General features: G+C 39.0%; 1 protein-coding gene across 1 annotated transcript; it reads left to right on the plus strand.

Annotated features, from left to right (window-relative positions):
• Positions 1-3105: 3105 nt before the first annotated feature.
• Ptprc (protein tyrosine phosphatase receptor type C) lies at positions 3106-113998 on the plus strand. Its single transcript, XM_057770215.1, has 30 exons — positions 3106-3195; positions 3271-3386; positions 50094-50120; positions 58396-58467; positions 59846-59869; positions 61673-61885; positions 63109-63246; positions 64163-64297; positions 67696-67818; positions 74240-74395; positions 75389-75597; positions 82494-82554; positions 83812-83920; positions 84536-84570; positions 87690-87799; positions 88529-88619; positions 88710-88786; positions 95495-95531; positions 95623-95720; positions 96342-96467; positions 98005-98162; positions 98654-98789; positions 100607-100756; positions 104745-104835; positions 106452-106585; positions 108215-108349; positions 109722-109844; positions 110061-110236; positions 110983-111118; positions 112420-113998. Exons 2-30 carry the CDS (start codon positions 3314-3316, stop codon positions 112684-112686), a joined length of 3420 nt encoding a protein of 1139 aa, XP_057626198.1. The 5' UTR covers positions 3106-3195; positions 3271-3313; the 3' UTR covers positions 112687-113998.
• Positions 113999-144179: the final 30181 nt, after the last annotated feature.

Below are 144179 nucleotides of genomic sequence, written 5' to 3' on the forward strand. Positions count from 1 at the left end.
CCATGCACAAAGGGGAATGCAAGTCTGATTTTGTAGCTCCTTGAAATCAAAGAAAGAGGAAAATAAGTTTAAATTATGAACAATGTATCTAGGGTGCTGGAGCACATGGGTCCCTGGGTAAAGTGATCGTTATGCAAGCATGAGTATCTGAATTTGGATCCCTAGAGCCGATGTGAAAGTGACTGTGCATGTGTGTAACCTCAGTGCTGGGGTTCAGAGACAGGGGCTTGCTGGCTCCTTAGTCTAGCCTAAATGGGGAGCTCAGGTTCAGGGAGAGACCCTGACTCAAAAACTTACATGGAAAATGATAGACGAAGATACCAACAGTACCCTCCTGCATCCACGTGCTCACACAAGGGTGAGCACATGTACACACGCATGTACACACACACACACACACACACTTACAAAAATACAAATCCCTACAATTTTTCCTTATTGGGGATTATAGTCACTTTGGGGGCTCTGACTGCCTACCAGTTTCCCATACATTACCTACGTATTTCTAACAATGAGTTGTGAGTGTACTTTCTTTTTCTTTTTTTTCCTTTATTTTTTTATTTTTTATTTTTATTTATTTATTTTTTTGTTGAAAAAATTTCCTCCTCTTCCCCGCCTCCCATTTCCCTCCCACTCCTCTCCCCCTCCTCCCACTCTTCTCCCCCTCCCCCACTCCATTCCTCCTCCCTCTCCAGTCTGAAGAGCAGTCAGGATTCCCTGCCCTGTGGGAAGTCCAAGGTCCTCCCCCCCTCCATCCAGGTCCAGGAAGGTGAGCATTCAAACAGGCTAGGCTCCCACAAAGCCAGTTCATGCAGTAGGATCGAAACCTAGTGCCATAGTCCTTGGCTTCTCATCAGCCCTCATTGTCCGCCATGTTCCGAGAGTCCGGTTTTATCCCATGCTTATTCAGTCCCAGTCCAGCAGGCCTTGGTGAGCTCCCAATAGATCAGCCCCACTGTCACAGTGGGTGGGTGCACCCCTCGCGGTCCTTACTTCCTTGCTCATGTTCTCCCTCCTTCTGCTCCTCATTTGGACCTTGGGAGCTCAGTCCGGTGCTCCAGTGTGGGTCTCTGTCTCTATCTCCATCCATTGCCAGATGAAGGTTCTGTGGTGATATGCAAGATATTCATCAGTATGGCTATAGGATAGGGTCATTTCAGGTTCCCTCTCCTCAGTTGCCCAAGGTACTAGCTGGGGACATCTCCCTGGACACCTGCGAGCTCCTCTAGAGTCAAGTCTCTTACCAACCCTAAGATGGCTCCCTTAATTAGGATATATACTTCCCTGCTCCCATATCCACCCTTCCTTTATCCCAACCATCCCATTTCCCCAAGCTCCCCCCATCCTCCTCTTCTCACTTTTCTCACCCCATTTCCCCTTACCCCCACCCCCAAGTTCCCAGTTTTTGCCTGGCAATCTTGTCTACTTCCCATATCCAGGCGGATAACTATATGTTTTTCTTTGGGTTCACCTTCTTATTTAGCTTCTCTAGATATAATAATACCAGATTCATTTAATTGTACTATTGACTTCACAGTGACTTTTTTTTTTACCACTAGGCATATTCTTATTGGTAAACCTACTCCGCATGCCATCACAACATGGAAAGCATTGTGAATGCTAATCCTTACACCTGTAGGTAAGTGTAGCATTTAGTCCTCATCAAAGATGCTTGCTTCTCTCTCTGCAGTAGACAGAGACCATTACAGGAAGCCACAACCGGTCAAAAGCAGAGAACAACTGACCTTGAGGTGTCCAGTCCCAATTGATGCATCTGTAACACCAGCCCTATACTCAAGGCTCAGGAAACATTACAAAAGAGGGAGCAGAAGGAGTGGAAGAGCCAAAGGACCAGGAAGCCCGCTGCAAGGTAATGTCTTTTAATATGGCAGGAAAGGCACACTCGTGAAACCTCAACAGCAGTTTGCTAAATTAACAAGACCTGAAAAAATGAGCAAACAGTTGACGTGCTAACGTTTGTGAGGGAAATCTTAGAGGCCTCCACTCTAGATGAAGCACTAAAAGTAGTTAAGGACTGCTGAGAGTGAGAATTAGTCTTCCACAGGGTGAGCTCCTTAAGTAGTAAAGTGATACAGTCGATCCTAAACACACATAGACACACATGGACATAGAAGCAGACACAAACACCTATACACACACCTACACAGACTTTCACACACATACACACACACAACATCAAACAAACTCAGTAGGTTATGTGTGTGTGTAGTATAACAATAATAGTTAAAGAAAAGAAGGCCATGAATTTGAGAATCAACAGTAGGTTGGAGATAGGATGCGTTTTGGGAAGAGAGGGAGTGGGGGAAAGGATGTGAAAATGGTGTTCCTGTGGAACTGAGCAGGAGTGTGTTTGGGGGGGTGGTAAAGTATTGTGATAAAAGGAAACGTGTTAACCTTGTGAAAGACAATCCTTGTTTTGGTTTCTCTCCCTTCATTGGTGAATAGAAAAGAGTGGTACCAAATGTAGAAGCATTCCTTCCAGGAAACAGAACTCACTTGGCAGAAAGGAGTTTCTGATGCCCCCGTTCACATAACACCTGCAAAAAACCAAACCAAACAAACAATCTGGGAAGCTCCTTAAGTCCAGTGGGGGTAGTGGTGCATAGGAGAGCCACACAGCTGAGCAAACTGGTATATCATTTGGGCCTGAGCTCCTTATCATAGATAGCAGGAGTTGGCAGACATAGCAGAAAGTTAGTTTGGTTCACTTGGTCATCTTAAACGAGCATCGAAGCCTCGTACCAGCTCAGTCGCTGTATTACCTTGCCAGCCCTGATGTTGATATACCCATGGGGAATCTGTGTTGTCATCTCTTGGGTAAGAAAATTATTGATGATTTGGGGATGGATGTATCAATTTTGAATCAATTGTCTCAAAAGGATATTATAAAGGAGCAACATTTAAGAAGTTTGAGACTGTTTCCCCTTACAGGAAAATTGAGAAGATCTACCGACAGCGTAATACGTGAATTAAGGAAGTAAGCCATTGCACTGACTTTGAACGCTTTTTTTTTTTAACTTCCTGCAAAGAGGACCCTTTACAGTATTTTTGGAGAAGTTAGTAAAACCGAATCTGACATCACCATTTAGCAGTGCAAGCAGCTAGCAAGTGGTTTGTTCTTAGGGTAACAGAGAAGGAAACCTGCTCCTCATCTGATAAGAGATAGTGCAAAGAGTGCGTTCATTTCTTACTTTGAGTTAGCTTTCCAGAGTCCAACTTCTAGAGAGATAACCATTTTTTGCCTTTCAGGGGGACGCGTGCTAGTTCTTAGGGACACAGTTGATCTCCAGATATGACCATCTATTTGTGGCTCAAACTTCTGGCCTTTGGCTTTGCCTTTCTGGACACAGAAGTGTTTGTCACAGGTAAGCATTTCAACATTCGTTTTTACTTCTTTGTATTTTGTTCCTTTTGCGGGGAAGGCTAGCTTGAAACGAATATTTTTAAATGTTGTGGGATGGAGACTGAAAGTAAGAAGGCCCACTACTCCGTGGTCAAGGCTGTGGCTCAGAGGAACATTGCACGGCAGCATACGCTGTTTCTGTTCAAAAGACATAACTGTTTTGGGGGAAGAAGGCACAATTTAATAGGAAAGTCTTGGTCTCTCTCTCTATTTTCTAACTGCTCAAGGATGTCGCTAAAGCAACAGACCTGAACATGCATCTATGACAGTCAAAGGAATTGTTAAATAAGTCAGTTTTTATGCTTTTGAGCAGAGTAGGAAGAGTTTAAAATCGCGAGAAAACTTGAGTTGTACGGAAGCCAGTCTCTTCAGATGGGAGGTGACTTCCTCAAATGTTGGTGGCTATTAAAATAGGGTCTCGAATGCTTGGCTACAGAAAGGCTCACAGATGAGTGAAGTGCTTTCAAAAACTTTAACATTTCATGTACTTTACCACAGAAGGCATTTTGAGTGAATTATTTTAGTTCCTCAACAATGGTTCTTATGAATTTTGCTGTGGAAATTCTGGCAAAGTCACTGCCCTTCCTGGATGATGGGTAGATAGCTAGATAGTACAGCTCTGAAAAGGGAAATATTAAAATTTTGAAGAATCACACAAAGTCTGTGTTCTGGCTTTCTTGCTTAAGTTAGAGATCTTCCTAAACATCTGATCTGGTCAATAGATATGTCTTGAGTTGTTTCAGTTTGGGATGTGAGTTTTGTTGATTATTAAGTGACTAATAACATTTCTCTTTATAATATTTAACCTAAACCCATCCTTTTTTTTTAAAATCAAAGGGCATTGACAATGAGTCTTTATAAAAATTTCAAGATACTTTTAAATAGGAAAAAAATTAAATCTAACCAGTATTCAAATTTATTATTTTTTTATGTTTACTGCTCTCTCACTTTCCTCTGAGAGTCAGGGCACTAACTAGCTGCTGAATGTGTCAAGTGGTTAAATTATGTTTTTGGTCATCTATGGATCTGGAAAAGAAATGCAGCCAGAGAGAACTTTTTGTTGTTATTAACACAATAAATTTGTTATGCCTTTAATTGTAAAGAGAAAATTTTAAAAATCTGCTTTCATAAGTTATGAATTTGCTTGGTTTAGGTTTTCAACATAAAGATTATTTTTAAAAACTACATAGAACTACAGAATCTTGTCATAATATGCAAACAATTTCTCATGTTATAATCCCTCTATTATTTTTGTACTCTAAAGAACATTATGGAGAAGAACTTAAGGTTATACATAGGCATTTCATCATAAATCAACATACTTCCATTATAAATCCCCTCTCAGGGTAAGTTACCAATTCCTTTAAAATGGGTATGAAAGAGACCTTCAGGCCTCGGAGCAAATCACCCTCAAAGTTTTAAATCAGGATATTTAGTGTTTTTAGCAGAAGAAACATATTTGAATTTGTCATCAAAGAGTGCATGAAGGGATCTAGAAACCCTTAAATCAACTTTGCTAAATATTTTATTCTATAAGTAACTAGATGGAAATAGATTATTAATCAATACACAGACGATGGATAGGTGCTAGATAGCTTATAGAAAGATTTCAAAAGGTCAAGTTTACCACAATTTCTCCCAAAACACCGAGGGTAAATATTTCTCTACAAAACATTGGTAGTCTCTCTTAATATGTGTGCTTATTTTTGAAAATACATAGATACTATAACCATTTGTATTAGAAAACGGTGTTTAGCCTTTTTAGACACATTTTAGACTCAGTTTGTACACTTGTGAATTTATTATTTGAATTTATTAAAGTTTTGAAGTATACAGTTTTTTATTAAGAAACAAATGACTTAGATATCTACTTATTTTATCTCTGCATGTTAAATTAATTCAGTATCTATAGGAAATAAAATTTTAGGCAGCAGCTTTTTATTAAGTACTTTAGAAAAATAAAGAAGTACAGTAAAATAGAAATGAGACCTCAGTGGAAAATTCACACCACTCCAGCATGTTATTTAACTCCTAAAATCTGCATGCGACCAATGTCAAATAAATTCTTACAGGCCAACAGTGATGCTGTGTTCATATTTACAAAATGTCTCCGATCCCCCCTGCTCTCTGACCCTTTGCCACAACAGTTGGGCACAGGATACTTGTTCAAAAGTTCTAACTAATGCTAGGGCATAAGGATGGTGCAGAGAGTGCAGGTAGGGTGCAGGGTTTTTGCTTCTAATGAAGTCCTAATGTGAGGCCTAACTGCTACCCATCAGCTAACGGCTAAGAGCGCCTTCGGTTGTGCCCTCAACAGTGTGCAGTGAGTTCTGTTATGAGTCAGAACAGTGAAAACTCACTTCCTGAGCACAATTCTTAATTTTCCATCAACATTAAAGTATCTAATGTAACAAATATGTACTTGGCCTTGTACACTGCAAGCATTTGATATAAATTATTTATTGAATTTGACAAGCACTCCTACTAAGTTCTGAAAATAACAGGAAAGCCTGGGCTATGAAAATGGCAACTTACTATTTTGTTTTTGAACTGCTAAAGTGTTTTCTGTGTCCCTTGTCGTTGCTCGAATGAGAAAAACGTTTGTTAGAGGAAAGAAAAGGTGGATTAAAAATGAGGAGTTCCTTTCTCCTGCGGGGCACTCTGAGCTCAGGATCAGAGTGGTGTGCTGCCTTCTCCATTTAATTTGGTGTCTTCCCAACGTGACAAGCAATGAGCGTAGCACGTAGATGGTTTTACACTGTTCGTGTGCACATACATACATGTAGATATGCACACATAACACATATACACGGTGCCTTCTTTGTGCGTTGCTGTCATCTCTCATGTCTGCCTGCTGGGCTCTCCACACACTTAGCTGCTCACACCCTCAGTGCTTGGGAGCTTATTTCCAGCCTCCAACCAGTCCTTCAGAAATGGAAGCGCTGTTTTCCACAGTACATTCACACATGTGTTCCACAGACAGCTAAAAAAAAAAAAAAATCTATCTGTTGAGATCTCAATTCCAGGCTTCATTATCTTTTGTCTGTAACACGTGACAGATTTTTTTCCCACTAGTATGAATCTCATTCTTTCTTCATATAATTTAAAGTATTAAAGCTGGGACAGGAGGGATCGTGAGATTTCCTCATTAGCTGTATTTTCTGTTTTTAAAATGTCAGCATGTACTGTACACAATCATGATGTTGATTCGGCCATGTGTGCAAATGGCGGGTGTCGGTCTTTGTCCCCTCTCCTATTTCACATTCCTTTTCCTGAATAGCTTCCCCTCCCCTTCTCTGTCCTCCTCTCTTCTCCTCCCATTCCTTCCTGTCCCCTCTCCTCCCCTCCTCTCCTTTCTCATCCCCTCTCCTCCTTTTCCCTCTCCTGCCTTCCCCTCCTTCTCTCTTTCCATTTCCCATATTTTCCATGACTGATTAAAAAAGAACAAGTGTGTGTGTGTGTGTGTGTGTGTGTGTGTATGTGCACACGCGCACGCATGCAAGCGCGGTTGGTTTCAACATCCAGTTCCCTACGCGCGCCCCCCCCCCCCAGGCCTTTAAGGTTCCATAACATCCCGTTTTCCCTCCGACACTTTCTACCACTTTTCCCTGGAATCTGTCAAGGATTATTTCAATCATTGTGATGATGACGGAGATAAATGAACCAGTGGTTTTTAACTGCCTGTACCCTACATGAAAGTAGAAACTATATATTATATCTTTCTGAAATTCTATATCTGAGTTTTTATCTGAGGTCTGGTTACTTTGAAAGTATCTTATGGAACTCCTTGAGAAAACTGTAGATATTGATGATGATGACTATAGAGAAGGAGGAGGGGAGGAAAGGAGAAGGGGGGAGAGGTGTGGACAGGGAGGGGGAAACCTCAGAGAGGAAGGAAGGTCAGAAAGAGAAAATGAGCAAATAAAAGCAATTAAAAGGCAAACTGAGAAAGTGGAAATAGAAATTTTGCTATGGTTGCATTAACTTATTTTTAATTAATGTGTTTACACTTTGATCCTTCTTTTCTATTTTCCTCTTTCCTATTTATTTGATTTCCTGTTGGGAAGAATATCCCTAACTTCTTAGAAAGGCACATCTTGAGACTATTTTCCCTTGAAAGTTTCTTGCTAAGATCTTGTTGATGAGGTTCATTCTTCAGAGAAAGATGCCCCCAGGAAGGGGAGTCAGGAAGGAAGACGGAAAGGCACATACGTAGCACCATTAACCTGTGGACCAGTCTTGGTAAACACTGATTTGGATGCTCATGTCGCTGGGCTGGGGTTCCCTTTAAAGGTGAATGGGAGATACTGGACACACAAAGTTTGCCGAGTGCCTGAGAGTCATTCCTCCCCATTTAGTGGGACAGTCGACTCTAATCAGAGTAGACAAATAGTGTATCTACCAGGATGATTCATTTTGTTGGTGTATATGATATTAATAAAGATATTGTCTATTAAATTATTCATGCAGAAAGAAATTTTGATGGGGGCTGGGCGGTGGTGGCGCACGCCTTTAATCCCAGCACTCGGGAGGCAGAGGCAGGCGGATCTCTGTGAGTTCGAGGCCAGCCTGGTCTACAAGAGCTAGCTCCAGGACAGGAACCAAAGTTACAGAGAAACCCTGTCTCAAAAATAAAAAAAAAAAGATATTTTGATGAACTCAATTTCTGTCCAAGCAAACTATTAGTTTTTCGGTACTGGACACTAAACCCTATAGCAGTTGTCTATCACTGAGGGATCAGCAAGGCTTCTCCTCACACACAGATGGGACTTCTTAGAGAGGGTTAGAAAACACAAGTTAAACATTTCAGATTATTCACTTAGCAGCGTCATATGATATCTGTTGATATATATTATCCAAACACACAAAACTAAAAGTTGCAGTGGTCATTGGATTTTGTGCACATAGCCTTAGCCAGTATTTAGTTTTATGAATAAATGTAATTGAAAAATGGTCTAATTCTTAACATATAAGCACTTTTTAAGTGTTCTTTCAGCCACTGTTAGTTTTTAAACTTTATTTTGGAGTTTTAGCATCATGTGCAGTACAACAAAATCCAATTCCTTCATGTTTTCTCAAACTAGTCTGGGGCAGTGTGAGCACTGGGAAGCATCTGTTGGATTAGTTCCTGGCCACATGGTAAGGTGAGAGTCCCTTCAGCCGGATGCATCTTGAGTTTTTCTTTTTCTTTCTTTCTTTCTTTCTTTCTTTCTTTCTTTCTTTCTTTCTTTCTTTCTTTTTTTTTTTTTTAGAAAGAAGTTTAGTTATTTCTGGGTAGCCAATGGGAATGTCATTTGTAAGATTGCTCTTGAGTCAGCTAGAATTAGTTTGATCAATGTTTCTCATTTGCATAGCATTCTGATTAGCGTATGCACCTTACTCTAGTTCCTTACTCCTCAATGGAGCAGGGACTAAAGAACAGCGTCACAGTAGAAAATGATGGATGGGAAATGTCAAAGCATCCCTCTGCGGCTCCTTGTGTTTAATAAAAATGAAAGCAATTAGCACTGTGGACACAAGTTTTGTTGAACTGTCTGCACATCTGGGGCTTTATCTATTACTCTAACTTGAATTATTCTAAGAAAAATGTCTTTGTTTCTCAAAGGTTGGCCATGCTTTTCTTTCATCTGTGTGCGTTTTTTTTTTTTCCTCAAGTGAGCAAATTATAATTGGTTTTCAAAATTTAGCTCTAGTGTCATATCCCTGTAATGGCTTCCCCTCTCCACTCCATTCTGTGCCAATCTGTTCTGTGGGGAGTATCTAGGTGCATTCTCTCTTCTTTTCTTCCTTTTCTCCTTTCCCTCTCTGTGCCCCACTTCTCCTCCTTTCTCTCTGGACCTACAGAACCCCTGTAGCCATCACTGGATTCTTTCTTGTTTACCATGGTTGATTGGTCTGCACCGCTTGCTTTACGAAGGGTTGGGTGGTCTCTGAATGTGACCCTGTGACCCTGCTCTGTGTGTATAAAGCGCTTACCAAGTCATATGAATAAATTGAATCCTGCCCTTTTATTATTGTTGTTTATGTAAATTGCTCTGAGATTTCCTGTGGTAGGAATGTCAAGAAAGAGAAAAAACTGTGCAGACGCTAACATTATGCACCTCCTCTTTATATCAAATACTATGAATAAAACCCTCTCATTTCTCTGAGTAAGCCATTACTGTTTCAGACAAATTGAGAAATACAGACATAAACAGAGTCAGAGTAAAATGAAGGTGAGATTTCCCAAACACAGAGAAGTAGATTATTGGCACCCAAGACCAAAAATATTCTTCAGTATTTCACTTAACTAGGTCAACTCAGTCCATTCATTTATTTAATCTGGAATCTGATGAATCAGATTTTGGTGACTGAATTCTCCCCACAGCACCCACGAACGTCACGCCTTCCACCGGTCCACATAAAGTCTATGATTAGCAGCATGTTGGCTAAGACAAGATTATGAGTCATCCGTTTCCCACTCTAGACTCAACAGTTCTTACTCAAAGCAGTAATGTACTTTGATGAAGATAATTATTGGCAGTGCTAACTTTTTACAAATACATTTTTAAGCCACTATTTTAAGACATACTACTCAACAAATAAATTAACAAAACCCATCTCTTCTAGTTTAGTAAACCGTCTTCAGGATGCCAGTGCAACTGGATTTTTTTTCTGTGTGTGTAGACACTTGAGTAGAAGATGTTCTAACCCTCAGTGTCTGTGCAGGTGATTGCATGCTTAGTGGGAAAAATGATAGACACTAAAAGGAACTGGCAACCACTGGGATTTGCCATACTCGTTTTGTGATTTCTTTTCAGCAGAAAGTACTTACATGGAGAAAAGTCTGAAGAGAGACATCTGTTTTCCTACCCCATAAGCAGCTCCTGGCTTAATGTGCATTCCAGGGTAACACTACACAGTCATTAGTAAGTCACAGATTAGGGATGGGCGTGGAGACGGGGAGACCTCCGTTTTACCTGGGCTCTGTCTATCAGTCTCTTTGTTTAGTGTTCAGTCAGTCTTGCTATGGTTCCAGCTTGGTAACCAGGTACTTGGAGGCTGACAGTGTTCATATGTAAAACACAGCAGGAGGAAATGGTAAACAGCCAGCTAAGACCTCCTCCATGTGCAGCGTGAGCCACAGGTCCACCCACTTGGTTTAGCTCCTTCCATGCACCATTGCTCACTGGGTCTCTTGTACATCTTTGGCCAAATCTAACTCATTTGAGATTGAACTCTGTTGAAAAGCACAGAAAGCATCTTTGATTAATATGTGTTTCCTAACTGATTCAAAAGCAATGTGATGAGAAGACAGGATGCTGAGAGAGCACAGGGTTGAGTCTCTCTGAAGGTGGGCATATGAGGAAAACAGTGGATTTTCCCCCATTTAACTTGCTTCTGAGATTACACAAAATGAGAGGCCCTGAGTAATTTACTCGAGTGTCTAATTCTTTTTTGTTTTGAAGTGCAAGGGAAGTAATTTGACCTTTGTTCAGTACTTTGATCGTGGAAAACACACAGTGTTCAGGAAGTACAGGCACCAGCTCATTTTTCCACAGTCACCCCCGAGCACAGCAGAGACATCCCACAGAGGCACTGTCCACATTTCCACTCCAGAAACAGGTAGACTCAGCTTCAGGGGAAGCAAGGAAACAACGTATTTACTGATGCCTTAATATAATAAATACAGATTGCCCGTCAGAAAACTGTAAGTCACATTTGTTGACTTTTTCGACATGGATTTCTAAATATCCTTCTTACCTCTAAGGCCAACTGTGAACTTATACCCTATAAATCTTGAATATGCCTCATTTCCAATGACCTGGGTTATTACGACTTGAATTTTATTATGGATATTTTAGATATGAATACAACATATAATAGAGGGTTGGAGAGATAGTTTAATGGTTAAAAATCATACAATGGCTAACAACCATTTAGTGGTTGATTCAGAGTCTTGACTGTGAGAAGGAGTGACATAAGGACAGCAGATAAACAGGGGCAGTGTGTGGGAGCTAAGCCTGGTAGCACAGACCAAATGGTGGTAACATCAGATCCAGTCATGTACAGAAAAAGTCAGTCTTAAAATCTAACCTAGATTCTCCTGTAGCCATGATGCCAGGAAACATTGTGGAAATTACACATCAAGATCTCAGTTTCTTTAGGCGTGAAATGGGAATAATAACAGGAAATATTAAGTGAGATAATCTATTCGCTGAATCACTTGCTTTCAGAGTGAGGAAATTGCTCTAAAGAAGAAAAGGCACCACTTCCATGCAAAGGGTGATCACATTTGAGAAAGGAGAAGTGATTGAGAAATGGTCACATGTTAATAGGGCTATAGCAACCATTCAATGGCGTAATATGAGAGAAGGCCAGATGCAGGAGTGCCTATTTCTTTAAATGCAATAGTCAAGGAGGATTTCCTTGAGAACAAGTCTTTGAGCCACTTGTTGACTGACATGAAGAAGACTATGAGGTGATTAGAGTTTGACAAGCAAAAAGGTTAAAGCAAACAAAGTAGTGTGTTTAAGGCACAGAAAGGTCAAGTGCAGTGTTGTGGTAAGCAGAAAGAGGAACAGGAGACAAGTATAGAGTTCTCCATAAGTGGGGCATGATGGTGCACACCTTCAAACCAGTACTTGGGAGGCAGAGGCAGGCAGATCTCTATGAGTTTGAGGCCAGTTGGGTCTACATAATGAGTTACAGGTCAGCCAGGGTTACATAGTAAGACACTGTCTCAAAACAAAACAAAACAAATAGAATTCGACATGAGGATGCTGAGAAGATGCCATTTGGAATCTTTAAGAAGAGGACTATCTAATCTTATTTGTTAACTACATTACCCAGGATGCTGAAAAGAAAATTGGTTAAATGTAAATCAATAAGAACAGGAAGAATTGGTGTGTGTGTGTGTGTGTGTGTGTGTTGGGGGAGGGAGACATTTACATGGAACTGAAAAATGTAGCTTCAGGAAAGGGACATGAACACGGAAAATGATGCTGAAGAGGACCTGCGGGGGAAACAAGGCAGTCAGTGAGGAGAAGAAAACAGATTTGCCTTGTATGAGTGTGAAGGACTTAGCACATCTGCTGTTGTGCACTGATACATCATTTAAGTGCACATAAAATTCCCAAATCCTTTCCCTTCTTGAAGGTGAAGCAGAGGAGTCATTGCGACCCCCTCTTTGGTCTGTGTTTTATTTTCATGCACTCTGATGAAAATAGTTAAAAGTACCTTTTACTGGTGACATGGGGCTTTGTTGTAAGATTTTTGTTGTCGTTGTTGTTCTTGTTATTGTTTAAAAGGTTGTTTCTAAACCAAATTTTAAATTTTCCATTTTGTTGAAAAATTTGGAAACCAATTGACTATCAAGTTGGCAGGTGTTAGCTAGGCACTAATACCCTTGATGATTACAAATCGTGCCCATGGGAATAAGCCCTTAGTCACATGCCTAACATGAGACATGCAGCATTTTGACTTCAGGCGTGGTAAAATTTTGCTCGTTTGTTTTTTGAGTTTTTATTTAAGTACAACATGTTTGCATCTTCACTGATAACTAGTTAATGAGAAAAATAACTATGAGGAAAAAGAAGAGTTTTCCAGATAAGTAGGCAATGGACCAGTGCCTAATTCTCAAAGGAGATAACAATATTTAATGTGCCAGTAGGATATTCTAAAAGGAAATATCTATATTTAATTTTCCATGCTCTAAAATACTAAACTTGAGGAAGAATAAATAAGGAAAGGGAAGTAATGCTGAGTATCTATATGCCTGTTTCTCTACAAATTACTTAAATATACACATTTGCAATCTGCCATTGCTTGGAATGAAAACCCAGGTCCTGAAGTGCTCCTGGCACGTACCCTACTACTGAGCTAAGCCTCTAGGCCCTTGGCCAGTCATTTCAATAAGGGAAGCCACATGTGTCTAAGCTCAAAGAAATGAGTGATCTAAGTATTTTGGGCACTTATTTTGTCTGTTGTGTTTTTATTAAGTTGAAAGCAGATACTAGATGCTTCGCCAGTTGTCTGTGATGTCTGTAGTGAGACATACGAACAACACTGGAGAGAAAGTAATGCAGTCTCCTCTTACTGCACTTAATTTACATAGAGCCATAAAGGGGCAACCTGGGCACATCTGCTGCAGCCCTGTCTGAAAGAATAATCAGGGCAGCAAATGAATGAGGAGGGATGGAGGGAGACAAATACTCCAGTGTTCGAGAAATAGAGCATCACACATGTAGTCTGTGCCAATTGTGCACCAGAAAGTGTGATTGCTGCAAGGTAGAAAAACCTGCATTGCATAAGCAGTGACAACGTAAACGTAAGGTTAGGAAATGCAAACAATCTGTCCCCAGAAGTGTTAGCTCTACCACACGCCCCAGCACTATGTTTTTGGTCCAGGGGTAATAGTGGGAGGTAGAGATATCATTCTGTTGAAATGATAGAGGAGTGTCTTCTCTATAAATGTGAACAGCTGTCGAAGGCCCGTGCTGGGTGGCAGGCAGTCTTAGTCCAGATGGAACCCTCCAGATACTTACAGGTTGACGTATAAGAGGAAGTCACCAAAGCCTTTGAAAGAGCAGATTTTTCCCTTTTCTGAGCATAGACAGTGGTTTGTGAGGGCAGCGAGAAGACGTGGAGAAACCAACATGGAGGAGGGCCAGTGAGAGATCAAAGACCAGTGGCGCCTCGAAGCTCTGGAAGGAAACAAGTCGGATACAGCATGAGGAGGACTTCAAAGATGGGGAATGAGATCGTAAAAATTGTTTGAGCAGTCAAGTACAAATGTGCCAGTTTTGTCACATTCTGTTTCCGGGAGTGCTGTAAAATTGGAGATATTTTCTATGCATGTCCATTTAATTATACATAGCTTCCCATGTATCTCAGTCAACTTGTAAGAAAATAGGTGTATACAATGCTCAAGCACAAATTCCTTTTCCTCATTCTTTTAATGAGACCCATTCTTTTAGCATCCATTTTAATATTGGGGTGATTACAGAAAATCAATGTGAAAGCATTTCATAAGGGTAACGGGTGGAACGGTACAAGGGATAGCACAGTATTCAGTGTTTGGGAGTTTATAAAGTGGTTGGAATTCTGCCGTTACTAATATGTGTAGCTTCCACTCAGTTCTTCAAGAGTTGGGCCGAAAGGTGAATGAAATCTTGCTTTAAAAGCAATCAATAGTTGATATGTTATTATTTTAAATCAAAAGAAAAAAATAAATGCCCAGCTATTTTTTGCAGATTTCTATTTTAAATCAATCTGTTTTGAAAGGCATCTGTATTTGCTAAAGAACAACAGTAAAAAAAAAAAAAATGATGAATGCCACTCACAAAGCACGGTGTACAAAGCCAGGCTATGTTTGGTCAGTGTTCATAAGAAAAAAAAAATTCTCATAGATGTATCATTTAATCAAAGACAAGATAGCTATAACTTAGAAAGAAATATTCACATAAATGTAGTTTTGGCAAACAGAAAACCCCACTCATGGGCCTATATTTTAACTATCTATGACTCTATCCCCAAATATTAAGTTGAAACAGAAAGTTTAGTAATTTTAAAACAAGTGTAAAATAAACCTCATTTTACAAACCTGTTTTGGCTGGGAATTCCCTTAGACAGTCTCGTTTCTAGGGAGATCAGAATGTGCGCGTTACTCTTGGCCACCATTTAATGGACTGAACACCTGATCTGATGGGAAAGGGCCACTTCCTCCCCTGGCTTTCCTAATTATCCTCTTACAGAGATAAGTGTGCTTCATGCTTGTTGGGAAAGTGGCCAGAGTCTAATAACTGCTGTCATAACTCGCAGTTAACTGTGGCATTTTCAATGGCTTTTCAAATTAAGTACATTTTTTTAAAAATTTCTTTAAAAAAATATTGAGAGCTACATTGAAAAACATTAGGGCTACAGATGTTTTCCTTTATAGTGTTAATTGATTTAAGGACCATCAAAATGTTGTTAAAATGTCCAGAAGTTCACAATAATGATGGCACATGGATCAGATTAAAATTCTTTTTATGCAGGAAAAAGAAAAGAAAAACAACCCCCAAACCTTATAGTTTGTTCTCCTCCATTCAGATAAGTTTGGTGGGTAGATTACAAAAGCCCAAGTCATAGTCAAATTTTTACTCTTATTTATTTTCTTACTTTATAGTAAATAAAAGAGAAATAAAGGTGTGTATAATATATAAACTGATATAAATTCTCAGTACAAGGTTTGGTTTTGTAAAGACAGACAACTATACATTTTCTACTTTAATTTGTTGTTTTGCTTTACAATTGTACCAATGTACTACTTTTATTTTATTATTTCTTTGAATTTTGAGATGATAATATAATTACATCATTTCCCGTCTCCTCCTTCCCTCCATGTACCTATCCTTGCTTTTTCAAATTCCTGGCCTCTTTTTCCATGTATTGTTGGTACATGCGTATATGTACATTTAATTATCTAAATATACCCTGCTCAGTTGTGTAATGTTATTTTAATGTATGTTTTCAGAGTTGACTGTTTGGTACTGGATAACCTACTGTTGTGTTGTTCCCTGGGGAAGGCTGTTTCCCTTGTTCTCAGCATTGCCTGTAGTTCTTTGCTTAGGGCTGAGACCTGGTGCCCGCCACCCCTATACTTTGGCACTTCTGTTGCTGGTCTGGGTCAGCTCATGGAAGGCAGTTGTGTTGGTGAGATTTTATGCATGTAGCTTCAGTTGTTAACATACAGTAGTATTGTTCAGTCCTTTGGAGAGGCCTCTCTCTAAAGATATTTTAATTTCCTTTCCTCTTTCTTCCTTTCAACCCCACTTCCCTGGTATCAGAGAATAAAATAATAAACTCTGTAACGTAAGAAAACGAGGTGAAGGAAGGTCTCAGGAAGTCCAGAAGAACGTGTGTATAACAATAGCATTTTACTAAAAGTAAAACTGCATTTTATAGAAAATGACAAATATTAAAATTAAAATTACAAACACCTACTATTTCATGGTTAAAGGTATTATGAGTTACAGGTACATGAACACTGGAGGAAACATGTCTTAAGGAGAAATCATAATGAAACGGATCTATCAAAACAATTCAATTAATTGAGTGTAGTAGTCTTGTTTTCATGGCTTATTTCTCTTTTACTTTCATGGAGTTTGTATTGTGTAGATGTAGTCAAATGAATTATTTTTTGTACAACATATAATGGGATAGGAAGGAATGGGAATCTCTTTTATGGATATCACTGCTTCTAAATGACACATTTGCATGGAGTTTATTGAGTGCTGTATACAGGGTTCAAAGGGAACATCACATTGTTTATAAAAACTTAAGAATTCAGAAACATTTACAGGTGAGAATATTGTCAGTTACAAAGATAAATGAGGATGGGTTAACAAGTCAGTATTACCATGTGTTCACTGGGAGAATTATGCACACATCCACAACTGCGTGAGCTAAAGGCAGTTTGCTGTTGTTTCAGAGACACAGGCTCTAAGCCATAGGTATCTACTGGACAGAGTTCTTTTTAAAAGAGATCCCTGCAGCCATGTAGGTAACGATTTTAAATAATGTTTGTTAGGACAGAAAACACTAATGGTTAGAGATGTGTTTCTACTCTTTGCAAATGGAAGAAGTCGGGATATGCTATCTGCAGTTTTCAAATTAAAAAATATTGTTGCTTCTCTTTCTTTTTTACCTCTGCCCTTCTTATCCACTGCTCCTTCCTGGTCCTGGTACCTGTTGCTACAGGATGAGGGCCTAGTACAGACGCAGTAGTCTGCTCTGGGACCACTGAGGTATCTTAGATACCTGACTAGCAGCTGATGCCAGACCAAGCAGCCAGTGTGTAGAACTCTGTTCCACAGCACAGGGCTATCTTCTCATCCATTGCTCCACCTTCCCTGAGGAAGTTAACTGACATTGTGTTTTGCAAGAAAGTCACGTCATGAAGGCAGGTTGCAGAGTGGGTACACAAGGAAGTCTAGTTTCTGTGAGGTGGGAGCTGAGGACTCAGACATTGTTCACAGTCTTCCAGATGGACGTTGAAATGGAGGCACCACATCCTGTGACTAAACATTGTTAAACGGGACAGACGTGCGCCTTAGAATAACAGAAAAGAATATTAGACAAGGAGATAAGTTCAGAAAAGGGAAACAAAATTGGTTTTGCCTAAAATGGAAGCTCTGTTGTTTATGTTTATAGGATGTGTAAAGTCCACCCCAGGATGAAATAAGAACGTGTTACTCAGATTGCATATATGTGTATCCATGTTCAGGTTAAATGCTTTGGTTTAGCTTTTCCACAAAGTGAAGTTTATGCTCTGATCTAAAACATATAGTTACTAGAGAGTGAAAATTACCCAGGTCCTTGTTAATCAACCACTCTCATTTAAATAAAAATAATTCCTTATAAATACTGCCCTAAAATCATACACACACCTGAGGTGTAATGTATGTGCACATGCCCCCATTTACTAGTCAAAATCACTTATAACTCCAATAAATAGTGTTTTCATTTCAAATTCTCTTGCTGCTTCTAGATTCTGACTGAGTCCGGAAGCAGAAGTTACACAATACTATGAGAAATCTTTTTTGCTTGTAGTTTTTCCTCAATTCCCACCAAAATAGAAATACCAGAAGTCAGTGGAAGTCCACTTTTTGCTGAGTTCTGTCTCTTAGGCTTTTTCCCAGCTCTAGATCTCCAATGGGTGGCTTCACTCAGCCTCTGACCAGTTAGAGCCACTGTTCAAGAGCCATTGTCTCCCATCTCCGCCCTCTTCCTGAATGGATACAGATGTTTCTACCTTTCCCATACCGTTGTCCCTTAGACATGGATGGTAGCATTTCTTTCATAATTAGACAGAAGTGTGTGTGTGAGAGAGAGAGGGAGGTAGGGGAGAGAGTCTAATTTCTAAGATTGAGTTCTAGACCTGAAAAATTTGTGTAAAAGACTAGAAAAAGTTGAGGCTTCTTCATAGATCCTGGCAGATGGCTTTGTAAAAAAAAAAAAATTGCTTGCCTCAGTTCTTCCTAGCATAAATCTGAATTGCCCTTCACATTAAATTTCATCATCATGACAAACATGCTGTGTTCATAGGTAAAACTACTGCTATTTGTCTAATTAGCTGTTATGTGTGTTATTACTCCCGAATTCTTGTTGAATCCTAATGTGTTTTGTATTTTTCTTCTTTGAGATGCTTTTGACTGAGCTTGGGGCCTCATACTTGCTAAGCATGCGCTCCAGTTTGAGCTGTTTCTCCAGCTGCAGATGTATTTTTAACACTCGTTATTATCCTTTACATCTCCTCTTTTGTGAACATGTCACACGTTGTGGTAAAAAATTTTATATGAAGTTGTATAAAAGATAAATATGCATCTGAGGACCAGGTGTGTTAGACTCACGGCAACGGTCCGAGGTCACAAGGTCTTCTGCTATGGCAAAGCCTGAGGCTATCTAGGCTTGTGTTCATCTTTCTTTCGGGAAGAGTCTGAGCTTAGAGTTTCTGGAAGGCACAGAGAAACACAGAAGGGTAATCTAGACCCTATTCTCCTTCTTCCTAAGAAGGGAGCCCACAATGAAATGTAGACGACTTCCCAGTGTCATCCCCCACCCGTGTCTCATGAGACTGTCCATCTTGAAGCCACTGTTAGTAGGATGATTCAAAATGTGGCATCCTGCTGCCGTCGGGTTCTGCGGCATTCTGCCGCCCTCGGGTTCTGCACCTGCTGCTTACCCTCAATCTTCCACCTCTAACCACATAGGCCTGTTTGCTAACTTTCACACCAAGTCTTTGAAAACAATACATTTAGTAAACGCCTTATCTTTTTTGATTTCTTTCGTGGTGGAGTTGAAAGAAATCTTAAGAGGCCAGCCATTAGGGCCAATGTGTGTAAGGCTTCTCCCTTCCATCCTCACTATTCCAGCATTTTCCAGAGGCTATGTTAAAGGACCCAGTCAGAATCCTTCAACTTCTCAAAGGAATTGAAATTCGTATTTTCAAAATCTTGTACTATAACCTGACCTGAGGCTCTCAGACCTTTTAGTCAGGATTCTTTAAACAGTCTTCAAAACAGTTTTATCCTCAAACACAACTGTGGATTCTATGGTTTCTGAGTGCGTTATGTGTACTTTACCCTAAGGACAACAGTGAAAATAGACGTTTTAATAATAATAATAGACCCAATATGTACTAATAGAAATGACAACCATATGAAAAACATTTAGTAGACTTAGTGTTGCAGTTATTACAAAATTTTTTGGTTTATTTGTTTTGTTTTTTATTTCCAGACACGATTTCTCCGTGTAGCTCTGGCAGACTTGGAGCTGCTCTGTTGACCAGGCTGGGCTCAAACTTAGAGATCTGCCTGCCTCTGCCTTCAGAGTGTTGGGGTTAAAGGCGTGTGCCACCACGCCTTGCATTCTTACAAGTTCTTCTTCTTCTTTAAACTGTCTGCTTAGAGAAGTACCAGGATGCCATGCTTACTTTTGTACCCAGCTTCCTGCATGTGAGCTGCTTTATCATTTCTAGAAAGATTATTTACTACTGAGAGAATGACGGAGACAAAATTGCTTTTTGGTATTATCATAAAAATAATGGTATATGTACTACTCAATAATCTTCATTTGTAATTCAGAGAATTCATGAGAGGTGGCTCTTTGGGACACCATGAGTGTCTCGAACATGTTTTGAAAACACCGACTTCAGCCATGAGGGTGAGATTATCTCCTCAGAGCAGCATGGAACATGGCAACACTGCAAGCATTTGAACATGTTTCTGACATCTTCACGGATGCTGTACTTTCTTAGAACAGAACATCCTATGCTTGCTCTTATTTTTTATTTGTTCTGTATCTCACCTTCCATATCTCCATCCCTTTTCCTCTTAAGCTAAATTTCAGTTCCTTCTCCAGTGAAGGGCACTGGAAACAGCACTCTTAGGACCTGGTAATTTGACTGAAAAAAAAAAACCCACATAATATCTTCCCCAAACTGTCTATTAAGAAGTTAGCATGTCCAAGTTGGTTGGCTACTCATGGTATACATGCAATTGTGAGACACAGTTATGGATTTCAGTGTGATAATTTGATTCCTATGATTATCAATTAAGAGTAATTAGCATACACATAACCCCATACGACCATCTTGTCTTGTGAGAACACTTACAGACCTCTCTTCTGTTTATTTTGAAATGCATAACTCATTACCATGAATTATAACCCCCTCACTGCATAGCAGAACACTGGTCCTAAGTGTCTTCCCATCTACTTGTAACTTTGCACCTGTCAGTCTCACTTGGCTCCCCGTCATCTGATAATCCATATTCTACCCTCTCCTTTTATGGAGTCAACTCTTTAAAATTCTACCTACGAATGAGACCATGTGTTACCTCTGTGCTTGGTTTATTTTCCTATAGGTCAATCCATGTTGTCATAAATTATAAATTTCATCCTTTATTATTTCTGTATGACAAACAGGTGATGTCATGATCAGCTTATCCAGATGTGAGCCATGTGTTTAATCCATAGTGGGTTGGCTATTTTACTAATAGCGATGACCTAAAAAGAGTGATCATCAAAACAGTTGGTAATAATAAACATCTACTGTACTCAAAGGTGTTATGTGTGATGAATATATTAACTCATTCACCTCATTTTACAGTAACTCTGTGGCAAATGAACATGTTTTTACTTCTGGGTTACATAATCTTTAGTTCATAAGATTTAGACAGCTGTGACTGTATAACTAATCGGAGATGAAGAATTGATCCCAAAACTCTTAAAAGAATCATCAGTCTCAATATTTTTCCAAGATCGTGTTTTGATACGTGTGTGTGCATACATAAGTATAAAAGTGAACATTTTTATCATTTCATCAGAATCTTTTGTAATTGTTAACAGTGAATGGATTTCTGACTAAAATGTTGTAACTGGATTAGATTTTTGATAGAAATGAGAAACATTGAGGGAAATGGAAAAAAGAAAGAAGAAAAATTCAGTAGGATTATTGAAATCCATGAAGAATATGCCCCTCTTCATGTCTGTCTAATTTTTGATTTTGTGACTTGCCACAGAACATTCTTTTCTTTTCCTCCAAGGACAATGTTAACACACACAGCTGAGACTTTTAACTCTTCAGTTATGTTTCTATCAAATGTCAGTCTACTGAAGTATAGCACCAAAATACTTCAGTAAGGAACTGGGAAAATTTAGTTTTTTCTCAAGTTTGAAGGCTGCATGCATCTCAAAGCCTGATTCTGGTCCAACGACTGACTCCCCCCTCATGCAGAAGTCACTGGGCAGAATGAAGAATTGCAGCTTTAGTGAGCCTGGGCGAGAGAGAGAGAGAGAGAGAGAGAGAGAGAGAGAGAGAGAGAGAGAGAGAGAAGAGAGAGAGAGAGAGAGCCTGTGTCCTACTTCCCAAGTCTCCGCAGTTAGGAAGTGTGCCGGACCCCTGAGCCCAGGATCACCTTCCCGTGAAAGAAGACACTCTGGTAGCACAATGGCGCTGCAGGCGAGACTGAACTTAGCCTACTTCTTTTGTGTAATTCTGCAATACCTGGGCCCGAGCCCTGCTGAGTACACCTGCTCCCCTCTGTACCTAGCTGAATTCCGTTCTTTTCAGGCTATTAACAGAGCCAAAGCAAGCTGCTAGTGCTTACAATTTGAATGATAATGGTCTTTAACTTTTTCTGTTTTTTTAAAAAATGTAGAGCTGTCAGGAGCACCATTAACTATAGGATCCCATTATCTAATTAAGCAAGCTTTAACGTCTTCCAAGTATAAAAGGGCACAGATGGGTTTGTTGAACTAGATGCACTCAGTCCAGTCCTCAGTCTGAGTAATTTCTCGAGTTGCCAGCAAGCTTCTGGCAAAAGCTGAAGGAGTCCGTCGAGTTAGAAGCTTGGTCTAATGAACATGGTCTGAGTAAGGACGCTGGAGTCGTGCAGCTGCTCTCAATCAGATCTAGTGTGGTGACCATAGTATGTAAGTTTGCTATGCAAAGTAGCTTGTGGCCATTGAGACAGCAGACTTTAATAGTCGGACTTCCTGAATCATATCTCAGCTCTGTCTGTCTTCATTCTTTTGGGAAGTTAGTTAAGCATCTTGCACCCCAGTTTCACTAGCTCTAAATGATCATTTCTTGATTGTCTACTTTGTAAGTACTAAGGAGTAAAGTGATTGGCCACAGACAGATGCATGCTACAATCATTATCACTGCTGCTATATTCTTAGTTATTCCTTTAAGTATGGCAACATGCTACCTGGCCAGCAAAGGAGTTCACAAAAAAGAACATGCTGCATGTTCAAGAATACAAGAAAAGGAAAGCTTTCCTGCATTACTAATCACAGCAAACAATTTAGTATTTCTAATGCACATGTTTTTACATTCCACATGCTTTTGTGTCATCTAAGGGTCAGTTTATGTAACAACAAGAATATATGGGAGTAGCCAAAATGCAAAATAAATTTACTTAAGCGATTTTCTCTTTCTATCAATTTGTGTGAAAGTAAAGGCGCACATACACAGCCTCTCAGAGAGTTGGCCTGTGGATCATGGAGGGGTTATGGTCTTTTATTTATGCCTGTGGTCAGCTGTGAGAAATAGGGAACAGAGCATCTTCCCATATTTCAAAGGAGCTGTGTGAAGATGAGAAGTGCTTGGTTGGAAGAGTTGCCCGAAGTTAACTCTGCCATAGTTGAGAAGCACATTTACAGCGCCAGCATTTGTTTTAATAGAAAACGGTAGATCTAAAGATGCTGTGAGTGAGAAAAACAAGGTCTCTATTTGTCCTTTGGAGGGTAAGTCTATGCATGTGTCCTTGTAGGCTTGCAGCCGAGTTCTGAGGGCAAAAGGCAGACGCTGCTACTCACTTCTCAGTAGAAAACAGAACTGCTTTCCCCGCTTTTTTAGTAGTGTTTTTCATAGTAGCTAAGAAGTGGGCATGCTGAAATCCATCACATGACTTGATGCAGTCCGGTGAAGTTGTCCTTAACTGCTTGCAAGTGTTCTGAGAGCCCAGAAGGCTCTCAGTCAGGTGTTCCGAGCTGCTCTGGCCTTCCCTTTAGAGGGCTCCTTCAGCTTGCCTGTGTGAACCTCTCTAGCAGTCGCTCAGGAAGACAACAAACTCTCTCCCTGGTCACCTTCGGCCCTGGTTGTTATCTTGAGAACCAACACCCCACTCTGCCACTGCTTTTGGCCCTGCACAATAATGCATCTTTCAGTTTTGTGCAATGCAAAGATCAGTCATGGGTTTTTGATGAAAAGAGAAAGACTTTAGTATCATTGCCCTAAGAAGATGGATTTAGGCCTCTCATTTGGAAAGATTCTTTTGGATCTGGAGGGGTTAGAAACAGTAACAAGGAAATTTTCTTTTTTCTAGAGATATAAATTGTGTTACTCATTATAATTTTAATTGATGGCACTTGACATCGTGGGTACTCTGAGGATTGGGCATAAGAATGAAATAGGTGAATTGGCAGATCCCCAAATGCAGCATATTCTGCTGAAAATGGCAGCACCCCTGAGCCAGACTTTACCTGCAGGTAAACTAATTTTAATCCTGATCTCTACAATGTAGTATCCTACTGAGTGCACCTAACTACCTCCCGTGGTTTCTCATTGTCTGATTGGTAAACACAACAGAAGTGTTTAAGGATGTGCGAGGCCTAGCAACAAATACCACATCTCCGATGGTTGAGTCTGTAGGGTAAGTTCTGACTGATATATTGAGGATAAATGGCAAAGGGCACAGAGAGAGGATCATTGGTTTGAGATCATTGTGGACTAATATAATATTATCATGTCTTTAAGATAAATTTATAGTAACATGGATGAAGATGTGGATGAATCTCTTTCCCGCCCTAGGAAGACGATATGTGTGTGTGTGTGTGTGTGTTTACCTACAAAGAATAAATTACCACTCAATCTGTTCAAGAACTCACATTTTAGGATACAGGACATCTGTTTACACAGACTTGAATAATAGTAGTAAAACACATGGATGTGTGATGTGGAGTGAGAGAGAAGTATGTGTGTCGTGTGTGTGTGTCTCATGAGTGTGTGTGTGCGCGCATATATTACACTCATGTAGGAAACAGAGAGTGAAACAATGTAGATCATGATCATAATCTGTGTAGATCGGTCATCATGATAGCCTCAGAATAGACTTCTTGGTCTTAATAGATCTTTACTGAACTAAAAGCTTTTACAGATTACTTATAAAACTAGCCTATTTTATAAAAAAAATTAAAAGAATTAAATTATTTAGTAATCTTACATTGGTGCTGTAGTAAATGTAAAATAACAAGAATTCTTGTTAACTTATAACTCAGGTAAGGCTGTGATGAAAGGAGAACCTTTAGTGTACAGGAAGAAAAAATGAGAGGATACAGGACAAGACTGAGTCCTCAGTAGTAAGACCAAGGGCATACAGCACCCCATGAGCAATGCGACCTTGGTGTGATGGGTTTTCCAAGGCATACTTCCACCATGAATATACTTTTAAAATACTAGGTTCATTTTCATTTGTCATTTTTTTGTTTTACAACATAGTAGAGAAAGTTTATTGAAATTGGATAATTTTAAGTGGTATTTTATAATATGTACTCAAGAATATGGGGAATGTGTGACATTGTATGATCAAATCTCAAGTTAAAATCACTTTGATAGAAAATTACAAAATAAGAGAATTGTTAGAAAAATCAAAAGAACAATAAAGGAAAAATGCAATACACCAGCTTCTATAGAAGTGGTCGGGACTCATTACAGTTACGTTAGTACAATATCGATAAATGATAACTTATAATATCTGAGAGGAAGGGTAGAAATTTTTTCAGTATGTTAATCACTTTATATAAATTAAATAGTTCTTTACAAACAAAAATGTTACCTACTTTTTTAGGAGAATGTAACTAACCAATCTAAAGTTAAGAAAAGTTCAATTAGCAAGAATCAAAACTGAGAGGAAGAGAAAATAGTGAACATTTTCACTCTGGGCTACATCCTTAAATAGACATACATGTGGGCAAAACCAGCAGTGCACATGAAATAAAAATTTAAATATTTAAATAAAAAATTAAAAATTAAATTTATTTAGTTAAGAAAATTTTAAATTTTTATTTCATGTGCATTCGTGTTTTTGCCCACATGCATGCCTATATGAAGGTTTCAGATTTCCTGGAGCTGGAATTACAGACAGTTGTGAATTTCCATGTGGGTGCTGGGAATAGAACCGCTGGTTCTTAACCACTGAGCCATTTCCCCAGCCCTAGTTAAGCAATTTTATTCCAAAAAAAAAAAAAAAAAACAAGACCTCACAGTAAAGTTCTATAGATAGCTGTATCAGTTATCTTTCTATCCAGATGTCATACGAGGTAAAATGCAATGGAGTGACAGAAACAGAGGCTAGCCTGGGGTAGAGCTGTGTCATAAGTCAGCCAAGCCTCAGCCCCTTCTCTGTCAGTACATTCTGGGTGTCCTTGCTGCTTACCTGCTGTGTCTTCTGTCTCCTGAGGCCCCCACACACTCGCGCCTTTCATCAGCCTTCTAGAAAAGGACAGAAAGGACAAAATGGCAGTAATGCTTTTGTCTTTCTTTAAGAGGCTGAAATCTTCCCCAGAGATTTATTGGGCTAGAAATGTATTCCATGATAATTCAATACTAGAAATGGTGGGAGAGGTATTGGGAAATAAAATACATTTGTTTTAAAGACTCTATTTTAGAGTGAAACATGGAAGAATTAGGTTCCGGATAGGTTTGAAGAATGTGCTGTGCCAGAGCTGTGACTGACACCATCTTGTAAGGCTCTTTTGTATGATGATTTTCCATAATGTACAAAGACAAAGGAAAAAAATGGTATTTTCCTAAATGAGAGTAATTGTTGACTCAGGAATCTGTCCACAAAAGTTTTGAAATCCAGTGTTTTGTCTTAGCTGCGTGGCTGATGGACTAAGGGGTGGGATCCACCATTCACTTCTGTGCTACCGGACGTTAGCTAACTGGAAAGTAAAGTCAGATCCAGCAAGAACATAGACAAGAAAACCCCTGATGTCCATCTTGAAAATATGTATACAAATGGCAATGCATAGCATGCCATAAAATGTGTAAACATATTTGTAAGAGCCAGGATATCCAGAGGAGTGAGACAATTTAGATCCTAAGATTTGCAAGGATTATTATGTCACAGGCATTCTAGGCCTTGGCCAGTATGGAAAAATGTGAAAATAAATCCCATGATAGGGAAGTGAAGCTATTGGGACTACATCTGTGTGCAGAATTAGAGCATTGCCCAAGCATTATCCTGGTGCTGATCCTTCATGCAGAAGTGCAAGTTAAAGTACATTGCCCTAGGATTAGAACACTGAGGTAAACTGTTCAGAGACGACCATGTAAGAAGAAGCATTAAGCAAAAACAGACATGATAGCATAGGGTGACCTTTTATCATTTTCTAGAAATACATGAACAAAGTGTTATAGTGTCTAAAATAATTGACATGTAGCAGGGCTTTGAAGACAGTGTAGAAATTTCCTTTATGAATACAGAGGAAGGGTCTAGGACCTAGAAAAAAATAAAAGATGCTTAAACCTAAGAAGTGTGGACTTTTGTACAGAGTGCTGTAATCAAGGTGCTGTGGGATGGAGACGGGAAGAAGGGCTGAGCATTGACAAAGGCCCCTGCACTTGGAAGGTAATGAACAATAAATCTCTTCACACAGTTTTGGAGAAAGACACAAAATCAAGGTTAAGGTGAGAATGGATTATGAGGAATTAGGAAGACTTGTACCAGGGTAGGGGATAGAAGAGGAAGGGGAGGAAGAAGGGGAGAAGAGGAAGAAGATAAGGAGGAAGAGGGAGCTAAAGAAGGAAGAGGAGGACGAGGAGGAGGAGCTGGAGATTCATATATTTTTCAGGCTGGGCGACAAGTGCTTAGCCGAATGTGAAACTAGTTGTGCAGAGAAAAGCAACTCTGCAGACTCTGGAGAAAGAAACAAGGGAGTGACCACTGAGAGTTCAGAGTCCCTGTCTAGGACCGTATTCTTTTTCTAGAAGGAATTAGGGAGATTAAGAATTCCTTAGAGGGAAAATTGGGAGAGGAGAGCAGAAACACCATCTAGACCTAAACACAGCAGACACCCACCATCTATACCTAAGAACAGCAGCAAAATCCCCAGGGAGCGATGGCATGTTTCACTGGGAGCTGTTTGTATAGGTACGGTAGGCAACACGCAGCATACAGGCTGAACAATACAAAGGCTTGGTTAGTGGCCTTCTACAAATGAACCACTTTCTGAAGCCTTCTAACAGTGGCTTCAAAAAGTTGAGCTTAAGACAAGTGCAGAGGAAGAGGTGGTACTTAAAGGAAAGGATTTAAGAAGATAAACAAAAAGGCATTTTTTTTTTTTACATTCTTAAGATACTTTTTAAAAATGAGTTCTGTAGTTGGAGGAGTCTTAGGATTGGGCAGTGATACCGTGCACACTTACGGGATGGAGGGCGGCCACTCTAAAAGGAAGGCACTGGGCACAGGTGGGCAGGTGTGAGCCCAGAAAAGGATGGCAAACTAGCAGAGCCAACACGCCCAGTGGCGGCAAAAGAATCAGTTCTAAGGATTAGTCACTGCCAAACTCGCAAATCTACCACAATTTGAACCCTGATAATGACCTTATTCATTTTTGTGGCCACTATGAAACCATTTGGGTCTTTTTTTGTAATATCTGCCTAGTGTGCCAGTTTGGGATGTCACTCCAGTCATGGTATTTGAAGCAGAACCCCTTTCTAATCCAGGATTTCCCTCTGCAAAGCAAATGGTGAGCATACCTCTCATGTAGGAACGCAAAGAGACACAAGCGAGAGAGCTATAGAATCTAGGGTTTTTGTTAAACGAAACCTAGGGTCTTCGCTGTCTTTGAGTCTTAAAGCCTGCTAAATGATGACACCACTTTACCCAAAGTACCACCTCTTCCTCTTCTCTTCTTATGTTCCGTATCCCAAGAGTCTCATTTGGTGCACTTTAATCAGGTATGTAGGTGGACTTTCTTTTAGACTTTAGCAAAAAAAGCAGATTCCAAGAGGCTAGTCATACTCCAGGAGGCAGACCTACATTCAAGCACATATTGACAGGACTAAGTGGACTTGATGGGTTTTACAACAAAATGAAACATAAATTTTGGAGGCCCCAGTAGAGAGAGAAATTAAATAGGAAGGAAAGAGGAAGACTTGATCAAACAATTTGCATGCACACATGAAATTCTCTAACAATAAAAATAATTGATACTTTTTTTTTGCTTTTCTGACAGAAGAGTTTCAATTTAAAGCTGCCAAAATACGTTTTCCCCCATGTTAAAATGTCATAGGCTTCCATTTAAGATTTGTCTCAGGAGCTTCTATAAAGATGCAGACATGTGTAAGGTAGATGAGAAGCTAAAGAAACTCTGGCATAGCTCAGTCAGGGCACACAGCGGATGTGGTCTGATATATCGAGTAAAATGTTCCTGCTGGTTTTCTTAGCTTCTCTTCCTAAGAATCAACTCTGTCCACCTAAAACCCCACGAAGAAATATTTATAATTACTGAGTAGCATATTCTGATTTTACTTGGTGCAGAAACAAGTTCACCTTCCTAAATACCAGTCTGCATAGCTCCAGGCTTAAGGATTAGTAGTTCAACAAAACCCTACTGACATGTGTGGGAAAGGGATGCAAAGGAGTGTTCACACCCATGGTTCTTAAAAGCAAAGTGAACTGGAGCAGAGAGAGAAAATAAATAAATGATCCAATAATTCTGGTCTAGAATGAAATGGCAATACCCCCAATACTTAAATGTATGTATCAATAAAATATAAACAATATGTAATATATTAATTGATATAAAATATATTTCTATATATTAAAATCTGATTTGTGGAGAATAATAATGGTGATGTAAATAGCAAATAATTGGTCTCTGTCTACCATAGCTCTTTCTTCTTTTTTTAAAAAAATAATATTTTAATTTTTGAATTTTTTTCATTTTTCTTTCAGTTTGGCTACAGTGTTAACCAGAGGTAACTGGAACTAGAGAAAGCAAAATAGCACAAGACAGGGGATTACTTATTACATTATTGCTTATTACATTTTCTTACATGCATTAGAGGATTAACTTATTGTTTATTTATTTTTAATAAATAGACTTTTTCATATAACGCACTTTAATTATAGTTTCCCCCCAACTCCTTCTAGATCCCCCTTATTCCTCCACCTACCCAAGTTCACATCCTTTTTTTCTCTCACTAGGACACAAATAGGCATAAAGAAATCAAATAAGAGGGAATAAAAACAAACCAGAATAGGACCTTCTAGTTAGTACCCTTGAGCTCTTTCTTGTGCTTCTCAGAATTTTAAAAGATATTTTTTGTGTCATCTGGGCATGGTGGCACATTCATATAATACCAACAGCTGACAGACAGAGATGGGATGACCTCAAGCGAGTTCAATGCCAGCTCGGTCTCCACAGAGGTTCAGGCTAGTCAGGGGTTCTGAATGAGACCGTCAGTTTTCATTCTGTCTTCAGTCAGTACAGGGTCATCTCCCTTACTCGCCTGCATTGTAGCTTCTCCTTACTGGACCCCGAAAGTACTGGCATGCACACAGCAACAGCATCTTTCCTGGATCCTTTCTTTAATCGATTAAATCCAGTGGACCAAGCTCAAGCATTTGCTTGACATCACCTTTCAGAGGGGTTTGAACTTACGATAGTAGCTTTATTTCTGAAAATCTGGTCTCTCCCAGCTTCTACCCAGAGCTCTTAGTTTTTCTTCCCTCTAGCTCCTGGAGTTGGTATGTATTCCAGGGACCTACCCCTTCTCCTTCCTTACTATCTCAATGACATCGCCTATTCCCCGGCTTAATTTGTCTTCTATAAGGTGATGTCTCTGTCTGTCTCTAGCTCCTTCTATAGGAAAGGCCTGCATTCCCAGCTCTCTACTTGATGCCACCTACACATGTCCCACTGATACCACAAATTTGGTCTAATTGAACTCAAAACTTTGGTTGGCGTGCCTTGCTCTCCCATTCTGTCTATAGGATTCTACCCACTCACTCCCACTAAACATCTAGGTCACGTTCCTAATCTCTCCATTTCTCATAGGGCTGTTTTCAGAAGTAAAGCACTAATTTTCCCACTTACTCTCATCTTTGAAAGTCTCCACTGCTTTCATTGCCACAACTCTGATTTGGACGACTTGCATTTTGACAGTGATCTCTGGGGTTGACATCCCCTACAACTCTATTCTTTGTTATTGCTTGTTTGCTTGTTTGTGTGTTTTAGCTAAGGAAACCTCCAGTTGCAAAGGATAACTATTTGGGTCTTTACCTGTTATGAACTTCTAGGTAGGTCTTACCATTTTCTTGAAACCTGAGCTTAGATTCTGATTGGTCAGAGTCAATCTTGGTGAGTTCCTACTTTTTGGCAGTGCTGTTCCTTAGACCAATGAGAAATGAACGCATCTTAAGGAAACTGTTCCTCCCATCTTAAAAAAGACAAATCCCCAGGCTAGACTCCTGTTTTGTCTCTGGGGATATTTTTTTGAATGTAACAGTCAGTCATTTTGAGATCAAGCAAGTGGTTAGACCCTTACTCTCTAGATACCAGAACAAAATCAAGGATGGAATTTTAGGTTGAACATTACAGGTTAGGGTGAAATTAACTCAGATCTGTGAGATAATAAATTCCTTAGGGATAAATCCATGAGTTGCTCTCTTCCTCATCTTCCTCCTCCTCCTTTTCTTAGTTTTTACATGCTAATTGCTGCAGGAACTGTTTCAAGGCAGTTTAAACCATTTTACAGGCCCCTGGTCTACAGCTTTATGACTAACCTTGTACTCCTAACTTCCCCTTTACACAAATCCAGTTCTCCACTGACTTCCTGGCAGCCCAAGGCTGCTGTTCAGACTTTCCAGCGGCACCTGGAAGTCCTTTGTCACCAGAATTTCATTTTCTCGACTAGAACATGACAAGGTCTCTTTGGCCTTATGCCACTTCCCATGTTTAGGACCTCAGCAAAACCTCAAGTCCATCTCTTGAGTGAAGGAGTTAGTGCTGCCAGCCATAAAGAGGGCAACAGAGCATCTCATGCCACCATTGGAAGAGAAACTCACAAGGGGTGAAAGGTAATTTTGTAAAGCAAGCTTGAGCATGGAGGACAGAAGAGATAGCGTTACTATGCTTTAGCCATGCAATTTTCTTGTTCCTGAAGCGTTGGTATGTGACCTGGCTTCTTCTGGCGTCTCGAGCCCCGCCATGCTCGTGTCTATTGTAAAGATGGGCCACGGCTACACGTACTTCCGTAATGTTCTCTGGAAATTTGCAGTTTCAAAAACACTAGTTCAAAAGATGAAAATCAAATTGTTTTAGATTTCATCAAAGTGTTAAGAAAGACTGTTTTAAAAAATAAACATGTAACTTGGAAATACCTTTAGATTATAGAAGCACTCAAGAGAAAGTACAGATCCCCAGCCCATGCCCTGCTCAGCTTCTGCTGATAGCAATATTTGTCAAAATGCACATTTGTTGGAAATAAAAGTCAGTGGTACAATGCTACTAACTAAATTATAGCCTTTGTATGAATCCTGTGTCTTTTAAAAATTGAATTTCATTTTCTGATTGCTGATGGAGGCTCTGTTTTTCCTCTTATAACCTCAAACCTTTGAGTTCCTGGTAGATGTATAATATTTTTAAATCTAGATCATATTATGTGTGATCTGGATATTTGAGTTCTTTCTTGAATGCGGATGCTAATTGCAAGTCGTTTTGCTATCAAAACTAATGTACTTTTTAGGATTGCATAATTTCCCATGAAGAACATATTGCTGAATGCTCACACCCATCCTGAAGCTGAGACTTCTATGCTTTCTTCACTGCTGCCCCATGAACACAGAGGGCTGTTCACATCCCACACTGTGCAGTGAGGGGAGTTGAACGTATACTACAGCTCACTCTCGTGAGTGTTAGAGAGTACAAAATTCCTTCTAAAACAACTTTCACCAGATGTGTGTGACATCCTTTCTGTAGGCGGTCATTTCGTGCGTTCAGTTTGCCTGTCTATCACCCTGGAGGGGCTAATTGGTGGCTGATTCCCTACAAAATTGATCTCTGATGCCCACCACACCATGGCAAGATAGGCTTTCTTCACCTACCCAAGTGCTTAGATAAAAAGGAAAACACACTGGTAGGATCTAGTCGATGCAATGCTAAAAGACGGAGTCGGCACTGAACCTTAAGCATCCCAGCTCGCTGTCAAGTAACAGCTCACAGTCTGACAGGACATCTATTACAGAAACAGTAACCTTGCAGTAGTAACAGACTGGGAGGGGTAGGAGGAGCCCTAAAACCTTTGCAATTTAGTAGCAGAACTTGCAGAGAATGGTGTGGTGCTATGTAAAGGAACAGTGGATGCCTGGAAGCACACTGGAGCACTTCAGCAGAATACTACCGCATGTTAACATACAGACAGATGGATAGACATCAAACTTTTCAAGTTCTCATCATCACTGACACCATTTCTACTGCAGTCAGGAACCTCCATACAATCCCAATACTCGCTTACTTAACTCTGTCATTTCACCCTCTCTGTTTTTAAAGGCGTCACAGGTCTTTGCAGTTAGTGTATGAGACAGACCAGCCATTCCAATTTAGCAAAATGTGCCTTCTTTTTATACAAGCATCTTCAAACTGTGGATATTGTACACAGTGCTTGCTCCAAAGGCAAAAGATAAGGTTACTCGGTTTAGTCCTCATCATCAGGTGAAGAACTTCATTAGAAAACACACAGAGAAAATATGGCTTCAAATAACTTTATTATAGGAACAATCAACACCAATTCATAATTAAAGTGATGCATTTATCATAACAATTTAAGTAATAGAAATTCAGGAGTTCAGGGGATGGTGCCCATCAACAGTGGACAGCAGTGGATGCTAATGTAATGACGTGTGTCCTCTAGGCAGCTGTACTAAAGTTTCTGTCTTCAACTCACAGAACTATTTCCTATGCAATAGGCTGCCAGAGGTCTCACCACACTTTCAAGATTGATATTAACTCAATCAAAAAGGTATCAGAAACCAAACAACCTGGGCTTCGTGTTTTAATTAAAATATTTCTGTGACTAGAAGCCCAAATTTCAGTGTTTAAAGATCCAATAGAATATTTCCGAGTCACCCTTGATGTTTCTAAAGTATTTCTCAGCCCCAGACACCTTATAAAACAGTAAACTCAAGCTCTATCCTGTAAACTTTACTTTGTGACCAACATCAAGTATTTATTCTGTTGAAAAGCACATGTCATTTGTCAAGTCATGTTAACAAGAAACTCGCTAGCTTCAGCCTGAATCTCTCCTCATTTTGAGTAATCTAGTTAGATTATTGTGAGACAAAATGCCATGGAAAACAATAAACACCCCACAAGTTCTTCATGAAAATCTTCCTAACAGTCCTCTACCGAATCTCTTTGTCAGGAGGTGGCCGACTATGCCAGGAACTGGATTTCTGCTTTCACGCACCACACAAGAGTTATCTTCCCGTGCCATAACTCACATTAATGAGACCACATTAGGAAGATGTTAATTCAAACAGAAGCCCAGTTCCTTCCTTCCCTTCTCTTCCTTCTGCTCGCTTGCCCCACCTTCTATTTTGATTTTAGAACAGCCTCTCACTATGCGTAGCACAGGAAGACTCAGGCTCCTCCTCCTCCTCCTCCTCACCCAGCCTCCCTTGTGCTCCAGATCAGAAACATCCCACCACCATAGTCAAATGATATGTTTCCCCCCAGAGACCGTATCACCTGTAAAGGAAGGTGAGAGCCTTCTTTTAATGACAGCTTTATTTAACCAGTAGCTAAGTACTGCAATGAGCAGGTGGGGGAGATTTGTGGAAATGGCTGATTCGTTTGAAAGGGTCCAGAGAGGAGCCTGGGAGCACTGTTTCAGCAGAGCACTGTGACAAGAATCCCACTTCTCCACTAGTGTCTCCTCAAGCCAAGGCTTTAGCTGTGATTTGGGGTTCAGGTGTCAATGCTATGGTGAGGGACGTGAATCAAAATAGACTGAATATGGGCAATTTTGCTTAGTTTACCTTCAAATGACTGTGAAGGGCAAGCAGCTGCCATGCTTGTTTCATTAGCTCCGTCTCGTCCAGGCAGACGTTGATGAGGGACAGCTGATGCTAGCCACTAGGAGCCGGAAAGGAAGCAATCTTCTGAAGTTTTAGTGGGGCTCTCTTACGATAGGTTCAGCAAAAACATGAAGTGTCTTTAACATTTGGAAATGCCTGAGTCAATTATGAGGATCATTAGTAAACATGAGTCTACAAATTGATCTTCACTTTTCTCATCCGACTATGAAAATTTTATTGGACAGTTGTCCAACATAAGAAACCAGTGGCTGGTGAGTTTGAGTGACAGAGTTCCCGGGTGACCTCCAGGAAATAGTCCCAGAGCCTGGCTTGCCTGGCATTGCTCTGAGAACATCCAGGGGCCTGGGACTCAGAAATGCTTCCCTGAGGGTAGCGGACCCCACTGCACAGAGATAGACCTGCAAGTGACTGCTTGGAAACCAGGTGGCCTATAGGGTTATCTTGATTGTCACTCACAAGTGTCATTTTTGATAACATCTCTTTAGAGCTTGCCATGAAACAAGGGGACACACAAAAGGCCTGTGATAACACACAACACCGAATGTGATAGTTGTGTTCGGGCTGCAGGGTACAATGAGTACTGTTATCTGGGACTGTCACTCAGTGTTTTTGTTCAACATGAGGAAGTTACACTGCAACAATTAGAAGAATTTTGCAGAAATCTTATTGCAGATGGTAGCCATCTTAGATGCCTAATTTATAATAACATGGAACTCGGTTCGATGATCAAAGGAATGAACTGTAATAAACAACCATTCTCACCCTCCCTGTTTGTAATGCCAAACTCCCTTCTAGCATTTTTTAAATAATCATAACAAGTCACATATGAACTAGGTGCCATGATTTTTGGTCTTTGGACAAAAGTTCACAATATTGCTTACTTTATTTTTAATTAATGATGCGTGTACAAATTTATGTATACAGCGTGATGATTTGATTATATATATATACACACACACATAGAACTAATCAAATCAAGGTAATTTATTTATTACCTCAATCATTTAAAATATTCAAAACTCTTTTCTAGATCACTTTAAATATGTACCATTTTCCAAATCCCCCTGTTTAATTGTGCCTTTGTACAACTGTTGAGCATCTCCCTTCTGCCTCTCCCGCCTCTCCCTTCTCCTCAGCAAATTCTAATAGTCATAGTCCTCACTGATTTTATGTCTCAAATTTTTAGATTCATGTGATCAAGATTATTGTCTTTACCTAGTTAACTTCACCTAACCATACTTTCTGACATCATTCATACCTAAGGCAGGATTCCATCTTGTGGCTGAATGGTAGTCTTCTACAGTGTAACTCCTTTTCTGTCTTCTTATATGTGTTCATGGGCACTTAGGTTTCCATTTCCTGGCTACTGTCAGCAAAACTGAAATGAACACGGATGCTGAGAAGCTTATTAAGTAGAGTGATTTCATTTCTATGTACATGCATGTATCCAGTAGCCCAAGATTGGAATTGCTTGGTTTTTAAAACCTGAACAAAATCCCGATTGGCTCAGTTAGGGTTCAAAACCAAGTTAGTTGTACCACACTACAAATTCCAGTTTATTACTCAAAGCAGGTATTTATATTTTCGGGTTATCAGTTTTCATTTTGTTCTCCAGTACTTGAATATGAGTGTAGACATGTATGAAGATCCAGAAGTGCACAGAACTGTCAACAGGGAACACAGCAGTATCTGATGAAAGGGAAACCCACACATGAACTTTCTCACAGTGTATTTCAACACACGATTGTTGCAATTTTAGGGCTACAGGACCAAAGAAAGTAAGTGTCCATCAGAACCATTTACTGCTTTCTTATCAATAGACCAGACAATCAGGGACACAAAGAATGCAGCCTCCCCGGAATGAGTCAGAGCAGTCCCACAAGTAGATACTATAACTTTTCTGTAACTGAAGATGAACAGATGGAAGTAGCAAAGAGTGTGGAGTTTGTTACTAAAATATTTTAATAGAAAAAAGCATAACAGGATGCTTTAAAGAGAATGCTGCAGAGTGCTTGGGGGAGCTGGGCAATTGACAGTTACGAAATGCACATAAAGCCTTTGCGTCAAATGGGATGATGCTGACCTGGGTAAAAGGCAGATATGAACAAGGAGATAGAGGACTTCCGGGGTCAGGTGGTCAAGGTCTTTGTCTCAAACTTGAGGAAAGGGGCAGGGAATGGATTTTCAGAATCCTCTAAGACTAAGGGAAAGTATTATGAAGTTTTGAGAAAATCAGACTTTGTACTCTGACTGGCCTGGGATTGAGGGTTGGTGCTGTTGCTTACTCAATTATGAAGCAATTTACTTAAGGCATCCATATCTTTCCTTCTCATTTAATAGATCCAGAGTAGCATCATTCATCAAATAGAGAAGTGGTTCTCAACCTTCCAAATCCTGCAACCATTTAACATAATTTTTTATGTTGTGGTGACCCATATAGTTTTTCTACTTCATAATTTTGCTACTGTTATAAATTGTAATGTAAAATATCTGTGTTTTCCAATGGTTATAGGCAATTCCCATGAAAGGGTCATTTGACCCCAAAGGGTTGTGACCCACAGGTTGAGACCTGTTCATCTAACAGTCTATTTTTAAGCAACTTATAAACCTGATAAAAAAGAAAGTTTCTCAAATCTCAAGAGTGACTCACTGGAGCAAGTGCTTGACTAGCGTGCATGAAGCTTTCAGTTCGATTCCCAGCATCACATGAACCTGGTGTGGTAATATTCCTGTAAGAAAGGAATGCCAGCACTAAAAGAGTGGAATGAGCAGGTCGTAAATTAAAGATTACCATCGGTTACATAAAGGGTTTGAGGAAAGTTTGGGCTACATGAGATCCTGTCTCAAAAGAACAACAACAACAACAACAACAAAAAAAAACATCTGAGGATTGAAAATCCGGGGCTAGAGAGAAGGAAAACTGGATACAGGTGGGGTTTGTTGATTTTTACAGGGTCTCCTTAGGCCAGGATGGCCTTGATTTCTCTCAGTAGCCAAGTATGAGGATGAGCTCAAACTTCTGAGTCTCTTGTGTCTACTTCCTGATTACCAGGGTTACAGGAAGATGCTGCCATACCGGTTCATGGCACTGTTGGGGGCTTCGTCTGAGCCTCCTGGATGTTAGGCAAGGGCTAGTCTAACTGAATTACCAGGTAGGAAACTTGGAAAGGATTCCTGGAGAAAGGATGATTCTTCTAACACTTAGATCAGTGGTTCTCAACCTTCCTAATGCTGTGACCCTCTGATACAGTTCTTCATGCTGTGGTGACCCACAACCATAACATTATTCCATTGCTACTTCATAATGGCAATTTTGCTACTGTTGTAATTGTAATATAAATATCTGCTATTCAGGATATCTGATATGTGATCTCCTTGAGGGCTGTGACACACAGATTGAGAACCACTGAAATAGGGCTAATATGAAGATTCTGGAAGATACTGTACCAGGTAGCAGTATTCAGTGTGCTACTTATTTTACTCTAGAAAGGCGGTACTTTTCTGCTGAGAAGAAGCTTAAGGAATTGGTCCAATATGAGTTTTTCTTAAGCAACTAAACAGAAAGTGTCTCATAATCCCAATATTATTTATGAATATTGATAGGCTATATTAATACATTTCCATATCACAAAGAACATCAGTAAAAATTCTCAACATGGAAAAATGTTTCCACATGGGACAAACGGGCATCAGTTAATGTGACCAGGAAGAGAAATGCCCCGGCACACTTCTTTCAGGCCTTGTGTTTATGGTTCTATCAGGTGTAATATTAAGGAAATCATCCAACTTAAGTAGAGCAGCTCATTAAATTACAAAGACTGCACTATGATATTTCCTAAAGATGGGCATTATTTTCATACATGATAATAGAGGACTCTTCACAAGTACAGGAAATCCTTGCCTGATTATCTTTGAAAGTTTCATAGTCTTGGATGGAAAGGAACATGTTCTAGTTTCAGTTAGATGTTTCCTATTGTAGTCTGTCCACTCCAATTTTCATTGTGCGGGTTCTTAGTGAGATGCAAATGTGACCAAAGTGGGGGGGGTGCTTACGTTTTTAAAAATTAGATGGAATTTAATGTTTTTTGTTTATGTTAAAATATCTTTTGTGAGTGGCTTGCAAAGTGGAGTGCTCCTGAACCCAAACCAGTCGTTATACAAACTTAGCCTCATCGTTGAAATATGAGTTCACTAGAGCCCAGCCAAGTAAACCTGAAATTTAGTGTTTTGTAGCAGTTAAATGTACAACCAGGCAGCTTCAACATGAACTAGAGAAGTTGCGGTTTTACCCCGAGATAGAGCTGATTATGCTGGTGCTATGGCAACCGGTTGCACCATTTGGAAGCTCTTGTGTGCTTAACCGCATGAGCTGCACCTCTTCCTTTCCTCTAAAGACTCAGAATAAGAAAAACAGAAGTGTGCGCGGAGGAGAAACCACAAGGGCAGTGAAGGCGCTGCTGTGAGCCTTTAGCTTTTGCAAACAGCAGCGGGGCGAGAACAACACACTGAAATCCTCTCCTGCTTGAGAGCTGCCTCTCTCTTGCTTTTCCCATTATGCCTGTTCTTTAATGATTTTGAAAGGAAGCCAAGTGTTTCTGTTCCGCACTTTTCATGACTGAGGAATAAGGAGAAATAAGTTGGGCATTTATCAGCCTTGGCTTTGATTATCCACAGCTTTGAGGAGGTTGGGGGACTTGATGAAGGCTTGGGAGCCATTTGATGCTGTTCATGAGATGCAGAAGAGTTTGGTAGACTTCCCACAATGTAGTGCTCATTTTTTATTTCTTATTTCACCTAACAGACACACACACATTCACACACAGACACACACATTCACACACAGACACATGCACTCACACACTCACTCTCACACACACACTCACAAACACTTTCTCAGTGTTCAGAAAGATACACGGAAGAGCTTCAGGCAAGCTCACCCACCTCACCATGCAGTACCTTAATCCACAGCTTAGAAGCTGCTGAAGCTATAACACCATCTTTTGCTGTTGTTTTGCTTTAAATCATGGAAATGCTAATAAAAAGACATTTCTAAGCTTATTTTCCTACTTCTTTCTTTTAGGGTTTGGGTGAAAGGGAAGACTAGCTGATGTTCTTGCTCCAGTCTGTCTCAGGCTGCTCATTTTCTGTTCTATTTTTTTTTTAAACAAAGGGATTTTCTCTTTTTACCATCACCATCTGATAATTTGCATTTTTATTGATTTTTTTTAGTTAGTATTCAAAGCAATGGGTTTAATTTGGGCATTTTTATACATAGACATCATTAAAGTCTGTCTTTCCCCAACAGTGACATCCTGGTACCCCTTTCCTCCTCTTACTGGTCTCCCTCCTCCCCCAATAGTCTTCCCCTCTGCTCTTCTCTGATGTCTTATCTCAGCAGTTCTCAACCTGGGGGTCATGACCTTTTTGGGGGCATCAATAACCCTTTCATGGGGGTTACCTAAGACATCAGAAAATACAGATATTTACATCATGATCCATAACGGTAACAAAATTAGTTATGAAGTAGCAAGGAAAATAATTGATTATTGGGGACTGCCACAACATGAGGAACTGTATTGAAGAGCTACAGCATCAGGAGTTTGAGAACCACTGCCTTATATAGTCCATTAACCTTCGATAGCCTCTCTCCCCCTCTTCTTTCTTCTGTCTCACCATCCATTTCCCATTTTTATACCATTTGTATGTTTCTCTCTGTCTCTGTCTGTCTCTGTCTGTCTCTCTCACTCACACACACACACACAGAGAGGGGGGGGGGGGCGGAGGGAGGGAGGGAGGGAGGGAGAGAGAGAGAGAGAGAGAGAGTGCTCCACATAAGAAAACATGTGATATCTATCTTTTCAAGTCTGGCTTATTTCGCTGAACATAATCTCTAATTTGATCCATTTTCCTGTGACGGTTGTTACTGACGCTTTTTCGTAGCCGAATACAATTGCATTGTGTATCTGCATTATATGTGGAGTGCTTTGCTAACAGTTTCGTTTTCAATGATACGTTCTGTTGGAAGTGGGAGTGCATGACTATAACCTTAGAACTCGGGAGACTGGGGCAGGGGTGTTAGGAAGTGTAGAGCAGCTCAAGGCTGCATCCCAGCTTCAGAAGGAGTGTCAGCTATTTCACTAAACTTGGTCTCAAACAACACAAAATGAAATGAAAGAAGACACTGATCCATTTTAATATGTCATATGCTGGATTCCATTTTGATGATCTACACAAGATATCTTGATCATTGTTGACTCTCTCGTAGCTCTTCAGCACAAGGACTGAATTTAGTATTAAAAATTTTCCTGATATCACAGTATGATTTAATAAGCCTGGGCTTTTTTTTTTTAAATATCAAGCAGATCTTCAGTTAAGTCTATACTTCACTACTCTAAGTACTTTAGCTTTGCATGTATTTATTTAAGATTTTTAGCTCTATCGGAGAGAGAGGGCAATGCTATCTATTATAGAGAATTTCTGTAATGCTCTGTGAAGTATAATTTAGCATCATTCACTACAGTGCCATACATCTAGTATCTGCTTAGTAAATCATGATGATTATTCCTGGCACTGAAAGCAATACAACAATTTTACCACCGGTTCCAGCCCATGCTGGTGATAATGTATAATTCTTTGACTATGCTCTTAGTCTGTTTCAGAGGAACAGGGCGTTACAAAAACATACATACTAAAATGGTAGTGAGTATACTTAAATAATTTCTGCTGCTTGGCACATATTCTCTGCATCAGGTATACACTCCTGGATTTAAATAATGGAAAATAGATAGCTACACAAGACTAAAATAGACATCCTAAGTCTGAGAATAAGCCTACCATGGGAACTGTTTTAGATGAGCGTGTGGGTGGGGAATATTGCCACCAGCAGTTCTTCCTCACTCCTCCACCCGAGTCCTGGCCACAGCTTAAGAAAATAACAAGGACAAGGGTCACACTGCAGCTTTCCACATCAGCATTTCTGTACAGAGCCTGCGCTGTCAACATGGTCCTCAGTCAGCTAATAACACAAACGCAGGATTCATCTTTTAAAGCAGTCAGGATTACAATACTGATTATGCAGAAGCATATACACGTACGCAGATATACATAATTGATGCTATCTAAAGCATCTTCAGCTGTGCTCCCCACAGGACTGTTGTGCTCATACTCCTGGCTATCCTGCAGGATGTCAGAGCAATGACGAACACTTTGGGGAGACGATGATGATGATTTTTTTCAAAGTATTTCCCCTTTTTTTAAAAATAGATTCTTTGCTCATGTGATACATCCTGATTAAAGTTTCCCCTCCCTCTCCTCCTCCCTGTTCCACCCCAACTCCCTCCCATCTGGATCCATTCCCTTTCTGTCTCTCATGAGAAAAGAACAGGCTTCTGAGAGACAGCAATAAAACATAACAAAATAAAATACAAGACAAAACAAAAAGCATCACATCGAAGTTGGACAAGGAAAACCAACAGCAAGAAAAGAGTCCAAGAGACGGCATGAGAATCAGAAACACACACTCTTTGCCACACTCAAGAGTCCCATAAAAACCACTAAACTGGAAGCTATAATATATACACAGAGGAGCTGGTGCAGACCCGTGAAGGCTCTGTGCTCGCCGCTTCAGTCTCTGTGAGCCAGTATGAGCTTTGCTCAGCTGATGTAGAGAGCCTTGTTCTCCTGGTGTCCTCCATCCCCTCTGGCTCTTATACTCTTTCCACCTCCTCTTCTTCAGCGTTCCCTGATGGAGACATCCCATTTAGGGCTGTATGTTCCACGCTCTCTCCACTTAATGTCTGACTGTGGACACTATTTGTTCCCATCTACTGCAGGAGGGCAGGAGGAGGCTTCTCTGATAATGGCCGAGGAAGGCATTGAGATGAGGATGACTTTTGAGAAGGGGACTCATCATAGCCCAAGATGGCCTCAAACTCATTATTCTGCTGCCTCAACTCTCAATACTTTGAACATGAGCCGTTTTAAAACATGGTCATCAAGTTCAAAGACCCTGATGCTGCCAGTATTACACATTGATGCTGCCATCATTACGTAGGAAGTGACCATCTTTGTTGTTTTCCCTTAAGTGTAGATATGTATTATAAGATAAAAAAGAATAAAAGGAGAAATATTGTTTTTTCTTACATGGCTCCTGGATTTATTTATTTTTATTTTTGTTCATTAGAGTCTCATGGAGTCCAGGCTTGTCTGGAGTTTACTATGATGGAAGGATGATCTTGAGCCCCAGACCCAGTTGGGAGGGTTTCACTGTGTGCCACTGTGCTCAGCTTTCTGTTCTTCCTTAACTCTCTGTTACTTATTTAATTATTTATTTAATTAACATATTGAAATTGATAGGCTGATACATTTAGTCAAAAACAAAACATTGAAAAACACACGTTTTAAAAGTTTTACGTGTCTGTTACACATTATCATCTATAATCACAAATTGACTGGGATAATTCCATGGTTTTAGAAGAGAGGTAGACATAATTCCTGCAATGAAAACCAATGTATCCTTCGATTTTAAAGTGTCTTCATTCATTAAACATTTCCTGGTTTTGTCCTCGCCTATATTTTGCATACTAACACTTTTTTTTTATTTGTGATGTATAGTTTTAGGATAGTGTGGAAGCTAGGGTTGAATGTTTAATTGCAGTATGCCGCCGACGGTCAGCGAGATTACTGCTCTTGGTCCCCATCGAATTGCCCAACCTTGACTCTTGTATTTCTGTCCTCAACTTGAACATGTCATTTTGGCATTTGAGAACTGTATATTAATTATATTGTGTGGTTTACAAAATTATTTTAGACAGTGTCTCTTAAATCCTTCTTTCAATTTTGAATGTCTATTCTATTCATCCCCTACTCATTGCTCCCAGAGACAATGCATCCCAGTTTTGAGGTTGTGAGTTAGAATTGGTTCTAGTTTCTCCTGCTTGCTGTGTTGCTTCTGTTTGTCTCGAGTTACTCTTCAGTACATCCTGTTGTCCATCTGTCTTGTATTTCTTTGATGTCCGATGCATCGATGAGTGAAGCCCGAATATGGATATATGTTAAATTCTCTGAGTTTGGTGCACCTAGTAGATTCATAGCCCCTCGTGGGATTAAACCACAGCAGAAAGGCATGCACTCTCTGCATCTTAGCGTTCTTTCCCATCAACTGGACTCCATCTCAACAGACACCCGGGGAGTCTTGTGCTGGCCTGGGAGTACAGCCTTGTGTTCTAGGGATGGGAAGTCTTTCTTTCAGTCTACAGACTCAAGGGACAATGCTGACACATCCATGATTAACACAGAGCTGATAAAAAGAACAAGGACTCTTGTTAAACACACACGGCTTCAGATCTAAAATGTCATCATGTGACTGCAAGCCAGCCATTTCTGTTCTCCGCTTAATTCCCTATAAAATACAGAGAAGATGTGCCACTTGCACAGCTTATTGGGTTGATAAGATTAAAAACAACTGATGGCAAAGTCACATTGCCAGTATCTGATTGTAATAGGATTTCAGTGAATTGTTTACTGTCAGTGTTCACTTACTGAGGAGTGGATGGAAGCAGGAAAGGCTACTTCCTATTTCTATAGTTCTCTAAAATTTTTTCTTTTTTTTTTCTTTTGGTAGTACTGGAGATGGAACCCTGGGTTCTCACATGCCAAGCAAAAGCTATCCACTGAGCAGTACTCACAGAACTCTCACCTTGCTTATTTCTTCTTATTTTACCTTTTGTGTTCTTCCACCCATCCACCCATGTTACAATCTTACCACGTTGCCTGGCTCACCCAGGCTTCAGTCAGCAGTCTAGTCTGGCTTTGGAACCGTGACTCTTGCTGTAGCCTCTGGAATATCTGGGACTGCATGCTCGTACTACCATGCATTACTTATGCAATCTTGATCCTAACTTGGTGGTCGTTACAGACTGGATCATATACCTAATTTGTAGAGTAGATATAATCCTTTATTTTTATTTGTGTCTGTTGGTATTGTCATGCCTTGTAAGAAGAGAAAGTGTACTAGCTGTTTTAGCTCCCTCTAGCTACTGACCCCACTATCAAATAGCCTTTGTAATCACAGAGCGCAGTTATACAGATACACGTTCTAAATCTTGACGAGATCGGGCGCGTTCAGGGTGGTATGACCATGTTCTAAATCTTGAAAACACTCCAATTTCTTTTAGACTAATACTCAGAGTAAGTGTTTATTTCATCTATTCTGCTTGACTCTTTTGCCTCTGCAAAGCAGGCAGGTTGAAATCCCCTCAGAAACGCTATTCCGTGGGGTTCTCTTTCTTTCTTTTGTTTTCTTTCTTTCTTTCTTTCTTTCTTTCTTTCTTTCTTTCTTTCTTTCTTTTTTTTTTTTGGAAAGGAGGTTAGTGGTGGACTGGGAGGTATTTAAAGCCCAAGTATATCCTTTGAAATGTCATTTCCACTCAAATTGATTCCTGCTTTTCTTAAATCTCTCATGGCAGACTTCGGGGTGTGACTTCAAGGTAACTTTGATTTGCGATCATTTCAACATTTCGAGTTGTAAAAGAAACATATTGGGAAAGGTAAATTCAGTTAACAATACACGTGTTAGAATAACAGAGCTTTGAAGATCAAGGGTTCTCTTATCTCCGTGCTCACGTGTTTAATGTATCTAGTCAATTCCATTGGTAATTCACAACAGGAATATAATGGGGAAACACTCACCAGGTGAGGATGTACCGATTTCTGGTGCTCTGGCGCCATCTACTGAAATGTTGCTAAAGAAAAGAACGCATGAGAGCTGCGTAAGCAGAAGAGCAAAGCATTCTGTGACACATGAAAACACGGAGTAGAGCCTTTGGTGTGTTATAGATTTTAGAAAAGAACCTGAATTTCATAGCTTTAGAAAAGTGATTTTTTTCTCTTTACTGTGCCCTACCAGTACATGGACTGTTTAAATTTATACTGCTTCTTCATGTATTTTTCTTCAGCTATTTTTATTTCTTTCAAATTCTGCTCATATATATTTGATGCTACTTTTACTAACACGTTGTCCTAGTGGCGCTGGTCAGGGGACACTATGCAAAGGTTTGATTTCTAACACCAGTTGTATTGACACTAAACGGTTGCTTTTATGAGCCTGGGGTGGGAGTGCTGTCTATCAGGGAACACATTCGAACGATACCCGGACTCATTGGCTCTGCATGGCTCCAGATGGTTAATCTGTGACCCTGTAACCAGTCAAATGAGAAGGCCGTGTTCTATCTAAATGCTCCACAATCCCAATGATTTCAGATCTTCCTGTGTAAGAATCCTGGTTGCATCTACTTACGATTTTGATGGTAATCTGTTAATGGGAGCACGGGGAAAACGATAGGCAATTACACAGGTGATTTAGAAAGAACTCCAGAAATGTCATAGCAATAGAAAGAATAAAATAGAAATTGTAGCTAGTTAGTAGCCCAGCTCCTATGAATATTTATGTGAAGTCTTACACCTTCTGGCCTAGTTCATATGTATACAGAGGAAGCTGTTATTTATTATATGCAAAATGTCTGAAATGGCCCATGCATAAGGACGCATGGCTTTCAGATAGAGGCTTTATAATTAGGCTCCTTATGTAGGACACCTTCATTTCACCCCTGCTCTAAGATTTATAGTGCTTTTACCTTGTGATTTTCCTTTGACACAAGAATTCCTGGGAGCATTCATACTGTGTACTGCTGAGGGGAATGCATAGTTCCTTACAGTGATTACTTTATACTTTGGAGTAGTTTCTTGTTTTTAAAAATCCTTAGAGTTATGCTAAAAGATTTTTGAGAGGCTAATTTTTTTAAATTTCATGTATCACGTTTAATAAGAGTGTGACAGGAGCTTAAAATCTGCTGGGAATGGTTTTGGGACCAAAGCAAGTAATTTTGGTCTTACATTGACTCTAAAAGTAGTTCTTGGGTACTGGAATTTCTTTTTAAAACAGGTTAAGGTGTGTGTATGTATGTGTGTTTGTGGTGTGTGTTTCTGTGTCTGTATGTAATATTTTATAGATAAAAGGTAGGTGGTAGTATTTTACTAAGGTTTCAGAATGAAGAAGTTTAACATTGTATTGCAATAAGTGAGTGTAGAAGAAAAGATGCTAGCGACTTGGGAAGTCTTTATGGAGACAGTACACATCAATAGAGAAGAGATGAAAGCATTATCTATCTTTAAATACGGGTTGTCCATGCATATTAAATTTTATCACACTAAAGATGAAAGGATTTGGGAGACCTTAAATATTGAACCTTAGTTAGATCAGATACATAGATGTTAACCTATAACCAAGCTTCAGAATGCAGTTCCCAGCTCAAGTGCTTAGTGTGACGCTTTTGTGTCTGTTACCAATTTTTCATCAAAATAATGTTATAGAAGATTTAGTTGAATTAAATTCACTTTATGAGACACTTCCTATGAGGGTGGTACAAGGAATAGTTGCCATTTGATCACAATCCCAGAAAACTTAGACAGCAATGAGGACTCTAAGAGAGACTTACATAGATTTAATCTACATGGGAAGTAGAAAAAGACAAGCCCTCCTGAGTAAATTGGGAGCATGGGGATCTTGGGAGAGGGTTAAAGGAGAAAGGAGGCATGGAGGGAAGCAAAAAAAATGTAGAACTCAATAAAAATCAATTGAAAAAAAAAGGAAGTATTTCTAGACAGTACACTCTGGTTCTTAAAGACCTTTAACATCACAGGCACAGAGGCTGGCGAGATGAGTCAGTCATGAATGTGCTTGCCCCGCAAGCATAAAGACACGAGTTTGGATGTCCTATAGCCATGTTAAACAGCTAACAAGATGGGTGCAGTAACATTTACCTTTGAGCCCAGTGTTGGAATGGCAGAGAGACCTGACTCCTTGGGGAGCTGAGTCAATGAATACTAGGTTCAGTGGGAGACCCTGTCTCCAAAACTAAGGTGGAAAGTGACTGAAGAGGACACCTGGCATTGACTACTGGCTCCCCCAAAACACATTTGTCCCTGCACACACATGAACACATGCATGCACTACTCGCTATATGTACAAGTGTGCCTTCACATCTTTCATTCATTGTTAGCTTTTTCTTCTGAACATGTGGTGAGGTGTAAGGTTACAGTCTTTTATCATATACTTCAATAAGCTAGTACCATGAAGCAGAATGGTCTCCAAAATGAATGATGGAGTAATAGAACCTACTCTAACATCCCTCTTCCCCTGTAACTAAAGTTGTTATTTGTTTTATTCTCTGTATCCATTGATCCTGTGGTTTCTGTAATCTTCAGGCAAACATTCAACACCTTGTCAGGGCCTGCAATGCCTGGAAACTGTCACCACATGGGCTTCCCTTCTCCTTCATGTTTACTCCATGTTCAAAGTCATCCAAGGATTCCTCTGCCAGTGATTACATAGCAGATAACACAAACCCCACTACAGTAGCTTCTCACTCTTTTCTTCTTCATTAGAATGGTACCGTTCTTGCCATCTGTCAGTTATTGCTCTAAATAGGTTACACATATGATTTCAACGTGTTTTCAGACTACTAGATAATTTGTATTTTGCATTCTTGGCTTTTCAAGGTGAGGATCATGCCTTTGTCATGGTTGACTCTTGCTTGTAACAGCAAACCAACAAAACAATAATTACTTCCTAAACTTGAGTGAACCAAAGGCTGATATTGAGAAGGGGTGTATCAAACAATTTCTAGACATTGCAAAGTTTAATTATCTCACAAGAGAAGGATAGGATACTGTTTGTTATGGTTTCATATAGTCAAGATAATTTGAATATTTTAAGCTTTTAGAAATGCTATATTCTTCCCATTACCACAAGTGATTTTTCATGTTATTTAAAATATGGTCTATTAATTATGGATATATTAATACTTTGTTTATTTCTATTATCTCTTTTGCCAATCAACATGATTCTAAGAAATTAACTTAGAAGGAAGTTAGAATGGTTCAGAGGACAGAGATGCTTTTAACAGGAAAATAAAATTAGATGGAATAGAAAAGAACACACTGCCTAGACAAGAAACGGGACAGTCTTTCAAATAACGTGTTTTCAAAACGATGCAGTCATAAGCCACATAGCAGTGTCTCAGTCGCGGTTGGTCCTTAATTCTGTCACCCGGTGACATAATAGCCATTTTTAATCATGAAAATATATACTCTATGATTATTAGCATAATGGTGAAATCACTTCATGCTGTGCGGCACGAAAGAAATGCCCACTGATACGCGATGATAGTACTTAAGTGTGGATGATAGAGAGGAAAGTAGAAGACAAAGAAATCTATGTAGTTTCAGTTTATTTATCTAGACATGCAGATGTATAAACACCTGGACACATGTACATGTAAAACAAGGATGCATCTCTGATGGTACTTGAGGGGAGAAGAATTTCTCAGATTTACTCTGTTTAAAAAAGGAAAACCTCTTGACAGGCAGCGACCTTTATTACTGGACATTCTCTTTTTCCTCCTGAAGACTGCTTGCTTTCCCAGCATTGCTTTTTCTCCCGAGAAAATAGCTTCCTCCTGTTTCTGTTCGTCTCTTAGGAGGAAGGGTGACGAATTGTCTCATTTCACAGGGGACCAGACCCGGCTTCCCTCACACTCACACAGCTTCCCTGTGCCACGTGTGGAAACGCGTGACAGACCCATCTGATGCATATCATTTCCTCATTATTTCGGTGAAACCTCTCCGGAAACATCTCTGTCCGCATCTTTTCTTTTCTGGGGAGTGCGTCATCATCTCTGCTGGTCTGCTCCTTGTCGTTCACTTAACCCCCGGGTTCTGTCCTGGACTTTCGTTTGGGGATCTGCTACGCAGCCAGAGCTACGGCGTCCACCCGTGCGCCCCAATGAAGTGTAGCACGGGCCCTGAACTCCCCAAGCAGATGCTTCTGGAGGATTTCACATAAAACCATCAGCATATCTAACTCTCCTCTCTCACCTGAATTTTCTTTCCTTTTCAGTTCGACGAAAATGTCCACAGTCCCTCTTCAGCCACTCAGAAATGTGTAGAAACACCCATGTGACCTTCACCTTTGCTTCAGCCTGCCTTCTCTCTTCCAAAGACATGGAAAGGCCTTGCAGCTTCTCCCTGAGTGTGTCACGGAAGTTCTGTCTCCCACCTATTCCCCCAGTGTCGCATTCTTATACAGGACATCGCCAATCTCTTTTGTACTTGGTGTAGTCTTTGCATTTCCCTGCCTCTATCTTAGCTTTGCCTCGTGTTCACTTTCTGTCTCGTGAATGTGATTCAACGTTCAAATATTTCCCTTTAACCCTTCACCCCTTAAAGACATCACCTCACTGACTGACTCCGAACTGTGAGAAAACTCCCACGTTCTTATTTCTTATTTAAATACGTTAGGTCAGCATGTAGCTGTCTTCAGAAGAGCGAAACTCTCAGAAAAAAATAAAATGGAAACTTAATTTCATTAAGATAAAATATGCTGAAAATAAATATGCATCTATGATATATAAAAATTACATGTTTGTTTTAAATCTGAAACTTTCTAAAATGTTGTTTAATTTTATATTTTTCAGGGCAAGATAAGACTTCAACCACTACTGGTAAGAATTCATGTTTAACTTTTATTTTTGTTATAACAATCATGTACTTATTATAGATATAAGTATTTATTTATTTGGCAAAGAAGTAAGTTTGAAGAAGAAAGTTAATAGTACCGTATGGTTCCTGACTTTCACACGTTCTTACAAGCCTTTCTGATATAAAGTTTACTAGATATTTGAATATACTTTTAAATTTACTGTGCTTAATAAAACTTTAACTTTATTTAAAATTGACAAAAGTGCCAGCAAGTTTCTAAGCATCTTAAAATTCAACATGCTAAATAAATTCAAAAGCTGCATGAATCAACGTGAGTTAAGTTTTGAATATGAATAAAAAACTGTGATCAGAATATATGGTATAAAATTTTGTTTTCAATACAAAAGAATAGAATTAGGGAAGTAGAGGGAAACCTAAATACAATTTCACAAATACTTAAAGACTAATGCATTTTATAAATTAGTTGGTTCTAGAATTTGCTTACATTTAGAATTTAATTAATGTTCTCTTATAGGTAAAAATTAATTTTATAATATTTTTTCAAGAGTCATTTGCCTTCTCCCAATTATGCTTGAAAATCTGTTTGATATTAAGACATTTTGTATTAATTGTTTACAAAATTTCCTACTATAATAAGTTATTTTTTTTCCGAAAGCTTCTGAGTTTTGAGAAAAGCAAATTTAAATAATGATGATGCCACCAGCACATTAATATTCATTAAATGCCAAATTATAGAGGGATTGACCTGCAGGTCGCTAAAGAGAGATTGACCCCCTTACATGCTGTCATTGCTGTAAATGCTTGCTCCATGACTAACCATGGGGTTGACAGTATGTCTTAAGGAGGCGAGCGAAACCACAAAATACAACTGCGTGAGCAATTTAAATTTAGGGATTTAAACTTAATTTGCTCCACGTTTCAAATGGAGCACATGGAGCACAGTCTAAAATTGGATTATTCCTGGGATTATATGCCATTCAATGTAAGTTTTCCAGAATGCTGAAACACTATACTAATACTAACTAATCCTACTCCTGAGTTAAAGAGAGAAGCATTTTTTAAAAAATTCCAATGTTTAATAATAGACTTTATAGTTTCATTGTATGGCAGAGAGTTTTCATAAAGCACTTCCTGAATAGCAGGTTCTGGTTGGTTCTTGTTAACTTCTTAAATGAAATATGGCATTTTCCTTTACAACATACCAAGTTACTCTCAGGCACATAGATGTGATATTGTTGCAGAAGAGGGCTGGGTGTGGGATAGGATGGCACTCTACCCCTTACCCTTCCGGGAGTTTCGCTATTTCGGCACTAACCGTAATCAAGCAGATTGGGATGAAGTAAGTTAGAATTATGAACCATAATGCAAAGGAGCATGGTGCCCACCCCAGATATTAGCAATGGGAAGATAACTGATGGAAATGTAGAGTGTTCGGAGTGAGAATTCGAGGACAATACGAAATCAGCAAATTTACAGTTGTAAATTCTACTTGTGAAACTTGAACTTCAGTGTGTGCAAAGACATTAATGTTTCTACATGAGGTAACTTCTCTGAACAACTTTCTGAATCTCTCTTCTGCTTTGCACTTTTCTTCTTTTTATCTAGTTCTTTCTTCTTTTTATTCAGTGCACAGTGGATGAAAGACAATTAGGTCAGAATCATGACCCTGAAGACAAGACGTGTGGCTTGCCTCTAGTTCAAATACACCCAGTTTTGATAAACTGGATATTCAAAAACGCACATTTTACTATTCAAAAAAGTTAATACATGTTAATCATGGAATATTTAGGTAAAATGCATCCGTACAATTCCAAAGAGAACATGATATCTTTAAAAACTAAGTTTGATGTATTTAATTATTTCACAAAAAGAAATACGTTTTAAAGAAAGGAAAGCAAAGAAATGTTAAACTTACTCCATTGTGCTAATTCCCCTGCAGACAGCACTTGCCGTCTGTAACCATACCCACTGCACACGTTTGTCTATCACTCCCTCCTGCCCCATCACTCCTGTAAAGCAGTGAGTGAGAACACTGCATTTCAGTACCAGGTGTCTCATTACAAAGTCAAACACGTTTGGGTATTTTCATAAAAACAGGTCATTCACACTTCTGTTTGTGAATTTTGTTTTCCAGGTTTTACCCACATAACTCTCCTTGTCCATTTTATTTATTTATTTATTTATTTATTTATTTATTTATTTATTGAATCAGCACATACATAAAATTTTGTTTGTAGATGGGAACTCCTTATGTAGTTCAAATTGACCTAGAACTTGCAATCTTTTACCTCAGCCTTTTGAAAGACGGAGCTGCGGGCATGACCAGTCTACCTGATTCATTTAGACTTTTCATATTTTCCCCACTCTGAATCCTAACTCTCCTAATGATTCATTTCTGGCTTTATCCCTTTCCACGGTTGCTTATAATTTGTAAGTATTTTCAGATTTCTGTTAGATATCTTACTCACTGGGTTACAGTCTTCTGAATCAGGTTGATTTTGGTAGCTACCCAACAATTAAATGAGAAGTGAGCTAAGGAGAGTTCCTTTTGAGTCCATTTCCTCAATTTTATTTTTACTCTTATTATATAATTTGTATCTATAATGTGTATGCATTATTAAAATCTATAGACATACGTTGATAAATGTGTGTGTATATTTGTATGGGTATGGGTATGTGTGTATATGTGCATATGTGTGTATACCTGAATACAGATAACTGTGTGATGTATATATATTTCTCTATGTGTATATTTTTACGAAGTATGTATGTATGTGTAAGTATATGTGCATGTATGCCAGTGTGTGTGTGTGTGTGTATGTGTATGTCTTTGTGTGTGTGTTTGTGTGTGTGTGTGTGTGTAAGCCTGATCTCTGTGTGTGGGTTTGGGGCATCATATTCCTGTACTAACATATATGTAGTACGGGCATATGAGTGGGCATTTTGGGACATGATTCACATATTTGTTCTCTTTCATCACCCATTAACGTAGCAGGACCGAACCCATCAGAGAAGACCCTTCCTCTGACTCACAGTAGCCCTTTACCTGCTCACACCACTGACCTCACACCCTCAAGCATCTCTGAAAGAGAGAATGACTCCTCAGAGACCACCTATTTTCCAGGTGACCATTCGACCCAGGTCTCCCCAGAAACTTGGATAATGTTGATATTCTTATTATGAAAGGTTGTCACACAGACATCCCTAACCAAAATGATACTGGGGATGAATTTGCTCTCTGAAAACTTTCTAGGGTGATCAAATTTTTAAAATGTAAGTTATGCATACAGTTTCTACACATTCGGTTTTCGTCAGGTAAGTAAAGCGCAGGAGATAGTAGGCATGGGTGAAGGTTGCTGAGGGGAAAGAGCTCAGACATGATGCTTTAGATGGAAAGGGGCTAAGGGAAGACAATCCCGTAAGTAAAACCAGGGAAGGCTCTCTGTTGTCCTTGCGTGTCCACAGCTGCCCGGGACTGACCATAGCCTCCTGCTGCACTGGGCGGGTGACAGTTGTGCTTTGCCTCTCCTGAACTTCCTTGCAGCTGCTTTGAAGTGGCTATTCCCATTTCTTAGCTTCATTCTAGGCTCACATGATCAGAAATACTGAAATTGGGCAACTATTTTTAACAATCAACTCAGACGATTCAGTTTGGGGCTGTGAAATTTTTCCAGCGATATTTGCGTTGTTTCCATTCTTAAAAGAGAAGAAAAACAGAATTGGGAAATCTAGTCATGGAATTTAAGGTACTGCAGCTAAGTTAATAGTAGACATCAGGAGTGGGAGTAGAGACTTGCCAGCCAGTCAGGTCATCGTCTACTACCAGGAAACTGTGCACACGTTTCTGGGATCCCATCAGTGATGCCGCTTTCTTAGGCAAATAGGCTTCCAAGCATGCTTTCTAAGACAGTGAGCGAGTCCACTGCCTACAGAACCATTTATCCTGGTCTACCAAAGTGACAGGCATACGCAGCACCAACACAGACAGTTCAGTGTCTCAAGGACGATGCTGAGCACCCTGCTAGAAAGGAAGCAGTTACTTCAGTGAGCAACTCTGTTAGCAAACGCAGGACTTCGTAACTCATCTTTATCCTTGCCACCAGCCGAGTGGTCTCTTAGAACCGGTGTGCAACTCAGAACAGTAGTTTTCAGATGTAATTAAGTTTATATATATGTAAGCATGCATGCCTGACTATCTCCACAATTTTATCAATCTGTTAAAACTGCTAGTACAGCAATTTAACTGCTTCTTGTTGATTTTACATTTCTGCAATACTTCACAGTGATAAGCACCTTTTCAAATATGTTTCGGCTGTCATATATGTTTGAGCATTATCCTTCTCCACCTTCATGATTCTGTAAACAGTAATTTAGTATGTTTTAGAGTTTTGGAGTTCCCTACTATTCTGTCTATAAAGGCAGACTTCCGCCAGCATCAGTCTATAGAGCTGTCAGTGAATCCAGTAACCTTTCAGTGACCGGGGAGTCAATGAACTAAGCTGGGCATGTGTATCTTCTTGGGGGGTAATCTGTAACCAGGAACCCAGGAGACACTTTTCTGCCCAGGAAACTTCAAGAGATTAATAAATCGGGTCACCTTACACTGTGGCAACTTTGCTCCGGGTGGTTTTCTCAGAGTTTTTAAATTGCCAGGAGCAGTGGAGATTGACTTAACCATCTCACTTTCTAACCTCAGGTCATTCATCCACGCCGCCGCCTCACCTGCAGACGCCCTCTGCCGGAGGAACTGACACCCAGACACTCAGCAACCAGGCTGATCCCCCCACACTCATGCCTACTTCGGGTAGGCCTGACTCACCAGGTTTGGTGCCCTTTAGACATGCACAGATATAAAGAGTATGGACAGTCGCCTCCTCTCAAGAATGGTGCAAGGTGCCATGGCCACCTGTTCAATGTGGAACACTTGCCACTTGAGGAATTAGATGCTATAGTTATCCTTGGGCTGCAAAGGTTATTCTGACAGAGATGAAGTACTGCTCGGGGATGGAGGCTATGGCAATGTTCCTTGTTTCTACACTTGTATTTACAGTTTGTGAAGACTTCATTCTCTAGCAATAAAGACTAATATATGTGAATTCTTAATACCTTGAGCCAACAAACATCTATCAGGAATGAAAGATTTCCTGAAAGGTGACTGAAAACTAATTACCATAATGTCATTGTCTATCATTTAGGGAGTGAGAAAAGGGGAAGTAGATGCTCATATCTCCCATGCAGACTTCAAGATTCCTTTTTCTTATCTATTCTTAAAACAATGCAACATATTCTTTCCTATCTTCTCCCAAACCAGAGTCTAAATAACTTCATGGTGTCCTTTTATATGGGACAAAGAGAAGTATGTCCTTTCTCAGGTCATAATTCCATAATATCACACATATACATTCAGTGGCCTAAGGGCTTGGCCATGAGTTAGACATGTAACAGAGACCTGCTGGCTGGCAGGAGAAAGTCTTGCTTCAGAATGAAATCAAGCATTGAGGTCAAGTCGACACATAGTAATTGTTATTTTGAAACACTAATACTGTTCCTTTGGCCTAAAACACCAGCACAGGCAGTGCACACACTTCAAACAATGCTCAGAGTGGCTTCATCTGATCCTGTCGCTCCAGTAGAGCAAATTGGGGCTGGTGTTTTTCAGCAAATGCAATGACATAGACAGCAGGGAAGGGAAGAAGCCTTGAATAGAAGCCCACTCTGAGGGCTGCTAGCCACACAAACCAGCCTGCTCTACCGTGAGCAAACAAATCTTCTTGGCACATTGGCTAATTTCACTAATTAGAAGGTCTACTCTCTGCAATCAATGTAATTATAACGGTAAATGCCATTCTTAAGCAGGGGCGAGGGATTACCTACTTAATAAGAAAAATGTAGTTTTCAAATGAAGACAGAAGCTAGGGATTCTGAAGACAGTAGAGTGGGATCTTTCGACATCAGAGGCACAAGAGGTAGTCAGCGGGAGAAGGGTCTAGAAAGAGGGAGAAGCAGTAGAGAAGGTGGAAGTCTAACAAGCAGAGCCAGCTGCTTTGGGGATTCCTCAGTGTCCAGTTTGTGTCGAAATGACACTTGTAAAGGCTGCATGCACAATCCTTCCTATCCTCTTTTTACTGTGGACCCAATCCTTCCATTATTTCTGGAACTAGTAGGTGGAGGCTCCCTCTTCATTCCACTCCTTGCTTTCCTTACAGCTGGGAGAGTTCAGGGCTGTTTGAAGAGTAGGCCAAGAACAAACTCAATTGGCAAGGAAATTCATTTCCATCTCCCAAACCAAGTGTGCGATAACTTACAGATTCAATCCATCTGCAAATGGAAGATGTTTGGCATATTTTCAGCAAAGCGGTTTAGAACACACTCACAGGCCACTGATGAAACAGAGCACCGTGCACTGAAACCAGCACACACTGACCTCACATGTGAGGCTGAACCTGGAGATCTTGACAGGAAAGTCCTCCGGCAAGAACCCCAGTAGGAGCTAGCTCATGTTTTCGGTTGCTTTCTCCATGACAGCTAGCACAGTGCTAGTCACTGGATGGGTAATTAATGGCCACACATGGATTGTCCAGTCCTGAGCTCCGACTGCGATGGTTGGGGGAAACATGTAACAGGCATGAAATGCTCTGAAGCCTGACACTGAAATTCTAAGCAGGACATGCAGTTCATTTAGCTACCTCACTTGGCGCTCCGCCAAAAATGGGGAAATAAGGAGATGATAGTAGCATAATGGGCAGTGTGTTGTTATAAAACCAACCTGATATCTTCCTGGCATGGGAGCCTGCTTAGGAAATGTTGTGACCAGAAGCCAATAAGGATACTGAGCCCGGGGCTCAGCTGCTGTGCAGGCAGGAGACCATTTAGCTCAAATTCAGGGAAATTGGCACAAACACCTGTACACAGGACTTTTCTCCCCAGAGTGGCACAGCCACCTGTAACTCTAAGCAGGTTCTAGGCATGCTACCTCCTACACAATCTTCTGGAGGCAACCCTTTTATATTCAAACTCGTGCTTACTCTGTATGGCCTTCTTATCTCCAAGACATCGTCCTTCCCTTCTCTCTGAAATATTTTTAATACCAAATAAGACAACATTTGACTGGAGGTTGGACCTTCTTGGGATAACCAAGATATTTCCCAAAGCCCAAACTGTTTATTTTTGTTTGTTTTCTGTCAAAAAGAAACCCAAACCATACAGGTTTCTATGTGTCTGTCTCTGAGTTCATCTTTTGGCAAGTTCTCATATTGACAGCACAGTCTATGGAATTAGGACTATGTGATGGGTTAGGGTTATAGTTAGGGTTTGGTTATTCATTGCACTACAGTAGGTATACCAGATAGCTCATTCCTCTGTCTTAGTTCTACAATCATATCTATGTCAGCATGTGGCATGACGGAGTGACAGTGTTGGTGACCCTTCTGATTACAGGTGTGCCAGGGGCGACGACTGCACTGGGGACCTCTCCTGCAGATACAGCCCATCCTACAGTCACCCACTCCCTTGCACTCAACAGCTCTGCTGCCTCACCTGCACACACCTCCAACATCAGCACCACAGATTTCTCCTCAGGTCTGGCCATTATCTGGTATATGTTTTAGGCTACGGAGGCTCCAAACTTGAATGTAGCTCTTATTTTACTCCTGATTCTATTTTCAGATTTCCCATCTATAAAAAAATCATCTCGATAAGAAATTAGGCAAAAGAACCTTCTGAGGAAGCTTTTAGGGGATAAGTGCAGTTTTACTTTTATTATTGTAAAGTTCATGACAAAGAAGTGGATAATATTCATTAATGGCCTGTAGATCTGGAATCCAATACAACTGCCTCAGTTTTCTAGATAATTTGGGACAAGTAACTCACTTTCCTTTTCATGAAAGTGACCCTAATAAACTCATTTCATAAAATTGATTTGAAGATTATACATTCCACAGGTCTAATTAGTCTAATTTGTATCTAAAATAAGGAAAGCTGTAATTCAATAGAAAATACGAGTTTGAGGAAAATTGGAAAATTGTTTTTCAGGTAAGAATTATACGAAGGAGTAAATAACTTGCTCTTTAAGTTGTAATAAAATATTAACAATTACTTGAAATGTGTGTTTTCTGAACCAATTCATATATCAATTTTTGACTCACTTTGCTGTTTTGGAAAGTATCAATTCAAATGAGGAAAGAATCACTCAGCAAATTATCTTCAGGAAAGAGCTTTTCCTCAAGCTTCAAGATAATAAACTCATTAACGTTTATCCTTTTGTTCATTTCCTTGCAGGTGCCAACCTTACAGCCACTGCACCATCCACTCAGGACCTTGCAAGCACTGTCACAGCAAGCAGTACAATAGGTGACAACCTTACCTCCAGTCACACAGGCACACCTCTGCCACTGTTGGGCATGTCCTCACAGGCTCTCTGGTTTTCTCTACTTCAGGCTGTCTTCTTTGTGAAATTCTGGTCATGGACCAGAATCTAGACACTGGTGTAGCACATTTGTAGCTGGGACCACGAACCTATAGCATCACTGCCATACCTACGAAGAGCTGTGGCATTTATGAGAACCCACATAAGCAATAGCCAAGTAGCTAGGACCAGTAGGCTCTAGTGTCGCTGCCATGCCTCCCAAGAGCTGTGGCATTTATGAGAACCCACAGAAACAAAAGCCAAGTCTGTGAGAACTTAATTTCTTTGGGGAGCATTTATAGTATACGATGAGTAATTTTATCAAAGCCTCTACCCTTTCCATTGAGAGGAGGTAGGGGACGGATGCCGTTTTCAGTCAGTTACTGAGAGGCATAAAGATGAAGGTGAAACACCTCCTGGAAGATCTGTGGCACTGACATTGCCTAGGATCATGAAGCCAGTGATGGCAAGTTCGCCATGATCCCCAGATTCTTCCAATTTTGAGAAGATTAGCAGAAGTCCTTTTGTTTCCAAAGACTCAGACTCCCACTTTTTCAGTTAAATCAGTGGTTCTCATCCTGGAGGTTAAAGGAAACTTTTACAGGAGTCACCTAAGACCATCAGAAATATTAAATATTTACATTATGATTCATAACAGTAGCAAAATTACAGTTGTGAAGTAGCAACAAAAATAAGTTTATGGTTGGAGGCACTACAACATGAAGAACAGTATTAAGGATCATAGCTTTAGGAAGGTTGAAAATCTCTGAGTTAAATGCATATATTAATACAAGGATTAATAGAAGGTCATTTCTGTGGGATCAATTAGCTACCCTGGATCTTGGGTGTGGGAAGCATACAGAGGTTAAACCTGGGAGCAAACCGGTCTTTATTAATATCATCTGATGTAAAGGAAAAATAAAAACAGAGCATTGCTTTACAAGAGCTATAACTATGGCAATGCAGTTTGAGACCAATGAAGTGAATGAAGACTTAGAATATGTTGGCAATTTTTAGATTTGGTCCTGTCCCATGCTGGCATCAGATCTGTACCCAAAAGTCTACATATAATAACTGTCACAGTTGTGTTTATTATATATGTTAATTAAGGTGATTTACAGTTATCTCATTAGTTTATAACATTTGCATATCTGAGGTGAACATAAGATATTAAGCAAATTGCATTATGCATTAAGCCTAAGCAGGTAGACTTTCCAGTTTACAGAAAGTCTATGAAGCAGATTCTCAAAGTTGAACAGAGCACTTTCTAAAATAACATGTCAATGATTTGTCTTTTTTTTTTTTTTTTCATCTCTATTACAGCTACTACTATACCCAAAACTTGTGGTAAGTTTGTGAACCCAAAGACAGCCTCTGTCACTTGGGAACATAATTTCAGTCATTTATCTCTTCCAAACTTTCAAACTTAGTGCACTATTTCTATTTCTCATGGTCAGCTCTATATAGTGAGTCACTACTGTTCATGTTCTTCCTCTCCTTGTGGTTCTTCTTCATGGCCAATGTTACCCTTCCATATCTGCTTGAAACTCAGCACTGCAGTTATGCCCCCATTCACTCAGAGTCAACCTCCATTGGTTTGTTTCTTTATCATGATGTCTGAAGTTCAAGTCCCTTTCCTCTCCCTCTGCATGACCACCTCCTCACTTATACTCTTGCCTTGAGTCATATGGTGCTGCATGTATCTTTACTCCTGACTGTATATTCCCTGATTTTCTTCTTCTGCCTTTGGAGCCCTTCCATATCTCTTCGTTTTGGTTCCTTCATTTGTTTTCTGACACCTTGCTCATACTTGAAAAATTCAATCCAAATCATCTGGAATTCTTCCTGTCCTCCAATCTGAATAGATGTCTCTCTTTTTGATCTTCTATCCTGTCTCATCTTATTTTTATGTCTTTGCTTAACTCTTGTTTCAGTCTGTGTCCATCTCGGTTTAATACTTTGCCTTTCTAAAAACCAATTTCATTTGATTTGTCTTTGTACTCCTAGTGTTTAAGACAAAGGGCACATAGTTTTGTAAAATAAAAACAAGTAAATAGGGGCTACAAAGATGAGGGTAAAGTGCTTGCCACGCAACCACTGTGAGGTGAACTCTGATCCCCAATACCCATGTTAAAAGGTGAGCTTGGTAGCAGGTAGGTGCCTGCAATTCTATTGCTGGGTGGAGGTAAGATGATCCTTGGGTCTGCAGGCCTGATACTCTTGCTCCATCAGAGAAAGACCCATAAAATTAAATCAAAGGAAATAGAGGAAGATGCCTGATGTCAATCTCTAGTCTCCATGCTAATGCACCCATGTGTATGCTCACTCCTTCACATACAAGCACAGATGAACACTCATACATGTACACATACACACAAACACACATATACACAGAAAACAATTTTAAAATATATATCAAAATTAATAGTTGTTTAAAAGAAATTTTTACCAGGCAATAGAAATTGTTGACACTAGCCAAAAGGTTTTATGAAGAATTTATTATTATGCATAATAATATAATATATGTAATGCAATGAGTGAGAACTTTTCTTCTCTGAATAATTCATGATGGGAGAACTAAATGATTGAAAAAGACATTTTAAAAAACAAGAGTAGTTATAAATCCAGAAAGTTTTTTTTGCATATGCGTTCATAACCAGATAAACTTGTCTGTCAGTTAATTCAACAAGTAATTATTGAATTCTTGCTAATAACAGATAGATATATAATCATGGACATGAACTGATGATGGAGATTAAAATAGACTAGTTTTTGTTCTCATGGACTTTACAGTTTACTAGGCAAGACAGATGTCAATCCAACAGTCATCTCAGCATAAACTGGGACCTTCATCAGAAAAGGAATTATGTAATGATGGCATGGGGCACGTGATACTTTTCTTATATCTTACATATTTCTGAGGATATTGTGTCAAAGTCTATAACCTGATTTGGTGATATTTTGGTGTCTTATCTGCTGCTTTTATCTGATATTTGCCAATCATTCTTTTACTTCTGTTTGTTGCATACTTAATAAATTCACTCTTTTGCAGATCTTTCTCTGCACAAAAGTGTATGTTAAGGCATTCTTATCCAATGTATTCTCATTCATTCTGAATAGTGATAATACTAATTTTCTTTTTTTTTCCAGATGATGAATTTGGGAACATTGCTGTTCATTACAACTATACCAGTAATAAGTCTTTTGATGCAAAGCTAGAATATGACAATCCCCCCCAAAATGTATGTGCAACTGTGGATTGTAAAGAGCTTAAATATCTACAAGAATGTTCAAAGAAAACTGTCAGTGTATCTGATGGCTCATGTACTCCAGCTAAAATTATAGAATTAGATGTACCACCAGGTGAATATCAATTTCTTTCTATCTGTATTTAGAACAACAGTGTGATTTCATGTGTGTGTTATGGTGTGCCTGGGGGCTAATGCGGTTAGAGAAAAGAGCCAAGAGAAAGCAAGTCAGCATTGATAAGAATGAGTTCATTGCTGAGAACCCTGGAGAGTATGAAGAATTACATACTTACTCTTTAGAAGCATCACCTGCCTGTCTTGTTTCCTTAACAGAAAGGTTCCTAGTGGGCACTGGTGGAGCAACTTTTAATCCCAGCACTAGGGAGGCAGAGACAGGTGGATCTGAGTTCCTGGCCAGTTTAGTCTACAGAGCAAGTTCCAGGGCTATACAGAGAAACCCTTTCTCAAAACAAAACAAACAAATAACAAAAACAAGCACACACACAAACAACAAAAAGGGGCTGCTTTAAATTATGAACAGCCTATTTTGTGAAATAATTAAACTTGAGATTTCTGGGTTTTCTTTTTAAATTCAAAATGTTCTTTTTGTCCCTCTCCACTCGCCTTGCCAGAAGTTTCTTACATATTTCAGGGAAAAGAACAAACTTAAACATCTAACATTTTTGAAAAAAAAACAAAGGGAGAGTTCTAGTTATGTTAATAGCACAGTTGTAATTCCAGCATGTGGAAGGTCAGTTTCTGTTCAAAGTCAGCCTGGACTAGTATAGTGCGTTCTAAGCTAGCCTGAGCTACAAGACGAGACCGTATCTCCAAAAACTCAAAACAGACCAACAAACAAGTATCAAAACCTCAAAGAATTTTTTTTTCAAATGGGAAAAAGAATCAGCTATTTTATCTATTTTTTCCTTGAGTTTCATTTATAAAAGCGGTGTGGATTCTATTTAAAAACAGCACATATTTCTATAAAAATATGAGGTACGAAAAATATGCTGTCTTCCCTAGTGAATGGCAAATGTCTGAGGTGATAGACTGTCTGTAATTGGGAAATATGTATTGTATAGATATATCCAAACACCATATAGTATGCAAATTTGTAGAATTAGGTGTCAACTGAGACAAAGAAAAAATTAAAAATTAGGATTGTGAACTAAATAATCAAGGAGCACCAAGCCCAGGGAGTTATTAGGCTTCTCCCAATGCAACCTCATGCTTTCAAAACTGGACTTCATGAGTGTGATTTCAGAGTCTATAGTCGTGAGGTACCACATCTTCACACCAGAGGTGTAACCTAAGGACACTTCTCTGTTTTCTTGATAGGACCTGAGAGGTTTACCCTGCATGACTGCACAGAACAAATAAAAGCTAATACTACAATTTGCTTGGAGTGGAAAACAGAACCCTCTGCCTGTGACGGCACAAAAATTACATACAAATTTCACTGTAATGATACTGCAGGTAAGGTACCGAGTAGAGAAATTCTATCATCACGCATGGTTTAAATGTTCTTTCTATATATACGCTTGTCCTCTCCTGACCCTCAGTGGTCTGTGGTAAATTAGAATACAATAACTCCAGTATCTGTCACTCAAACAAATTCACGAAATAGAAAAAAAAAACCCAACAACCATGGATGGTAACTATTGAAAAAATTAAAAATTAATTAATAGAATTTTCTTGATTACTGCTATATGCCAGACATCATTAAAAGGATGATAAGATGAAGAAATTATAAAAGAATGATGATGTCCATATATGTAGAAAGGAAGCATGGTATTATATAAATCCAGAGGTTACGTTCTCCGACTCTCATCAATGAAAATCATTTGCAAGTTCAAAAATATGGAGGTGACAAGGAAAACAAGTGCTTCTAGGAAGGAATTTGGGTTCCTAATGAAGCAGAGTTTCTTTTTAGAAATATTTGAATTCAGTGAGATGGAATCTGTTCCATCTTGGCATCAAGCCACTTGCTAGGACACACTTGGCAAGGCAGAGAGATGTACGTACCCCTCTGTGCACACATACAGAGGCAGAAGAGGCAGAAAAGAAATGTATGGCCCTGATTGTCATCATCATGTCAATGAGAAGTTCCTAGGCTATGCTTCAAACATCGTGTCCAAAGCAGATACAAGTATATTATGAGCTATCAATTTTAAAAATGTAAAACTTCTTAAGCAAAGTCTCAGTGAGGTGTTGTCCTGATTTCTCAACAAAGTTGAGTTAGCATTGCTATTTGCAAGATGTTGAGCTTATTATTCCACCATTAGCAGAGGCTTCACCCCAACAGTAATTCTTAAAAAATATGGTGTCAGGAAAGAAAGCCATACACTATGTGTCATTGCCTATACTCATGTGCAATACTTATTTCTTGCAGATTCTCAAGGAAATTCTCAAAATATTTTGTTACTCGATCTTGATCCCCAAACATATTACACATGTGCTGCAGAAGTCCTCTATAACAATGTGATACTTTCCCAAGAAAATAAAACTGTGGAGACCGATTTGGGGAGTGAGTATATTACTTACATTTATAAGATAAACAGAATTTCTCTTTCTTATTTGGGCTTACATTATTTGGGGAATCACAGAAAATAATGGTATAGAGTTACAGAAAGCATATCATAGAAGAAAAAATTTAAATGAATTTTAAGGTGAATTTAAAAATAAATTATACAAACCTAAAGTTGTTTTTTTTTCTATTGTTCTAATTGTACATATTGCAAGAGTGCTGGAAAGGGTTGAAATGATTGACATAGATCATTCCTGCTTTCTTCATTTCCTTAGCCCTCCCTCTTAGAACACGCTTCAGTCTGTATTCTTATGCATCTCTCTCAGTCATGTCCTGCTTCTGACAGAAGAGTGAAGTAAACAAATTGACCAGTATAATTCAGGCAAATCTAAGTGCTGAATATGAGATGGAAACTGTGGCTACCAAATTTTTGGCATCATAATTAATAACAACATAAAATTTAACAAATGGAAAGGGGTTCTGAAATTAACAGCATTTGGAAAGAGAGAAGAGAAAATCCCAATTAAATGTAAAATTTGCTGGTAAATATTAATTTTTATGGTGATTAATGAATAATCAACTATGATGAAGACAAAAGATATTGCTCACAAACAGGAGAGACATTTCTAGAAAAATGATTTGTATATATCAGTAGAGGAAAAGGAGAAGAGAAGCAGTAGGAAAGGGAGAAAGTAGGGGGAGAGGGGGGGAGAGAAGGTAGGAGAGAGGAATGGTGGTAAAGAAAAAGAGAGAGAGAAGCAGAAAGCTAGGTATGATGGTAGATATCCCAGCTTAGCTGCTTGGAAGGTTGAAGTAGGATGATGACAGGTTGAAGAGTGAGACCTGCACAGTGTGGGAAGGCTTGCTTGCGATGCATGCAATCCTGTTGTTGAAAACAACCAGAACAATAACAAAGTGCATTATGATTACCTGGTATTATACTAACACAACTCTACTTTGTTTCGTAGCTGAGGCCGAAGGGGATGTCCAAATCCAAGTCTCTTATTTTTCCAAACTAACATTAACTATACCAAGAGCAAAGAAAGATGCAAGGTAGCCAGACAAGTTTAGTATCATGTTGGGTATTAAAAACTTAGAGTGAGGCCAGGCAGATTGTTCAGTGGGTAAAGGTGCTTGCTGCCAAGCCTGAAGATCTGAGTTTGTTCACAGGATGCTTATGATAGAAGGTATGCACACGCACATGCACACACACATGGACACAAACACGAACACACACACACATGGACACTAACATGGACAAAGTTATACAAGTAAGTAAATAAACTAAGATAAACCCAACTTTTTAAAATCAGTGTAACATAATGTGGAATCTTTAAAAAAATGTTTGTATTTAATAAAATACAAGTCATGTCAGTTAACTGTTTTAGTATCCCTATAGAGCAAGTATATCAAATGGCCATCTGCCATTGGATCTCAACACATACAAATGTTCCATTGCTCTAAAAGCTAAAGTTATGAAGTACCTAATCAAAACCATGTGAGATACTATTTGTATTTTCTTAGAAAAAAGCAAGAATCATAAAATAATCTGTAAATTTGACTTTATAGTTGAATAATACTCCATCTCTTTGAAGTGATTGAAGAAAATAGCATATAAATTGTGTACTGTGGGAAAGTAGACATGATTTGTTTATATTTGACATGGACAATTTCCCAAAATATATAGGAAAAACCTTTCAGTTACAAAACAAGACACCAAATATTCCAATTGAAATACAGGGAAGCATATTGACTGTGCTTTTAGCAAAAGATATACAAATGATGACCGAGTCCATGGAAAACTGCTTGACCTCATTAGCCATCTGGAAAATTAAAGTCAAAACCAGATGGAGATTGTATACATATCCACTAACAAAAGACTGGCAATACTATAGATGAGAATATAGCAATTCACCCAACATGGAAGAAAGACTATATCTGCAAGAGAAAGTGGATGTGTGCACACGTATCAAGTCTTGGAAAAAGCTCAAACAGTCACCAAGTGTTTAGTAATAGAGAAATTATGGCACAAGTTAATGAAGAGTATTGCTTATCTTTCCCTGCTATAGTGAGATAGTCACCACATAAAGAAAATATTCATTTAGATCCAGAGTTTGGAAATTTTGGACCAGGGCTGGATGACTCTGTGGTACTGGGTCCCTCACAGGGACACCAGATGACAATGAATGGTAGGGATGTATCCTGAAGGGAACTACTCATCTCGTGTATCAATAAGGAAAAAGAAAAAGGAAGGATGGGGACCCTTGATATCATTTGAGGGTGTGTTTCTAATGGCCCAAAGATTTTGCACTAGGTCTTACCTCTCCAACATCCCACCAAGACATTTGTGACATTCAACATCCAAGTCATAGCCTTACTGATGACTAAAAAGGCATATTTATGATGTGCTAAAAAATCCAAGTGCTATATTAAAACCAATATAATTTGTGAAAATATTACTGTTTAATTCTATTTATGTATAATAAAAACAAAGTTACATTCAATCTATAGCAGTAGAAAGTAAATAGAAGATGTGGTATCTCAAGGGGGCTCATTTTGACTGTTAAGGGACATAGAAGGGCAATAGATAGGTTCTGTATTGTGATAGTAGCACATGGATGCATACATTCATAATTGATCAAGCTACACCTTAAGCAAGTATCATTGATTTTGTTTGAATGATTTCGCTCAACAATGTCTTAAAATACCAAAATATCTTAACAGTAACATCCATGAGAAGAGAATATTATCAGGTATTCTTTCAAATCAGTGGGATACTAGATTTCCTACTGCTGTATTGGAACAAAATAGACTCTATGAAAGAAACCCTATCTAAAGAATACAGTAGAAATCTAAAGATTTCACTGTTGTCTTAGTTTTTTGTCCTGCCCCATCCTTGTTCTGTCTGGTTCTTACAATTGTTAAGTCCCAAAGAAAATCACACAGAGGTCTACATTAACTATAAACTGATTGACCCATTAGCTCAGGCTTCTTATTAACTCTTATAACTTATATTAGCCCATTATTCTTATCTGTGTTAGCCACATGGCTCGGTACCTTTTTCAGTGAGGCAATCACATCTTGCTTCTTCTGTGGATGGATCAGGACTGCAGAGGAATGGGCTTCCTCATTCCAGAATTCTCTTGTTCTCATTGACCTGCCTCTACTTCCTGTCTGGTTGTCCTGCCTATACTTCCTGCCTTGCTACTGGCCAATCATCCTTTATTTAAAATATTTAAAATACAGACCATTCTACCACACTACTTCACTGAGATTTTATTAATTCACAATCAGTCAAAAGATGGCTGTTAGTGATTCCATCTTGTTATATAAATACTATTTTTTTCAGTGACTTATTTTTGCATTGTAACTTTTTCTTTTTCTTTCTTTTTTAACAGTTCCAGAGAAACCCAGGAGCGTTTTTTGTGAGAATGTAACTGAGAACAAAACATTAGTTATCTGGGATCACCCTGCAACTTTTCTCGATGGATATTATTTGTGTTCCAATAAGACCAGTTCAGGTAATTTTGTAAAAATGTAATTCCCACAAAGGAAAAAAAATCAAGATTTTTTAAATGCTGGGACTATGGTTTTAGCCTGGGGGCTGCAGGGCTTTTATGTGAATGGTGAGATTTCTGTGATCTGTTTCAGAACTGTTATTCACAAATGACTTTCCTGCTTCAGATGTAGCAAAAATCAAAAATATTTCTAACACTTGCATATTTTTCTTAATCTTTCTTAACTTTAATCTTGACATTTGAGAACCCAGGGAACGAAAAAATTCTGAAAAATAATATATAATACATCCTGCAAATTCTATGTAATTGGTCTGCACTATTTTGAACTCCCCACTGAAGCTCCTGGATAAACACACAGAAAAATGCAGACATACAATATTGTGTGAAAACAAATGATCACCATCCCATTTAGCCACTGAAAGTGGGAACTTGGGTCACTTATAGTCCTTAATTAGTCTGCTTCAGAATTGATGGAGTCCCCAAAATTTGGCATGACTAGCTTTAGATCAGTTTGCTTAAATGAACAGTTATCTCCTGGAGAAGACCAAATGCCTAGAACATTTATAGAAAGCAACATGGACAATTCCCGCCTCTCAGGGAAGCCTGAACATTGGACAGTCCTTTACCTCTGCACTGAGGTTGCAATGAACAGAGCACTCATTGGGTCCTCTCTGGGTTTGGCTGGAGGAAACCAGATATAAGTTACAAAATTTGAAAACTAAAAGAACATTTTTGTATACTCGTATGTTTTGATAGCATTTTTTCCCTATTCTTGAAGTCATAATAATCCAATGACTAAAAGGAAGTTAAGAGGCATGTTGTCCTTAGCCAAAGTGGTTTTTTTTTTTTTTTTTGGTTTTGTTTTTTTTTTTTTTTTTTTTTTTTTGGTTTTTCGAGACAGGGTTTCTCTGTGGCTTTGGTTCCTGTCCTGGAAATAGCCCTGTAAACCAGGCTGGTCTCGAACTCACAGAGATCTGCCTGCCTCTGCCTCCCGAGTGCTGGGATTAAAGGCGTGCGCCACCATCGCCCGGCCTTAGCCAAAGTGTTATGGGGAAGAAATATAAATGGTGCATTTGAGAATCTGATATGATTGAAAAAGACAAGAGAAATAGAGATTCTAAGAAGATAAAACAGAGGGCTCCTTATGTCCTCTGCTTCATCAGACATGTGTTTTATGGACTTTTCTGCGTGGCTTCTTCAGGAATGCACTGTTGGAGTTTCTTTCTTCTTTTAGGATTCTTCTACTATTCTAGTTTGCTTCATTCTTAGTTTGATAAATTCTCTATTGCACTGTTTGTGTGATAGTATTTGGTAGAATTACACGTGTATGTGGCTTATTTGAATTCTGCATTGTCTGAAAAAATCTGTATTTGTACTGAATTGAATAATCAGGGTAACGGACAGGATGAATTATTAAGTTGGAAGAGTTTTGCTTGTCTGCAGTCAGTATAAGGCCTTTTTATTGTCACTTAAATATACGCTGTCCAAGCATAATGCTTGCACATGGTTCAAGGGGAATGAAGGGAACTTGGATGATAATGTATCTTTCATTCTCCCAAACTTTGCACTAGTAAGTTAATTGAGAGTCCACTCTGGATGGTGTCGAGACCATCTTAAAGATCTATTGAAGCTGGTCTCTGGTCCAACTGCAGTTAAAATGAGTTGCCTGCAACCCAAGGTTGCTGCTTGGCCTCTGTTTCCTCACTCATCTCTAAGGTGTACTGCAGGGAGATCAGCATCCAGCTTATCTACCAAGGAGACTTGGCAGGATCATAGCATCATTCAATCCTATCAACTGTGTACACTAGTCCAGGAGAAAAGCCCCATTCAGAATTCACAGGTTTAAATCTTTGAAACGAATTCCTTTAAATCAAAGTTCACATTTTATCTCAAAATTTCAATATGTAACTGTTTCAGTAAATCCAAAAGTTAGAAAATAAAAGAGGATATATCCATTATTTATTTCTCTTGGGATATCTGGTGAATTTTTTTATGTCCTCCTTCAAGAATTTTTGATAATAGTCTAATATCTCAAGAGAGCTGTTTGTATGATGAAAATCAGATTAACACAATTTTAGATGATTTTTCAGCAACTTCAGGTGAGCTTCCTGACCTTGTTGCATTCATGTTTTTACCATATCTACCATATGTTTTATCTTGAGGAGCTTCAAGTTTGTGTCTTCAACTTAACAGCACCACGTGACAAGAAGACCTCCGCCCCCAGTCATTAAGGAAGACACATTTTCAACTTTGTGCATTTAAAGGATTGTTTTTAAAGAGCTATTAAAAACATTTTGAAACTAGCCTGGTCTACAAGAGCTAGTACCAGGACAGGCACCAAAAACTACAGAGAAACCCTGTCTCGAAAATCCTCCCCCCACAAAAAAAAAGAAAGAAAAAAAAGAAAAGAAACTATGATGATGTTAGGAATCATTGTGTATATCCTTTAAATATGACTTTTTATTTGTCTCTTTTGACATTGCAATGTCCCTTGGATATCTGTATGTTTTTGATAATCCTGTTGGGACACCCACGTCTACACTGTTTGAAATAATGCCCATGAAGACACCTTTAGAGATCAAGTCTGGAAATTATCAGTTCATTCCTTGTGTTAGTCTGTATAAAATAAATATAAAACACTGACGAAAAAAATCCCTATCTTTCTAGGTGTTTCCAGTTTTGCTTTTTGCTTTTTGTTTTTGTTTTTTGTTTTCCAAGATAGGGTTTCTCTGTAGCTTTGGAACCTGTCCTGGAACTAGTTTCTGTAGATCTGGCTGGCCTAAAACTGAGAGATCTGCCTGCCTCTGTCTCTGCCTCCCGAGTACTGGGATTAAAGTCCTGCACCGCCACCACCCAGTGATATTCTTCTGTTTCACACAGTTTGTTCCTCTGAGACCTGAAAGTATTTGGGTTCATGAAGCAACCAAGAGTGTTCATGTAAAGTACTGTGGAATGTGTTAGTGAGGGTTCTTTACCAGAAGAGAATCAAGAGGATGTGAATAACAATTATTAGATTAGCTAACACAGTCTGAGACTGGATTGTCCTTTAGTGTCCAGTGTCCAGCTGCAGAGACAGGAAAAGCAGTAGTTGTTCAGTATAGTGCTTGAAGTTCTAGCAATAGCAATAAGACAACATAAGGGGATCAAAGAGGTTCGAATTGGAAAGGAAGAAGTTAAACTTTCATTATTTGCAGATGATATGATAGTGTACATAAGCGACCCCCAAAACTCCACCAAAGAACTCCTACAGCTGATAAACACCTTTAGTAGCATGGCAGGATACAAGATCAACTCCAAAAAATCAGTTGCTCTCCTATACACAAAGGATAAGGAAACAGAAAGGGAAATCAGAGAAGCATCACCTTTCACGATAGCCACAAATAGCATAAAATATCTTGGGATAATTCTAACCAAGAAAGTGAAGGATCTATTTGATAAGAACTTTAAGTCTTTAATTTCTTAAGGTTAATTTTTCTTGGACTTCCCACAGGGCAGGGAACCTGGATTATTCTTAGGGATGATGAGGGAGGGGGACTTGATGGGGGAGGGGGAGGGAAATGGGAGGTGGTGGCGGGGAGAAGGCAGAAATCTTTAATAGATAAATAAACAATTTTTTTTCTATAAAATCCAATGATGGGGTAAATACCAACTTTGTAACTATGGTGAGGGTTAAATCAATTAACTCATTCATCACATAAACAGTGACTGTCACATGTACAGAGTCTTTGATCACTTTTTGATGTTATTGTTATCATTGTAACTTCTGTCTGATAATATGCTGCTTATAATTTCTTTGCTATATTTTTTTTCTACTTAAAATGTCAACTTGTGCCAATGATTTCTCATTTAACATGTACTAGCTCTTCAAGCTATGCCCTATGGTATATCTAAGTCTTGACTTCTCCTCTTCATCTATATAGCCAACATCTTCTATGCTAGTTATGTTTGCCCATAAGCACAAAACATCCCTTTTTTCATTTCTAATGTTTTGTGGCAGTGCAACTCAACAGCAACATGCTTGTAGATCATGCACAGTCCAGGGATTAGGCTCTCCCCCGCCCCCAGATACCTAGTTTTTCTCTTTCAATCCTTTCAGTTTAACCCATCTTTCCTTGCAAAGTCCAGATTTCAGCTATCGTAATCAAGTCTTCCCTCATTCTCATGACCCCATGAATTCCTATAGCCTTAAAATAATGTGAAACAGTAAGCCTCATTATTGGTGATTTAAGGGCTTCTCTCCTGAAAGGCAGTAGCAGTAGTTCCCGTTGATGTTCTAAGGTCAGAGTTAAGTATCAGAAAATCTGTGATGAAAACAACGGAAGGTTTTGTAGTGTTCACTGGGGTCCATCTTGTGCCAGAAGAGAAAATCTCCACAAATATGTCTAAGTTAATTGAATATGCATTAATGATATGTAATTATAATGTTGGATGCTTTGAGATTGTCAGAATGATTGAATTTATTCAATGAAATTTCAATATTGTTTGTACTGCTTTCTCATATATATTTACATATATATGTATATATAATTAAAGCACACAGACAGTTTCCCTCATTTTCCTCCCTTTCCTCCCTTCTATACTTCTGGTCTTCTCTTCAAATTTCACACTGTCCTCTTATTTATTTGTCGCTTCATATACACATAAATGAATAAACATAAAAATACAGCCCACTGAGTCCATTCAGGGTTGCCTGCAGATGACTTGCTTTCAAATAATTAATCAAAAGGATCATCCTAGGGAAGATGGGTTATCCTGATCTCAACAGTTGTTAATACCTTGTAACTCTTCCTTTAAGGTTGGGCCCAGTGAAGTTTCCCCCATCTGGGTTTGGATGTCAACTGTTGTCGGATTGTTTGGGTCTCTTCAGGTAGCTATGTTGTTGAAATCTCATCAGTGTAGGTTTCCTGTCCTAGCTAGAGGACACAATTACATGACAGACTTCTTGGCCCTCTGGCTTTTACAGTCTTTTTGTTCCTCCTCTTCCTTGATATCCCCTGAGTCTAAGGTGCAGGAGATGTGTTGTTGATGCATTAACTGGAGCTGAGCACTCTGCAGTCAGGTGTTTTCTGCTATTTGACAAGTTGTGGTTTTCTGTAATGGGCTCTTTCTGCACAAAATAAGTTTCTTTGATGATGGCTAAAAGCTACACTTACCTTAGTATAACAATACATATTTAGAATTCAGTTAGGCAGAATGCTGGTTTAGCGAAGCACCAGTGATAGTGTTCCCCTAGATTCTGTGGCCAATTCCTAACCACATGTAGCTGACTATGTTTACAGTACTAGGATAATTTTTCTCCTGTGAAGCAGGTCTTAAGTCCAATTAGACAGCAACTGAGTACTGCCGAGATATGAGAGCCACTGTTGCGCCCTTAGGCATGCCCTGGTGTGTTGGTCATTGTTGTGATTCCTAGATGTCACAGGATTGATTGTTGTCCTCCCTCAGTGGCTTGCCTGTCATCTTCTGGTATTAGGAAAGCTAGTCCTCAGAAAGGAGGTTTCCAGGTCAATTCTAGCTTACGTGCTCTGACTCCTCACCAAGTCTTCCCTCATTCACAGGACACAACAAATTATGTGGTGTCATTAGCAATAGGATCATTCCTTCAACATATTTCCCACATATGGGTAAATAGAAAATTGATGCAGGAAGGTCATTTGTCAATAAACAAACTGCCTTGGCCCATTTGATAGGCTACCCCTTAGGTGGGTGGAGTAGACAGAATAGAATGCTGGGAGGAAGAGGAAGTGAGCTCAGATGCAGGGCAGCCCCTCTGAGAGACAGACGACATGCTCTCCTCTCCAGAGCAGACACGATGAAGCTCTGACCCAGGATGGACGTAGGCTAGAATCTTCCCGGTAAGCGCACCTTGGGGTGCTACATACATGAACAGAAATGGGCCAAGCAGTGTTTAAATGAATACAATCTGTGTGTTGTTATTTCTGGTGTAAAGCTAGCCGTGCAGGAGCCGGGCAGGACGAAAAGCAGGCCCGCAGCTCCCTACTACAGAAAATAATGATAATAATAAATGTCTTCTTCAAGAATCCTTAGTGGTTCATGTCCCCTTCCCTCTTTCCTGTGTCTTTCTCCTTTTCTGTGTTGTCCTCCCTTCCCCATTAAAGCTCCCTTCACGTCTCTCATGTCCCATTTCATATCACCTCTATCCTGCTGTCCCTCTCTAGATCCCCTCCCCAGTTCCTCTGTGTTTTCCTCGTTTCTGCAATTACTCCAGGTCACAAACTCACATCTAAAGATTTGGAGCTGGGAACACAGGTGAGAGACAACATGCGGCACTTGTCTTCATATATAAATTCACTCAATATTTGGAGTCTCCTTGGAATGATATAATGTAAAAATCGAGTTCTATGCATAGGGATCCTGGCTTCCAGAATCTTACTAAATTCTTTTTTTTTCTTTTTAATTTTAGAAAAATGTGAAAAAATGGAAGGGACTGAGAGACACGCAGAAGTGATCCAGCTGAAACCTTATACATACTATGAAGTGTCGCTCCATGCCTATGTCAACGGCAGGGTGGAACGCAATGGGAGTGCTGTGCAATGCTTCTTTCAGACAAAAGCAGCTCGTAAGTGCTTTGCTTTAAGTTTGCTTCCATGAATGGTAAAGAACAACAAATCCCATTTTCATGTACAATTCAGTGAAATTCAGAGAAATACATCAGCTTGGCAAGTTTGTTGGCATCTAACAAAATTAAATTTATTAGATTTTTTTAAAAAATACCAATACAAGTTCCCCACTCCCTTCCCTACTCCCATTTTCTCCACACACCCTCCCACCCCACCCCCATCTAATCCACAGAGAGGGTAAGGCACATTGCTTTGGGGAAGGTCCAAGGCCCTCCCTACTATATCTAGGCTGAGCAAGGTATACATCCAAGGAAAATAGGATCCCCAAAAGCCAGTACATGCAGTAGGGATAAATCCTGGTGTCATTGCCCTGGTGCCAGTGGCCCCTCAGTCTGCCCCAGCCATGCAACTGTCAACCACATTCAGAGGGACTAGCCTGGTCTCATTCTTGTTTCTCCCCAGTCCAGCTGGAGTTGATGAGCTCCCATTAGTTCAGTTAGGCTGTTTCAGTGGGTGAACCCATCATGGTCTTGACCTCTTTGCTCATATTCTCATTCCTTCCACTCTTCAGTTTGACTTTGGGAGCTCAGTCCAGTGCTCTGATGTGGGTCTCTGCCTCTGTTTCAATCAGTTGCTGGATAAAGGTTCTATGGTCATATTTAAGCTAATCATCAGTCTGACTACAGGGCACATCAAGATCGGGCCCCCTCTCCTCTACTGCTTAGGGTCTTAGGTGGGGTCATCCTCGTGGAGTCCTGGGAATTTCTCTAGAGTCAGGTTTCTGCTAACCTTATGACTCCCTCAATCAATTTATTTCCTTAATACTTAATGAAGAGGTGATTTATTTTTCTAGATTTTTGACATAGATTTTGAATTCGTGTCTCGTTTGCAGACCAACATTTAAACTGATTTACATTGTACTCAGGTTTCAAGTTATTTAAATTCTTGCATATCAAACGATTAAGATAAAACGCATTTCTTTGTTTTGATAGGGCCAAGCGTGGTCAATAAAGTGAAAGCCATCCGGATGTCAGAAAATGCTATAAGCGTCACATGTGAACCTCCTCATGAAATTAATGGCCCCAGGAAATTTTACATTTTGGAAGTCAAAAGTAAAGGTTCTTCAGCTAAGACTTTCAACCAAACCACATGCAGATTTGACCTAAAGGATCTCTACTATTCAACTGACTATACATTTCTGGTAAGCTCCTGTTTTCTATCATCACTGCTTTCCCCAGCTGTAGCACAGTGTTTCAGCCTTAGCACTTACATGGCATTGAGGTCAAGCTCATATGAATTTAAAGATCTCTGATAACTTGTGAAATCAACACTTTAGAACATTCCAAAATTTGATGCCAGGCATTTTATTTCTGGAAAGAAAAGCAAGGTTTTAAGGCAAAATTTTATTAGAGTATTTGCAACTTCAAAATGACAACTGTAAGGAAGTTATTGCTTGTGTGCCTGGTTGTTAGAGGGAGCCGTTTGTTTTTCTCTGGCACCCAGCTAGCTTAGACCCAACATAACCACACAGATACTGTATTAATTAAATCACCGCTTGGCCCATTAGCTCTAGTTTTTTTTACTTGCTAACTCTTACATCTTAATTTAACCCATTTCTAGTAATCTGTGTATTATCAGGAGGTTGTGGCCTACCCGCAAGGTTTCAACACCTCTGTCTCAGGCAATGGCACTATGTCTTCTCTCTCTCTACCTTCCTTCTCCCAGCATTCAGTCCAGTTTTCTCCGCCTACCTAAGTTCTGCCCTATCAACAGGCCAAGGCAGTTTCTTTATTCATTAACCAATAAAAGCAACACATACACAGAAGGACCTCCCATATCATCTGGTAGGAGACAATTCATGGGTAGCATATCTTTACTTTGCTAAATATTTATTTTTATTGTTTTCAGCTACAAAATTTTATGTGTGCTTTGAAATTAGAAAATACCAGAAACAAATTCAAGAAAACATTCAAACACAAAATAAACGTCAAGAATCTTTAAATATCTATAATTTCACCACAGACTGGGCATTATAAAGATATTTCTGTTGTTTGTAATGAAAATTTCTATGCATTAGATAAAAATCACCATTTCTAAGACAGTTCAGCAAATTTTATTTTTTTCTGTATTATTCATTATGCTTGCCTTTCCACATTTTTGTTACTTAACTTCCAATAGTGGCATGGGGTTCGATCATTTGGTTTTATCATATTCTATGAATGATAACTATATTGAACTCTAATATACACAGAATTCAGTAAACATGTTTTTCAGTAAATAGCAACTTCCTTTAAAGTCTTTAATACTTTCTGCTCAATACATGAAAACATCAACTTAAAGAAGGATAGTCTTTCTTTGACTTCTAGTTTGAGAGAAGGCATTCTGTCAGGAGCCTGATAGAACTGGTTGCATTGCACCCGTATTCTGAAAGCAGAAAGAAATGAATTTTGGTGCTCAGCTTGCTCTCTTATAATTGTTCCATTTAGGATCCTCTTCCTGGTAGGTCTATGTTGCTGCATTTTGCGTTGGTTTTCTTTGTGCAGTTAACTCTACTCCCTCACAGACATGCCTAGAAATATATTTCTTAGGTGACTCTAGATCTGTCAAAGCAACAATCAGTATTAACCCTCATAAGTCTCTTTGTGAACTTGACACCCAAGTGTATAACTTTGAATCCATTATCTTCCACCTAGTATGATCTCATCTTCCCCTTTAAACTTGCTCACATATTTTCTCCACCCAACTTCACATTTTCGTGTTTCTCCTCTTTCTTCCTGAATTGCTGAATGAGAGCAGTTAGCAGTAGTTTTGCTACAGCCTGAACACTGTGCTACCATAAGATTTCCTCCACAGAAGAGATTAATCCATTTCTTTGAGTTCACTACTGCTCAGTTTCTCAGCCATAGACAGAATGTAGCCAGATTTTTTGCCAAAATGTATCATGTAGCTGATACATTCAGTCTTGGTTCCCTCCAAGCCTTGTAACACCATGAGCTGGGCATTTACTATTTGCCATTCTCTTGGCACTCTGGCCTTTTGATTCCTACAAGAATTATGTATTATGTTCTTAAAGCATTCTCAGCCTTCTTTAGAATGAATCTCCAAACTCTTCTATCTTCGCACAAATCATTTCCAAAGGAGTGAGGTCATGTGCTCAGCAATGATCCCATTCCTCAGAGGAGATTTTATTTATCAGTCTTACTTTATACAATAAAGGCACATGCATATGTGAACATGGCCACTATATGCTATAGTGCACATACAGGGAAGTTAGAGGATACATCTGGGAAGTCAATTCTCTCCTTCTACCATGGGCTCAAGGGATTGAATTCAGGTTGCCAGGCTTGTGTAGCAAGCAATTTTATCTGTGGTGTGATCTCGTTGGCCTCTGGTTTTCTATATTAGCTACTTGTCTTGTTTCTATGACAACATACCTGGCAAACTGACTGGAGGAGAGAAGGTATTTTTCTCATAGTTGGACGGGGATACAGTCCAAGTTGGTGGGGAAGTGATGGTGGCAGGGCCATGAGGCAACTGTCTATGTTTTATCTACAGTTGCAAAGTGACAGAGCAATGTAAAGCTTACTTTCTCTTTATTTCTTAGTCTCATTACTTATTTAGTCTAGCAAGGAATGGTGCTACCCACATTGAGGGTGGGTCTTATTCTTCAACTAACTCCATCTTGAAACTCCTTTACAGATATATTTTGAGTTTGTTTCCATAGGTGATTATAGATACTGTCAATTTGAGAATGAACATTAACTGTTACAGAATGACAGGGATGGATGACTTCCTTGGCTTCTTGCCACTCCAAGTGTTTTGTATAATCCACTTTTTGGGATTATAATTTTAAGAAAGAAAGGTAGTGTAGTAGTTATGGTTCTCTGGAGTAACAGAATAGCATGAATATATATGGGATTTATTATAGTGGCTTACAGCCTGTGGTTCATCTATTCCAACAATGGCTATTTACCAAGGGAAGTCCAAAAATTCAGCAGCTGTTCAGTCCATGAGGTGGGACGTCTCACTTGGTCTTCAGTATATGCCAGAATCCTGAAGAAGAAGTATTATCTAATGCCAGTGACAGAATGCCTTGACAGCAAGAGGAAGGGCAAGCAAGCAAAGAGCAATTGCTTCCTTCTTTTGTCTCTAGTATATAAGCGTCCACAAAAAAGTGGTGGCCCAGATTTAAGGTGAATCTTAAAACACCTCAAAAAAAAAATCTAGATTTAAAATGGGTTTTTCCACTTAAGATTCAATAAAAGAAAAAAAAATCCTTAACAAGCATACCTAAGCTGCTTGGGTTTTAGTTACTTCCAGATATAATCAAGTTGACAACCAAGAATAGTCATCACAAATTGTAACATGAGGGGGCCTGCTTGTTGGGGTTTCTGTCCTGCCCGGTACCCCACAGCCGGCAAGCCCCAAAGAAAATTACACAGAGATCTCTATAAGTTATAAAGCTGATTTGGCCCATTAGCTCATGCTACATATTAGCTCTTATAGCTTATATTAACCCATTGTTCTTACAATGGTACCTTTCTCAGCAGGGCAGCTCATATCTTGCTTCCTTGGTGGTCTGCGCAGGACTGGGAGGAATCAACTTCCTCCTTCCCAGAACTCTCCTGTTCTCATTGCATCACCTCTCCTTTTTATCTTGTTTTCCTGCCTATATTTCCTGCCTGGCCAATCAGCATTTATTTAAAACATGATTGACAAAATACAGACAATTCTCCCACAGCACATCCCACTCTTTTTAAAAAAAAAACAAAGGAAAATATCCATAGTCCATTTTTGGGGAGTGTGGGCATAGTATTCCAAGCTACTTCCAGCTGGTTAGGGGTACTGATAATCTTATGGGGACTTAAAGAAAGTTTAGAGTTATTATCAAGTCATGTGAGTCTTGATCATCTCAGGCAGCAGTCTTGAACTTGTTCTGAATGAAGAATTCAGACATCTGGGCCATCTATTCCTGCCGGAGATTTCTCAGGTGGTCTTCCTTGATCAAAGCTGATTTTTCTCAACTCTGAATAAATCCAGAGCTTCTTGTTTTCTGTGGACACAAAAGCAAAATCTCTTCTCCAAAGTAACATATCTTTTGACTTCAATTTTTTTTTTTTTTTTTTTTTTTTTTTTTTAGGTTTTTCGAGACAGGGTTTCTCTGTGGCTTTGGAGCCTGTCCTGGAACTAGCTCTGTAGACCAGGCTGGTCTCGAACTCACAGAGATCCGCCTGCCTCTGCCTCCCGAGTGCTGGGATTAAAGGCGTGCGCCACCATCGCCCGGCTTGACTTCAATTTTTAAGTCAAGGTATTTTCAGAATATCTATCTTCGATTAGTTCAACAGCATTTATAAGCAAATATCTTTTAGCAGCTGTTGCTCCTTGCTCAGCATTCAAACAATTAAAGAGAACATATAGCATACAGGATCAAGATTCTCTGTGTATTTTCCATCTTTGTGCAGCTTTATTTTAACCTCTATTTCTTTTATTTTTACTTTTAATTTTTGAGACAGGTTCTCTGTATATTTTTGTCCTGGAATTCCCTCTATAAACCAGGCTGTCCTTGAACTCACAGAAATCCGTCTGTCTCTGCCTCCTCAGTACTGGGATTAAAGGTGTGTACCACCACACCCTACTACTGTCTTTATTTCTTTTTTTATTTTTAAGGACTTTAACCTTTAGCCTCTATATAGTTTTCTTCCTCTTTGAATCTCTCTTTATTGTATATCTCTCTTTTTATGACCACATGAGCCTTTAATTCAGTAAGCAATCATGGCTGAGGTACTGGCCAGGGCCATGTTTATTGCCACAACTCCATGGTGTTTCAAGGTCTTTTCCAGCAAACAAGCTGCAATAGTGTGTCCATAAACAAAACTCAAAAGCTCCTATGGTATTTCAATGTCCTTGCCAGGAAGCAAGCAGCAACAGTGTGTCCATAGCTACATAGTCGGGACTGCCTTTCTCAGCAGGGCAGCTCACATCTTGCTTCCTCGGTGGTCTGTGCAGGACTGTGAGGAATCAACTTCTTCCTTCCCAGAATTCTGTTCTCATTGCATCACCTCTACTTCCTGTCTGGTTTTCCCACCTATACTTCCTGCCTGGCCAATCAGCATTTATTTAAAACATGATTGACAGAATACAGACAACTTTCCCACATCAACAAATAGTTTAGAATCCATAAAAATATATATGGTGTTTTATTAAATGGTGCTTCAGTGGTCTGATTTGGTCCCGTGGTGAATTACAGTAATGGGTTTTCTAATGCTAAACATTCATCATATTCCAAGAGGCAAATTGCCTCTTCTCTTTCGCAGTTTGTTATGGTTTCAATGCATCAATGAATAAATAGTTCAATATTTTATCATTCCATGGGTAGGTATTCACAAAGGGGATAATTCAATAAATAGGAAGAGATGGGTTTGACAACTGTGTGATATTCATAACTTTTGTTGCATTTTGGATAGATTTCACTCTTTTTTCAATGTTGCTTAACTTTAAATAGTATAGGGATGGTTTGTATCCTAGAAATCCCTTTGATTATTTTTTTAATAGAGGTATTCTTTGAGAATCATTTACATTGTCTTTCGCAGTCATTGATTCTTGCAGATATTTGTTTGAGTGAGTGTGCCATTTATATATTCCTGAAGGATATTCCACATAGAGAGATAGTGTGCTGTTTTTTACTAAAGCATCCTGCATTGTGTTTCATTGTGGATGACTTCCCCAGTGGCCACAAAGCCATTGGCACAGTGTTCCATTTAGTCTCTCACACACTTGGCTTTTATCTTGTTGATGACTTCACTCCATGGCATGCTTTTCTTCTAGGATTCTCTTTTCCACCTTATACATTATTCTCGGATATATGAATGAACATTATAAACATAAAATTCAAATTAAGAGAAAATTTTCACTTAGCTACTCCTTTTTTCACTGTACAAAGCTCTTGTTTTCTTCATTCCACTTGTCATAATTTATTTTCACATACATTTATGACCCTAAAGCAATATACATATTTTCATGCGGGTATAATCATCTCATATTTACTCAGTATCACCATTTCCACTAAAAGTAGTTATGCTTGCTTTAATATTAATAATTTATTTCTAGTAATTTATTTAGATGTTTTCCTCATTTTTTCTTTACCTCTTATGAAAATAACCATTATTTTTAATAATTATAAATAATAATGATCATTATTACCATGGTTTGGAAACATTTGTACATGACTTGTCAGTCATAGCTGCCTGCCTGCATGCAGAAAGCTGTGGGTTCTTAAAGACTATTGTTTGTTCTGATTGTTTCTACCTTGATGACTTCAAAAGAGTCTATGATGGATACTTTGAGAACTTTATGTTGTACTATATCTATATCTGTGGAGTTTAAAATTATATTGCTGTGAATTATATTACTTTATAAAAGGTAATTGACACAATCTGGTTTATGGATACTGGGAAATCCCAGATTCACCTATATAGAGGATGAAGGCTTCTGTGAATGATTGCCAGGATTGCCACATTATATCAGTCCTCTGTAATGGTGTCATTCAGATCTATTTTTGCATAATTTATGTGGCATCAGTAGTCTTGTTTCAGCACCCCTTTCAGTTTCTGTTTAGATCAAGCTGATTTTCTTTATTTGTATTAAATTTTATGAGCTCTAGGTGTTTATGCTAATTATTTTCACACTGCAATTTGTTCATGTCTTTACCTTCAAAAACATGCATATTCCACACCCAACTCTTGTAAATAACAGATTTACTTTAAAAATAAATGTGAGCCTGCTAGCATATTAATGGACAATGTTATTTTTGTCTATTTAATATAATTTAAAATCATTCATTCTGGTTTCATTTCTTGGACTCTGTTCTTCCATTTCCATTTGTTATTGATGCCATTCCTAAGAGAGGTCAACCCCCTTTCGAACTCTTTGACTGTGTACAATGAAATAACTGTAAAGTTTCAGCTTTTACTCAGGAGGTTTTAATGAAAACGAGCAGCATTTATGAGAAATAATGTACATTTTATAACATACCATGAACACTTACAGAGAATATTGAATTATTTTCTTTTTCTTTTCTTTGTTTTAACTGAAATTTAGGTCTCCTTTTTCAATGGAGAGTATCAGGGAGAAGCAGTTGTTAAAAATGAATCAACATCTTGTAAGTCATCCTGGCCTATTTTTTCCATCTCTATCTGTATGCATTTGTTTGAGCAAAGGTGTGCTATTTTGCACCTATAGACTGACTCCTTAGTTGCTTATACACATTTTATAAATACCTGCAATTTTCAAAAATCTAAGTAAAGACATTAAAATACAGTGTCATAAAAATTAATAGATTTGATAATTTAGTCACTAAATAAATTTTGTCTTTACTACAAATTTTAGAATATTTATTTGCACTGACAAATATTTTTGGTAGTTCTTTTAAATGGGACTGCTTTCCAAACTGTGATGTTCGACATATATTTGTGCTACCGGTGTGTGTGCTGATGACGTTCCATTTTCTAAGATACCTTAAGTGTCTACAGCATCATTATAGACAATAAAGCATAAAAATTGGGGCCAGGAGGGTTGTGGATAGCTACTTTTCTCTACACTATTCACAGTCTATCATTTACAGGAATTACACTATTTAGCCTCATTTTAGGAATTAAGGAACTAGGGTGCAAAGATAATAGGATTCTGGCCAAATTCCTTTCCAGGAAGTAAGAACTAAGATGGAAGCCCAATAGCCTGTCCTCAGGACTCAAAGCTTGATGTCACTGCATGGGCTTATGATCTTTCCATTGTGGGCATGAAAAGGATGGCAAGTGACCCAGAATAAAGATATGCCAATCCTGCTTGCCCTTGGCGTGTGGTTCACATTGATTCTTTGTGAAAACTCAAGATGGGGAAAGTGTTAATCCTCACTGTCAAATGAAATAAATTTTGTCTCTTGGTTAATTGGTTCTATTCCCCAATGAGCATGTAAGAGATTTATCTTTGTGGGGTAGAAGCTTTTATGAATCCCTTAGGAGGCTACCCACTTCTGTGCTCAATGGTAAACTATGAGTTTCTTTCTGAAAGCTGTAATAACTACATTACCTCATTGATCCCTTTAAAATGAGTCTGTGAAAGGGAATTGAATCTAAATGATAGTTTTCTACAAAAGTACAGTATTTAATGAGAAGCAATGAAAGTGCTCATCTATATTCTAATTAGTCTCTTTAAATATAAATGCCTTGGGAATGTTGAAATAACAGAGCCCATCACTGCACAATCAAGATTCTAATGTATTTTATCTTATTCTAAAATTTTAGCTTTGAATCTTTACCATAAATGAAAAATACTAAAATTCTAGTTTATGAAGGTCAGTCACATTGTCTAGCAAAGTATTTGACATAATAAGTTCTTGTGTGTCACTTTTTATTTCTAGATAATGCTAAAGCACTGATTACATTCCTGATATTTCTGATTGTTGTGACAACAATAGCCCTGCTTGTTGTTCTGTATAAAATCTATGACCTGCGTCGGAAAAGATCCAGGTAAGAGACAATGTTGAATTAGGAGGTAGTAGTGGTTGTAATAATGTCACAAGTTGTCGTCTAAAATGCATTGACCAAACAATGAGAGAAGACAGCACGAACTTCAGTTTATGGCTAGCTGTAAGTAGTTATACTCACTACATTTGCTAATGATATTGTAGGCCTGTTTTGATACTAATCAGTGGAAAGACAGTGTACCTTCTCTTTTAATTCTCAGTAGATGAAAGTAATCTGAGGACATCAAATGCAGAAGGAGGGACATTCTGGGAAGTGTATTTATTTATTTATTTATTTATTTATTTATTTATTTATTTTGCCCAGAAGATAAATATTTCTGAAAACTAGAAGGACTCTCTTGATCATTCTCATCCTTCTGAAATTTACCGGCAACCCTTGGTTACTTTCTCTCCCCTCACTTGCTTTCTTCATTCTCCCCAAATTCTTGTTTTATCTCTCCCACTTTACACCCTTTTGTTTTCCCTCCTTTCCTAATTTCCCTACCCCCTTTTCTCTTATCCTTACCTCTATTTCTCCCGTCACTCACTACATCGATAAAACAGTGTTTGCTCAGTTAAGTTGATCTTCGAGTGAATTCCATGTTTCTTATTTTCACAGCAATTTAGATGAACAACAAGAACTTGTTACAAGGGGTAAGTATAAATAATTTTTACCATTGAAAGTTATTTTTCTGAATTTGCAATCTCTTATTTTAAAATAAGAGCTGTGCATTTTAAAAAATCAAAACTGAAATTTGTCCACTGACAAATTTACATTTCTGCAAAAGTAGCCGTCTATGTGAAGTTTCCAAGGTATCACAAATATTATCCATGGCACTGAGAGCACCATAGTGACAGGCCATGGTCTCTGCCTTTTAAGGTTTGGGTTTCTAATAGAAGAAGCCAGGTCTATTGATGAGTAGGAACAGTTTGGTAAATGTTAAGCTGGGTAATGTGCATAGTTCTGTATAAAGATAAACGATAGAAAATTGCCTGTGGAGGGTGCAGGAAATCAGTTGGCAAAGACTGCTGGGAAACCTCAGACAAACTAGTAAAGAAGGAAGAATGGGAGAACAGATGATATTCTATAGTGAGGAAGTGATGTGGAATACCTTCAGGTTTTGCCAGAGTGGGATGGTGGATCCTCCCACTGAAGGCACAATGATAAATATGATAGACAATATATAAAATAAGGCCATTCCTTCTTCCAGTCTTTATAAAATTTCTTTATGTTTTAAAGACAGAACCAGTAAAAAACATTAAAGATGTTTAGACTATGTTTACAAAAATTAAAGTAGCTTATTTCCACTACTTAAGATATTGGGTACGGGGCGGGGGGTGTCACACAAACCACTAAAGTCGAATAAACCAGAAGCAAACTTTATTCCAGAAACCAAATTCTTTGAAAACCATAAGCAAACTTAAAAATAAAAAAGCACCGCGGGGCATAGAAGCTTATCAGCTAGCTGAGACCATATACAGAGTTCAGGCTTCCGACACTGTGGCAAAAATGGGTCTTTGAGGTCCCCTTCTTATAGTAAGGAGTACCAAGCATTAGGTCTGAATAAAGGAATTTTTTACAAACCTGAGGTAAAACTCAGATACAGATTGCCTTACTTTACAATCTTCATTTTTCAGTTAAAGTAATGCTTGTACTTAATCTATTTTCTTCCTTGGTACTTCCAGGCAGTGTTTACTGAAGCCCTGTGCTCCCCCTTTGATGCTGCCAGATTCCCATAGCAGGGACAATACCTAAATCAGAGGTCGTGTATCTCTGTCTCCTAAAGGTTAACTCAGCTCATATCTGTCGTTGATCCAGGATGGCCAGGAAACTACTCTCAGTTTGCAGAGAGAAGAGAGAAGCTCCGGCCTTCTAAATAGAACAGTTAGTTGTAAAATGAAATTACCTAGGCTGATGGAAGCTTCTTAAGTGGCTGAGAAAATAGCAAATGATTATCTTTGATCTACTGAGAAAGATGTTGGTAGTCTGCTCAGGATTACAGCTTTATCTATCTTCCTTCCTATATCCTGAGCTTCTACATTCTAACTTTTGTGTCTATATTTCTATTTCTATATTTTCATTCTTGTTTCTAGACCCAGAATTTCAGAGCACCTGTGTGTCTTGTGCTACTTCCTGTGTAAAGGGTTCCCTTCTGACCACAGGGGGCAGCAAGCCTGTGTACAGCAGCTTTGGGGCTGGTTCTTCAGAGATCCTTAATTTTAATCTCCTTTGGAGACTGGATCACAGCCTGACACAGTTGTACTTGTTCATGCCTTTTTCATTAGCCTCCCATAAGTAGGGTGCAGAGTTTGGGAAGGTGGGAGGGTCCTCTTTTTTTTTTTTTTTTTTTCATTGTTTTCTCCCCAGTGCCCAGGTGAGTGTATGGAATTCAGGGCATGCCAATGAATAGAGGAAGTCAACAAGGTAACATTTCTAGAGTGTTAGTTCTGCTGGGTTGACAGGAGAAGGGGGTACAAAAGAGTGGTCAGTCCTGGGTAGCGGGCAGAACACTCTTCCCAGAGTTAAGGTGGACTGGAAGGATCAGAGGTTTCATCATGTAATTAGTACCGATTGCAATTGGGACGATTTTAGAACTAACCTACTCTAAACACAGCCCTCAGCTTAGCATGGATGAGTTCCAGGCATCACCCACCACCTAATGGAACTACCGACTGCAACTAGACAAAGTGGTAATTGTGTTTGTAAACAAAGTTTTTGTAAACGGCTATGCCACATGCATAGACAGCTTCTTTCTTCATCTGTCAATGGGGACAGTTACCATGACACCTGGAGAAAGAACCAGAAACAGGAGTTTGGACAGTAGGAGAAATATTTCTATGTATGTAAGCACAAATTTTCTTAACCTTTAAAAAATCATGGTCTGTGGGGCTGGAGAGACAGGTCAGAGGTAAAGAGAACTGGCTGCTCACAATTGCCCTAAAATCCAGATCCAGGGAACCAGATATCCCCTTTTCTGACCTGTGTGGGTCCTGTATGCATGTGGTACACATGAATAAATATGAACAAAACTCATACACATAAAATAAATCAAATAACAAATACATGTTTTGTAAAAGCATATATTTTGTCAAGATCCATGTATAAATATTGCTGATAATGAAAGCTTTCTTAATGGAAAGAAAGGGTAGTACGCAGTACCCATCTACACTCTTTCTTTAAATCATAAAAAGTTGTCTCACAATGTACTTAATTTTTAAAATATTCTTGAAATATAAAAGATGAATATAATATGTTTGATAATATACTGTAACAAAATTAAGATGAATGATGAACAGAATAATATTAATCACTTTCTCTTATCATCTCTATAATTGTAATAATACACAAAAGTTAAAAATGGAGGCTGGGGATAGAGCTGCTGGGTGAATTTTTTTAGCATATGTGAGACTGTTGATGAGAAAAATCATAATTATGGAATATAGAAATATGTTAATTAATATCAATTCCATGTAACCAGTCAAAACCATGGATGTCTAACAATAGTGAAAACTTTTTAGGGGGCCTTTTACCTAGGCATAGGAAAAGGAGAAGCTCATTCTAGTAAAGAGAATAGTATAAAGTCAGAAAATGATTTACGTGCAAGATTTAAAAGTCATTAATTTATAAGCAAACACTTCCATGGGAATGAAATTTCCCACAAAGATGAAGAGAAGAAAATTGTTAAGGATTAAGTTCAAGCTGTAAATTCTATTAATGTACGCATATCTGAGAGACAGACACAACACTGGTCTTGAATCTAACTTGTTTATAGATGAGGAAAAGCAACTGATGGATGTGGAGCCAATTCATGCTGACGTTTTGTTGGAAACATATAAAAGAAAGATTGCTGATGAGGGAAGACTTTTTCTGGCTGAATTTCAGGTATGTGTCACCACTATTACAGGATAAGAAATTCCACATAGTCATAAAGATAATTACATGTTAAGTATATTTGCACAACCATTTGCCTTAATAATTTATCCACAGAACACAGCAATACAATACAGGCATATGTTACTGAAATATTTACAGATGAGAGACTCATTAAGGGTGCAAGGTCATTCACAATATAAACCTAGTAAATATCATAGTATAATGTTTTAGTGCATTGTAACTGATTATGAAGTCCTGTCATGAAACATATTGAGCTCATTTTGCTCTTACGTTCTATATGGCTATCTAATGATCAGTCATGAACTAAAGTTTTGAGTGTCACATTGATTATTGTATATTTTTAATGTAGGATTAAGATATTTTTCTGAAATTATTTTGAATTTAATTTTTCTGTCATTAATTTTATAGGAAAGATGTGGATGTGGGCTTTTTGAAAAATACATAATAAAATTAATTTCAGCTACTTTATTTAGCATGTTTGTCAGTAGAAAGGATATATTTATAAATTACCTCATTTAGCTCCAGTGACAACTGGCAAAGGAGAAACTAACTTAACATCCTTCCCTCCCTCCCTCCCTCCCTCCCTCCCTCCCTCCCTCCCTCCCTCCCTCCCTCCCTCCCTCCCTTCCTCCCTCTATTTTCATCTCCTTCTTCTTCCTCCTTCTCCTTCTTCTTTTTGGAATCTTCTGTAACCCCAAGAATCCTTGTGTCTTTCAGAGCATTCCACGGGTATTCAGCAAGTTTTCTATCAAAGATGCTCGGAAGCCCCACAACCAGAATAAGAACCGTTATGTTGACATCCTTCCCTGTGAGTGCACATAGGGAACTGAGCTTCTGTACGCTGACACAGCGTGACTACTCAGTATTTCAATATTGAAGTGTTCTTTTCTTTAAACAGATGATTATAACCGTGTTGAACTCTCTGAAATAAATGGAGATGCAGGGTCCACCTACATAAATGCCAGCTACATTGACGTGAGTAAATATGCTGTTACCTTATAGCCTCTTTTGGCTGCTGGAAATGTTCATTTTCTTTGTATGTATGTGTTCCTTTGAGTTCCTCCACTGTTTCTGGAAAACTTTAGGGAAGTTCTTAGAAATATTTTTAGTTAAACCTGTAACATCACTGACACCTACAACAAAAACATTAATGTTTGCAAAAATAGTTACGTATATGCTTGCTGGTGCTAGAAGTAAATAGTGCTTCTTCTTAGCGAAGATTAAAACCTGCTCTTTGCTGTGCGTTAAACTCTCTGCACACATTTCTCATAAGAACTCTGCATTTCTTCATCTGAGCACACTATGCCCTCTAGATAGATGAGGATGGGAAGCCCAGGTTCTTTAGTTATTAAGAGACTAATGAAATCAGTAAAGGCTTTAACTGAGTTGCAGTTCAGGTCTGCTTGACCCCAAACTGTTGTACTTCTGTTCTACAAGGCACGTCAGTAGCCGCTTTCTCCACTGATGTTGCTCATCTCCTGTGTAGTTATTCAAACTGAAAATATTTAGACAGAATTTATTAAAACACTTACAAATTTGGCTTATATAATTTTCAATTAAGCATGCTTCCTGTGAGCTAAAGAATTTTACACAATAGGGAAACCCATATGTATTGCTGAGAACATCTCCTTACCCTCTCTACCCAGTTTTTCTTCTATCAGGTGAGTCCTCATGGATTCATAGTTTCTTTTTTATTTTTATTTATTTTTTTAAAGAAAACAAGTCATCTTTTCTTCATTTTACACACAAATACCAGTTCCTATTTTCTCCCCTTCTTCCACCCTGACACCCCAGAGAGGGCAAGGCACACTGCTTTGGAGAAGGTCCAAGGTCCTCCCTACTGTATCTAGGTTGAGCAAGGTATCCATCCAAAAAGAATGGGTTCCCAAAAAGCCAGTACAAGCAGTGATAAATCCTTGAGCCACTACCAGTGGCCCAGCAGTCTGCCCCAACCATACATCTGTCATTCACACTCAGAGGGTTCAGTTTGGTCCTATGCTGGTTTCTTCCCTGTCTGGCCAGAGTTGGTGCGCTCCCAGCAGCTCAGGCAAACTGCTTGATGTCTCCATCATGATCCAGACCTCTCTGCTCATACTCTCATTCCTCCCCCTCTTCAAACTGGACTTTGGGAGCTCAGCCCAGCGCTCTGCTCTTGGTACCTGCCTCCATTTCTATCAGTTGCAGGATGAAGGTTCTATGGTGATATTTGAGATACTCATCAATCTGACTACAGGGCAAGGCCAGTTCAGGCACCCTCTCCTCAATTGCTTAGAGTCTTAGCTGGGGTCATCCTTGTGGATTCTTGGGAATTTCTCTAGTGCCAGGTTTCTTGCCAGCCCCACAATGTCTCCCTCAATCAAAATATCTCTTTCCATGCTCTCCATCTCTGTCCCTCTTCCATCTCAACTGTTGCATTCCCTCAAATTCTCTTCCTCTCCCTCCTCCTCCATTCCCACCTCCCTTCTCTTCCCACCCCCATGCTCCCAATTTTGTCAGGAGATCCTGTCTATTTCCCCTTCACAGGTGGATCCATATATGTTTTTCTTAGGGTTCACCTTGTTACTTAGCTTCTCTAGGCTCATGGACTATAGGCTCGTTATCTTTTGCTTTACAGATAGTATCCACTTATAAGTGAGTACATACCAGGTTTGTCTTTCTTGGTCTGGGTTAGCTCACTCAGGATTTTTTTTTCTAGTTCCATCCATTTCCTTGCAAATTTTAAGATATTGTTTTTTATTGCTGAATAGTACTCCATTGTGTAAATGTACCACATTTTCTTTATCCATTGTTTGGTTGAGGGATTTCTAGGTTGTTTCCAGGTTCTGATTATTACAAATAATGTTGTTATGAATATAGTTGAACAGATGTCCTTGTAATATGATTGGGCATACCTTGGGTATATTCCCAAGAGTGATATTGTTGTAATATATATATATATATATATATATATATATATATATATATATATATATATATAGTGAAGTAGGTTGATCCCCAATTTTCTGAGAAACTGCCAAACTGAGTTCCAGAGTGAATTTTCAAGTTTGCATTCCCACCACCAATGGAGGTGTATTCCCCTTACTTCACATTCTCTCCAGCATAAACTATCGTTGGTGTTTTTATATTAACCATTCTGACTGGCATAAGATGGTGTCTTAGAATTGTTTTGAATTGGATTTCCCTGATGGCTAAGGATGTGGAACATTTATTTAAGTGTCTTTGGGCTATTTGAGATTCTTATATTGAGAATTCTCTGTTTAGTTCTGTACCTCATTTTTAAAATTGGATTATCTGGTATTTTGATGTCTAATTTCTTGAGTTCTTCATATATTTTGGAGATCAGCCCTCTGTCTGATGTAAGGTTGATAAAGATATTTTCTCATTCAGTCGGCTGTCTTTTTTTTTTTTGTCTTATTGAATGTGTCCTTTGCTTTACAGAAGCTTCTCAGTTTCAAGAGGTCCCATTTATTTATTTTTGTTGCTCTCATTGTCTGTGTTACTGGTGTTATATTTAGGAAGTAGTCACCTGTACCCATGTATTGAAGGCTCCTTCCCAGTTTCTCTTCTGTCAGGTTCAGTGTGGTAGGATTTGTATTGAGGTCTTTAGTACATTTGGACTTGTGTTTTGTTCATGAATATAGATATGAATCTTTTCCATTTATCTACATGTTGACATTCAGTTATGCCAGCACCATTTGAAGATGCTGTCTTTTTCCATTGTATAATTTTAACTTCTTTGTCAAAAATCAGGTGTTCATAGGTGTGTGGATTAATATCCAGGTCTTCGATTTGATTTCTTTGGTCAACATCTTTGTTTTTATGCCAATACCAAGCTGTTTTCATTACTGTAGCTCTATAATAGAGTTTGATGTCAGGGATTGTGAATCCTCTGGAAGTTCCTTTAGTGCTTTAGATAAGTTTCAGGGTTGTTTTGGCTATCCTATGTTTTTCTGTGATTCCATATAACTAGTTTATTGATCTTTCAAGGTCTGTGAAGAATTGTGTTGGAATTTTGATGGGGATTGCATTAAATCTATTGATTGCTTTTGGTAGGAATTTTTATTATGTTGATCCTACCTATCCAAGAGCATGGGAGATCTTTCCGTTTTCTAGCAACTTATCCAATTTCTTTCTTCAAAGACTTAAAGTTCTTGTTGAACAGGCCTTTCACTTCTTTAGTTACTATTACCCAAGATATTTTATGTTATTTGTGGCTATTGTGAAGGGTGATGTTTCTCTGATTTCTTTCTCATCTTCTTTATCTTTGGTATATAGAACGGCTATTGAATTTTTTGAATTGATCTTGTACATTACAGCATTACTAAAAGTATTTTTCAACTGTAAGAGTTCCCTGATAGAGTTTTTGGGGTCACTTATATATCCTATCATATCATCTGCAAATAGCAAAAGTTTGACTTCTTTCATTCAGATCTATTAAGTCACTAGAGTGAGATTTCTTTACTTTTTTATGTAGGACCTTAGTTATGAACTTTCCTCTTAGCACTGCTTTCATAGTATCCCATAGGTTTGAGTACATTGTGTCTTCATTGTCATTTAATTCTAGAAAGTTTTTAATTTCTTTCTTTCTTTCTTCCTTGACCCAGGGTTGGTTCAATTGACCACTGATTAATTTTCATTAGTTTGTAGACTTTCTGCATTTAGTGTTGGTGTTAAATTCTAACTCTAAACAATGGTGATCTGATTGGATACAGGGGGTTATTCCATTTTTTTGGGTATCTGTTGGGGTTTGCTTTGTTCCTGAGTATGGGGTCAATTTTAGAGAAGGTTCCATGGGGTGCTGAGAAAAAGATATATTCTTTTGGGTGGAATACTCTGTAGATGTCTGTTAAGTTCATTTGAGTCATTACATCTGCTAGTTCTCTTCTTTCTCTGTTAAGTTTCTATCTGGTTGACCTGCTCATTGTTGAGAGAGGGGTGTTTATGTTTCCTACTATTAATGTGTGGGGTTTGATGTGTGATTTAAGCTTTAGTAATGTTTCTTTTACATATGTGGGTACACACACACACACACATATATATTCACTTCTGAGATCTGGCATAAGAAAATATTACAAATTAGAAAATATTACAAATTAGTACCGGGAAAATAACATAATTCTGTTCTCTGAGTTCCTGAACTTAAAATTTTCAAAGCAAGGTACCAGTAGAGCCATGTTCACTCAAGTTCTCTGGGAGAAAAATCCTGTTTGGCCACCTTTGGCTTCTGGAGGCTTCTATCTATTCTTGTTTCTGCTCACTAATGACTGTCTCTCTCTAGTCTCTGCATAAACCTCATGTTCTTCTTGCCTGTTTCAGCTCCCGTATTTTCATAACCCACCCCTTTCACTCATATGGACACTGGTCATTGCACCCTATGACATCATATTAACTCCCAGATCTGCAAAGACACCACTTTCATTTAAATGCACATTTTAGGACTCCAGGCAAGTATAAAGTCTGGGAATATATCTGAATTCGTTTATTCTCTTATACAGATTTATGTGTAGTTGATCAAATTCTTATTCCCAGACTTTATATATATAAATCACTCATAAATACACATACCCTTGACATCTGTGTTTTCATCATTAATAAAGTCAGTTTCCAGGGTTAAGTCATTCAAATAAGTGATTATGGCTATTGGGTAACATACTGCATCTTGCTAAATGCATTTGCTGTTTATCAGTCATCATCTTCAGTGATTTCCATATATTAATTAAATAAACCAAAAAGCAGAGAGAGAATATCCAAATTAACAAAATCCGAAATGAAAAGAGTGACATAACAACAGACATGGAAGATATACAGAAAATCATCAGGTCATATTTTGAAAACCTGTACTCTACAAAACTGTAAAACTTAAGGAAATGGACAATTTTCTGGATAAATATCACTTGCCAAAATTAAATCAAGACCAGCTAAGCAAATTAAACATATCTATAATTGCTGAAGAAATAGAAACAGTCATTAAAAGTCTCCCAACCAAAAAAAGTCCAGGACCAGATGGTTTCAGTTCAGAATTCTACAAGATTTTCAAAGAAGAACTAATACCAATACTCCTCAAACTATTCTACACAATAGAAACAAAAGGAACATTGCCAAACTTTTTTTTTATGAGGCTACAATTACCCTGATACCCAAACCACAGAAAGACATTACTAAGAAAGAGAATTATAGACCAATCCTATTCATGAACATTGATGCAAAAATGCTAAATAAAATACTGGCAAATCAAATCCAAGAACACATCAGAACCATCATCCACATGATCAAGTTGGCTTTATCTCAGAGATGCAGGGATGGTTCAACTCCCACAACACATGGTAACATAGTTCCAGTTTTTCTAGAATCAGGACTGGGATTGCATCCCCAGGTGGTCTCTGAAGATACCTGTCTCTCATCAAATATGTTTGATACCTAATATTTTTTATTCTTTCTTAAAAACTTGCCCTGGTATCTAACTGAGTTGATACATTTTTCCTGAACGTGTGAATGATCTTCATAATATAAACTCTTATTCTTATGTTCTCTGTAAAGCTTGTTTCCAGTAGTAAGCAACACTTTCACATGTGAATGGTGGTTCCCAAAATAAGTTAGTCATTGGTCATTGGTCACCTTCATTTTAACTGATTTTGGCAAGTGATCTCTGCAGTCACAACAATTACGGTGACCAAGGTTTTTTTTTTTTTTTTTTTTTTTTGAGTACACAAGTTTATTTTCCAAGTGTCTTCTCTTTCAAAGGAATGTAACTCCGAGCAGATATGGCAATGTTAGAGATTTTGTGAGGTTTTAGGTAGGCTTTAAAAATGAATAGTCTACATATTCTGTTCAAATATATATGCTAATGATAGGATTGAGCTATAACTATGTTTCTCTAACTGAGCTCCAACCGTCCGGAAAGCAGATCTTGTCAGCTCCTACGTAGGCTCTTGACAAACTGTAGCTACCCAGTCTGGACTTTATGAATAAATGCACATGACTGATGCTATCATGAGACTTACTAAATTAAATGAGGATTCATATACCTGATGGGCAAAATTTCAAGCAATGGCAACACTAACTCTTCTTACGGAATTTCCCTATTTACCAAGGTAAATGTAAAGTGGTTGAGAGTATTTTGCAAGGAATTAGCATATTTTATCTGTGTCTGTACTGCCTCCTTGTCTTAGTCAGTGGAGCAGAGAAAGCAGTCATTACAGATAATGAATATTTTTATTTTTCATATCTGGAATGATATGAAAGGACCCCAGAGAATCCGAGGCATGTTCCAGCAATAGTTAATATGTCAAAGTGTAGGTGTGTTCCCTGGGGAATTTATTGCCAGAAATTGAGTAAAATTCTGAAAAAGAACTCCATGACTGGTAAAAAGGTTTAAATAGCAGAGGATACTGTGGGGCAGGCAGTTTATAAACAGGGAAAGTCTGGACTCATCTTGCTAATTCCTCATCACCTCAGAGGAGAGGAAGTCTAATTATAAATGGTGGCAAACATATATGCAGGTCAGGCATGCTGTTTGCAATTGCTAACTAACCTGCTCTGTATCATTGAATGCTCCTTACTATGCTTGGAAATGGCCAGATGTGTTCCCAACCACGATAGAGCCATGCCAACTTCTTGTGATTCAGAGTTTTGCATGAACAGGTTTTCTATAAATGCTCTCTTTTCTTTGTGTGTTTTGATTAGGGCTTCAAAGAACCAAGAAAATACATTGCTGCACAAGGTAATTTATTTCCAAATCCTGGAGTTATTCCTGGAAACTGGTTTTGCAGCATCTTTAAGAAAGCATCTTGTAACTTGTACTTAATTTCTAGGACCCCGGGATGAAACGGTTGATGACTTCTGGAGGATGATCTGGGAACAAAAAGCCACAGTTATTGTCATGGTCACACGATGTGAAGAAGGAAACAGGGTAAGAGCCCCAAAGGCTGAGGTTGGAACTTGGCAAAAAAATGCTAAGCTGCATCTCATATGAGTAATACAGATAATTCTCTGTTTTAACTTTGTTAACATTTTATCTACATTTTCATCCAGGTAGAAAACCTAAATCTGTATACAAATTGTGTGTGTGTGTGTGTGTGTGTGTGTGTAATAGTAAAGTGCATTGGTTTTTGAGGCTTTAATTGATAAGTTTTGTACATTGCAACGTGCCAACTTCACAACTATTTGTGAATGATCACAGCAAACTGACCTTGGGTAGACAGTGGACACCCACATAACACAGTGTTGAGAGAGGTGAAAACCAGAGTCTGAAAGTGACCATCTTTTGCTAATGATTTTTTGCAGTCTTCTTTAATAGATGTTGATGGCCGGGCAGATTGTCCTTCTGCTAATTGGCTAAGACAAACCCATCCAGAAACCCTAGTGCGAAATAGAATACATTTCAGCTCAAAGTGCATGTTATTAAAATAATTTGCAAATACTTGGGGGAATATCAGTTGAATAGATTTTTGATTGTCGATGTTTTAGGAGTAAGCAGAAACTGTTTTATGATAGTTTGGAGTCATGAGTGACTTTTTTTTTAAAACCACAGAACAAGTGTGCAGAGTACTGGCCATGCATGGAGGAAGGCACCCGGGCTTTCAGAGATGTCGTGGTAAAGATCATCGAGCACAAAATATGTCCCGATTACATCATTCAGAAGCTGAACATCACACATGTGGGTGTCTTTCATTATGTAACTTTTGGCTTGGCATGACATTTTATAAAAGTGCAGCTAAGGAATATTATACGTGAAGAGCTAAAAAACACATATGGGAAAAATTATTTTTAATGATCTTTAGGAGAAAGAGCCAGGTTGAAATAGCCACGAAAACTGACAGGATAGAATTCAGATTGCTGATTGATGCATTGCTTGTCTACAAGAATCACAAGTACCTGCCATGCTGGACCTCTGAAGCAGTAACAAGAGGGTCCGCAAGATGCTCTGAGTCGGTGACGAGGTTATTAAGTGGAAAAACAAACAATCCTGCTTGTCAATAGTCTGTATGCATTATGAAAAAAATATTTTAAATAAATGACATATGGTATGAGCATTTTGAGAAGCACTAAGTTACAACTATACAGGAGAGAGAGAGAGAAAAGGAGAGAGAGAGAGAAAAGGAGAAAGAGAGAGTTAGATAGTATTCAGTTCAGCAAAGAATGAGGTCAGCATGGCCTTGGAAAGAGTTGAAATGGAGGTCATCTCTTATTATGTAATTCTATTTTCAGGAAATTTCCAGATAGAGGAAACTATAAATGCAGAAAATAGATTAGTAGTTGCCTTAGGCTGAGTTGTCAAAATGGAAAGTCAGAAAGGTTTAGACTTTTATTTTACAGTCACAACAATGTTTTTTTATTAGATAGTAATGGTGAACCATTCTGAATGTAACAAACACACGTTAATTTATCATGTATATTTTAATAGTTCAATTTAAACGTGCATTTCTTATTTGAGTTTAACTTTGTTTGTGCAAAGTTCAGATTCATCTTGGGTAAAACAAAAACCAAAAGTACAGGTTTGCTAGCTATTTCTCCTACAGCCTTCTTGCTCTGCTCTTGGGGATAAACAATCCTACTTATTGCCAATAGAAAAATGCATGCTTGAAAAAGGTCCCCATTGTATATATATGGAGGAGCTGTTTAGGGGTTGATGCCTAGCTGATATCTATCTCAATGGAGTTTTATAATTTCTATTGGAAACTTACAAGCAAACTTTTTTATTATCTATCTTTTGAAAGTGAATAATTCTCTGTGTGATAATCTACAGAACAGAATGCAAATCAAGTAACTAATTATACTTTCTGAATGTGTGAAATAGTCCTGTTTGCCAGGAAGCCAAATAGGCTGTGAGGATAGTGTTTGCTTAGTTTCGAAACATCCACCTCCACCTCTCCACTACCTTTTCTAGTCTCTCGTTATATTTTATTTTATTAATTTTAACTTTGATATCGTAGGATAGAAAGTCTGAGAAGTTTCCACTTTCCTTCCTCTTCTTGGCTCTGCTCATCACTCGTTGACTGGGTAGGGCATGTGAGTCTAGCGTGACTTCTCATGGGGCAGGAAATTGGAAAAGCACAGAAGAGAATGTGTGAGGCAAAGGTTTGGTGGTACTTACACGAGGAGCCTATTGCACAGGTCCTCTTTTTTTCCATACTTATCCGCTTGAGTTTGCTTTCAAAGAAGACATCTCAAAGAATGCATCATCTCTTGACCAGAAAAAAGAAAAAGCCACTGGAAGAGATGTGACACACATTCAGTTTACCAGCTGGCCAGATCACGGGGTTCCTGAAGACCCCCACCTGCTCCTCAAACTTCGACGGAGGGTTAATGCATTCAGCAATTTCTTCAGCGGCCCCATCGTGGTGCACTGCAGGTAAGGACTGGCAGGGAGAGACCCTGTGGTTCTGTGCGACCTTTCTGTTGGGCAGCTAGGGACATGGATTGGCTAGTGCTGTTTTGTCGACAATCTACTAAGATCCATTTCTCAAACAGCTGTTCTTGTAAACTAACATTTTATAATTGTGGGGGCATAAACTGATGTTATGATTTATGAAATAAATAGCAAGGACCTGAATGTAAATATGTAAATCATTTTTAAGATGACATTTGCCTTATTGCCTACCCTTGATGGCGGCTCCTCTTCCTCCTTGTGAACATGGGTTACATTTTTATTCCTTTTAAAAAATTGTGTGTGTGTGTGTGTGTTCAAATAGAGGGCAGCTTTATGGATGGGAGGCAGTTCTCTCCTTCCACCTTTAAGTGGAATTTAAGGATCAAACTCATGTCAGTCTTGTCAGTGGGGCTCTTTTACTCACTGAGTCATCTGGTATACCTCTCACCTCACTTTTCTGCTTGTTCCTTTAGTGCTGGTGTTGGGCGCACAGGAACCTACATCGGAATTGATGCCATGCTAGAAGGCTTGGAAGCAGAGGGCAAAGTGGATGTTTACGGCTATGTCGTCAAGCTAAGGCGACAGAGGTGCCTCATGGTACAAGTGGAGGTAAAGTCAAACTTTTCATGAGTAGGTTTATTATTGTTTGATGACTAAATATTCAAGGATGAGGATTGGGGTTGTAAAAGAAATCCATATCATTATAACTTCAAACACTGGAGAAAGAAGATATTTTAACTACTGAGAACTAAAATGAGCTCATCTCTACCAGAATCACTTTGTACTTGTGTTGAAACATACCATGCAAGCAATATAAGCTTAAGATATTCCCAAAATAGTGAAATCATTTACATGCCTGAACATGATAAAAAAGAGGAAACAGTGTTCGTAGCTTTTCATAACATTGAGCAGACAGAATAGTATATGGGTTTCGAGCATCTGTTTTGTTTGTTTATCCACACAGGATCTCACTGTACAGCTACCTGATCTTGAATTTGTTGCAGAACTCCTGTCTCAGCTTCCCAAGTGCTAGGCTAACAGTTAGGAACCACCACACCCTGCAAGAACCTGGCTCTTTGGACTTGAGTTCAGAAATTCAAATAGAGGCCCTGAATTGCTTATTTTATATACTATTGGATTTCTTTTAATCTTTCTATGTATCAGATCAACTATCTATAAAATGGAAATAGTACTGAGATAAAGTCAGTAATTATCTTATATAACAACTACAAAAAATGGGTAAAAAGAAATGTAGGGATATAGCTCCACCCATTGGGGGCGTGTTCGCCTCGGGCTAATGTTTACTGATAAATCTGCCGGGCGTGATCCCAGCAGCCCCTTTTTTGCTTTGCCTTTCCTGTTCTCCGCGGGAACCTGTGGTCCTGTAAGTCTATTTCCTTATTTAAGCTGTATATATTTTTATAATCTTTCTACATTCACTTACGCCGCCACAAAGAAAGTATAAGTTGAAGCACTTAGACATATTGTGTGTATGAGACATGACATTTGCTAACTGGAAGTGATAGTTTTTATTGCAAATGTCTATGTGGCAACAGTAGAAATTTGCCTGTGTAAATGGTCATAACCAGAAACAGGTACAGGAATGATCCTTGGATTTAGGATAGTTAGAATAACAAAATATTGGAAATAATCTAAATACCGATAGTGGGGAATGGAAAAATCACAGCCAATGACTTGTGGTGTTGGAGAGAATGATCCAGTGTGTATTTCTCTATGTGGTTCGATACAGAGATGGATACCACAGGGGAACCAATATCAGTGAAGTACATGTATTTATGTGTTTGTAGATAAATAGACAAGAGGGCAGATTTATAAAAATAAGTGATACCCAGAAAATAATCAGTCAAAACACATGTCAAACTAGAGATGACAGATTATAAGGCTTATCAGAATTATATATTTTTCTTAAACAAAAACAAACAAACAAAAAAGAACTCAAATGAGATAACAAAAATGTTTAGAATTGCTAAACTTAAGTTTGACATACTAGATCTTAAGTAGTTTAATTCATTGAAGAGAAATGCTAACTTTGAAGAATAAGTTCTATAGGATATCAACCTACTTTTCTGACTGAAAATTATTATAATTTTGAATAATATTCATTTCAATCTCAATATTAGTAACTGAATGAAGTAATGGACTATGAGTCAATAAAAAATCTAGGCATAAAATGAAGGCCACATACATTTGATAATCTATTTGCAAAGCTTTTTTTTCTGGAATTTTAGCTTTAAATGCAGTTTATTCATAGTCTAGAAAATTGTGAGAGTCCATTTCAAGACTGTATGCTACAAATATCAATATTCTTTTATCACACAGCTTCCCAATGTGGAAATTCTGAATTAATGACACAGAGGCTTCTATAGTACATGTTAATTGTGTGTGCTGTTCTTTGCTTCTTGCAGGCACAGTACATCTTGATCCATCAGGCCTTAGTGGAATACAATCAGTTTGGAGAAACAGAAGTGAACTTGTCTGAGTTACATTCATGCCTACAGAACATGAAGAAGAAAGATCCACCCAGTGATCCCTCTCCTCTGGAGGCTGAATTTCAGGTAGCAGTCGTCACAGCATTGTCAATGGTTATAAGCAGCTTTGCAGAATGTCGCCTGTTCTTGAAGTCCTTGCTGATTATTTGACTACAAACCAGTGGAGCACAGATGAGGAAGCTAAGACTCTGAGAGTTTTTTTAAAAAAATATCTAAATTTATAACCAGTTATGTAAGAGGCTTGTTTAAATCCTGAAGGCTGAGTTTACAACTAACACTCTTGTTTCACTAAGCTTAGATGAAGAATTTCAAAATATTCACGACAGCCACAGAATGGCCTGCCACCGGCCATGTAAATACAACATCCTACCTTTAAACACTACATCTGGTTTTGGTTTTGAAAGGAAATAATTAGAAGACTTTACAACTGATTAGGAAGTTGAACTGGCTGGAGCAGGTAGACAGAACATAAAAGCTACGTCTGTGTGTCTCCACTTCTTTATTAAGTGGTTGTCTGAAAGCTAACTGGACATGTAGCTTGCTGTGATTTCAATGTGTTGACATAGCCATTCTTAAGCAACTTCATCATCAAAAGCGGTGTGAATTTATCCCTTCCACCTGTAATTTCCAGCTTACTGAGACATTTACTTTCATAAGAGAAGGGATATGTTTTTATCAGATGCAGACCACATGACCATTTGGATAAAAATGGGGCTGAGCTTGGAGGATGGGGCCAGCATCTAATGGTTCCAAGTTCTACCGTCTTCCCGATTCTGGGGGACCAGCAGTCACAGCACGAGACTGAACATCAGAGAGATTTAGCATTACTTCCTTTCCTTTGAGCTGATTGACTGACCACAAGCCCACAAAGGCTCACACATGAATACTTTTTGTCTAATGATGCTGGTATAGTCAAGGAAAACACTTGTATGCATATTCACTAAAAGAAAGAAGGACTCACTTTTTGCTGAACATATATGATTGAATTTCTGCTGGGTATTAAGGACATTTATAGGTACAACAGTCAAAGTGCTTGTAAGTGGATGTGGGGGTCTCTAGAAGTGACCTGGAGACCTTACTCAATCCAAGCAGAATCTAGAGACTGGAGACAAGCAAGCAGAAGAGAATGAGGACAGAGATGCAGAGTGGCTGGTAAATGTGGTGATGGGGTGTCGAAAAGTGGAAGTAAATATTCTATCAGTATCTTTTCTTTGGTAATATATTGAAGATGCTTAATTGACACATAATTGTACATGTTTGTGGGAAATAGTAGGATGTTCCAAAATATGTCTACTACACATGATAATCATATCAAACTGAATGTTGTTACATTATTTCATCCCCAATTGCTTTTAATTTATGGAGGAATTATAAATCAAAATCATCAGTGGAGAATTGAAGGAAATCAGGAGAAGAAAGGCAAAATAGATCTTAATACTTGGGGAGGAAGAAAGAATAAAAAATAGTTACTTCAAAGATAATAAAATTGTCAGAAGTTATTGTGTGATCATCTGATGTTTATGGCCATGAATTGAAAGAGAATAATTCCATGATTTTGATTGAGTTCTCTGGGGATAGAGGCTGTGTAAACCCATATAGATCTGAAAAATGGTTATGTAAAAGTAAAACATCAAAGGAGTTGATGATCTTTGCAAATGAATGTCTACAGCAGTGGATGATGACATATGAAGAGGTCACGTGTAAACAAGAAGGAAAGTGTTAAGAAAAGTATATGAAAGACTTTGAAAAAAAACCCACAAATATCTAGGAGGAAGTTGCTAGAATAAATGACTAGGAAGAAGAGTAATTTTCAGTAACATGAATGGTTCGAGTCATAGTTTAGACATGATGTCATGCGTGTGACCAAATAGACAAAGGTGCAGCAGTGAAACTGGATGGGTGAGAAGTAGAAAGAAGGATCCCAGGGGTGAGAACAAAGCATCAAGCTACAACAAGACTTTGTACATTATTTCATCAATGCTGGTTTGACCAAGGAGATGATCATCTTATGGAAGAGAGTCCATTAATCACCAGATCAAAAAATAGTGAGGTCGGATGATCTCGGAATTTGTAGCTGATGCCTCTGAGTGAATAATGGTGAACAGTGAGTACTATAATACAAGGGAAAGACAGAAAGTTAAATTCTTTGGGTTTTGTGAGGATGAAATTGGTATAAACAGAAGCAGGGAGCAAAGAGAATATGCAATTGTTATTCAAAATATGAGGCAAAGAAATTTAAGATTAGTGATGATTCAGTTTCTTGGTGGTATCAAGTAATATCTCCTTGGTATAAAAAGGAAAGAAAAAAACTGTTGGGAGAAGGGGATCAGGATACATTCTCACTGAAGATAGATCATGTACATCAGAACTTTGAGAGAAAGGGATTTGCAGAGATACCACAGTGTTGCATTGACTTTTCTTGTGGAAACATGAACAGACTTCTGTTCATCCCAGTTAGGACACCCAACAAGAAACCCAAGTCACAATTCTATACGAGTTCAATCCAAGGAACTAGTACGTCTACTGGGCTTACTTGCAGAGGACAAGTAAAGGGCTAAATAATATAGATGTCTCCAACTAAATGAATCAGTGCAAAACCCTCCACCATCATAGATAATGACCTCAAGGAAGCTGCATCATGGGGCCCCTTTTCAAATAATCTTCCATTTCCTATATACTCTAACTTTATCCAAGATCACCTGCAGTTGAGCCTGGGACCCTGCCCTTATTTATTCCACTATGAAATGTCAGTGGCCTCTTCATCAGTAGCCTCTTCACCTAGCTTGTACTATACTGCCCTGTACACTGTCAACTTCAATGAGAGACTTGGGTTTGTGGGCCCTTGAAAGAATCAGAGACTGAAGAGTAAACAATCCTTCATACCTCACTATTGGAAGACAATCCATCAGTTCCTCTTAGAAAACGAGGTTCTTACCACGCGAGGAGAGTGGCTGTTGAGTGGCCACTCACAACATGATATGGTGTTTTCAACATAACTGGTTTTCTATGTTACTTATATTTTTTTCTTGCTGTGACCAGGTACCAATAAAAACGACCACTTAGAGTTAGACAAAGCAGGAGGGAGGAAAGGAAAAAAGGTTTAATTTGGCTCATGGTTTGATGGCTTAGTCCATTATGGAGGAGAAAGCATAATAGAAGAGGTTGACCTCAGGGTTCGATCACAGGCACTTTAGCCACTGCCCCACTTGGCAAATGGCACACATGTCAGGAGTCTTCAATATACTGAAGTACCCACTGCAACTTAGGTTACACCCTCGCAACTCCACACCCAGATCATTCCAGAGTTCCATGTAGGGCATCTAACCTGGATACACATTGAATGGCTTCAGTGGCTTTTGGAACCTTACTGAAAAATTCTTTAACATCCACACCCTTGCATCTTTCATGCCTGAAAACCTAGTGTCACAAGGACAATGTCAGGTCTTTTGACCAGCTGGAGATATAGCCTGAACCTCTTAGATAACAACTGCAACTGTCTCTGTATGACTCCATGGCTGAGATTAGGAAAATACTCCTCTAGATAGCATAGCTGAGATACACTGCTATGAAGGCTCTCTTTGTGTAAGCATCTCTTTTCAAATGACAATTTTTCAAATGAGTTTGAATTGTTCTATCCTTGCTCTGTCTCCAAATGGATATGGTATCCTTTGGGTACCTTTCTTTTTTACCCATACCTGTTCATATAAAATAATTTGCTATTGCATGATGGATATTAATAAAAATCTGTATTTTGTGGTTTTGTCTGATGGAAGAACAAGCTATATTATCTTGTGATAAGGCATCTCTTAACTAAGAAGCAGATTCTATTGGGTACAAATGTCACTTTTCAGTCCCACTTCAATATGTCAAAGCTACTACATATGTGAACAATACAAAGGAAAGTTTCAGCGTCAAATTTAAAAACGTTCACCCGTGGGGAGTTACATACATTTCATAGTCATTGATGAAGTTCTCATCTTTGAGTGATATCTAGGCTACAATAATTATGGAAATATTTAAGTTTTAATGGAGGATTGTTGTTTGTTTTTCTTAGAGACTTCCTTCATACAGGAGCTGGAGGACACAGCACATTGGAAATCAAGACGAAAATAAAAAGAAAAACAGGAATTCTAATGTTGTTCCATGTATGTAATTTACTTTTCTATCTTGCATCAGATAAAGTTAAGCCATGTTTGGACTTATTTAGTGTACAGCATACACTTGATTGAAGATCAATAAGAGGTTTGTGGGCTATCTAAAAATTTAGTTTTAGCAGATTATTTGGATCCCAATATTTTCAGTGAACATCAGAAGACGGACAGTATGAAGTGTGTTTTCTACCCCTAACAGCTCCCCCCCCACTTGATAAAAAATAAAACAGAAATAGGTTAGTTATAAGAAGATAAAGCCTCTGAGCTGGGACAAAGCAAAAGGATTATTCTCCTTTGTTAGTTTTATTTTGTCTTTAGTATATGTCAAGGTAATCACCAAACAGCAGATATTTTAACAGTCATCTGTTTTCCTTACCACTGATATCTGAAAGGTTGAAAAAAGGTGGAAATGTTCAATAAATTGTCATCGCTAAATTTCCCACATTGAACTAGAAACAATTTTTAAGCTTTAATTCTATTTAAGCTTATTGACAGGATCACACCTGGTGCTGCTTTGGCTGTATCCAGCTGCCTATACCAAAATTAGCACCAGTGAAATATAAGCCAAGCTAATAAACAAGACATCCAGATAAATCAAATCAACATATGGCTGACCTAGTTAATTTCTGTAGAAGTCCTTGTTAATACAGTTAAAATATGGAATCAATAATAATGTAGATAAATACATCAGCTGGATTTTTTTTACCAATTTAAAATATTGAGTAACAAGCGATGATTTAGTACTAAATAAAGCTAAATGGTAATTAATCTAAAAAATGTACTTAGGAAACATTGTTAATTTAAAGTTAATTAAATGATATTGAAAACAAAAGTCTAAGATATTAAGTTTTAAGTTGTAGTAACCAGAACAGTGATAGTCCATGCACAACAAAAGTGTGCATATCAAACCCTGAACAATCAATTGGAGAATAATGATGCTATTTCTCATGACTGTAGCACAATTAATAAAAACCCAGAGATAGAAATTGGGGTTCAACCTGAAGGTCAGAAAAGCAAAACAGCTAGCCACCAGCTCTTACTTCTACCTCAGTCCTAAATGGCAATCCTGCCTCCAGGAATCTCAGAATGAGACTGTGTGTGAGAAATGCCGCCTCCTCCTGTTTTATATTCCTATCTAGTTCTGGGAATAAAGGCGTGCACCACTACTACCTGGTTTCTGTGGCAAACTAGTGTGGCTACTGGGATTAAACATGTGTGTCACCACTGCCTGGTCTGTAAGGCTGATCAGTGCGGCTGTTTTACTCTCTAAACAAATACAAATGAAATGTCACTACATATGACCTGTGCTTTTATTATTGAAATCTTTGGGAGGTACTTCCTTCATTTTTAGACTTCTGAAACTAATTCTAATTATTAAGTATTGAATGACTTAATGATTAGACTCTGATTGCCATTAAACCAGTACAATTAATTCTGCATTTCCTTTTCATTTCTATGAGTCTGTCAGTCAGAAATTTGTTTCCTTTTCATTTGAGTTTTTGATTGAGTCCCGGATTGTGTTCATGCTGAAAGCATTCTCCATAGGTGATCTCTGTCCTCAGTCCCGCCTACTTTTCTGGGACTACTTGCTACTTTTTGTTTTTCCATAGATGACTTTAACAGAGTGCCACTGAAGCACGAGCTGGAGATGAGCAAAGAGAGCGAGCCTGAGTCCGAGGAGTCTTCTGATGATGACAGTGACTCGGAGGAAACCAGCAAGTACATCAATGCATCGTTTGTAATGGTGAGTACCTACACTGCAGCAAAAACATCACTGCATCCTTTGTAATGGTGGGTACCTACACTCCAGCAAGTACATCAATGCATCCTTTGTAAAGGTGGGTACCTATACTCCAGCAAGTACATCAATGCATCCAAGTTGGGTACCTACACTCCAGCAAGTACATCAATGCATCGTTTGTAATGGTGGGTACCTACACTCCAGAAAATACATCACTGCATCCTTTGTAATGGTGGGTACCTACACTCCAGAAAATACATCACTGTATCCTTTGTAATGGTGGGTACCTGCACTTCCAGACCAGGATCTGACCCTTTGAGATTCTGTCTGTCATTAGGGCCATTTCTTAGGCAGTATTATACACAGCTGATGAGCTCGGAGATAACCACATATTCAGAGGCACAAAACTTATACCTGGTGATACCATTTTAAACATATCAAGTGAAGCAAAAGGGTTCAAATTTTATCAGCTCTTTCGGGACAAAGAAATGCTATTGCTTATTCTATATCAGACATAATGGCATACTAATTTTAAAAATAATATTAGAATAAATGTAATTACTAGAAGGCACTAGTTACTCAAATCAGCAAAACAAATTTGTAGGATGATACACTGATAACTAGCATTAGTTATTTATTATTGGTAGACTGATACAGGGATAACTAGCATTAGTTATTTATTATTGGTAGACTGATACAGTGATAACAGCATTAGTTATTTATTATTGGTAGACTGATACAGTGATAACTAGCATTAGTTATTTATTATTGGTAGACTGATACAATGATAACTAGCATTAGTTATTTATTATTGATAGACTGATACAGTGATAACTAGCATTAGTTATTTATTCTTGGTAGACTGATACAGTGATAACTAGCATTAGTTATTTATTATTGGTAGACTGATACAGTGATAACTAGCATTAGTTATTTATTATTGGTAGACTGATACAGTGATAACTAGCATTAGTTATTTATTATTGATAGACCCACCCCAGCGCTGAGCTTATTAGTCTTGATAGTTACATGCCAGCATTTTGAAAGTCTCTCATATGGCTTTATATCATACACCTTTTTGGGAAACAACAGCTAAACCAAAAAAACTAAATAAGAGATCCAGTAAAGACTTAAATATTCAGTTGGATTTATTTCTTCTCTAGATCTTCCTGCAGCTCACACTTTTGTGAGTATTAAGTTAATTATGCTATGCTATATCACATCATGCTATGTCACAAGTGAATAGATGAATGATAAAATAATTTTAAAAGCTTATGTTAATTCATCTTCATAATTAAATAACTAATGGAGAAAAAATTTTTCTTTTTTTTTGTTTGTTTTTTGTTTTTTGTTTTTTCAAGACAGGGTTTCTCTGTGGCTTTTGGAGCCTGTCCTGGAGAGAAAATTTTTTCAAAGAAAAATTATTTTTAGCATTGTATATTGTAACTGTAATTTCACATTATTAGCTGTTTTATGAAGAGATGCTGCATTTTTTCCTGGACTTGAGAGTCATAACTTTCTATAAATGGCAATGATACCAAATCAGCTATTTTTCAAAATTTGGTATCATTTGGTTTACAAATCTGTTTTTGACGGCAGCACTAACCAATTCCCACCTTTTGTGAATTTTAGAGTTACTGGAAACCAGAACTGATGATCGCCACTCAGGGGCCACTTAAAGAGACTGTTGGTGACTTCTGGCAGATGGTATTCCAAAGGAAGGTCAAGGTCATTGTGATGTTGACAGAGTTAACAAATGGAGGCCAGGTTTGTACTTTGGAGATCATCATGTTAGAAAACCCTAGACTATGTCACGTCATTCTCCATTCTTGGATTCCTTGTTTATTGCTGTGTTCTCTATGTTTTGATCCCTCTGTGACACAGTCCAATGCACTACTGTTTTTGGGCCCTTTGTCAGGTTGGCTCCATTATCTTACATGTGGGTTCTGACATTTTTCTCAATCCCTGGGCATGGAGAGGAGAGAACCTACGTGGTGGAAGGTTATACCTTTGCATATTTGTCTTATATTTATATGGTAAAATCCACTTTCTGCTCCTGACAAGTGCATTTATGTGCAGAGCTTTTACTATCTGGCATTTTTAATATGCAAACATCCTTTGTTCCCAAATGATGCTCCTTTGCCCCTCCTAACCCCATTCTTCTAGAAAGACAAAACCTTTTGAAATCTTCAGCTATATCCTTCCTTCTTCATTTCTCCATGATATTGTTGCCATAAAATTATGTAATTGGGGGTAAACACATCATGTACTTTTGCATTTTACTTAAACCATGTGACATATGTTTGGTATTTTCTTAGAACCTAGAGACACCAATAAAATTCCCCAGTGGTAGATCATGTGATAGAATTTTAGTTCTGACATGTGATGAGGCTTATTTAGTAAAATCCTTACAAGAAGGCACCACGACTCATTACTGTCTCTGCCTTCATTTCCCCCATTTTCTTTTACTTCGTTCATCTACAGATCCTTTCTGCTCAGTCCCCTTTTCTCTGTCTTCTCTGTCCCCAACTTTCATCTCTCACTCTCTCCATTTCTCTCCAACGCCTGCTCCCTCCCTCTACCTTTGTCTTCTGTCAGTGACCATGTGCTTCGTCAGCAATTATGGGATGTTTGTATGCAGAGACCTTTGGTTCTTTGTTCTCCAGTTGGATCCTTTATTTACTTAGGTGTTGGCTTAATGTAGCTTCTCAAAGAGTTGGTCATCAAGATTCTGGGTAAAGTCTTTGAGCAACACAAACTCTGTTCTCAAAGACCAATGGAGAAGAGTGGGGCCCAAGTTGTTGGAAGGGTCCAGCTGATGTCAGCTCATTCTATAACTTTTTGAAGAGGTTAGATAATCGGGCTTTAAAATGTGGGACAAATCCCAAGCACCTCTTCCAGAGACGAGAAAGCTACCCTTAGATTTCTTTAATCCCTCCAAACCAAACACCGTTCAGTGAAAGGATCTTCACTGGACTTAAAGTAGATTTTAGATTCGTATAAAGGTTTCAGTTTTAGAAAACATTCATTTCCATTTAATAAGAAAAGAGGTAAGAAGAGAGAAAGGGTTCTGGATGCCTTAGAGAGAAAACCCAAGATCTGTGAAGAACCTGGTAAGTCATGTTCTGTTTTTATCCAGGAAGTCTGTGCTCAGTACTGGGGAGAAGGAAAGCAGACGTATGGAGACATGGAAGTGGTGATCAAAGATACCAGCAAATCCTCAGCCTACACTATCCGCGTGTTCGAACTGAGACATTCTAAGGTCTGTAAATACTTTTGAACATATTTACTTATGATGTAATTAGTCTGATAGCAAGCTTAACATTTGATGCCATCAAGGCCACTGCCTAGATAATGGTTCTGAATAAAAGCTGAAAGTTATCTGAATGAAAGCAACTGTGAAAAAAAATGCAACTGTCAAAGGAGAAACTGGACTGACCTTCCTTTGCATTAATGTTCCCTTCACCTCTGATTGCAGAGGAAGGAGCCCAGAACGGTGTACCAGTACCAGTGCACCACATGGAGTGGGGAAGAGCTTCCTTCAGAACCTAAAGAACTGGTGTCTATGATTCAGAACCTCAAGCAGAAGCTTCCCAAGGGTTGCCCTGAAGGGGTGAAGTATCATAAGCACACACCAATCCTAGTCCACTGCAGGTAGGAGGGCTGGCAGGATGTACTCTAAAGTTGGCAGGCTTCTTTATTTCTATTGAATTCTATTCTCCTGATAGGCAAACTGTGTGACTGGTGACAATTCCCACGAAGCAATTCCCCCTGTGTCAATCACCTGCATTACACCTACAATAATATTATAAATAATGAAGGTTGTAAAAGCAGTTACTCTAGACTTGTAGCTGTTTAATATCATTTCATATAATCTTTGATTCTCTATTGCCAAGACATTACTAAAAGTGGGTTTAAAGATACAAAGCACTGAACAGAAGAAAGTATATTTTTAATGTCAAATCTATGTCTCATGAAATGACAGAATCAGCAATGTCACAGTCATGCAGTGGATAAGTCTGCCCTCAAATGCCTACCTAGCTTTTTATCCAGCTACCAACCTGTCAGCTTTTTATTAACCAATGAGAGTGATACATCTCTACAGTGTACAGAAGCAATATTCCATTGCAAGAAAACATACTTTAAGCTATTAACTTTAAAGTTTAACAAAATTGTGTGTGTGCGTGTGTGTGTAGCCCATGTCATGTATGAAGGAGTCAGAGAACAAATGCATACATAGAAACTAATTTGGCCCTTAAAAAAATTAAAGAAAGATGCCTTTAGTAGATGTGAAATAAAAACATTCCCATCTCTCAGGGTGTATGTTAATAGCATTTTTTTCTTTAAAATGTTGAATTATTTCATTTTCTACTTAAAAAAATCTCTTGTTCTTTTGGCAGAGATGGATCCCAGCAGACGGGGTTGTTTTGTGCTTTGTTCAATCTCTTGGAAAGTGCAGAAACAGAAGAAGTGGTTGATGTTTTCCAAGTGGTAAAATCTCTTCGCAAAGCGCGGCCAGGGATGGTGGGCACCTATGTAAGTGTCCAGTGATGTCGCTTTCAAGTCCTCTGTGTTTCCCTGTGGACGCTTTGCCTTCTCCTCTCCTCTATTCACATTTTCATTGCTTCCATTCTCTTCTTCGTTTTTTTTCTATTTTCCAATTTATTTTTACATTCTAAACCACAATGAAGGATAATTAATATAAATATGACCTTATTAGAGTTTGTCAGCAATATGTTGTGACTGGTTATTTAGTTACACCATTAAATAACCACTCTGTTTATTTTTCCTTCCTTTAGTCATTTACCAACTAGTCTTGTATAACAAACCAACCCCAAATTTAGACTTCAATAACATCACGGCATTTTAGAGATATTCTATTGATCTGCTAAGTTCCCCAGGGTTATCCAATGAGACCCAGGTTCATGTCTGCTGTCAGCTGATGTATCCACTTAGATCTTGTCGGCCTAAAATAATCTCTGCCACCAGTAAATTGTCAAGTGCCTGCATTTACCTTTGACAGCAGGAATGAGTAGCCAGTTGCTACATGCAGAAGGCTAACTCAAGCTTACAAAATGGCAGAACATTGAGAGCATAAGCAGAAAGGGGTGCACCACCTCTTGAAGTCTAGGCCTAGAACTATCATGATATGGCTTCCAACCAACACAATCCTGAGGCCAGCCCAGAATTAAGACGCATGCAATTTGTACTGGGAAAAGTGTATACAATGGGAAACAGTATGTGTTACATGTATGCAAACAGTGTATCCTCTGGCTGCGATGGTAACCAGAGTTGAACATAGCAATTCAGTAACTATTCGCAATATAATTTCTCACTTAAATATACAAAGTTTTCATGTACATTGAGTTTACACATATAGATTTTAAAAAGTATTTGAATACCTGAGAAGTGTATTGGCTGTAAAGAAACCCAAAGACTGGTAATATTAAATAATTAAATAATTATATTGACATAAAAAGTATACAAAGGTGAAAAGGGGAACTTTGTGGGGATTTCAGCAAGTGTCTTGAATGAAGCGATTCCTATTAGAATTCATAAATGACGTGGGCACATTAGCTAGGAGCATGGGCATGAAAACAACATCATGCAGAGGCTAGGGCTCAGTCACCCCCTGAGGTGTAGTGGAGAGAGCCCCCTATTTGCTGTTTTTCACCAGGTACCCACCCCTCCTCTGATTCCACAGAATGGGAAGTCAGATAGCAAGCGCCTGGTAAAAACACAGCCGAAAATTTCCTGTCATCTCGACTTTTCAGAGGAGACAGTGCTTGCATGTTTCTTCCAGACATAAGAACATTTTTGATGCTTTCTTTCATCAGGAGCAATACCAGTTTCTCTATGATGTCATCGCCAGCACCTATCCTGCCCAGAATGGACAAGTGAAGAAAACCAGCAGCCAAGACAAAATTGAATTTCATAACGAAGTGGGTGAAGTCAAGCAGGATGCTAACTGTGTCCATCCTGGTGGTGCTCTGAATAAAACCCAGGAAGGCAGCAGAGCTGTGGGAGCTTCTGAGCCCGCCAACAGTACGGAGGAGCCGGAACATTCTGCCAACGGTCCTGCGAGCCCAACTCTAACTTCGTAGGCAAGGGCTCAAATCGGACAACTCAATCTCAAATTAGTTGTTTCCATTTTTCTAGAATGAATGAAAGAAAATGGCTAAGCAGTGGTTCATGGAATCTGTGTCCAACCTTGCCACTGTAGAAAAATATTTAAGTTTTGTCAAAATGTTTTGTACAGTTTTATGCTTATTTTAAAGATGTATCTATCATTTAGCAAGAATGTGTGTATGTGTGAGTGTGTGTGAGTGTGTATGTGTGAGTATGAGTGAGTGTATCTGTGTGTTTGTGAGTGAGTGTGTATGGTGTGGGTATGTGTGAGAGGGGATGTGTGTGTGCATGTGTAAGTGTAAGTGACTGTGTGGCAGCTACATGACATTAGAGAGAGTGTGTGCTTTCAAGCCATTCTAAACGCTCGTGAGAAACATTGCCATTTTCCCCTAAAGAAACTATACATTTATATCTAGACTATTAATTTGCTTGAAGGATCCATTTTTTAAGACACCAAGAGAGTGTGTTGATGGTACTATAAGAATACCAATGTGTGCATTTCTGAAATGACTTCAAGATGTCCTCCTTGTTCTATTTGATACTGTTGTAGTTTAGAAAGCTATTTCTGGCGATATGGAAGAGTACATAAGAGTGCTATGGGTGTGTATAGCTGCTGCAGGGAAGTTAACTAAATTAACATTTGAGAATTCATGCTCCACGTACTGTCATTTCATCACTATCTGTTAAAGAATATTTAATCAAACATAAAAATCTCAAGAGAACCTAATATTGTATACATGTAGGAAATAGAACTTTGTAAATGGGCTGTTGCCTACAAAACAAATGAAAATTATTACTTGATGCTCTTGATCATATGTATACAGGTTATGACTGAACCTAAATAGTTGTCTTGAAACAAATACAATATATGTTTTAAAACACACAAAATAAAAACAGGAGCATGAAAACTTGTTTGCACTGATCATTTACTTATCAGACCTCACACAGGTATCTTAGGGAATTCAGTATTCCTGAGAAACAAGATAGAATGTGCATATTTCCCATGTTTAAGGCCATCTTTGACTTTCATTAAAGCGCATCTATTTTGAATTTTGTAAATGTTTAGTTTACTCTTACCAAGAAATAATATTGATAACCATAGTAAAATTTCAACTATTACCTTCCTTGTTTATATGAAGTTTGTTGCATGTTCATCTGTGAAATACGTATGTGCCTATTAAAATTTGTTTAATGCAATCAAAACACAACTTTCAAAATACTTTCTCTGGTCCCAATTCTTTAAAAAATATCTGAATTTGGTTTATGTTAATTCTATAGGTTCTAAAATCCCTTCAATAATAATTTTCTCATGCATAATGGAAACAGCACCATTGGTGACTCTTGTACCAGATGAATACGTCAAGTGTTACTGCCTTTAATTTGTTTTTCTGCTCCTGGCATCCCTTGTCTGGTTCTTCAAAGTGGCTGAAATACACATCATCCGTGTCTGTACAGCTAGTTTTATTTTGCGTTCAAATTATTTCTTTAATGAATCCCACGAAATTAGCCCTTAACCTGTATACTTATGCTTAAACAGGAGAAGCCCCCTTGTTCCTCTTTACAGAGGGGAAAAAGGGCAAAATTGACAGTGAAACTATTTCTTCAAAATGAGATAAGTTTTGTTCATTGATGAGAAAAACAAAGAATGATCAATTTCAAGCATTAGAAGATAAAGTAGGCTTTGGGTCCTCTATCTAGTCCTTCAGACTTTCCTACCTCAGTCTCCCCTGTGGACGTTTCTGTGGTTTTCACTGGCCGTATTATGGAATTAGGCAGTTCTGATGTTGGAGAATGTTCAGGGACATGAGGAGGTGGGTGTCTGTGCTTATCTGTGAGTGGCATCAAAATACAAAGAGCCTCTACATCTTCAGTGATATCTACTGAAGCATAGTTCTGCAACTGTTTACTTAATAATCCATTTGCAACTTCATCCAAACCTGTGGTACTTTGAACTCTATGAAAACAGTGGGGGAAGGCTGATCTAAATCTTGCACAAGTGTCTGGGTTAGGCTTTCTACCGAGAATATGCAGGATTCATAAAAATGTGAAGCTCTGCAATTTACAAAATGTTTTTAGGACTTAATCAAAGTATAAAATTATTAAAAAAAAATTGTAAGTAGGTGTGTTTCTTCAGAGACTTCAACTGCAGCAACAGCCACCAGATGTGGATATTGTGCTTAAAATGCACACCACTTCTTGAAGCTATTCTTTGGAATACACAAAATAAATATTTAGAAAATAGAGTCATAGTAGCTTATATTAATGTAAAAAGGCTGCTATGAGCAATTTTCTTTGTAGGTGGGATGGTGTGATCACAGAAGTGGCAAATAGTAGCTCAGAGGCCAGTTGTTCTATGAAAATGTACATCAAGTGAAAGAAGAAACCATGCACTTGAGTGTGGAATTCTAAGTCTGATATTTAGGCTAAAAAAAGAAATTTATGTGGGCAAGAAAGTCGTGTCTTTGGCCATGGCTTATATTCATAGGGAAAATGAAAATGGCTTTCCTGAAGTTAATCCTCACTATACTAATGCTAAGACCTTCAAAGTAAAAAACAAAAACAAAAGCAGCAAAAGACCAAGTAAAAAGTTCTTGCTTTAAAATAAACAAACAAACAAACAAACAAACAAAAAACTCTAGTTCATTTTAGGGCTATAATATTGAGAGTCCTGTTACAGTTTTTTTCTTAGCAGAAGGAGAATGTTTTTTCTTCACTGTTTATTTCTGCTGTGAGAATTCTTTGGGACCAAATGACTCATTCAGTAACCTTAAAATCCAGCACTACATAATGTTATATATAAATGCCAAGTAAGTGGCTGTAGAAAGGAGATATACATTCTAATATATTCTCAAAAAGTTAAACTATGATAAGTCATTAGGCAGAAAATGTCTTTGCAATATAATTTCAAAAAATGTAATCTTCTTTGGTTGGGCAAATGGCTCAGTAGCTAGAGTGCTTGCTCACAAGTTTAAAGACTATATAGTTCATATCCCAAGCACACATGCTGAAAACCTAGTAGGTAAGTTATAGCATGCCCAGAGCTAGAGGTTATAGAGAGGTAGATCCCAGGAACCAGAGGGCCGGCTAGTCTAGCCAAAATGACAGAGACTGATTCAAAATGGTAAAGTAGAGCAGCAACTAAGAAAGAGAGTCCTTTTACCAACCTTTGATCACCACACGTGTCCTTATAAGTGAGTACATTCTTGTTCCCATGAATGTACACACACACACACACACACACCACACAAACTCAACACATACCACAAGAAAATGTTCAAGCTTATGGTTGTAACTATAACACATAACTGACAAAGTTTTTGTATTCATTTCCCCCATTCACTTCATAACATTAAATTTTTTATTGTGTCTGAGAGTTAACTAGCATAGATCTGAATTTTAATTATTTTATTCATCATAGAAATTTGTTACAAAATGCAACATTGTATCATGATACTCTAAATATGCAAGTGGTCATTTTTCCACTCTGAAGTCACTGAAACAGGCAACTTCGGCAGATGTAAACATCAGTGACAACTAGTCTCAGGTTGTACCTTTCTTTCTCTTATACCTAATTTACAGCTGGAAGGATTTGCCTGATATGAAATTTTCTTCAAAGAGAAACATTCATATTTGGGCTATTTAATCTCCTGTCTTAAGAAGACACACACACACAAAATCTTACGAATTTGACCTAAAAAAATGCCTGTTTCACTTAACAGCTGTACAATTAACTTTAGAAAAAATTACATCTTTCATCTTCAAATATAATTCTTCTTGCTAAAAGTAATATCTTAAAATGAAAGCATTAGTTGAAAATAAAAAATAACTTGCAGGGTCCAGTGGATGGGACTTCACTCTGTCCATATCTCTTCAGCACAGTTCTTGAAATTCTGGCTATAGCAATAAGACAACAAAAGGAGGTCAAGAGGATTCAAATTAGAAAAAAAGAGGTCAAACTTTCAATATTTGCAGATGATATGATAGTATATATGAGTAACTCCAAATCTCTGGCAGAGAACTCCTACAGGTGATAAATATCTTCAGTGATGTGGCAGGGTAAAAGAGCAATTAAAAAACTCAGTAGCCTTCCTATATACAAATGACAAAGAAGTTGAGAAAGAAATCAGAGAAATATTACCTTTCACAATAGCGACAAATAACATAAAATATATTGGGGTAACACTAACCAAAGAAGTGAAAGACCTATTTGACAAGACAAGAACTTTAAGTCTTTTAAGAAAGAAATTGAAGAATAAATTGAAGAAAATGGAAAGATCTCCCATGTTCTTGGATAGGTAGGATCAACATAGTAAAAATGGCAATCCTACCAAAAGCAATCTATAGATACAATGCAATCCCCATCAAAATTCCAACACAATTCTTCACAGACCTTGAAAGGACAATAATCAGGTTCATATGGAAACACACACACAAAAAAAAAACCCAGTATAGCCCAAACAATCCTGTACAATAAAGGAACTTATGAAGGCATCACCATCCCTGACATCAAGCTCTATTACAGAGCTATAGTAATCAAAACAGCTTGGCACTGACATAAAAACAGAGAGGTTGATCAATGAAATCAAATCAAAGACCTAATATAAATTCACACACCTATGAACACCTGATTTTTGAAAAGAAGTTAAAATTATACAATGAAAAAAAAAAGAAAGCATCTTCAACAAATGGTGCTGGCATAATTGGATGTCAGCATTCAGAGGCATGAAAATAGATCCATATCTATCCCCACGCACAAAACTCAAATCCAAATGGATTAATGACCTCAATATAAATCTGACCACACTGAATCTGATAGAAGAGAAAATGGGAAATAGCCTTCAATACATGGGCACAGGAGACCACTTCTTAAATATAACACTAGTAGCAGAGACACTGAGAGCAACAATAAATAAATGGGACCTCCTGAAACTGAGAAGCTTCTGTAAAGCAATGAACACTGTTATTAAGACAAAAAAGGCAGCCTACTGAATGGGAGAAGATCTTCACCAACCTCATATCAGACAAAGGACTGATTTCCAAAATATATAAAGAGCTCAAGAAATTAGACACCAAAATTCTAAATAACCAAATTAAAAAATGGGGTATAGAACTAAACAGAAAATTCTCAACAGAAGGTCTCAAATGACCAAAAAATACTTAAGGAAATGTTCAACATCCTTAGTCATCAGGGAAATGTAAATCAAAACAACTGTGAGATACCACCTTACACCTGTCAGAATAGCTAAGATAAATCCATCAATGATAGCTTATGCTGGAGAGTATGTGGATAAGGGGAACACTCTTCCATTCCTGGTGGGAATACAAACTTTTTCAACCACTTTGGAAATCAGTATGGTGGTTTCTCAGAAAGTTAGGAATCAACCTACCACAGGATCCAGCAATAACACTCTTGGGCATATACCCAAAAGATGCTCATCATACTACAAAAGCATTTGTTCAACTATGTTCATAGTAGCATTATTTGTAATATCCAGAACGTGGAAACAACCTAGATGCCCTGCAACCAAAGAACGTATAAAGAAAGAGTGGCACATTTACACATTAGAGTACTACTCAGCAGTAACAAACAATGACATCTTGAATTTTGCATGTAAATGGATGGAATTAGAAAACATTACCCTGAGTGAGGAAACTCAGAACCAAAAATATGAATCTGGTATTTCTTCACTCATAAGTGGATACTAACTATACACAAAGGATATCGAGCCTGTAGTTCATGATCCTAGAGAAGGTATTAATAAGGTGAACCCTAAGAAAAACATATGTATATCCACCTGGAAAGCTGAAATAGACAAGATAGCCTTACAAAACTGAATTGGGAGCATGAGACTGGGGGGGGTATTAGTGGAAGGGGAAAAGAAGGGGAGACGGGGAGGGTGAGGAGAACTTGAGGGAATGGGATAGTTGAGATGGAGGAAGTACAGAGATGAGAGCAAAGAAAGAGATATCTTGATTGAGAGAGCCATTATAAGGTTAGCAAGAAACCTGGCTCTAAGGAAATTTCCAAGAATTCACAAGGATAACTACAGCTAAGACCCTAAGCAATATAAAAGAGGGAGTCTGAAGTTGACTTGCTCTATGGTCAGACTGATGAATATCTTAAATGTCACCATAGAACCTTCATCCAGCACCTGATGGAAACAGAGGCAGAGACCCGCATCAGAGCACTGGACTAAGCTCCCAAAGTCCAGTTGAAGAGTGGGTGGAATGAGAATATGTGCAAAGAGGTCAAGACCACGATGGGTACACCCACTAAAACAGTATATCTGAGCTAATGGTAGCTCACCAATACCAGCTGGACTGGGAAGGAACAAGCATAGGACCAAACTAGTCCTTCTGAATGTGATTGAGAGTTGCATGGCTGGAGCAGACTGAGGGGCCACTGGCAATTGATGTGGGAGTTCCCTCTGTGTCCTGTGATTAACATTAATGAATAAAGAAACTGCCTGGGCCTGTTGATAGGGCAGAGCTTAGGTAGGCAAAGGGACTGGATTGAATGATGGGAGAAAGAAGGGTAGAGTCAGAGAGACTCCATGGATCTGCTGCTGGAGTAAGACGTACTGCCAAAACGTAGCCAGTAAGCCACTGTGGTGATACACAAATTAATAGAAATGGGTTAAATTAATATAAGAGTTAGCCAATAAGAAGTTTGAGCTAATGGGTCAAGCAGTGTTTTAATTAATATAGTTTCTGTGTGATTGTTTTGGGGCTGGGTGGCCAGGACAAACAAGCAGTCTTCTTGTAACAGAATGGTGCCCAACATGTGAGCAACTGTATCCACACAAAGCCTGAGAGAATTTGAGAAGTATTTCTAGACAGAAAAGAATAGAGTAAACCATGGCTTATTGATAGCAGCACTTTCTCAGGTGGGTTTTGCTTTCTAGAGGCAAGCACTCTCATTTAAGAGAGGCTCCCTGACTCAGCTTTAGTTGCAAAACTTACAGCTCTTTTAAGAGGTCCTGCTATGAAACACTTAAATGGTGTTGATAAAAAGCTGACTGCATGCCTTTTTGTGGTGGCAGGGAATTTGAAACCCCATAGAAGTGTAACAATAAACATAGTTCTGACTGGTACCCCCTCCATGAGCCTGAAATCTCAGAAAGCTACGAAATGGGCTGGATCTAGCCGTCAAAACCACAGCTTTAATCTTCTCCATATTGCTTAGCAAATTAAAGACTCATGTAGTAATAAAAAGAGCGATATATAGTAAAGATAGATTCAAAGACAAAGAAAACCTCTAAATGGTTTACAGTGTGTTTAAAAATATATGCAGGCTTGGGAGACAAAAAACAAAGGTTAAAGTCCTTAAAAGAGAAAAAAAGAGAGTAGTTGGGTGTGGTGGCACACACCATTAATCCCAACACTTGGAAGGCAGAGGCAGTCAGATCTCTGTGACTTCAAGGTGCAGTGGCACACACCTTTAATCCCAGCACTTGGGAGGCCAAGACAGGCAGATATCTGTGAGTTCAAGGACAGCCTGGTTTACAGAGTGAATTCCAGGACAGTCAAAAATACACAGACAAACCTGTCTCAAAAAAAACCAAACAATTAAAAATAAAAAAATAGAGGTTAAAATAAATCCACAGAAAGATGGAAAACACACAGAGAATCTGGATACTGTATGTTATTGTGTTGTCTTTGAATTATTTGAATGCTGAGGAAGGAGCAACAGCTGCTAAAAGATATTTGTTTATAAATGCTGCTGAATTAATTCAAGATAGGTATTTTAAAAATGCCTTGACTTCAAATCTGAAGTCAAAAGGTATGTTACTTTGTTTTTTCTTTAGTTTCCACAGAAAATGAGAGGCTGTGGATTCATTCTGAGTTAAGAAAAATCATGTTTGATCAAGGAAGACCACCTGAAAAATCTCCAATAGGAACAGATGACCCAGATATCTGAGATCTAAATCCAGAACAGATTCAAGACTGCTGCCTGAGATGTTCAAGCCTTACAGCATACTTACTCTAGTCATGACTTGATCATAATTCTAAATTTTCTTTAGGTCCCCATAAGATTATCAGTGCCCCCAACCAACAGGAAGTAGCCTGTAAAACACGCCCACATTCCCCAAAAAATGGACTATGGATGTTTTCCTTTGTTTAGAATGTTGGTTACAAGTTGTTATGGCTAACAACTTGTCAGGATAAAAGCTTAAGAAAGGATATTAGATTCAGAATCCTTGTTTTTTTTTAAAGGGGGGAAGTGCTGTGGGATAATGGTCTGTACCCTGTCAATTACATTCTTTTTTTTTTTTTTTTTTTTTGGTTTTTCTAGACAGGGTTTCTCTGTGGTTTTGGAGCCTGTCCTGGAACTAGCTCTTGTAGACCAGGCTGGTCTCAAACTCACAGAGATCCGCCTGCCTCTGCCTCCTGAGTGCTGGAATTAACTGTCAATTATATTCTAAATAAGTGCTGATTGCCCAGTAGCCAGGAAGAAAGTATAGGTGGGGCAATGAGAACAGAAGAATTTTGGAAAGAGGACGCAGTCCATAGTTGTGACCCAGCCACAGAGTAAGCAAGATGTGACTGCCTCACTGAAAAAGGTAACAAGCTATGTGGCTAACATAGACAAGAATGTAAGTTATAAGAATTAGTAAATAAGAAGCCTGAGCTAATGCTCCAAACAGTTTATAATTAATGTAGACCTCTGTGAGATTTCTTTGGGACTTAACTACTGTGGGAACTGGACAGGACAGAAAACTCAGTCAACAGGCAATGATACCAGGATTTATCCCTAGTGCATGTACTGGCTTTTTGGTATTCTACTCTCTTTGGATGTATACGTTGCTCAGCCTAGATATAGTAGGGAGGGATCTGGACCTTCCCCAAAGCAATGTGCCTTATACTCTCTGAGGATTGGATGGGGGTGGGGTGGGAGCATATGTGGAGGAAATGGGAGGAGAGGAGGGAGTGGGAACTTTAATTGGTATGTATAATGAAAAAAGATAGCATTTTTAAAAAAAAAATAAATAAAAAGAAAATAAACAACTAAATCTGTGAAAATAAAATCTTAAAAAGCAAACTGTTCTAACCCAAAGAGAATATATACATATCCTATATTGTTACTTACAAATTTAATTATTTTTATAACTGATGTTAGAAACATGGACATCATTTTACCTGCATCTGTTTCTACAGACGAATTTTGCACACAGGTATACATATTATTTCTGTTTTCCAGATGGGAGCACAGCCTTTCAACTCTTCAGTATCTGGCTGCTACATCACATGCAGCCAGTGACCCAGACAGCACCTGAGCCAGCTCTTGCTGGCACATGCTCTTCTTTCTTCAAAGAATCAATGCCTTGCCAGTGAGGAGAATGACAACTTCAATTTATCTCCCTTTTTTATTTATTTTACAATCAAAACAAAACCTTATAATGGGCCCTCCACGAAGCTGCACAGCACAGTAAGTTTAGCTGAACTCATCCACAACACTGAAGTTATTGTACAAAAATAAACACACTCAACATCATGGGAATTTTGTTTCCATAATGCATATAAACAAATACTGCACCATCATTAAAGTGAGGATCAGGGAAGAAAGTATTTTAATTAATCACAAATGTCACCGTTCCATTATCCCATCATTTGGACATCAGACATTGCTTTTACTATTTAGAGCAGTGGTTCTCAGCCTTCCTAAAGCTGCCACTCTTTAATATGGTTCCTCCAACCATAAAATTATTTTCATTACTACTTCATAACTGTAATTTTGCTACTGTTATGATGCTAAGCAGGCATGACTAAGACTAACTCTGCAGCCCTGCCTGTTTGCTCTGCCTCTTCCAACATGTCAGAAGTATGTTCACCGCCTCTGCGAGCCATGCTCACTGCCCCAGCTCCAGGAATGCAGCAGGTCTATGCTGCCATTAAGCAACTAGTAGCATGCTGCTCACAGACCCCACTTAAGTGCAGGACGTCCCAAAAGAGCCAGAGAAATTTATGCTGCCAGCATAAGCTAGGAAGCCAGCTCTTAAAGAAGCCATGCAATTTTTGCCACTAACACTGAGTCAGGAAGACTTCTCTAATGGAGCCATGCCTCTGCTTGCTGCCGGCAAACACAGTTTATCTGAAAAAATGTGGTGACCAACAAGCAGTTTTTCAAGACAGAGTTTCTCTGTGTAGCTCACCTATGTTTTTAATGTTCGTTTTAGAGTTTATTGACATTTTTAAAAAGTGCATGTGTGTAAATAGTTGGCATATATATGTATATACATATGCCACACATATATATGTGTGTGTCTGTCTTAGTTAGGGCTTTATTGTTGTGAAGAGACACCATGATCACACCAACTGTTATAAGCAAAAACATTTAATTAGGCTCACTTACAGTTTAGAGGTTTAGTTCATTTTCATCATTACAGGAAGCATGGCAACACATATGCAGACATGGTGCTGGAAAAGGAGTGGAGAGTTCTATATTTTGATCTGGAGGCAGCAGGAAATGAACAGGCTTGAGCTTTTGGGACCTCAAAGACCAACCCTGAGGGACACATTTCCTCCAAAAAAGCCACACCTACTCCAACAAGACCACACCTCCTATGGATTAAATTTTCAAAGACATGCATGTATGGGGGGGGCATTCCTATTCAAACCACCACAGTGACACATGTATGCCTGGTCTTTGCAGAGGTCAGGTGCGGGCACAGGATCTCCTGGAATTTGAATTAAGGATAGTTATGAGCTATATGACATGGGTGCTGGGGAGTGAACCTGGGTCTCTGTAAGAGAAGCAAATTCTCTTAACCACCATGCCATCAATTTCGTCCTGTAAATACTAGTCTTTGAAATGAATAAGTTCTTATATAAAAGTAACACAGAAAAAAAAGTCAGTAAGAAAATTAAAGGCTATTATAAGAACAATTATGTACTCACTCATATTTGGTTTCTAGCCATGAATAGGGGACGTTGAGCCTATTATGCGTGGTCCTAGAGAAGCTAATTAAGAAGGTGAACCCAAAGAAAAACATTTAGGCGATGAAAGGAGACAGAGACAAAGACCCACATTGGAGCACCGGACTGAAATATGAAGGTCCAAATCATGAGCAGGAGACAGAGCACGAGCTAGGAACTTAGGACCGCGAGGGGTGCACCCACACACTGAGACAATGGGGATGTTCTATCAGGAACTCACCAAGGCCAGCTGGCCTGGGTCTGAAAAAGCATGGGATAAAACCGGACTTGCTGAACATAATGGACAATGAGGACTACTGAGAACTCAAGAACAATGGCAATGGGTTTTTGATCCTACTGCACGTACTGGCTTTGTGGGAGCCTAGGCAGTTTGGATGCTCACCTTACTAGACCTGGATGGAGGTGGGTGGTCCTTGGACTTCCCACAGGGCAGGGAACCCGGATTACTCTTAGGGATGATGAAGGAGGGGGAACTTGATGGGAGAGGGGGAGGGAAATGGGAGGTGGTGGCAGGGAGAAGGCAGAAATCTTTAATAAATAAATAAACAATAAAAAGAAAAAAATGCAAAAAAAAAAAAAAAAAAAGAAAGGCAACTAAAGAAAACTGGAGTTCCCAGAGAAAGAACAATAAAAAGTCTTCACAGGAGGCAGAGGCTCCATTTCACACACGTAAGAGAGATGGAAAGTGGAACTACCTTGATATAATAGCTCTTGATGGTAGACACATAGATGCTCATCCATGGAATATTGTATCTATAGCTAGATTGGGGGAAATGTTGACATGGAGAAGAATATGTGACTTTTAACATATTCTTTCAAATTTTAACCTGTAATTTAATATCCATTTTTAAAACAAATACATTTTAAATTCTTGAGTAGAAGTTTAGATATATTATTATATTTGATGACTATTTTTCTTCTCTCTCTCTCTCTCTCTCTCTCTCTCTCTCTCTCTCTCTCTCTCTCTTTCTCTTTCATACAAACACATACAGATATCACCACCACCCCCTCCACACACATGGGAAGACAGACAGAAGCAAAAAGGAAAGGGAGAGATGGAGGAAGAGAGGGAGAGAGAAAAAAAGGGAGGGAAGGAGGGAGGGAAAAGTATATAAATAAAGGTTGTGAATCTGGGAGAGAAAGGTAAAAAAGATTTTTTTTTAATTTGACAAGTTCAGGAAAAATTCAGAAATACATTTTAAAACATAAATTATATACAAGTGCTTCTTTAAAATTTTAACAAATAATTTCTAAAGTCATTTAAATTTATTTAAAAATAAAATTTTAGTGAGTTGTTTTAAGAATAGCAAAATTCTTTTTCTATAACATATCATAGTCAACTTTAAAATAATGACTTTACACCGAACTTAATGCAAGCAACCACAAAAATGACAAAATGTCACGTACGGATTTTCTCCAGCATTGTCTCCTTCATCCTTTGGTCCCCCCCCCCCCTTTTTTTTTTTTTATTGATACTGCTTTACTGGAAGTCAGAGTGCTAACATACCTCATTAGTGAGCTCTTGAAATTGAGTCCAGAGTCCTCTCCAAGGTCTCGCTGCTTCTGAATCCCTGAGTTCACATACCTCTAAGCAACGTGTTTCACCCCAGAGTGGAAATACCAGATAATCGCTTCCATGCTGCTTGCATCTGGTTTGGGGTCCTTGGGGATGTCTACAGCTGCCGTGGCAGTTGATGAGCCGTGTGGAGGAGTACAAGACACAGGAATTCCACTTTTTTTTATCTCAAAGAATGTTATATATATTATTTCACTGATTCCTGCCATTGACTGTTGCTGTGAGATATCAGAGCTAACTTATAACTTTTCCTTCTGGAAATACTATATTCTTCCTGGATGACGCAGTAGGTCCTTGATTGCTGAAATGTCCAAAACCTATGTGGCTCAATTTGTCTGTACATTTCTTTCTACATTATTTCTTCCTGAGACATAATTACATTTGGGTTCTAATTCTTTCATGAGTACTTTTAGTTGCTATGCTTAAGTGTCTTGTTTGTATGCCTGGCTTCCCTCAGGGCGGCATGCTTAGCCTCTTCCCTCCATCACTCTCCTCTGGAATTTTAGGGATGTTCCCTTTTCCAGTACAGCTTTGGGAAGCCTGATGTTTGGCATCTGACCTCTCTGTTGTCAGATCTTTCAGGTCCTACACTTGATCATCAATTTTAAATATTTCACAATACATGATGAGGTGACGTTTTTCATATTTTTGGAGTGAGTTATTTGTCCGCTACTTCTGTGACAATTGCCTCCCTTCATCCTTCCTATTTCCTTTTCGATCCCTCTCTCCTATCACTTCCCACTTTTGTTTTTGGAGGGAAGAGGTAGATTTATATTGCATTTTTAAAATTGAGCTTCTAAACTCAATTGATTTTCATACATTTTCTTTGCTGTATTTTTAACTCTCCTGGGCATTTCTTATCTAAAGAACCTTCAAATTTGCTTTTCCTACCTTCTGTCAATTAATTTAAAAACTAAAACATAAACTTGAGTTGTACATATCCCTACACAAAGACCTATGAGCAACCAAAAAATGCTGAAAGTGGGAAAAATAATCTTCATCATAACTTTCTAGAAAGTATAAATTTTATGCAGTTCAGTGAAAATGGTACTCTACTCAGCCCCCAACTTCAGCCCTATGTCTTCTCAAGCAGGTCACTCACACTGAGTTTCTCTTTTAGAAAAACACACAACACCTGCTTCTCCTCAGGAGCCCTTGGTTGCTTTATGCCTCCACCGCCATTGCTCATTTCCTACCTTTCCTCCTTTGCATGTTTTTGTTTTTTGCCGGCACTGCCATTTGTCATTTCCAACATTTCCTCCTCCGTTGCATGCTTTAACCTCTTTTCCTGGCTCCACCTCAGCAAAGAGCACACTTCAGTGAGCATGCCATGGCACCGGGTAGGCTAGGGGAGTGTTGTATTAGAGGCATTCAAAATTGGAAAGAAGGCCTTGGACTCTGTGATGTGCCCTCACCTGGCTACTTGGTAGAGCCTTCCTGTCTGTGGAACACTGACCTAGCAAATGAGGAAAACCTCCAGGAGATGAGAAGGTGAGCTAGATGGGGATAGGGGTGAATCCAGAGAGAAAATTGAAATACGAATGAAGCTGTGTGTCTCAGTCCTGTTCAGTCATAGCCTCGCACTATTGAAGACTTTCATCAGAAGGAAGCGAATGGTTTTCCATCTCTTTTACGCCGTTTAACTGTTTTGTTGACCTTCTGTAAAAAATATTCATACTCTATCCACCAACTTTTAAAATAAAAAGTGATATTATTTTAAATCAGATAATATAGTATGACCCCTCACAAGTTGCCATGAGATGTTTTTTTCCCTAAAGGACTTGTGCAAAATAAACACCTGATTAACTTCCACGTGAATACACATTAGGAAATTCCGCCCCACCCAGCTGATCAGATAGCTCCATCAAAGTTCAACACCTAGTACAAATGTAATGCTTCCTGAGCTAAGGAACCCATTCAGTGATGGCATCACTGATTGTACTTTTAATACATGGGTAACACTGTATTTTATGAAAAACTGGGTTTTGAATGAAAGAAGCATTTTATGTTTGAGATAACTCTGTGTGGCTTTCCCAATAGAATGTAAAGAAATATCTAGACATCCTAGTTAGAGAAGGCAATAACAGATCAAACAAAGCATTCTGATCAAGTCCATCTTAGCGAATAAGAATTTATCAGGACCACCTGTAGAGCACAGGTAACTGTCTAGCAGCTGCCCGCTGGAGAAGTCACACCACGGGCCATTGCTCATTTCTTCTATGGCAGAGACTTGAATTGTGGGAAGTAGCGGGACCTTGTGAGGAACCTTTGAATGTCTCATGACTCTGCCCAGTCTCACAGCCTTCTGCTTCTTCTGTTGCAGAGACTTGAATTGTGGGAAGTAGGGGGACCTTGTGAGGAACTCTTGAGTGCCTCATGACTCTGCCCATCCTCACGGCCTTCTGCTTCTTCTGCGGTGGAGATGGGACTCGTGGGAAATAAGGGGACTTTGTGAGCAGATCTTGAGTGTCTCATGCCTCTTCCCCAGCCTTCCATCCAGGAGAGGATGTTAATAGGGCCGGTCTCAGGAGGTGTTCAAAAGGCTCAACCCAACTGCTCCGCTTTAAGCAGGCATCTCCTACACAGTCAGGAGAAAAACACCCATTTTCAGTACTCACTCATTTTGATGGAAACAGGATTCTAACCGTGAGATACCTAAGAGATGATAAGATGATGTAACATTACAAGAAGAGCCATTTTGCACATTGCAATCTGTTCTTTCACGTTGCTGTCCTATCACACAGTGCAGTAAATATTTTAATTTCATTCTGATAAAAAACATCAAACTAATGTTTATCTTGATGATACATATCTGAGTTGGAATTAGAAACTCAAAAGGAAACAGTAATTTATTAATTTAGAAATGAAAGAAGCATTTCATCTTTGAAAACCCCGTGGACCGGTGTGGATGGCCAGGCTGAGGGGCTGTGGTGGATGTAATACAGAAACCCTAGTTTGTTTCATGTGCCTGTTTCACAGATCTCCTCAGGGACCACAAAGGACAGCAGGGGTGGCGCACGCCTTTAATCCCAGCACTCAGGAGGCAGAGGCAGGTGGAACTCTGTGAGTTCGAGGCCAGCCTGGTTTACACAGTGACTTCCAGGATGGGCACCAAAGCTACAGAGAAACCCTGCCTCAAATAATTTTTTAAAAAGTTGTCTATTCTATCATGTTGTGAGTATTAGATGCCATAAAAAGAAGCCATGAACATTTTATGCAACAAAGTCAGCCCTGTTCATATGTGACCACAGATGTCAACAAGATAATCAAGTGATTATTTTGGACTATTTTGCCACTGTTTATTGTTTATGTGCCAATAAAACAAAATATTATTATTTAATTTTTAAATTTGGATTTCAGTTTCTTGTCATAAAAACAAGTGATAGCATACTTATAAAATATTTTTATTTAAGATGAAATTATTAGTGCTTTAAATAATTTTCAAGTGAATTATACAGATAGCTTTCCGAGCCCAAAATAAGTATGGTAAGATTGGATTTTTAGTTCAGAATGCTTTTGTTTTTTTTTTTTTTTTTTGGAAATAAGTATTTCCTGCTGAATGAGGGCTGAATATATAAAAATTAGAAATAACATTTAATTCTACTGGCATATGTTCTTAGCCTCATGTGTAGTGACACGAGATAGTAAATTTCATAGGAACAATATGTATCTTAGAGATAATATTGTAATGAAGTATTTTTGCATAAGTGGAGTTGTTGTTCCCCGTCATGCAGAAAACAGAATGGCCACCAGGGTGCGCTAAAACCTTTGCAATAGTTTCCTTCTGTCAATGGGTGGGGCCTCTGAGTGGATCGTGGTATGTTTTTCTTGTGCACTCTTGTATTTTGTGTCACTGAGATTGCTGACTGGGATTGTCACCATAAGGCAAAATAATATATTTTTGTGGGAAGAGGTCAGCCTGGCGTTCCTGCTTACATCTCATGGGAACCAACTCCTGCATCACTCTCTGACGTTAGTACCCCAGGAATATGTGACAGTTATGGTCAGAGTCTCCTCATATAGATGTCCCACCTGTGTCGTTACACCATATAGGACTAGCCACCCTTTCCCCTCGATGTGTGTGTGTGTGTGTGAGTGTGCAAGTGTGTCTGTGTGAGTGTCTGTGTGTGTTTCCACATTACGTCACCTTCTCTGATGCAAATCTTACAACATTATAAAGTCCTTTTGTATCTAGGAGGCTTAGGCTACAGCAACAGCAGTCTGTGTGTGCCATACAGCTCTTACTACTTGGAGACTTGATCGAGCCTCCTCTGGCAGAATATTTAGCTATCTGCAGGATGGTAGGCTGAGTTTATGGAAGGCTCTTTGGATGAGGCAAAGGACAATGGCAAAATGAGAACCAACAAGGATTGTTTATGATGCACACTTTAGCAAAGGGTGCATTTAGCCTGTGTGTGTATCTAGAATTATCAGCATGGCGCGACTTGAGGGAGATCCCAGAGCCGTATTCCCTGAAGAGACCTCACTTCTGTCCCAAACTGTCTTAATATTGTTCATTGTTCCCCTGGAGACCCCAGTTTAACTTTGTTGGATTGATGACCATCACAGATTGTGCCTCAATATGCTGGCAACTAAGTTCTTTCAGAGCTATTAAAAATTAGATTTTGCCAGCTCAAGTATCTTCATGGTTTAAAAAAATAGCAAAAATGAGTGAAAAAGGAGATGATAGGATATTAATTGGTGACACCTCCAAAAAGCATGCAGAGAATATAACAAACACACTGGATATGCTCCCATTCAGGGATTTGTCCCTGGGCTGCATAGCATACTGGCAGCCTGCCTGTTTGCATGGCTGTCCCGGCCTTTGGTGACCCTGCTGTGGGGTTCTTCTCTATCTGTCCTGGACGAGGAGGGCATAGCATCTCCTCTAGGAAACTGCCTGATTTTGCTACTCTGTGCTTTGCTGCCTCCCTTTAATATGTGTGAGGCTCATTGACTCAGTGCGACACTGGGCCTGGAGTTTCCACTTAACCTTGGCATTTGCTCAAATGAATTTTTTTTACCGTGTGATTGCCCACTCCCCCCCCCCCCCCGGAGCAATTATCCCAGGAGATTTGGAAGTATTCCTTAAGCGAATCCCAGCAAGGAGAGAAGGGCACCTCTGTGTGTGTAGGCTTTGATCTCCACAGACTCCACAGCTTTCTCAAGCCGCAAGACGCTTCAGGCTAGCAATGCAAACAGAAAGCTTAAGGCGAGACCTGAATCTCCAGTTTGCCCTTGACACCAGAACACATTTGAGCTATTTTTATTTACTTCACACTCTTGACATGAACAAGTTTGAGGGAAGCTGTCTTACATGGGAATACGGCTCCTTAGTCACAGGTTCGGCTACCACTTTGGTCACGTGTGCGTGGTCTGTGCGCATCTTATCAGGATCAATCAGTCTGTCCGATGACCTGTATTGACTTCAGACTCACGGCTGTATGCCTTTGGCCTCTAAGTGATAGACAGCAGAAGCACACAGGCTTCGTCACAGAGCCTAGTGTCTCCGCAGAGTTCGCTGAGGACGCACGTTACCGACCTCGGGCCACGGGAGGACGCACCCCAGAAAGGCCCACGTGTCTCTGGGGTCTGACTGGTTCCCTCTTTTGTTATCTCTCTCTCCATACAGCTTCAAGACAAAATACAAAAGTGGCCTCAGTTTTTTACACAAACACTTTTTCTATCTTTCAAAATGGTTCTGTCCTAGGCCCTGGAGTTTCTATGTCATTGTAAGGACTTTAGGTTTTCCCACATGCTTTATTGGCTCTGGCACGGATACTTGGCCCTTTTCTTACCTCTAAGCCTGTACATTCGCTGACCCTTGGCACAGCGGATTAGCTTCACAGTTTCCAATTTCCTCCTTTCACCCAGTTCACCACCTCTGACTCTACACACTAGGGTCGGTCATAGTCCAACTTGCATTTAAAAAAAATTCCATTTAAATATTTTATTCAATAGATTTTGATCATACTCTTTTTCCCCTCCAGCTTCTCCCAGCACCCCACATGCCTACGCACTGAGGTTCACACATTTCTCTCCTTTCCTTCTCCCAACCCCAACCAAAATGAAAATTAAAACAGATAATCGAATGAAAATAGAAAAAAAAAAAAAAAAACGAGACAAGATATGAACAAAACAATGTGTGGCGCTCAGTCCTTGCCCTCATGTAGAGCCTCCATCCTGTCTTCCAGGGCATCGTCCTTTGACATGGTTTTCTTCACAGACTAGCTAACCTCTTGCTACCTCCAGCTCTCCAGCCTTAGCATCCTCCTGGAACTCGGGTCCAGGCGCTCTGCCGAGGGCACTGAAACGACCATACGGCACTCTGGCTCTTGATCTCTCAATTTTTTCATCTGAAAAATAAATGCAGCACCACAATCGTTCCATTTGTTCCCTTCTCTACTCTGGCCAACCTGCCCCCGTCTGAAGCGTCAATGAGCAGGACTTGCCCACACCTTGCTCATCTCTACCTCATCACAAGGCCTCCGGAGGACACAGAGCTTCTGCCTCCAGCTCTGAGCACACATTGAGCATCATTTATATTAATGCACCTTCTAATGGGAAAATCGGGCAGCTGGCATGAAATTTATTAAGTGAAATAATAATACATAAGGCGATTCTATGTCCTCAGGTTTTCTGTTTTGTTTTTGTTTCAAGTGGGCACAGTGAACAAGTTTTCTTTCAGAAACTACTGCACAGAAATAATGTCTTTTAAAAGAATGGAGCAGAGGCATTTTACATGTCTAACCATAATCGTAAAGGTTTATTGATTTTTCATCTTACATGCATAGCACTTTTCTATCTATATTAATGAAATACACAGTCATTGATCCGGAGAAACTGTCTGACTTTACCGTTCACCTTTGAGTAGAAATATAAATAAATAAATGTTACTCCACTCTCTGCATGGATTTTTCTTTTATCCTAAGTACTGTATTGACTAGCTTGTTATCCAACATAACCACCCCCCCCCACACACACACAAAGGAAAAAACTATCGGATGGGGAGAAATGCCTGCTGTTTCGTCTGCTTTCATGACTCCCAACAACGAATCAGATGAAACCATGCTCTGTATGCTCATTTGACAAACTAAACACACCACACTGGAATCAACTCGGGCATCTCCCCTGAAACCAAGTTTATTTAAGGTCCTTTGGCAGAGCTGGGGCTGGAGCAGCCAGAGACTTGGATGCTCCGCTCGTGCAATTTGACACTTAATGGTTTTTCCTTGGCCGAGAAACTTAGCAAGCAGAAATCAGAGAGAAATCCAGTGACCGGGGAGAAAGCGCTGCATGGGACCTTGGGTTTGCGCAAGGGGATGCTGGGAAGGGGAGGTAGACAGGACTGCAGCTGGCTGCTGTCTTGAAGAGGCATCAGGCAACAAGAACATCCTCTGCTGGAGGAGGACCTGTCCTTCCAGTGCAGGGAGGCCCTTTGAAAGGGGGGTGAGTAGGCAGGCGCTCCAGCTTGCCTGAGGCCGCAGCTCCCCAAAAGCTGGAGCCCCTGGTTGTGCAAGGCATATTCTAAAGGGAGGTGAATCAACCCTGTGGAATTAACTTTTTGAGACCTGTCCTGTTGACACACTTGTATGACTTGAGAAAAATTCCTCAACTATTCTTGATTCCATTTTCTCTTCTCTAAAATTGAGATAATATTACCGAGTATTGAGGGTAGTATTTGCCACTTTCCACATTTTCTTGTTTAAGGCTAAATCCAAAGATGGTCTAGCTTTTGAGCTTGTGGACCTATTCTCTGAATTTTTTGAGGTAATGTCTGTGACGGCTATGGGATGTCCCTCTGTGTGCTGTGAGTGTTTCGTTACCTTTGATTGACAAAGAAGGTCCTTTAGCCTATGGCAGGGCAGAATATAGCTAGGTAGGAAATCCAAACCAAGATACATGGAGAAAGAAGGTGGAGCCAGGGCAAGGCCAGCAGCTCCCAGGGGAAGCAAGATGTGAAGTAACAAGTCACAGGCATTTTGGTAAAATATAAGAATATAGAAATGAGTTAATTTAAGGTATAAGAGCTAGTTAATAATAAACCGGAGCTAATAGACCAAACAGTTTAATATTAAGCCTCAGAGTATTATTCGGGAACTGGCAGGTAGGAAAGAAACTTCCAGTTACATGTGATTGGCCTGGAAGTCACAGAGATCTGCTTGCCTCTGTCTTCAAAGTGTTGGAATTAAAAATATGAATCACCATATGAGAATCTAGTTTATGACCTTCTGAGCCTCAGTTCTCTTATGTAACTAAGAAATAATAAAATTCCTAAACTCTCAGGGCTGTCTGGAATAATGTACAAAATCCATTATAAAAATGATTGACTCAAGGGGCCAGGACCAGCATATGGACCTTTGGGATCCACATTAAAAAGGTAGGCATGGTGAGATCCTAGCCATGGTGAGACTGGAGGCAGCAAGAGACAGATCCCTGTATCTGCCTGGCCCACTAATCTAATCTACTGGGTAAAGGTCCAGGGCAATGAGACATCCTCCTACAAACAAAAGTTGGAAGATACCCGAAGAATGAAACTGAAGTATCCAACTGGCCTTCACAAGTGCATGCCCACACATGTAATGCCCTAACACAAGAATATGCACACATACACACACACATACACACACAACCCACGAACAATAATAAAAAAGAAGGATTGATCACAGTAAGGATCCCATGGATGATGCCTACAGTTGTCTTGTACCTCTGTAAGAAGATGTAGACTTTGGTACCCAAAAGAGCTGTGTAGTACTAGGCTAAGGCTTCAGGCTTGAGGGCCTTCCCTATTAACTTAGCTCAACCACAAGTCTAAATAAAAATTCATCATGTCTTAACCCACCTGCTCCCTTTGTCTTTTTCCATCCACCTGGCCTTCCTAGTCCCTTTGATCTCAGTGTAAGGCACAGCCTAAGTTCTCACTGTCTGTTTCCCAGACCAATCCCCACTTCAGAGAGGAAGTTTCAGAGCAGACTCAGCTTCTCCATCCTTTGTGGCAGGATATTGAGTCACTCTTCCTGTTACTGTGAACTCAGGACAAAGAGTTCCAGCACTAACCACAGAGTCCTGTCTTATTCACAAGGAATCCCCCAAGGTGGCCTCATGAAGGAGTTGAGTCTGCCGACACTGACCACTGCATCCGTGCTCAGTCCTGTCTCTGCCTCTGTTTTCTGGTCTTTTGTATCTGCAGTTTGGAAAAACAGGCACTGTTTGCTGTGAATAGTGATGTCACTGGTGACCAGACATTTATATACAGCCCCTCTGATATTAGACTCTCACGGCATCTTGTAGTACCCTGCCTTTATATTGTGGAAGAAAATTTAGAACACTGACATAATGTGCCCAGGGTCATACAAGCATTTATATCAATAACGATAACCTTCATCTTTACAGGTATTACTCATTGATGTATCTGATCAACTACAGAAAACTTTCTCTACACCAGCACTGTCTCGACAATGAGAGACACGTAGAAAGGGAAGCAGGAACTGCTCTCCCCTTTTCATGGCATGGATGCTGCACACAGGAGCACACCCACTCCTAAGCTTTGCTCTTATACCATTGGCCAGAACTTAAAAGATGTCCACATTTGGTCACATGAAAGGCTGGGCCTGTGGTGTTCCTAAAAATATCTAGGATTCCTTCACTGTAGAAGACAAAAATAGAGATGAGGGATTAGCACTTTTTAACCACAGTACTTGAAGATACTTTCATGAATATTAATTACATTAAAAAATGTGTGAGTTTGGACTGGAAAGAGGGCTCAGTGATTAAGAGTTCAAGTTTAGTTTCAAGCATTCAGTTCAGGCTGCTTAGAACCAACTAGAACTCTGAAGTCCTCTTCTGACTTCAGTGGGATAGTTGAACAGACACACACATACACACACGAGTACACACTTGCAAAAATAAAATACTTTTTTAAAGTAAGAGTTTTTATGAATGCCATGAGTAAGTTCTGAACTAACAGTCTTGACATATTTTTAAGGAAACCCTTGTACCACACAGGTATGGGTATTTTACCAACTCATGGAAGCAAATTGTGCATAGTCGTAACCACAATAGACACATCGAGGCTCCCTGGATTCACCGGGCTTTGTTGCAGCTGAAGCTTTGGTTTGTGCTGCTGAGTGAATCATAAAATGATCACAGAAATTATGAACTTGGCAGATTTGACCATCAGCTGCTCTGCAATTCAATTTTACCTTCATGTTTTTCACCTTTCTAAGACTAAGGCTGAAGACCAATAACAACAAAACCTGCTTCATTTACAGTGAGGCCTCCTCTCAGTGAGGTAGCCAAAGTAGATTGCAGATTATGACTCCTATCAAAGGGCCTTGGATTTGAGGCTTGTGTCTGTCAGGTATTACACTAATCTGCTTTGACAAAGCCAAATTTTATGTCCAATCTTCACGTTTTGCATCTGCAGAACTAGCAGGAAGAATGAGACAGTCTCCAAATCCTACCAATGCAGCAGCCACAGGCTCTCGCTGACTCTTGCTTTTCATTGCCACAGCATGCAAGTCAGGGCAGGAAGCTGGGACGCCTTGGGGGGGGGGTCTGAATACTCTTCTGTGGACTGCACAGTGGCCAGCCCCAGCCTGGCACTCTCGGTTTAGCTGAGGTCCAGGCATAACAGGTCCGCCCTCCCGCCTCAGACCGGGCACATTGAAGAAGACCCATGTGGGTGTTTACACAGGACCAGCGAGCTTGGACCTGGCTCAAGCGGTGCTTGGCTTCTCACTTCTTTGAGACCTGGAATTCCCCAGAATTTCCCCCAAATTAAAAGAACCAACAAACTGTATTACAAAAACAAACAGAATTTGTTTTTGCTTTTAACAAGAAAAAACTAATTTATGCTAAAGCTTTGTTGCCTTGAATCAAGCCAACCGCATGGTCTACTGCCAATGTTTTTCTGAGTTAACATCTCAAGTTCGTCAGGATTAAACCCTGCTGGAAAAAGTATATGGTTTTCAAGCCACTAATTGGCCTAAAATGCTTCTCTATTTCATATAAATACACAAGATAGTACTAAAAATAGAGTTACATTTGTTAGCCCGAAAGTTCAGCCTCAATGTGAGGTCATGTCTTTTTATTCCTCAATATTTAGGTCTGCCTTCAGAGTGAAGGGGAAACTTTGCTTTTGAAAGTGTACACTATAATTTCACATAAATAAAGAGGCAGCGTTGATTTCTATTTTTGACTGTGAAACTATTTTTTTTTTTTTTTTTTTTTTTTTTTTTTAGAGCTTTCCAGAATCATTTTCCATTAGTAAAATGTACCAAGCACAGGCTGATATTTCTTTTTTTTTTTTTTTTTTTTTTTTTTATTTTATTTTATTTTTTTTTTTTTCTTGCTGATTTTTTTATTAATTAATTAATTTAATTATTAAAGATTTCTGCCTCTTCCCCGCCACCACCTCCCATTCCCTCCCCCTCCCCCAATCAAGTCTTCCTTCCTCCTCAGCCCAAAGAGCAAGCAGGTTTCTCTGCCCTGTGGGAGGTCCAAGGACCACCCACCTCCATCCAGGTCTATTAAGGTGAGCATCCAAACTACCTGGGCTCCCACAAAGCCATTACATGCAATAGGATCAAGAACCCATTGCCATTGTTCTTCAGTTCTCAGTAGTCCTCATTGTCCATTATGTTCAGCGAGACCGGTTTTGTCCCATGCTTTTTCAGTCCCCGGCCAGCTGGCCTTGGTGAGTTCCCGATAGAACATCCCCATTGCCTCAGTGTGTGGGTGCACCCCTCGCCGTCCTGAGTTCCTTGCTCGTGCTCACTCTCCTTCTGCTCCTCCTTTGGATCGTGAGACTTCAGTCCAGTGTTCCAATGTTGGTCTCTGTCTCTGTCTTCTTTCATCGCCTGTGAAACTATTTTCTAAGTAGTAAGGCAGAAAATAAAAATCAGTCCCTCAACTACATTGCTCGTATCATATATATAGTTATTACATATAATATATTATAATCTGAATTCCCAATTAGCTTGATGTATGACAAGATAATCTGAAATTAGGCAAGACCATGACAAGGACAGCAAAGGTGACTCAGACTCATTCACTCTCGTGTGGCAGAGAAGGGAACAGTGAAGAGGTCCGGATCATATTTTCCAAATCTGTGTGCCATTCCTGGTCACTCAGGCCTGTGTCTACCTCATCCTCTCATCCCACTTGGTAGATGATTTATTTCCTCCTGCTTCAGTGTATGACCAAGACAGGCCTTTTCTTATCTTTAAATCCCTCATATTTTAATATTTGGGTACAGTTTGTCCCCATCCCCCACTCCCCAATGCATTACTTATTTTTCTATTGCTGTGATAAAACCCTATGACCAAGGAGTCTTCTAGAAGAGAGTTTAATTGGGCTAACAGTTTCAGAGGCCTAAGAGTCCAGCATGGAAGGGAGGCGTGGCAGTAAGCAGCAGGTGTGGTAGCTGGAGCAGCAAGCCAAGAGCTCACATTGTGAACCACAAGTAGGAAGCAGTGAGAGAAAATTGCAAGTAGGGCAAGTCTTTAAGTTCTCAAAAGCTCTGATGTCAGCTCCCTCTGACAAGGCCATCACTCCTCAACCTCCTCGAACATTACCACCAACTGGGGACTAGGAATTCAAATGCTGGAGACTATGGGGGACATTCCTATGCAAACCACCATACTCTAAGATCCACGCTGGCCTCCTGGGATGCATGGTGCCCTTTCTGGTTGTGCTTGTATTCCACAGCTGCTGACACCTGTCATTCAGAGCTGCCAGCTGCTCCTGCTTCCCCTTAGTCCCTTCCCTTGACCTTTAAGCACTCCACGGACTATTTTCTTCTTCCCAATTCAATGTTGTCCTCAAGACATTCATCTTCTTGTTCCTTCATAGCAAGCTCCTTGCCAACTCCAAATTATTGGCATTTCCTGGTAAGTGATATTGTATACCAGCTGTCTATATTTCTTCAATTATTATTTGTGCTTAGATTTTTGAAATCCATGGTATAACTCTGAACCTATTGTTGGGACTGATTTGTCAAGTTTCATGCTAACTGCTGGCTTTTCTAAGTTATTAATGCCAACTTCTATAGCATGTACACCAAAAGCACAGATTCTCCATACTGGTGTATCACTAGTCTGAGCTGCCTGCGAGCCCCTCAGTGCCTTGACTTTCCAATGAGTCTTCTAAGCACCGTGGCATAGAGAAGGCCAGTGAACCTTTCACAAAGGTTCTAGAAGATTTTCAGCTTTTGATTCTTGCTGTCTCAGTCCCAGAACAAGTTCTAATTCCTTCTGAACTGAAGCAGTACCGTTCCACGGTCCCTGAACTCAATTGCTTTAGTGTATGGCATATAATACACATGGTTGTTGATATGTCTCCTATACACTGTCTTCTTCCATTGTCCAGCAGCTCACAAGGAAAATTCATAAAGGCCCCTTAACTTTGCTGACAGACACTTTTTATGGCATGGGCTTTGTGTACCCACTGTACTGTTTACACACTAAGTAGGTTTTCTGCTTTCATGTTCTTACAACCCCTGACTGCATGTCCCTCCTTCTTAGAAGGCCCTGACCTTGGAGCTGGTTGCTCTAAATTCTTATTGTTCATTTAAATCCCAGGCAAGATGCAGTCTCTTTAAAGAATCATCTCAGTCCCTGTTCATCTCCTCTTTGAACTTTTCCTTCTTAGAAGGGAGTTTTTAACTGAAATCTCACACTTTTGTCTCACGCTCACCTATCATTTATCTGAGAGTAGAGCACTTACTAGTCATTTCAAATATATGCCCATGGGTGGAGAGTCTGAAAGTAAAGCTGGGGGAAAGAAATGGGAGGTGCATCAAGAGTAAGAAGGCAGATGTGGTACAAGAAGGAGAAGATAAATTTTGACAGGAAATATTAATAAACTGGGAAGAAGAAACAGGACACATAGGAAGACAAAGATCACACAGGACCAGGTGAGATCAGCAGGGAAAACTACTGAAACGCGTGACTGATGACATGGGAAAAGGTATTGATCTCATAACTTGATACAAATGCAAAAGAACAAGTTTAAACATTTAACCAAGCAGACTTTCTTTTAAGATGGAAGAGCAATTTGAAAATAAGATACATTTAACAGCATTTGCAAGGGAAACATTTTTATCCACACCATTATTTTAAAAGTACAAATTGGTGCTTATCGAAAGATAGACTATTAAGAATGAAAATATAAGCTGTAAATTTGGAATCTATATTTGTAAAGTACAAAAACTAATGTAAAATTAACATCCAGATACAAACATATGTGTTTATATGTCTTAAAATTATTTCAGTAAAAAGTCATAAAAGGATATGACATGATTGATACAAAGAACACAGTAAAATAAAAAAGAAACAGAGCAGAATATGATAACACTGCCTTGATGGGTGGAATCACTGACTTATTTCTTGGAGCAGCATTGGAAAGTATTACTCTCTGTAAGAGGAATAAGAAAAGGAACAGGAAGAGGGAGGGAAGGTGGGGGTGGAATTGTAGTTGATGCAGAGAGAAGGTGTATTCTCCTTGTAACAGCTGAGGAGTGAAGTGCAGAACACAGGAGTAATAAGGTGAGGCTCTCTTATAATGATATACAATAGTACAATCAATAAATATAAATAAATTATCTTTATATTCGTAGAGATAAAACTCTGTGTGAACGCTCTGATGAAGGCGAACTAAATTCTGTGATACCCTGATGCTTCTATTACAACATTAGTCCAAAAGTTGATGACAGTCTAATTTGTACATCAACAACCTTTGAACTCAACAGTATAGCAGAGCCTAACACAAGCAGCCAACCGGCAGCCACTGTCATGCAGCCAACAGATAAGATGCGTGCCCCTAAGGCTAACGCAGAGCTGTGACCCATCAGGGTTGTTTCTGGACTGTATTCCTCCCTCCACACTGGAGATTCTACCCTCTAGCATTGCCCAGTAGAGCTCTGAAAATCCACTTGTTCCAAACTGCTCTCTTTGTTCAAATAAATTTTTTTTTTTGGTAAGGTAGGATTTTTTCTGTGGTTTTGGAGCTTGTCCTGGAACTAGCTCTTGTAGACCAGGCTGGCTTTGAACTCACAGAGATCCACTTGCCTCTGCCTCCTGTTGTTCAGATAAATTCTATATAATTTAATTTGTTCAGAGTTCCTCCTTTAACAATATGATGTCTACATAAAGACATTACTCATCAGAATAAGGGAAATGGCAAAAGAAAGTTGTGGAATATGGATACGAAAAGTAACCCAAGGAAGAAGCAGATAGGTCATGACCCAAGATATATAGTGCTTTAATGAAGATTTTGGTAAAAGATACTGTTTTTTTTTAAAACATTTTTATTATTTCATTGAGAATTTCATACAACATATTTGATCATATTACCTGCTTCCCCAACTTTTCTCTGCTCATCCTTTCACAACCCACTCCAATTTGTCTCCCTGACAGTTTTTAATCCTCCGAGACCAGTTTGTGTTGTGGGATAATGCTCTTGTACATTGTGAAGGTTTGTTACTTGTATTGGTTTACTAAAATGCTGATTGGTCAGTAGCCAGGCAGGAAGTATAGGTGGGGTAACCAGATTAGGGGAACTCTGGGAAGAGAGAAGGAAGAGACACAGTCACAAGCCAGACACAGAGGAAGCAAGAAGAGAATGCCTTGCTGAGAAAAGTACCAAGCCACGTGGCTAAACATAAACAAGAATTATGAGTTAATTTAAGTTATAAGAGCTAGTTAATAGTAGCCTGAGCCAATAGGCCAAACAGTTTATGATTAATATAAGCATCCATGTATTTATTTGGAACTGAACAGCTGTGGGACTGGGAGATACAAAAACTTTTGTCTACAAGTTTGTGCTGCCCAAATATTCTTGGTTGTTTGGTCTTCCACTGGAGAGTGCTTGGCTTTCCAGGGGCTACACTTAGAGAACACCATCTCACCCTCTCCCATCAGCAAAATTGCACTGATTCCATGGACTTGGGTGAAACTGTGTGCCCAACTGTCTTCTTTATGTTGTTAACAACCATTGTAAATACATGTTTAGCTGTTCTGCTGTGTCCAAAAGATAATGCTACCCCTCCCTCAGGGATTATTGGGAAAGAGGTGAGACAAAGAGTATGTGTGTGTTTTAATAATATTCGTTTATTTTCATCTTGTTTAAGTTGGTGTTTGCCTATTCTCTATGCATGTGCATGGTACTCCCACCCAAAGACTCTTGAAGACTGAGGACACTCCATTTTCAGTTCACACATGTAAATAAAAATATTTCAATAGGAATGTTTCAAAAACTTGATGAACTACTTTTCCCCCACTTTCTTGCTTTTTTCTTTAACTGTTAAGTAATTGTCTCATTTTCTCTAGGGGAAAGCATATATATATATATATCCATGCATATATCTGTATATATATATATATTTACACTCATTCAGATTATATGTTCATTCAGAAAACAGTCATGTCCAATAATTCTTTCTTTATTCACCTTATTCCCAGGCCTAAATTATCATTCCACTCTTGTGAATATTACAAACTCACCTGGCCATTCGTTTAGTAGATATTATATGCTTATTATATGCATGGCCTTTGGCATGTCACTACAGTCAATATACATTATTAATTAATGCCCCTTTTCCTATGAGATACTGGTGAAATAATAAAGTAATCATAACACAACAAAAAAATAATAAATGCCAAACTTACTACTGTACGTAAAGAAAAGACAGTGTGCTTTTGTTGACATGAGGCTGAGCCTTTTATTTTATTGTACTGTATTTACTTTATTTATTTTGACATAAAAGATTCCAGCACTTTCTGAACTGTTATTAACCTGAACAAGTTTCTTATTTTAGGGTCCTTTATAGGTATTTTCAGAAAAAAATGTTCCTTTTAACATTTTTAATATTCACTTAAGTCTAGTGTATTTACTCTTTGCTCATGACTGAATTATTTTATCCCAGGAAATCTGCTGAAGGCCTACTACTGGATTTTATTGACACTGTAAGGGTCGACTTGCATTTTTTTTTGCCTCCGTTGTTCATCTCTTGAGTATTCAAATCTGGACAGGCTGCATTTGATTTGAAACAGGCTTTGTCCTGTCCTAGCTTTTCAGGAAGTCTTGATATGGACCTGATTCTGAGAAGCAAAGGTATAAGGAGACTGTATTTGCAGCTCCATCAAGTTTGAAAGAGTTGCTCCCTGTTTGCAGTTTGGTGTGAAACTTTGTGAGAACATCGAATGGAGAGTGGTTCTTCTGGGGTCCTGCGGGGCAAGGAGAGCCACACAAGTCAAGAAAGAAGCAGCATTTGGAGTACATTTAGAATTTTCTCAGAAAGAGACAAAAGGTCACTCGGGATGCCCTTAGCCCTCTCAGTAGCTGTGGCTTCCCTCTCGTTGCCAGGGTGATGTATTGAAGGCAAACACTGGTCTGCCTGCAAGATCTTCAGAAACTTTATTGACCTCATGATATACACTGGCCACACGCTAGGAAGCAGTGTAACATCTCGGGCTCGCCACAAAAGAAACCATTTTCACAAAAGTTTACAGGGGTTAAGAGCTTCTGACACTGCAACAGCTGTCACGATTCCCGCCCTGCTCAGCAGCCCCCTGACATAACCATAGCAACCTGCAACCCCACGGTCAGTGACTGGTGGGTCTCAGCAGAAAGTCAGCGCCCGTTCTCCAGTCAAACCCAGCTCCCACTTCTGGGGTTTTTTATCTAAGGTTGTCATAGAGTTAATAAGAGTAAGATGGAAGTCACTGAATACACATTTCATGCATTTCTTATCTCTTTTGTACCTAGGGACACAGTTCTAGGATATGTAATCTTGTCCCAAATGCAGGAGAGTTCTTTCCATGCTGAGGATTTACAAATGGTTTGAACTCCTTTGGGCATCCAGCTGGCTGGAGAAAGCTATGCAGGGAACACTCCGCACTGCTTTCTGCCTCAAGCCTGGATCTTTCTGGTTGCCTTTTCTTCCTCAGCTGCTTCCCAATATGCACAGACAGCTTTTGGAGATGCTTCATGTCCTCCCAAGGAATGCTGAGGGTGCAAGAGGGAGTTGAGAGAATGCCAACAGGAAGGAGTGAGCCAGCAATTATAGAAGTGGGTCAGTCTTTCAGGTGACACTGGCATGAAGGCAGCACTTGCCATCCCACCAGAAGGAAGGGGTTCACAGTCTCTAACTCTGTTCACCAGGTTAGTAATATCTGGAAGGAAAGCACACTCCCAATGCTCTATGAACCATGATCTTCGACTATCAGGTTTGATCCACAGTAGGCATCTCCGTCTCCGCCCATGAACAGGTATGATGTGTACCTAGGCCTTTGGATGAAAACTGCATCCAGCCCTGCTTCTATTTATCTATCCTATAATCAACCCACCCTGCCAAGTGACAGGCATGTGATTTAAAGAAGAAAAAGAAAAGAAAATCAAGATAAATGTAAGAGAAACTTTGAGTGCATCATGGAAGACTCAAAACATCAAATATACTAAGAAGAAAGGGCTGCTCAGATTTATCACCTATCCAAGGAAAGAGTATCATTTTATAATAGTCACATTTTAGCTTGAGGTTATATTAAAGGGCAAATATTCTTGCTTTAGAATCAAGAAACTATACTAATAGATCTCTAGCTAAACATCTGCCCAAACACAGCAAAAACTACATTTTGTTTCCCAATTTTTTTTTGCATTTTGTTGAACCAATTTTTCATACTTTTGAGGCATGTCTCCTCATTGGATCAGCTTACCTAAACCTCTCGCAGTCCTGCCTACTCGCGAATGTGTAACCATTACATGGGCAACCCGGTCCTCTTACATGATTTCAAGAAAGGGTTTCATAATCTTCTGATTCTCATATTGTTTTATTTGTCAGTGGCCAAGATAGGCTAAGTTCCCATTAATCCTCCTTCCTCCTCTTCCCAAGCTGGAACATTCTACACCCTCTTTCCACCTCCACCCCTATTAGGTGTCCAGAGTTATGCCTTT

Source organism: Chionomys nivalis, chromosome 5, assembly GCF_950005125.1.
Source record: "Chionomys nivalis chromosome 5, mChiNiv1.1, whole genome shotgun sequence".
Classification (NCBI taxonomy): domain Eukaryota; kingdom Metazoa; phylum Chordata; class Mammalia; order Rodentia; family Cricetidae; genus Chionomys; species Chionomys nivalis.

What these genes read in the sequence shown, in the direction of transcription:
- Ptprc (XM_057770215.1), top strand. Translation starts at nt 3,314, where the DNA reads ATGACCATCTATTTGTGGCTCAAACTTCTGGCCTTTGGCTTTGCCTTT. An exon ending in ACAAGAACTTGTTACAAGGG is followed by an intron (nt 84,571 to 87,689) that starts GTAAGTATAAAT and finishes ACTTGTTTATAG; the next exon opens with ATGAGGAAAAGCAACTGATG. An exon ending in AAAATACATTGCTGCACAAG is followed by an intron (nt 95,532 to 95,622) that starts GTAATTTATTTC and finishes CTTAATTTCTAG; the next exon opens with GACCCCGGGATGAAACGGTT.